The sequence below is a fragment of the Talpa occidentalis genome, unplaced genomic scaffold, assembly GCF_014898055.3.
Source record: "Talpa occidentalis isolate TD23 unplaced genomic scaffold, MPIMG_talOcc4v2.1 talOcc4.2, whole genome shotgun sequence".
Lineage (NCBI taxonomy): Eukaryota > Metazoa > Chordata > Mammalia > Eulipotyphla > Talpidae > Talpa > Talpa occidentalis.
This window is the reverse complement of record NW_023602073.1, coordinates 126,484,715-126,628,893: the sequence shown is the minus strand read 5'-3', so window position 1 is coordinate 126,628,893 and position 144,179 is coordinate 126,484,715. Positions and strand designations below refer to the sequence as shown.

Here is a 144,179-nt window from a genome sequence, read left to right as displayed (position 1 = left end):
AAAAAAGACCTCCTGGGTCAAGATGCCAAGATGTTGCTTCTGCTGAGCTGTTGATCAACTAGCTGTGGCATCTCTGGCCCAGGGAGAGTCTCCTTACCTGGCTCTACATACCTGCCCCGGAAAAGCATATCATTTAAAAATTACCTTTAATGGTGATTTGTGGGAAAAAAACAGTTTAATTGTGGTTTAAAGTATTTCCAGGCATATTTGTACAGTTAACTTTTCAGTGCATTTTCTAGAACCCAAACTCCACAGGTTTTTCATGGGACATAATCTAATATTGCTGCTTGGAACATTAATTTTTCCTTATCTGCTGGAATGTTGTTATCCAAAGAGTGCTGAGGCCATGTTGGAGGGAGATACAGAGAAGGAGCATAGGTTTTACCTTGGTTGTTGGTTTTATAATAGACTTAGAAATAGCAAAAAATAACCCAAAGGATTCAAAAACATGAACCTGCACCTCTATGTTTATTGCAGCAGTGTTTACAGTAGGTAAGCTATGGAAACAACCCAAATGCCCAAAAATAGATGACTGGATCAAGAAGATGTGGTACCTATACACAATGGAATATTATGCAGCAATCAAAAATGATAAACCCATGCCATTTGCAGCAACATCGATAGAACTGGAAGGGATCATGCTCAGTGAAATAAGCCAGAAAGAAAAAGAAAAATACCAGATGGTCTCACTTATAAAAGCAGGAATTTAGAAGACCCAAATAAGGGATCAGGAAAACAACTAATTATAATAAAGTGAAAATCAAAGTCAACAGACAACTATAAACCAGAGACATACTATAGGGGGGGGAAGGGAATAGGATCAAAACAAGGGTGGTGGGAATTTTACAGGGACTATAACCAAGATGAAAATGCACACATTGTACAAAAATGAAAAATGATGTAAAAATATATAAAATTAAAAAAAATTGAAGAAAAAAAGAAATAGCAGAAAATATAGACTTACCAAATTTGATAGCACTATAATAATTGTAATTAAGTTCTCCTAATTAATAGAACTGACTCCCTTACCTTTTTGTTGTCTTCAAATAAAAAACAACAGCAACAACCAAACTTTGGTACAGACAATACACTGTTATTCAGCATTAAAGGAAATGAGCCATCAAGCCACAAAAAGACATTAAAGAATCTTATATGCATATTTGCAAAGTGAAAGAAGCCAATTTGAAGTGGCTGCATAATGTCTGTTTCCAACTATATGACATTTTCCAAAAGGCAAAACTGTGAAGACAATAAAAAGATCAGCGGTTTCCACAGGTTGGGAACAGTGGTAGGAAGGCGTAAGTGGAGCCCAGAGGATTTTTAGGACAATGAAACTATTCTCTATGATACCATAATGGTGGACATATGTCATTATACACTGTCCAAACCTATAAAATGAACACCACCAAGAGTGAGCTCTAATGTAACCTATGACCTTCAATGCATGACTATGAATCAATGTAGGGTTCAGCTAATATAACAAATGTACCATTCTGGTGACTGATGTTGATGGTGGGAGAGGTTATATGTGGGGAGGGGGTATATCAAACTCTGTACTTCCTACTCTGTTTATTTTGTGAATCTAACGCTGCTGCAAAAAATAAAATATATCAAAGAAAAACAAGCTCTTTATACAGTTTCTTCCCTTCCCTTTGCTCAGTAGAAGAGGTGCTATTCCTTTGCCCTATCTCTCACTAGTTCTCAACTCACAACTATAAGGGCTAATGATTTACACAAATCCACAGAGTGCCACTTACACAGACTAAGGTGTGAATGTGCCTCCCCAGGAGCTGGATCCTATAATCCATTTATCCTAAATGTCCAAAGCTTTGTGATCTCCTCCACCTCCAAGACTTGAACAAGGTATTTTCTTCCTCTGAGCCCAAATAACTCCCACTCTTCATTTGGATAAGGTCAAGTGTCACCTTCTTCCTTCATAGCTCCTTTCCCCATCTAACTCTCATCATCTCAGATTCTCCTTCTTGAAGTTCCTGTAACTTGCTGAGATTTTCTCACTAAAGCTCTTACCAATTGGGATGGCAACATCCATCCACTGGGCTGCTTGTCCCATCAGACTGAGCCTTTGAAGGTGAAGTGTGTGTGTTTTACTTCTGTATTTCCAGGCTACTACTTTGCTTATCACAGAAAAGGAGCTTGGGACATGTTTGTTTAATAAATGAAAAAAATAAGTGAGTTAATAGCATTGTTATTGCTAAAGTCTGGAGTAATTCAGCATTCACTGGGGCTGGAGGTGCAGTATTCCATTGGATTCTACGACTTGATACAATGTCCTCAGTGGCTCTACCTTTAAAATACTTCATCCTTTGGTCCATTCAACAATGCTTAATATCTCTTAATTCAGTGCAATTTCATGTTTTTTAGGCTACCTGACTCTAGAGTCAGCTCTATGGGAAGGAGCACAAAACAATTATAAAAATAAAATCTAGGAAATTCAAAGAACTCACACATAGTCATTTGGCATGCTTTCTTTATACTTACAAGTATAACCCTATTTTTCCAAACTACTTTTTTTAAGGAATGAGTTATTCTTTCTGGCTTAAAGCTTCAAACAACACTTTTAAGAATTCTTGCAATTCTATCACATAGAGTAAGAAAATAGCCTTTTATCTACTGTATCTCTAAACTCAGAATAAATATTCCCAGTGCTGAATAAAAGTATACTGTGTAGAGAAGAGAGGCTTCTGGAAGGAAGGTGACATGTAACCAATACTGATATTGCAAATGAAATAGTTTGGTGGTTTTTTTTTTATCATAAATTACACTAAATCCCAAGTTATTGTTAGTGCTTGACCTTGAGCTCTCCTCTGACAATTGATCTATTAAATACTGAAACATCTGCATCTGTGTTTTCTCTTCAATGTATTTTATTTCAATATATTTTGTAATATCTTTAGCATGCTAATATGTGTTTGTTTGCATTTATGATATAGGGAGCTATTTACATTAAACTTACCTAGTTTGACATTATAGAATACAGCATGTTACAAAATCTTCCAGTTTTCTGTTCAAGGTTGTTAGGATTGACAATTCCAAAAAAAAAAAAAAAAAAAAGTGTTTCTGTTTGTTTTGACCACTTGTACACTGGAGTTGAAATATACCTAGGCAGGGCCTCCTGCTGTTAAAAATTAGTGTGCACATGCACTAGGGCACGTATTGTATGAGTGGCCTGGTTTCAGGGGGAATGTGTCCATGGTAATTTTTGTAAGCTAATGTGAGCTTGTGCATCAATACTCGGTCTTTCATTGATTGGAATACTAGAATGTGATTCAGAAAACCCATTTCCATTTTTGTCTTTTTCACTGACTTAATGTATGACCTCAATTTCTTAGCCCCTCTGTCTCAGTGTCCTCACCTATGTAGTGCTTTTCCCATCAAAGGGTAAGTAGTGAAATATTGCTTGACAGGAAAAAGAAGTGTTTTGCCACAGCAGCATATTGATTTTTAAGAATTATTTCTATAGACTTATTCTTTGTAAGCCACAAAATGAGATTCATAATAGAACACGAGGATAGAAAATCTGCATAGTGGTACATTAAAATAATCTTCCTGGTCACTGTGACCATTGTTTCCAATATTATTATGACTCCTAGCTGAATCTATGGCGTTTTACTACAGAAATGTCATGGTTTGAATTTATGTCTAATTAGATATGTTGCAACATAATAGGATGATGATGATACTTTATATGTATGTGTGAATATCCTCTCTTTCCTCCCTTCTTCACTCCTGGAAATAAGGCAAAGAAATCTCTTTACCAGCATGCTCGGAGACAGTAGAACAAGGGCAAGGAAAGAATCTTGAGGAGGAAGAGGATGAGATTTGATTGTCCACTTAGAAGTAACAAGTCAAAACCCTGATAATTCCTTCCCACAACTTAACTGAGCAATAACATATATTATTCACTCAATAATCAACTTCTATTTCCTAGTGGACATGTACAAATCAAGAGGATTTTCCCCTTTATTTCTTTGGCTTACAAATTGTCACTGACCTTCCATTATAAGCTAGGTCCTACTTCAGTCACTGAATAAACAACACATATAAGCTCTTTTTAGACATAGTGCTTTTAAACATTAGTCCACGTTTAAAAATAATACATAGTCTATAGAATTCCAAATTTGGACTTTGGCTATTATGTCTAGTACTGGAAGTGAATTTGTATTTAACCATTCACTGTCTCTTACAAGGTTCTACCTCTAGCCAGAGGCAAGATCCCACCACCCCCCATACATCCTTTGATTAACAGCACATTCTCAACTCTGATCAAAAATATGTTAGGTAATAACTGACATCTAGTTAGCAAATAGAAATTCAAATCCAAAAAGATCTAAGCATCAATTTAATCCATTTAGATTTTTTTTTTTTTGAATGCTGGCAATTTTCAGCTGAGGAACAAGAGGTAAATTAACATCATGACTGATGTTATCTATAAAAGTTGTGTGTCTTGACTCCTAACCTTATTTTTTTTAATTGTAGCCTTCTTTGCTAAGGTCACCTTGGTTTAAAATACTGTATATGATTTAGGGGTATAGGTTCATACTTCTTCAGATGTATGTTACCATACTATGCCCTCCGCCAAAGCACCCCTAGTTCTCCACTGCAGTCTATTGAGTCCCTTCCCTCTTTGCCACCCCTTTCCTGTCTCCTCTGGTAACTTCAATTCTGCAGTCATATTTCTAGGGTTTGTTTGGGTTTAGTTTGTCTGTTCCTTTATTTTGTTTCTCTAGATCCCGCATATGAGTGAATTGGCCTTTCTCCTTCTGATTTATTTGCTTAGCATTATCCTCTACTGTTCCATCCACATTGTCACAAAGGGAAAAATTTCGTTTTTTTAAATAGAGGAATAGTATTTCATTATCTATATATACCATATTTTCTTAACCACTCATCTGTTGTTGGACACTTAGGTTGTTTTCATCACTTAGTTATTGTAAATAGTGCTACAATGAACATAGTATCTAATATATCAATGCACTAAGTGAATTTCTTTCATTTATAAGAAGGAAAAGCTGAAATGCAATGTAAAAAATATAATTTAGGCATTGACTTAAGCACACAAGTCAGGAATCAGGCTGACTGAATTCAGATTTTGATGATGCAAAATTTGGGAAAGTTACTAATTTACATAGTTTCTCCATTTTCCCATCTGTAAATGGATAAAATAATAATAATAAACTCATAGGGGGATTTTTTGGAGGGGGACAAAAAAATGAAAGTTCATAAAATGGAGTTATTATAGTCTGTAGCACAATTTAAGCAGGTAACTCATGGAAGCAAGAAAATAAGTATTTTTTCTCCTGAAGCATTTTTGCACAAGTCCAGTTATATTGTAGTGATATATTTTGTGTTCATCCATGTTCTTAAAACTTGAGCTTTAGATGTCGTTTTAAAAATAAGATCCAAAGAGCTGAAAGAAATAAGTTTGAGAAATGTGTGGAAAGTTCCTTGAATATTTGTTTATTTAAAAATGGGCTGTAGATTTCTGGAGTCAAGCCTAGAGCAAATCTTAAATGAATGTAAAGGAACAAAATAAATCTAAATTTGGAAGAGGTAAAGAGAACTGCAAAGAAGGACAAATTTTCTATGAAAATTCCATTTATTATTTTTCCTTTTTAAAAGCTCTAGGGGCTAAACTCATCTCCCAAGTTTTACACTTGGCCCTGATAATTTGTTTCACTGCCCTTCACAAGACAGAAATATGGTGAGACATATGAATCCAGTCATTGTGCGGATCAAATAAAAACCAATGACAGGTTAGGCATTTCCCCACTTTAATTTTTTGTCTGAGTTTAATGGATGAGGTGCATGTAATTTGAGCCAGCTTTAGACTACAAAATACAATTCCAAATCTGCTCCAGGAAGGGGACTTATCCATTTTGTATCTCACCTTTCTGTGTTTCATTTCCTATGCCAGGCTCAGGTGATTTGGCCTCTCTTGCCCTCATCCTCATTGCCTGTCTGCAGGCTGCCAAGGTGCTCAAGTTCAAGTTTAATTGCAGTGTAAGTAATGGAACCTCAAGCCACAGTTCTTCCCCATTATCATTTTTAGTGCATTTCACCTTGGCCATTACCAACCCTGTATATGACTTTTCAATATAGAATGAGTACAGTTGGCCAAGGAAATTCACAAGCTAATTATTCCAGAGGAGCTTTTTCCCATTGCATGGTTTTTATATATTATAAATAAGCATATAGCCATCTAAATTGCTCCCTTCACATTTTCTTCTATTATAAACATTGAAAGCTATAAAAAGTTAAGCTTTCTTTTAAAAATTCACTGATTCCTCATTTGGAGAACCAAACAGGGACTGATATGAAAGCAACAAGATTTAATTTAATCAATGCTTTGAAAGCAAATAACTTAGTAGTCTCTGTAATGCATTTTTGTCATACATTTCTTTCCAGGAAATTAAATATTAAATAATGAATTTGCCCAGTGTATCAATGTAGAAACTAAATGACGATCATATTTTATGATGGCAGCTTTATGAGTACATTTCTATAAGCATTGTTCTTGAAAACTGGCGCTCATTTGCCCCTTTGGTGAGTGCCCAGACTTCTATGGCATATACTTTGTATGCGCATTCTACCCTCTCTTTTTTTTTAATTATATTATCCTACTTTAATTTTTATCTCAGTTTCTACAAGTAGATTTTATAAAACAAATGCTTTTCAGAATGAAAGCATGAATAAGTGAATAATGAATAAGACTCAAAATGATCTGTATGTTTATCTTTAACTTTAAAGTTTTAAAATTAACCAGAATAAACCAACAACATTGTGCTTAGTAATAACTTTCTGGAGGAAAATCAATGCTAAATTAATGAATGCATTTGTTGATTGCTAATTTTGTACCAGTTTCTGTTCATGCTAACGCTGTGGTTTGCAAATAGACATGGTTCCTGATCTCAGGGAACACAGTCTATATAAATAAGGTTTTCTACTAATTAATTACCAATTGATCTATTAAATAAATACTGAAACATCTGTATTTGTATTTTCTCTTCAACATATTTTACTTCAGTATACTTTGCAATACCTTTAGCATGCTAATATGTGTTTGTTTGATTTATGATATAGGGAGCTATTTACATTAAACTTAGTTTGACAATAGAATACTGCATGTTACACAATCTTCCAGTTTTCTGTTGCAGGTTGTTAGGATTGACAACATAAGACTTATTGATTAGGCTTCTGCTGTCATATAACTAATAGATTTTGGCTTATCTTACTATAGTGGTTTACAGCATAAAATTAATTTTCTTTTGTTCATTATAAAAGGAATTCCCTCTGAAGGTCATGGACAGTCTCTACTACTATATAAGTCAGAACTGAACATTCAGCTATTGAACTAAATCAAAGAGTTATTCAGTTAATCAGTTATTGTGTATACATGTGTATATATGTGTACATGTGTGGATACTTAAACATTCATTAATATGCAGCAAGTAGTTAAATCTTGGTTCTCGTTAGGCACACATTTATTTCATATCTTCTCTTTTCTTTCTCATTAAAACATTTAGTTATCTACTTGCTTATGGACTAAGTGGGTTGAATAGGCGTCACACCTGCCCTCTCATATTGTTAAAAGCTTTTACATAAGCACATAATTGCGCCAGACATTGGGTGGGTTCTGCACCAGAAGAATTTCACAGCCAGTGTTTCTAGATTTCTTTCCCTGTCAGAGATAATTCTTATGCAACTTGATCACCATATTCATGGAGTGAAAATATTATATTTTATTTCATGGAAGATTGATGCAGTTATATCATTTATGTGACCTTCTACTTTAATAACTAGTGCAAGTAGCGATTTTTAGTTTTCTGTTTTTATATTTTCTTTTTTTTAAAGATTTATTTATTTATTTATACTAGCACAGGGTACAGTCAGAAGCATGGTAGGGTGAGAGAATTCACCAGAGCCAGAATGGGGAGCAGAACAGGCAGCGGTGAGACAGGAGAGGTCTGCACGCCATGTGGGACCCTCCCCGGCGGCCGGGGATTGAACTGGTGCTGCAGAGGCTGTGGGCAGCTTCGCAGCCCGGTGCTCAACCACTGTGCCACCGGGGAGGCCCGTTTTTATATTTTCATAATATCATCTCCTCTTCCCTTTCCATGATTCTATCTCTCTCAAATAAGAAATCCCAATTTTATTTTTTCAAGAGTGTTAGGATAACTTTATTAATGTTATTGTTTTATTTTTTAAAGATTTATTTATGCAGATAAGAACTGGGGTACAGGCCAGAGGTGCTGGAGTGGGGGTGAGAGGCATCACAGAGACAGAGTGGGGAGTAGAACAGGTATATTGACAGAAATACACTGCTGAGGGGAGCAGCTAGCAAGTCAGGAGAGGCCTGCTGTGCCAAACAGGTCATCTCCCTGGCCGGGGATCAAACTCCTGCTGCAGTAGCTATGGATTGCTTCATAGTGCTGATGCTTAACCCCTTGTGCCACCAGGGAGGCCCCTATTGTTATTATTTTTAGTTGAGTTACCATTGGTTTATATCTCTGCATATGTCTTAGGGGTACAGGCTCACATCTCTTCAAATGCATATTACCTTACCACATCCACCAGCAGAGAACCAATAACCTTCCACCATGGTTCATTGGCCCCAGTGCTGACTTATCCTTATTGTTTGTAAACCACAAGGGTTAAATACTGTCATAAACAGTAACCTTTCCTTCATAACTGGTTTTACCATTGCATCAGTAAAGGGAAGTCCTATTATGAGAGACTTATGCTAATTCATCTTAGAATTATAGATTTTCAGTTATGGCAGTAACCTGAAAGTTTATTTGGTACCAGCAACTATCTCAAACTTCAGATTATCACCAGTAATCTCACTGCTTGCCAAGACACTGCTTCCTGACACTGTATTCCCTAAAATTTCTAGAAATATAGCCAAATAAATAAACACTCAAAATGAAACATAATAAACAACAGTACACAACAAAAACAATTGAAAGGCTATATGTCTGAATTCCCTTGCTTTCGCAAAATCTTTTGTTCTATCATGAAGATCTCTGTGCAAACATGATGTTGCCACATGAACTTCATTAGGTCCAGGTCTCATGACTGCCGTAGAGATAAAGACTAGGCTCTGTAGTGTCCAATAAAGAGTAACACAGAGTAACACATAAAAAAAAAGAAAAGAGTAGGTGCAAACTGAACAGGAACCTAGGATATATTCTTTTTTATCTGGTAAATCCTCTGTAAATCTAGAGGAATAACATGAATCTGCACTAGCAATTCAGCAAGACTGAATGATAGATTCAACAAAAGATTGACATATTGAACAATTAGGATCAGGATATTCTAATAATCTTCTTTGAGACATTCTTAATTGATTGCACCATTCTTTCAAACACAGGATTTCAATGGATACAGAGATATTCTCCTAATCTTCAAATCAGCTAAAGTTGCTGCTGGAATTATTGTGCCAAGGAATCCATATGTTACATACAACTGCCATGGAGCTGTGATTGTTTCAGGAAAGGATTTAGGAAGAAAGGAAGTGAAGATTAGAACCTGTATCTGCCTGACTCTAAAATCCATACTAAATCCATAGCACTATACTTTCTCTGAGTCAGTGTGAAGGCTATCTTCAAAACAATGTGTTATCAGTTTCCTGAAATAAAATGGAAATATTTCCATCAAATAAATTTCTCTATAAGTAAGCAATATGTGTTGACAACACGTGAACAATTTGAAAATTCAGATGTGACAGATGAGAGCTCAAAGATAATGGGTAATCTTAGCAGTGATTGTTTCTCTATTTAACCAATTATAAATTATTTTCATGTATATTTTTTTGTTTGACCCTTACAACTCAACTGAGACTCAAAAATATTTTTTAATAACTTATTCAAGGTCACAGAAGTAATAATGTAGTTCAGTGAGACTGAGACCTAAATGCAATGATTGATAGATAGCTATTAAATTGATCAACCCCCAACTCCCAGTATTTAAAGATGGAAGCCATTTTGAAATAAAATAACATTTGATGCTGCTCTTCCAATTTATTAACTGATGTGTTTTTGTAATTCCAGACATTAGGTTCATATTTAGGAAAAGTCCCCAGTGGAGAAATACTTCTGACTTAAAGATAGGATGCTCTGGTTCCAAATAGTAGACTGAATACTCACTGAATTCTGACACGCTACAACATAGCTGAATTGAAAGTGTCTATCTATCTATATTTATATCTATCTATCTATCTATCTATCTATCCAAATACATAGTTATACTTACCTTAATAAAAGAAAGAACATTTTCAAAAATTGCAATGAATCCCTAATTTGCTTACAACAAATGAGATCATATTTAAAGAGATAAATAGCAGCCCTAAACAGAAGTGACACCAGTAAATGTGAAGGCAGTGCGAGATGTGATTTAAATTGAGTGGTGGGAATCAAAGGCCAGAGAGTAGGTTAAGGATCAATCAGGAACATTCTTGATAGAGTTACTGCAGTGAAACCTATTTGACTGATTGTAAGTCCTTAGAAACACACACACACACACACACACACACACACACACACACTCTCACACTTTTAGGGTTGAGAAGCTGCAATAGAAATATCTGATTCTAAGAGAAGCAATAGTTGGGAAAGAGCATCAAGCTCTGAGTAATAGATAGAGAGCAGGGGCTCAGATCATGGGTCAAAACGTCCCATTAGGGACTTCTTGCCCTCCCCACCCTCCTATTGAAAGTCTATTAGAGCCCAAGTTCCATAGCAACTTCTACCTTTCCCTCCAGCTATCCTACCTCTAAGAGGCAGCTGGCCATCTGCAGGAATTATAGTAGAGACATAAGAATGAGAGACTGGGAAAACCACCTAGGGATTTTGTTATAATCAGGAAACAATGTATATGCAGTAAAAGAAGGACCTAATGAGAAATTGAAAATTCAGTATCTATATATGATTAAAATATACACCTACCCCATCTTTTCACACCCACAACTAATAGCTAACTAGGTTTGGAAGAAACTTTCCTTAGTCAGATAAAAGTTATTTACTAGAAATACCTAGCAAAGATTATAGTTAATGGTGAAACATTAGAAGTTTTGTAAGCAAAACTAGGAATAAGATAAGGATGCTGATACCTTGGATAATATTCAAATTGTATCAAAAATAAGAAGTGAAAGATATGGTGTCTACAAGAAAAGAAAACCTGATTGTTTATAGATAATTGTTCCCTTGAGAAACACATAAACATATAATAATGAATGGCAAACCATTATAAGTATATAAACTAGTCTGAAAGTCAATCTTACATGATATCAATGGATGAAAGCCAATGGCTTCCATATGCTCAAGCCATTGCCATTTAGAAAATTCCCAATTACAATAGCAATAAAACTGATAAAGCAATTGGAAATAAATTTAACAAAAAGAAATGTATTTATATACAAAATTACAAAGTTTATTGAAGCACACAAAATTAGATCCCAGTAAGTTGTGAGATACTATGGTTGTTGAAAGGAGGCCGTGTTGTTATAAAGACACAGTGTCTTTATGTTGATGCAGGAATATTGGGCCAAAAAACAGAGAACCTAAGAATAGATTCATACACAGGTGGATACTTGGTATATGAGGGTAGGAGAGAAGAAAGAATGGACTACTCAAGATAGTTTCCTGTCAGCTGGCTAAATACAGGGGAAAAAATAATAATTAGATCCCCACAAAAAGTAAATCTAACTATATCATAGACCTAGATGCAAAGCAAATTAGAACTACTCAAAGAATATGACATATCTTTATAATTGGCATATCTTTATAATTATAATTATAATTATAAGATAATTACATAATTATAATTATAATTACATAATTATAATTATAATATAATTACATAATTACATAATTATAAGATAATGACATATCTTTATAATTATAATTATAATATCTATATAATATAGTTTCTTTATATATAAAGAAACTACTTCTTTAAACAGAAAAACAGAAAACAAAAACAAGAAACATTTGTAATGTCTGGCATTTTTTTAAGTTAAAATATGTTAGCAATTTGATTGCTGGGCATATTCAGTTTTAATCAATGCTTAATCCACAAAAATATGAAATATTTATGAAATATATATGAAATATTTCTAGTGATATTTATAATCAACAAAAACTGAAAACAAGTTCTGTGCCTAAATGTAGAATGAGTAAATAAGTTACATGTGTCCATACTTTATAATAATGCACAGCTATTTTAAAAAAGTATAAATAGTGAATATTATAGATGGATTATTGCCTGATATCCAGAAAACAAAAAAGAAAGCACTGAATGATATTTACATAAAGAGCAAGCTCAGACGAAAGTAATCTATGAGGTTATGAAAGTCAAAAGGATGGTTATCTTTGGGGATATTATCTGTGAGAGAGCATAGGGAAGGCAACATTATGGGTGGTGATAATGTTCCATGTTTTGATCAGCATGGTGGTTACCTACTTGTACATATGCAAAAAATATAGTCATTGAGCTGTATATTTTAAATGTATACAAGCTATTTTGTAAAGGTTAGACTTCAGTAAAATGTAAAACAAGAAAGCATTTGTAAATGCATCTACCTCAGTTTGTAAGATCTTCTATATCACAGACTTCATTAAAAAGTTAAAAATGACAGACTAGAAGAATATATCTGCAGCTTACATAACAAAAGATTCATATCTAGCACATACAAGAAAAGGTTAAGAAAAACAACATATTTTACATTAACCAGCATGGTAAAAAATTAAACACTGGAAAATATCAGAAGTTGGAGAGGACTTAAGGAGACAGGAGTATGTATAAACTTATTGGTGGGAATGTAAATGTAAATTGATATGACTACTATATAAAAGAATTTGTCAATGGCTAGTTAAATCTCAAATATTTATACCTAGCAATTCTACTTCTGGCAATGCCTTTCATGAAATTTTACACCTGTGCCAAGTTTGTCCGTAACATTGTTTTTGATAGGGACACATTAGAAGGAATCTAAAAATATAACAATCAGGAATGAGTAAGTAAAATGTGTTAGGTTCACAAATTGGAGTGGGCTGATAAAAAGAATGCACTAGATTTATTTCTTTTAAGATTTATTTATTTATGCATATAAGAACTGTGGTAACAGGCCAGAGGTATGGGGGGAGGGGGTGAGACAGAGTGGGGAACAGAACAGGCAGATTAACCAAAATACACTGCTGAGGGGAGCAGTGGGCAAGTAAAGAGAGGTCTGCTGTGCCATGTGGGTATCTCCCTGGCCAGGGATCGAACTCATGCTGCAGTGGCTGTGAACAGCTCCATAGGTTGCGTCTTAACTCTTTGTTCCACCAGGGAGGCCTTAATGCACTAGATTTAAATATAATAACATAGCCTGATCCCAAAAGGATGATGAGTAAAACCCATAAAAGAATTATTAGTGTCGTACATGTAGTATCATAGCATTTAATGACTGATATAAAAAAAAAATCTAAAACCAAAAAAGCCATATGTACTTTTACATACATTTATGTTTAAATAAAAAAAATTCTGTAATACTGATCAACTCATGGGAGGTAAATAGAAAAACATTTTTAAAAAGGGTTGTAGAGAGATCAAAGTAATTGTTTGTAATTTGTCAAATTTTAAAGGGAGAATGTATTCTTTAACTTGTATAATTGAAATTATTTTTTTCATATCTATAAAAACAATGTCATAACTTCAGACACATACACATACTCATTCACTTTGTGCAATTTTTCTCAAGATTTATTGTTCATTCTTGTAATAAAATTAAGTTACAATTTGTTGGTCACCTACCACATGTTAGAGCTGCACCAGGAGTTTGAAACACAATTCATTAATCCTACTCTGAATCCTGGGAATTAAGTTTTATGACAGCATCATTGGTGGAAATAACTGATCCTCAGGGAGGTTAAATACTTCTCTGTCAGGGACTAAATTTGCAGAACCAGCAATGCAAATTCATTTTTTGGTAAGAAAAAAGCCCTTGCAACTCCTATTGTCAAGGATTACATTGCATCATAGATGGACTAAAGTCAACCACACTTTTGGTTAATATGAAGGTGATACAATTAAGAAGTCTTCCTCACGGCTGTTTTTTCCTGGGTCCTTATAAGGTCAGTGTGAAACTACATGGCCCCATGTGCATTATATCTCCTTTCAGTTTATTCTACTGGACTTTCATCATTCAGAATGAACTCAGCTAGTCTAAGGGTTTTATTAGTAAAATGACCCAGTCTGCAGAGCTAAGAATATTCTCAGATCAGAATGTACCAGCCTGGAGAGAGTAAGAATGATGAATGAGGCTTCTGTTTATGCTTGAGCAAACTGCACATTATGCATTTCATAACACTGAGGTTGAGAAAGAGTACCTGGCTTGGATGTGGTGGTCTCTGGAATATATTTTGTTAGAGCAGAAATATGCTTGGCTGATATTTATAAAGCTAGTTTCAAAGAGGGAACAGTGATATGCATGGAAAGTTACATAAACATTGTCATCTGCAATATCAAAAGTCCTATAGTAAGGTCTTAAGGATGGTTCCAGAGGCTGTATCTGTCCAGGATAATGTAATTCTCTCTGCCCAGGCAACCCAGAGAACATTGCAATTGAATGGAACCTCTAGGCTCAGGCAGTGTGCAACCATGGCAGCCTCTCTGGGGCCCTACTGCTGTGTTTCCTGAATGTGTTGACTTCTTTGTTGGTCTCTAATAAGTAGTCCTCGTTTGAGTGGTCCTAGCAATGCCTACATAGGTGTTTGTAATAATTATGCACATTTATTGACATGGGTAATACAGTAGCTATGTGTATCTTATTCTGGACATTGACCTTTGTTTTTGATGAATGTTCTGATTATTCTCCATGAAGGCACATTTGTCAAACCAATACTTCTCATGTTCCCAAAGTAACCACATGAGTAATCTGTCAAACACATGTGCAATCTTTCAGCATCTTATCACTAAAATCCTTCTGAAGGGATAAATTGGATTTAGAATCAACAATTCACTCACTAATAAAATAAGACATTATTTTATATAGTCTGTACTTTCATTCAATCCAAATGCTTTTGTTCACATTTCTACCATATTCATGTAAAAAAAAAAAGTTCTATAATCCACATGATTAGTTCAAATTGTAAAAGCACCCAAGCATTATGGTGAGGATGGGGCCTAGGGGGAGGTGTCTTCTTTTTTTTCTTTTAAAGATTTATTTATTTATGCATACAAGAGCTGGAGTGTAGACCAGAAGTGTGGGGAGTGAGAGGATTCACCAGAGGCAGAGTAGGGAGCAGAACAGGTGGATCTACTGAAATACACTGCTGAGGGGAGACAGGAGATTGGCGAGACAGTAGAGATCTGCTTTGCCTTGTGGGTTAGCTCCCTGGCCGGGGATCAAACTTATGTTGCAGTGACTGGTGATAGCTTAATAGTGCTATATCTTTAATACCTGTGCCATCAGGGAGGCCCCTGGGAGATGTCTTCTTGATCCCTGCATAACAGCAAACCCTCATTTGTTTGCGTATACTTTCATCTGTAGATGGCATTTTTCTCATGCTGTTGGCAAATTATATCTTAGATCCATTAGGCAAATTGATGCTAAGTTTGTTACAATTCTGTAAATTGCGACATAAGTGATAGGAAACAGGAGCTTTCCATACAAGCATGCAGTCATCATAACAAACCAGTCCAGACACGAAAGTCAGGAAATACTTGACATTCTAAAAATTGTCCTGAGGACAATTTTGGTGATTTGAACTCCATAGATTTTCCTTTTTAGTGTGAGTTATAGGCACCTAGAAGATTGCCTTTTAAAATATTAATAAAATAAAGTAAACTTGGTAGATGTTGAATAGCTCCAGGACAAACAAGGAGATTACTTTAGTTAAAGCACACCGTCATCATTTCATTATGTACAACATAGCTTCTCATGGAAGCAGTGGTCTCACAGAGGAATAGCTGTGTGCTATGCCTGGAAGCCACTGATGAGGTAGCAAAAATGCTAACAATCTCGATTTTCATGCCCCTTGAATATGGTGTGTGTAAGACTCAAACAGCTTGCTGAAACATTTTAATGAATATATCCTCTCATAATTGCACTGTCAAGAGATTACAACAATAAGGTACCACACCTGGAATCCTATGGAGACAATGATTTCAGACAGCTTTTAAAAATTTCACACCCACAGAAATTATAAAACAAAGACATTTTCCGCAGTGCTTCTAGATGAGACAACAGACAGAACACAGAGAGCACATTTCACAAGCTGTTAGAAAGCTGGAGAAATGTCAGAATTTATGAAGACTCTTTCTCAGTTGTAACAGGGAAGGATTCGATTGGCTGCCCTTGAGGTGGGTGCAGAGAAAGAATCTTGTAGCCAGCGCTTTTTGTTATCAAGTTCTTATTAGGTTGTAGTGTGGCTGAACAATCTGAGGACACTGTTCTGACCAAATGCTGAAACTCTTCATGCAAAAGGAACGTTAACATACACCAAAGAAATTAATGGAACATTAATTAATTAACACTGAGTTGGGGTTTATCTGACTCCCGTTAAGCTCCCATAGGTATCACCGCAGCATTGTAACTCCGGGTTGCTCCCGCCCTGACCTCCTGTGAATATGGAGACTGCAGGACCACAGACTCGCACATATGAATATTGAATCACAGAGTTATTTTCATAATACTTTGGAACACACAGCAGATGATAAATAAAATTGCATAGCCCTCTCTTATTTTATTGAATCTTACTCTTCTGTGAGAGAAATAAGTCCCAATTTACAGATAAGAATTTTGAATTTCAAAATAGTGGTACAACTTAACCCCAAATAATATGACCTGTAAGTGACATGTTTATGATCAGACCTTGTGTTTCTGACTGAAAAATCTGTGGTTTTTTTCACCTTCTTGTTGGATTTTACTGCTCAACTTTTGATTTTTTGAAGTACTTTTTAAATCATCTCTGTTAAGCCAATTAGTTAATGTTTTACTACCACAATGATAAATATAAATAAGATTGTTTCCTACTTTGTTTTCTTTAAAAAAAATTGGAAGGAAGGGGGCATGAAAATTTGCATTTTCTAAATTGGGCTAAATCAAATGAGATTTGTTTTAAATTGCCTTTCTATAATTATATCAAATGTAGGGTAGCCTAAACTTTCAAAAGCCTTTTTTGCCTTTGAGATTGCTCCTCCCTAAATATAAAAAGAGTGAGGCAAAGAGATAATATGATATGAAAATCAATAGTTATCCAGCTATCAATCATCTACCATATGCCACAAACCATAGGTGAAGGTTCCATATCCTATTGTAATCCTTCTAAAAATCCTGAAAGATATATTTTATTGCCCTCATTTTATACTTGATGAAGTTGAAATTCTGAGTTAAACGCTGAGAACAGATGTTCAGATTTTTTTCTTTGCACTATAATTACTATGAATTGAGCATTAAAAGAGCAGGATATTCGCCAACAAATGCTAACCATACAGTTGCGATTGTAGCTCTTGCCATATCGTTTTGTTAGACTGAGCAATATGGGGACAGTGGCTGGTAAGACTTTAAAAAACAATGAGGGGCCTCCCTGGTGGCTCAAGGGGTTAAGACAAAACCTATGAAGCTGTCTGCAGCCGCTGCAGCACGAGTTCAATCCCCGGCCAGGGAGCTTCCCACATGGCGCAGCAGACCTCTCCTGACTTGCCCGCTGCTCCCCTCAGCAGTGTATTTCAGTCAGTCTGCCTGTTCTGTTCCCCACTCTGTCTCTGGTGAATCTTCTCACCCCCCCATATCTCTGGCCTGTACCCCTGGCCTGTACCCCTTTGAGATGTGTTCTTGTATGCATAAATAAATAAATCTTAAAAAAAACCAAACAAACAATGAGAACTGAGCCCATTTCTCATGTGCTTCCCTTTGGATGAGAGATTAGTGATTATCAGCTGCTCATTCTGGCTAAGGGAGTAAAGGAAACATGTAATTGGAGAACACAGGCCTGATGCTGGCAAGATGGTACGTATGGTACACATCCTACTTAGCAGATAAACCCTGATGCTATTAACTTCCACTTGAACAAATATATGAAGTTAGGGGCCAACATTGGCCAGCTAGGGACAAGAGCCTCAGTCCTACCCCAAGATAGAAGAAATTCAAAGGACATCCTACATGCACATATATAACATCTTTAAAGAAAACAGTGCAATATAATAAATTTGCAAAGAGCTAATTCAAGATAATATTCTGAAATGAAATATTTAAATATTTAAAAACAGTATACTGTTTCAGGGAAAGTTGGCCAAGATCAGTCCACGCGAAGATATATCTTAATTGGACTTCACAATAACAACAGCAAAAAAAATGCCTTTGGTTAGTCAAGTGAAAAATGACCAAGTCTTTTCTTAAGAGGAAAAAGAAAATCAACTGACCACAGGTTTCTTCACAGCTACATTTATTGCGAGGGGACAAAGGAGCCATTCCTACAAAGTACTCATCAAGGATTTTATCTTTGGACAAGCTGTCCTTCAAATATAAAGGCTAGAGAAATATACCCTTTTAATGCAAGATCCCAGAGATATTGTTACCATGAGCCTTTCTTGAGGACATCTGCTTAGAAGAAATGTCAAGCTAGAGATGACTGGGAAAACTATAGGAAAATGACTGACAGTGAAGACTGAAAATAATTCAATTGTAATACATCTAAAAATCAAATGTGAGAATCAGAATGTCAGAGCAGAATGTAAATATTATTGACAATGTAGAAATAGAATGTGAGAGAAGAGCAAAAGAAGGCAGGTGAATAAAGTTCACGGCTTTATCTATAGCAGAGATGAAAAGATTTTTTTTCTGTTTATTTGGAAGTTATTTCATATTTATAGAAAGGTACAAAAAGAAAATCTGTACAAAGAACACCCATTAACCAGATCTAGTTGTTGTTAATATTTTATCCTGCTTGCCTTATCACATTCATTCATGCATAATTTTTTTTCTGAATGATTTAAAAGTGAGTTACATACAATGTAATCTCTTTCCCCTTAAATAAACAACAAGTTTTCTAAGAATAGGGATATTCTCTTACATAATTACAATTGGCAACTTTATATGTTTACATTGATACAATATTTATTACCAAACCTACCAGCTATATTCAAGCTGAATCTCAGATAGTATGTTTTTCCCTCTAATATGAGACACACTGAAGGGTCAGGTATCAGATTTTTGACCTTCATGTCTTTCTAGTTTGGAACATTTCACAGCCTCTGCTTTTAAATGCACTCCCCCCAACTCCCACCTTTTCATTTTAATACTGCATTCCTTTTTATTTTTGAAGATTTTATTTATTTATACAAGAGCTGGGGTACAGGTCAGAGGTGCAAGAAGGTGAAAGGATTCACCAAAGTCAGCGGGGGGAGCAGAATAGGCAGACAGACCGAAAGCACTGCTGAGGGGAGCAGAGGGCGAGACAGGAGAGGTCTGGTCTGCCGTGTCATGTGGGTATCTCCCTGGCAAGCCAGGAATCAAACCCGTGCTGGAGAGGCTGCGGACAGCTTCACAGCGCGGCATGCAACCTGCTGCCCCTATTTGTGTTTGTCTGCTATTACCCCATTCGGTTGTAGCCGAAATACTGCTCAGGTGATACTGTATCCTCAGGATAGCACTTCTGGAAGCATGTGAAGGTCATTTAGCTCTCACAGGTGATATTAATTTTGATCATCTAGTCTAGATGTCACCTGATTTTGCCTTTATATAATCACTGTTCTGTTTTATTTATTCTCCCTTGCAACTAATAAAAAGTCTGTAGGGGAGACACTTTAACTTTATGCAAATAATTATTTCTTGCCCCCAAAAAATCTTTTAAAGTTGTCTAATCAAATAATAGAAGTGTGAGCATATTTAAGAGTACAAAATTAAACATTCAAAAAGATAATATAATTGACTAAAATAGGATGGTGGGGAAGAAGGATGGAAGAGGAGAAAAAGAGAAAATATTACTCACAGTAGGAAACTTATAGAAACCATATACAACAAAAGAGCCTAAAGATAGTATATAAAAGTTTAATTCTACATGGAACCACTGAAGCTAAATATAAGCCTTTCAATATATTAAAATTGTATTTTTAGAAGAAAATATAAGTTAAAAATAAACTACATAATGAAAGACTTTGATAAAACTGTATAAGCAAACAAATAAATAACAAAACTAAGATGACAGAGCTGTCACATCTATGTGGAAAAAAACAAAACAAAACACAACACCTCATTCACCCATTAAAAGATTTTCAGGTAAGTAACTCTTTGCTCTATGGGAAGGATATGTAAAACAAATCGGAGATACTTCAGGAAGTAATTAAATTAATTCAGGAAGTTTGAAATTTTTAAGTAGATAAGTAAAAAGGAGGTAAATACATACCCACTAAATCCCAAAACAACCCAAAAAAGTATGAGGTATTTAACAATAGAAAACCAAATACTAAGCAAGATAATAGCAGTGACTAAAACAGAGGAGGAGACAGATGAGAGAAGGGACGAAAAAGAAATATTAGGTCACAACCTGAGTACCCGTATTGAGCAGCATGGAATTTAGGCCAACAAGGATCAGTGAGTCAATGCTAAAATGTGCAATTCACAATGAAGATAGAAATAACATAGCAATAGTTATATTCACATGGCAGAATTTATAGAGAAATGAGACATAAACAAATACAGCAATGCTAGGAGACTTTAATTCACTTCTTACTTGACTGATCAAGTAAATAAAGCAAAAATTATAAAGAAGCAGTAATAACATTAGCAACTATTCATTAACAATAATCACATTGCACAATTAATAGATATATTTAATTGATATATTCAAAATTGGTACCTTTTTTCCAAGTGACCATGGCAAGGACTCAGAAATTAAGATATACAATTTTTAAAAATCAATACCAAAGAGCAGAAAGAACAATTTCTAACACAATGCAATAAATAATAATTTTATTAATCAAATTAATGAAAAAAATATTTAAGAGAAAAAATTAAAAGGTATCCAGAAAAATAATAATGAAAGCACCATATGTGTACCTAAAAAAATGATTAGAGGACAATTTATTGACTTATATATTTAGAGTAACATAAATGACATAGGAAGAAATTGAGCACCTGACTAAAAGAGTTTACAAAAGAAAAGCAAAATAAATAAGTAAACCAGAAAGAAAAAATTATTAAAGTGAAAATGTATGAGTTAGAAAATTGAAAAACAGCAGGACCAGTAAACAAATATAAAGCTGTTTGAGGTGAAAAATCAATAAATTATGTAAACCATTACCCAAACCAACCAAGAAAAAAAGGAGTGAATACAAAATAACAAATAAATGTTACCAAGAACCCTCTGGTGAAGTCACCTGAGCCTGGCATACATGTGAGCGCCAGCAATTTCACAACTGCCTCTCTGTCTTTTATAAAAGTCAGCAGGTTTAGGTTTTTTGTTTCTTAAATGGCTCAGTTTGGTAAATAATATATTTCCGGGAAATTATCCATAGTATCAGGGTCTTCAAATTTATTGGCATCAGTTTGAGGAAAATAGTCTTTTGTAATTTTTTTCATTGTTTAAGATTACCCAAAAGAGGAAAAGTATATCACGAGGGTTCATGATTTACTAACAGAATGGTGAGCAGACCTGTTATTAATTATGTTTGAATTGCATATAAAGCAAACCCTAATGTAACAGTAAGTACTGGAGAGTAGCAGGACATAGCCCCTTAAACAGTAGCAAACCCAGCCTGCTACTTCGAGGTGTCCTTTATTTACACAGAAGTCTAGAGATATTTAAAGACTCATAGATTGGAGAGTTGTCTGCCCAGACAGAAGGATGCAGTCTTCTACCATCCACCCCTAAGCCACAAGAAAGCTGACTTTAAAAATGTGAGTTATGTATTGGACATGGGTTTAGAGCCAGTATTTCACCTTGTGCTGAAGGATCTATCCTCTGGTCTTTTTGAATCAGTTGAAAAGAATCAGGAGAGTGGCAGACCAGTAAGAACTGCCTACACCCCAACCCCTACCCACCAATCTGACATGACTGGACTGTTAGGAAAGCAACCAGGCTTGAGCCATCTTCCTGATAGCCCTGGCAAGGTCATAACTGCAAGGTCACAGGCTTCCAAATGAAGAGCTCACCCTGCAGGAGTGAGCTGCTAGTGAGTGGGGAGGAGAGAGGAGCCCTGTCAGCAATCTAGTGGGGACCCGGATTACATTGGGCAAGTAAGAGCCATTTATTGTCTCCTTTCTCTGCCCCAAGCCCTGTTGTGTGAGCATTGAAAGTATGTTTGTGTGGAGGGGAAGAGGCTGCAGACCATAGGCTCTCCTCACCTGGGCCCTCAGTGGAGATGGGGTGGCCCTGGGGGAGAGGAGCTGAGCCTTTAGTTGGCTAGTTTTTGAATCAAGTGAACCAGACTGCATGTTTTCTGTCTGCAAATGATAGGCCAGCAATGGCTTCTGCATGAAGGGTGTCTTTAAGGGACAGAAAATGGGGCTATTCTGTAGCTCTGTGAGGGGCAGGGATTGGAGGGAGATAAAAATAAAGTTATTTCTTATTCAGTTCTCCTGAGTTCAGGCTCCTCCACACACATCTAACTGAAATAAAATGTGGATGCAGGTTATTGTGAACTTGGACACTGCAAACCTCTTGCTTTGAACCCAACTTTATTGTTAGGTTCAATCTGGTGGCTTGGAACTTAGTGTGAGCTATTCTGTGCTTTACCATTTGCAATAAAATTAAATAAGAATGAGAAACAGATTGATCTGAAACATGTTTCTTTAGAACATTCTTGTCTTGAAGTATGTGGAATTCACAACCAGTAAATCCTAATTTGAACTAATTGACATATGTCTTGCCTCACTATTTAGCAATATTTTAACATGAGCTATGTTGCATCTGAATAGCTGACCATATTTCCAATTTTTTTTCTTTAAAATATAGAATGTATATTTGCCTTCAAAAAGAAACTTAAATAAAAAAAAAAGTTCCGGTTTTGTTACTATAGCAATGGCTACACATATAATGTGAATTACCCAGATGCCTTCTACGCTCAGGGCCATTTCATTGGTCATACAGGCGATATCCAGACACGTGACCCATAATCCATAGCAAGAGCACCCAGCCCATCTCCAGGTAGTCTCTGTCATTACCATCAATATAATCACTTTCCTTTGAAACAGAAACTTCTGGTGTCCAGAGAGCTCACAAGGCAGTGAGCAATAACTCTCCCTCACTCCTTACTCTACTCCATAAGAGCAGACAGAAGCTATATTTTATTTTCTCAAGCTAAAAATAACTCATTTGTAAGTTTTGTTGCCATGACTCATCCTTCATGGCAAAAGTAAAATAAAATTCTACTTCCTGATGGTGAAAGTATATAGGTGGGGGCAGGCAGGTTTGGACAAATAACTGTCCTTCAGCTGATATTCAGTTAAATATATTGTGGTGATGAGGGCACAGCCTTTGGTAAAAATCTCACTTTGCCATTAGCTGGGCCACTGTATGAGACTCACAGCCTATTTCCACCAAGGTAAAGAGCAAAGATGGACAAGGAAATATCACACTGAAAACACTTTGCAACCAGGAAACCAGAAACCATTTAAATATTTGTGACAGAAGGAAATTCACAAAAGGGAATGGGTAGAACTGGGGATAGAGATTGTGAAGCCAACCAGGAAATATCAACAGTAAGAGACTGAGAGATGTGCCTCAGGCCAACATTACCTATTACCCTGAGGAGGCTGAAAGAGCATGTGGTGTAATCTAAAGGTCACCAGTTGTTATGGGTTCGACTAGAAGTTTTTCAGTTTTAGCACTAAAACATGCATCCTAGAAAACTTTTGGTCCCAGGCAAATCTAGATGGTGGTCACACTGGTTACCACAGCCCAGAGCTGGTTCCTACAGAAGCTAGAACCACAGTGGCCTGTGTGGTGGGAGCTGGAGTTGCAGGGGATTTAGCTGCTACCTGAGAAGCTGTTTCAGGTAAAGAAAGAGGGGATATGAGACCCTGGCTTCTTCCTTATTCCTGCCCTCCCATTGGTGTCTCCTATTGGCCAAACCTGGTTGGCAGTCAGGTGACAAGGAAACCTGGGATAGGTGGGCTCCCTTTTCCCCCACAGAGTAAGACAGGGAAAGGCTGAGGGAGGAATCTTAGCAGGAACGTACCAGCCTTGCTCCTCTGACAGTGGACAAGTTACTTCACCTCTCTGAGCCTTGGCTTTCTGGTCTATGCAGTGGTGACATGGCCAGTAGCTGGAAACTGCCCTATATCCTGGCATGCTGTAGGTATTTGATAGATGGTAGAGCAAAAGGGAAATACTTTTTTTTTTTTTTTCCACTTTCCTAGCTCAGAGGAGAGATGGGCAGTGAAGCAGTCCATTACCTTTTGAGCTTTCTATCACTTGCCCAGGCAAACTCACACATCACATTAACTAACACAGGTTTTACAAGTGGAAATGTGGGGAGAGGTTAGAAGCTAGGAGAGATGTTAAGATTAATGAGATGGAGAGTTTGTGTCTCAGTACAGTGAACGTTTTGAGGGGCAGGGGGGGTTTGTAGTCATCAGATAACAAAACTTGAATCTGGGGTCAAACTAGCCATAAAATAGAGCTGCATCTCGATGTGACTAATCAGCTCAAAAACGGAAACTGTGTACCCACTGTTGTTAGGAAATGCACCTGTGTAACCAATGAATGGTTGCCAACATGATTTAATTTTTAGAAATCTGCTTGTAACCCTATATAAGATCCCTGTTCCCTTTGTTCAGGGCTCTTGACCTCTGCCATTGCATCGGTGCATGTCGTGAGCCCGGACTCAAGCCCATAATAAACTTCTTTGTGTTCTTGCATCGGCTGTCTGTGTGTCCTTGGGGGCTGCACTGGTCGACGTTGGGCACAACATTAGCTAACAATGTTTATGCATACACAGCAATGGAATATTTTAGCTCTGGCATGTGGCAGAATTTGTTGAGTTAGATCAATTTATTCACACACATTTTTCAAATCTCTTGATATTTCTGGACATTGAAATTTCAATGTCATATTTTTTGTAAAACTAGAATTAGAAACTGGGTCCTTACTTCTCCTTTCTCCATCCTATCATTTGTAGCAGGACAGTCCCATGACACTACTCTCTGCCTCAAGAAAGAAAAGGTAAGATTTCAAGTTCATTTTGTGAATATTGTTCTCATTTCTCTTGTTTTAGCAAAGATAGCAGAGAGTGATATTGCCAATGTCTATCTCCTATATTCTTTTCTCAATCCAATGATGGGTGGCTATTCTGGGAAGGGAAAGAGGTTAAGATTTACTGAGGGCTGATTCTATAATCTAATTTATAATCACTGAAGGACACTGACCTTATCAGGAAGATCCAATAAGAGCAACTTCTTGTAGCGTAGAGAGGATTTCTGTGGATGTTTATTCTCCCATCTCTGTTAGCAACTTCAGAAATGTCCATCTGCCATGTACCATTTAATTTTCAAACATTTCATTTCACCCTTTCCTGGAGTAGGACATAGCAATAATCATTCTTTCCATGGGGTGAGCATAACAGCTCCCTTAGCTTTGGTCTTATTAATTCAAATACCAAATTTGTTTTCTTAATAAAAACTTGTAATTGTTTTTTGAAATAACTTTATAAAATATTTTATAATAGATACATAGTATTCTATTCTAGAATTTGTACTGTATTCTCATGCATCGAAACCCTTAGTGAACCTATTAAGAATGATCATCAAACAAACCTTTTGTTAATAAAAGGATACTGATATTTCACACAAGCTGTCAGAAAATTGATTCCATATAGACACAATTTATTTTATGCCTTTGCATTTAGTTTCAGTAGTAACTACCAAAGCTGCCATCTAATTCTAAATACAGTTTTTGTTTTCTATAATGAAGAAGTCTGTTCAACTAGGAGAATGGTGACAATATTCTTCTTTATAGTAGTTAGTAACATCTGCGGGAAATATTAATCATCATAATGCATATACAAATTTGAATAAAACTTTAACAATTTTTAAGGATAATTTGGTTTTATGAAAGGAATCTGAGAATAATATATGCCATTTTTATCTTGTGACACATAGCAAATTATTAAATGTAATGGTTGAATGCAATCTTTTTCTTAAAATGGAGGAGTTATTTTAAAAAATGAAATTCAGAAGACCAGGGTTAATGTCCACTTGTAACCAGCAAAGCTTTATGAAAGTAGATTAACCTGTTTAGAACTCAGGCACCTCATTTTTTTTTAACAGAGAAAAATAATCATGCATATTTTGATGCAAATTTTTAAGTGGCATAATTTCTATGAAAGTACTCTAACACCTTTCACAGATGTTAAAGATTATAATGACTCTGAAGTTTCATAAACCATTTTGACTTTCAGGAAAATAAGGGGTTTCATATCTTTTTGCCACAATCAGCATTATCCCAGTAAATGGCCTGACTCATTATGCTTTTCACAATCCCAAAGTCAGTAGATAGATATTAGTGATTTTGTCCTCAGCTCATAAGCCTGTCTGATAAGCTGACTTTTATTTTACTGATTTTATAATAAAAGAGACTGTTAAGTAACAGTTTCGTTATCTCAATTAGAGTCCAAGCCATATTTGGAGGTAGGGACTTATGCCTCAAATTTTCTTGTTCTTCTCTAGACATTACCTGTCTGGGGAGCTTCTAGGTCTTTGCTAACATCTTCCATCAAATGAGTATTTCAGTGTAGAGTTAAGTGAAAGAGAATGGGATATGGCTATTCACATTCTGAGGTTTTTTTTTTTTTTTTCTAGGACATGAGGTAGCCAGAGGCAAAAGGACAGGTTGGTGCTTCTCTGCACTGACTGTTCCTGTTGCCTTGTGAGTTTGAGGCATCACTGGAGAGGCCAGACCCAGGACAGCCTCAAGTTGGTACTGCACAGGTTGATTGTGTACATTCTTCCAAATATTGATGAAGGAAAATAAATAACTCTCCCTTTCCCCTTCCAGATTTTTGGCTGAGACATCCCCTATAATAAGTGAAAGATTAAGAGGAAAATACAGAAGTACACCTCTGTGTACATGGAAGAGACCCAGGGAAACTGTGTCTTTACAGAATGGCCCAAGCCACCCTCTTAAGTACCATCTCAGCTAAAGACAAGACAAAGATTTGTTTGTGTATATGTGAATGTATGTACATGAATGTATGTTCATGTGTGAGTGTGTGTGTGTGAGAGGAGACTAATTAAAGGAGGTTATAGGAAAAGCACAGTAAACATGGTAAGGATGCTATGGACATCTAAGCTTTTGTATTTACTGTTAGAGTTTCTATAGATATTTATAATCATCTTTATTTTCCTGACCCAGAGAAGTAGACACTCTTATAAAATAATTTCCTTATCATTTACAAAAAGACAATTTCTATTTATTTTAAAAAGCATTCCCTAAGTTGTATCTAAAAATGATCAGTCTGAAATAATCTTCAGGCCAAAGAGTCTTATTTTTGCTGCTCTGTTTCATGCAGCAAAACAAGGTGTTGCTTCCCTAATCTGATATTTGAGCACAGGGGAAAATTTCCACACCCCATCTAGGTTCTTCTATGGCTAAGCAGTGAACAAATTATCTTCAGACATACTAGTAGTAGAAAAAAAGTTTAAAATATAATGACAAAGGTATGGAAAACTTCATGGTTTTAAATTTTAAAGAATAATGGAGCACACTGGGGATATTTATCTACATCTACCTGGGGCATTAAGGAGGGAAAAGGGAAAATTTACATGATGAAAAAAAAAGGTCACCTCATTCATCCTTAATCTGAGAGTAAAGATGATATTCTCATATGTTCACTGATAAACCTACAATACCATGAGACTGCCTCAATCTATGTTCCTCTAGGTAATAAAAGGGGGAGACATGATCACATCTCCCAGTAGGAAAAGGGCAGGAGTTTAGTACCTGATGATCTCTCCTTAGATTAGGGAAGGTCAAAGGATTTAGGAAAGGGCAGAAGTTTCTCCTCAGTCTCAAGGGATTTCATTGTTCTTTGCTTAAAATACTCCACATGGCAGAGTGCAGTATCTTTAGGACACTAGTTTTGAGAATCTTGAAATGGTCTGATTAGGTGTGTTCACTGAGAAGACTCTCCCTATATCTCAATGTCACCAGAGAAGGCACACACCTATTAGCTACTTTCAGAAGCTGAGAGAACACAAGAAGACCAAAGAACACTCATTAGATTTGATCATGGGTTTGGAACAACAAAGTCGTCACTGCAGTGATGTGTCTCAGATATTAGCAGTGGTGTCCTTTGTTTTTATAAGCAATGAAATGGAAACAAAGCATTTCTCCTATGTAGCTAGGTAACAGAAAAAATCTGGAATTTTTCCCCCAGCGGTGGATTCTTTTTTCCTTTTACTGACATTGATAGATTTAAGCTATCCTCTCATGAACCACAAGGAAGCATTTTATTTACATTCTTAAATGTATTCTACATTGCTAATGTTCTAATTAAATATCAATTAGATATTGGGTGATTGGAGTAATGGGTTCCAGTCCAGCCCTTGGCACTGATATGCACTTGTGGTCTTAAACAACTTACTTAACTTCTCTGGGCCTCTGTGTCCTCATTAATAAATGAGAGGGTTAAATAAGAACTTGTGTATTTAATTGGATTCTTAGATTATTTTGTAAGTTAGGCTATTGATATTAACAATTATATTATCTTCTAGAAATATTTAATTAAAACAATTAAACAAAAGAGGAAATTATTAATAGAAAACTTCATCTGAGAGTAGTAACTTGAAGAAATCAAATGACTGGCATGAGTGTTAGAATACGTGTATAACCTGATAAAAATGCCTCTTGTAGAATATGTTAAAAAAAAGCCTTAAATATACAGTTGAAAATCTATTCCCACTTGAACTGACTCAGATTCTAATTACGTAGATTTTGTAGTTTCAGAATCTTTTCATTCACTCCATTATTGTATAGTAAAATTGAATTAATTAACACTATAAGAATTTGTTGCCATGATTATCCTATATGTTTTAAAAAGAACTGGAATTTAAAAGCATTTTGTTCACATGACCCCGTCACCCCATGGTGGGGCAGAACTCTCCTGTTTTGCCTGCTGCTCCCCTCAGCAGTGCTTTTGGTCTTTCTGCCTGTTCTGCTCCCTGCTCTTACTCTGGTGAATCCTCTCACCCTCCTGCGCCTCTAGCCTGTACCCAGTTCTTGTATAAAAATAAATCTTTTTTAAAAAGTGGGGGGAGAGGAACCCTAATCATGTCTCACTCCAAGGAAAATTCATCCCTTCAGCGTTCCAGTTTATCTAAGAGCATGTTCAAGGTGGGCAGCCAAGTCCCTTCTGAACCATCCAGAAGCTAATTGAGACATAAGCAGTGCTGCGCTCTCTTGTCCTGTTCTTTCTTATTAATTTTTTAGAACCTAGTGAAGGGTCTGATATGTAATTTTACCAAATCCCATGGAATTGATTTAATATGTTCATTCAACATACCTAAAATAGTATAGTCACCTACTCCCCAGATTTCTATCACATCCACATCCTGAAAAAGTTCTTTTCTATTGAGATTGATCAAAATTGAAATGAAACTTTGGAAAATATGTATGGGAAGGAGTTTGCTTTGTAAAATGTAAAGCCCTTATACATTTCATTATATTCTGCTGAAGAGTGGGTTTTCCCCTTGTTCTTTCCTTAGTCTTAAAATTCACAGCAAAGCAATTTAAAACATAGACTCAGTCTGCTTTTAACACAAGGAGACTTTCAGATGTCAAATAGTTGAAATCTCCTGTATTCCCTCTGCATCAGATCTATGGTTGTTTTTTTTTAAGATTTATTTATTTATGCATACAAGAACTGGGGTATAGGCCAGAGGTGCAAGGGATGAGAGGATTCACCAGAGACAGAGTGGGGAACAGAACAGGAAGATTGACTGAAATACACTGCTGAGGGGAGCAGCGGGCGAGTCAGGAGAGGTCTGCTGCGCCATGTGGGCAGCTCTCTGGCTGCCTGGGATCGAACTAATGCTGCAGTGGCTGCAGACAGCTTCATAGGTTGTGTCTTAACCCCTTGCGCCACCAGGGAGGCCCCAGATCTGTGGTTTATGTTGTGGAGGTATACACTTTTCTATTATAGTTATCACTTCTATTTCTCCTCTTTCTTTTTATTCTAAACACTCTTCTTTTATTCTGTATTTCAGTTATAATTTTATATTTTATATATCATATGAACTTGACATGTTTTAACAGTTATTTTCAAATTCTACCAAGTGGATGTTCCATGCTAAACAAGAACATTTCCCTGTTATATGAAACTTGGCTTGCTTCAGACTTCTTTAAATAAACATTGATGGTTTGTATTGTGATTTATAGAGTGTTTATATACCTTACAATTTGTTTCTTTAGTATGGATTTTTAGTTCTTGATAAATTACAGCAATCTTTCAAAGATTAAGATAAAAATGTTTGTAACTCAAAAATCCTGGTTCTGGTAACATAATCTCTAAGATAAATTTTAATGCTATAAATTGGATTAATTATATGTCTATTTAAAAACTGAATGACTGTTGTAAATTTGTAAACAATTCCCTGTTTTCCAAAGGAAATAATATCACCTTTAAAATATATGCAAGTTAAGGAAAGTGGTTATCATTATTTGATATTACAGGTTTAAAATATTCTAACTTAATAGATACAAAACAAAAATAGAACTTTGGTTTAATTCCCAAATATTTGATTACCAGCCAGGTTAGATATCTTTCAAAATTTATTTACTAATTGCATTTCTTAATTTGTGAACTACCTTTTTCTCTCCTCTGGCTGTTTGTCTAATTAAATTTCTGAAAATTACTAAAAAATATAAAATTAATAATAATGATAACTATTCATGCAATTGTTACAATCATTCCTCTATTTCCAACCTCACGTAAATATTTCTACACCTATAAAGTAGATGTGAATTATGTTTTCACATAAAATGCTAATATTTATTTTTTTAAACAAACTGTTTCTTTAGTCTTACAAAATTTTCTTATTAGCATGATATGCTAATATGTTAATTCATATTAATATGATACTGTCATATTAACAGAATGGACACTAGCCAAGAGTCCATATGATTATGCACTTACTCTTAGTTATTTGTTAGTGTTTCTGTTCACTTGGTTTTTCACACATGGTTGATGCTTGCAGACTGTGCTTATAGAATATTCCTACATACTTCAGAAAATTACATCAAAGCAAGAAGCCAAAAGCTGCAGAACCAATCTTAGGATACTAGTGTACAAATTACATTAAGACCCATACCAGGACTTTTGAAAACAAGCCTGAAAAAAAAAGCACACAAGGAAAACATTCAGGTTTGTGTGAGTCATAGCAATCAACCTAATTTTGGAAACTAAGCCCATTTCTATTAAAAAGTGATAAAACAAAAACATTGTGTACTTGAATTATTCAATTCAGGTGTAAAACATCTTTATAGTGGTCAATTTGTCAAGAATCATAGAGTTATATATGACTCACTTGTGCATCAATTTACTAGCAATACTGAGGTTGTAGATGCATCAAGAGATTTGAAATATTGACATTTTCAGTAAGAGTTCCATCTGAAAATTCCTATAGCTTATTCCAAATTGAGCATCAATGAGGCTCTATTGGTACCGATATAAACTTAGTGTTTGGCTCTTCACTGACTGGGGAGCAAAGAATTTGGTATCTTTGTGGAGTGTTGAAATTTCCCCTCTTAATCTCTGGGTATATAGTAGTTTTCATGTTGTTGTCTGAGGATAATTGAGGTGCGTGAAAAAGCACATCAGAATAGCTGGTTAACATGTTAGTAATTCATTACATTCAATTTTTTTTTATGTATAGAACAGGGAAAAATAATGCTATAGTACTAGGTCTGCATAATCAAATTCTAAGGTTATATCCATAGAGGCAGACTAAAAGGTCAGAAGGTGAGAAATCTCAATATCCTGAAGAAACATCAAATTAAATAATGGTTCTTGATAGGGGGCAATTTTGCACCTGTAGAGGACATTTGGGGATATCTAGAGACACTTTTGATTACCCTAACTAACTTAAACGGCTGCACTGCCACTGGCAGTTTGTAGGCAGAGGCAGGGGATGCTGCTAACGCCCCAAATGCACACCACAGCCCCAAACAACAAAGAATTGCAGATATTTGAGAGACTGTGAGTTAAAGCAGCGTTTTTAAACCTAGGAATATGTATAACCCTTTTTACTCTCATGTTTTTATTGATTTGGTCATAGAGAGAAAACTAAAGGGAAAATATTTCTTGTTATCAAATTTGTTTACGTGTTTATTAATACATAAGATGTGGAACTCATATCCTAGAAATAAGTGTTCCATTTCTGACCCTGACAATTCTTTAAAAAGATGGTGCTCACCTTGTGCTGTGACAAACTAATCAGGTTAACAATGAATTTACATAGACTAATAATAAAACTAAAGAATGCCTCAATACCACATAAGATAGAATGGTATTTGACCAAGAGGTAGTTATTGTGATTAATATAGGTACCAAGCTAGGTGCTTCAGGGCCCCAGTGGAACATTTTTTCTGAATTATCTGGGTTGACTACTTTTATTATAGGAAGTAAAAGAAAGCCAATTTTCTCTCCATGTGGTGCAGACAAGACTGAGATGATGCAGTGTATATCAAAGTGTAAGCAGGAGACATAATTATTGTTCTTAGCTAAGAACTTAACTTAAAATAAGGGAAGCAGAAATAAGGAGATAAACATAACAGAAAGCTCCATTTGTCATTATTGTAAAACTGGCAGTTCATCCCCCCCCCAAAAAAAATCTTCTACTGCACAATTTCAGAGCAGTTTCTTTTTAAAATAATGGGACAAAAAATGAAATATGGGTGGAATTTGTGGTTGCATTAACATTTTGCTGTTGTGGTCTCACTATATTTAATACCTCATTTGTGTGGAAAAATATGGGTTTCTTTTCTCTCCTTTCATTGTTTTAAGTGCTTATCAACAAGTTGGTAATTTTATTGGTTGTCTGTGTGTAGGAGAAATGAAATATTTTGTAAGCTTGGAAGACAGCTGTGAATAGTTTTGATAAAACATCAATCATGGATATTTCATACCTTACAACATCTTTTTATGTTAAAAAATAGGTCCTTAGAAAGCCCAGTTATATGGAAAATTTTAATAATTACAATGAAATAAAATATTTGAGATATTTAACAGATTGTGATATGATATGAATATTCCTTTATTTGGTAGTTATTTTTTCAGTAAGATACTCTCACCAATTCATATTAAATAAAAATGCAGGTAGTAAGCAAATTCCTATGCTTGTGCTTCAGGTCAAGTTACTATTGTGGAGTTTGTACAATGAGCTTTGTTCCAATGAGAGATAAAAAAGAAAACCAAAATTGTATGTCCAGGTTCAAAAGCAAGATGAACATCTTTATGAAATGTAAGCTGCACAGAAATGAACACATAAATGGGACTCAAGCCATTGGCATTCTGGGATCTGCTACCAGAAGCCAGCAGTGGTGGCCAGGAATTCCATTCCTGCCAGGTAAAGGGAGCCAGATGCCTCCACAAATGTGGGGCTGAAGCAAGACTTGCTGTGAGAAGCCATGGGCTCAGGTACAACTCTCCAACCCTTGAAATGAGAATAAATAGATGCTGCTAAACTGTCTCTTTTATGGGAAGCTGAGGACCTAGATAAATGATGGCAACAAAGCCACAACTTCATCACCATGAGCTAATTCATCTGCTGGCTCAGTGTCTGCATTTGCAATGTCCTCAATATCGTCACAGTGTAGGAGTCCCAAAATATCATTATGAGTCTTTGTTTGGATGAGGAACCAAAATGCTGGGTGGAAGCAAAACCACTTTTAGGGAAGAATGAGTTCAAATTTATGTGTATTAGGAGGACAGACAGTTGTTGGTGAGGAGAGATGAAGAGAGAAAATAAGGATGGTAAAAAAGGGAAGGGGAGAGGGAGGGGTATGGGAGAGAGAAAAAGAAGGAGGGAGAGGGGAAAATCACAAATCTTGAAATCTTAACATTCACGACAACATGGGTGGAGCCAGAGGGGATTATGCTAAGTGAAATAGAGCAGAAGAAAGACTTGAATACCAGGTGATTTCACTCATGGAATATAAAGGAACAGACAAAACTAAACCAAACAAACCCTAGAAATCTGACTATAGAACTGAGACTAACAGAGGGGAGAGGTGGAGAAAAAAGGGGGAAGGGACTCAATGAACTATGGTGGAGGATGATGGGTGCTCTGGTAATGGGGGTGGTGTGGTAACATGCATCTGAACAGGTGCGAATCTATCCCCCTAAATCATGCACGGTGTTGTAAACCGAACTTGCCTCAATGAAACAATTTTTTTATTTTTTTTTAATTTTTCAAAATTTTTAAAATTTTAAAATCTGAAATTTTTTTAAAGATTTTTTTTATAATAAATTTTATTTTTATACTCCCCATACAATTGCAACCCCCCATTCTGACCCCAATCCCTCCCCTCCCGCCCCCCACCCCCCAAAAAGTGTCTCTGGTTCATAGTTTTTTGTTGATTTTGATTTTCACTTTCTTATAGTTATTCATTTATTTATACATGCACTGGGTACAGTCAGAAGTGCGGGAGGGTGAGAGAATTCACCAGAGCCAGAGCGGGGAGCAGAGCAGGCAGAAGGACCGAAGTACACTGCTGAGGGGAGCAGCGGGCGGCAGGAGAGGTCTGCACGCCATGTGGGACCCTCCTCCGGTGGCTGGGGAGCAGCCGGGGATCGAACCGGCGTTGCAGAGGCTGTGGGTAGCTTCGCAACCCAGCGCTTAACTGCTGTGCCACCGGGGAGGCCACTTTTTTTTTTTTTACATCACTGTTCATTTTTAAACAATATTTGCTTCCCCCTACCCCTCAAGTGTAGTCCCCATAGAGTTTTCTTCACCAATGCACCTGTGCACCATCACCTCAGTCCCTTCACATAAACATGCAAAACAAAGGCCCAACTATGTATAGAAATAAATGATACAGAACACTAACAATAATATTAAAAGGAAAAAATCAGATGTGAATTTTGCTTGAGATTATTGTAGATTCATGTTCAGTTGTAAGAAATAATGTAGAGAGATTTCATGTACCATTTACCCAGTGTCTCCCAATTGTAACATGTCCCAAGACAACAATACAATATCACAACCGATTGCCACTGACACAGTCAGACATGGAAAATTTCCTCATCAAAGACCCCCTGCCTTGTTGCCTTTTTATAGCAATACCCAGTTGCTTCCTGAGATCCTAACTCCCATTCTGAACTCCTTGCAATCACTAATCTGTTCTGCATTTTTACCATTTATAATTTTGTCATTTCAAGAGTGTCATATAATTGGAATCAGACAGTATGCAACTTTTGGGGACTAGCTTTTATAACCCAGTAAAATTCTCTAAATATTCACCTAGACATCTATAGTCTGCTCCTATTTATTGTTAAACAGTATTCCATGACAATGATATACCACAGTTTAGCCATTCACTTGTTGAAGAACACCTGGTAGTTTTCAGTTTATAACTTAGAAATAAAGAAGACATTTTCCAGATAGTCCAGCTATATAATGAATTGTCAAAAAAAAGTTTTACATTTTCTCTGGTTGGTGACAACACAGACATTTTTTTAATTTTTAGTTGTCATGTTTGCTGTATTCTGACTTGAAAAGTAAGTACCACAAATGTCTGCCACTTAGGAGACAGAGGAGAGATGTAACACAATTGAAGAAGGGACCTGAAGAAGGTTTTTTGTATCTATAATGTATTAAATGAAAACACTAGGAAGTCAAATAAAAAAGTAGACTTATAATTTTTAGATGTTGGCATGGCTAACATTTTTACAGACGAGTTGCCCCTTTTGGGCAACTGAACTCTGAAAACATGAGTCATGTCTACAGAAAATATTGCCACAAAAATTAAAGCTTAAAAAACTACTTAGTTTTATTGTCTATTTAGTTCCTGACGTATATACAGACAGAAGACAAAAACAATGCATAAAGCACCAAATAATTTTTAGTTCAACATGCCTGAACTGAAACTAGATCAATATGAATTTACTTTTAGTAATTAGAAAAATTGATCTCAGCTTGAGTGTTTTCAAAATCTTAACTCTTTTGCTGAATTTCTGTTTAACATTATATTGAAGATTTTTCTAAAAGGAAGGTTTTCATTAATAATGTAAAATTCAGGAAAGTGATGGAAATTTACATCGTGATAAGTAATGCCAACCATGATGACGTAACAAAGATAGGACTTAACTTTCCACCATGCAAACTTAAATTGGTAAATATAGATCAACAGCTATTTTCAGGCATAAACTACATAGATGACATCTTAGCACCTGTGAGTCCTGAGGAGGAAACAAATTGTGTCCCTTGGGATGGGGCTGTTTTCTGTCTAGAACCAAATAAAGACTTCAGAAAACAGAGGAGCGCAAACATATTCTGGCATCCTCAATGAGCTAAGGAAAGCGAAATTAGGGTTCAGTAAATAAAATTGTTAACATCCCTGCTTTTCATGGAGGGGATGTTAAAACTTTGCCAGAACCGAGGAAATTAAAGCACTGACTTAACTACAGCTTCTTCTTTTTTTTTTTTTTTGAGATTTATTTATACAAGAAGTGGGGTACAGGCCAGATGCATGGGAGGGTGAGAGGATTCACCAGAGACAGAGCTGGGAACAGAATAGGCAGACTGATGAAATGCACTGCTGAGGGGAGCAGCGGGTGAGACAGGAGAGGTCTGCTCACCATGTGGGTTGCTCCGAGGCCGGAGGGGATCGAACTGGCAATGCAGAGGCTGCAGACAGCTTCACAGTGTGGTGCTCAACAGCCTGCACCACCTGGGAGGCCCTTAACTACAGCTTTATATAAGTATATAGAGTCATTTTTACAAGTTGACTTTCTATAATGCTGTTCTCAACATATCACTGCTTCAAAAATCTGGGGGTAACTTGCTGTCATCCCTGTGTGTCACCTACATAGGTTAATGAATGGTTGAAAAACTGAGAAAATTTCTTGTGAAAAACCAGTAGTTCTCAGGCAGTTTTTATCTTGAAACATTCCCTAGTGTTCCTGTAACTTCTCTTAACTCACAGGTCACAGAATTCTTCAAAGATTTACAAAATCTCCAAAGAACCCTATAAGCAAGATATCACAGTTGCATTTATTATAGTCGTACCATAAATGTCATCCATTTTGAGTGCTTTCTCTTCCTAAGGGACTGCTGGTTTGGTTCTCACGTACCTTTTATGCTTAGACCTTTCTGAGACACTGACTCCACAGTGGTTAATGTCAATGAAAATGCTTCATAAATCCATACCTGGAGATCTGGGGATTTCACATGGCACTTATTTTTCTCATCAATAAGAGGATCCTACAGTCCTGACTATGTCTTATTTACTTTTTATTCTAGATTGTGTTGCAAAAGATACTGGGAGAAAGAAATGGGATGATGATTAAAAATTGAAGCTCTATGATTATATAAGAATTTTGATCAAGATGCTACTTGTAAAAGAATTTGTCCTAATATGAAAGCACCTTTGCTCTCTGCTCCCCCAACTCCTGCCAAAATGAAATTTAAAAAACTAATTTTTAATGTATTAGAAAGTCCTTGTTTCTATTAGTGATTAGATAGATTTGTAGAATAGGTTTAAATCAAATTAGTTTCTGCCTTAAAGCTGTTTTCACTCAAAGCTGAATGGCATATAGTTTATAGACATACTAATCAATGCCTCAGACTTGCTTTGAGAGGGTGGGTCAAATTCTGCCTTTACCATTAGCTTGTGAAATCTCCATTACTTAGCAAGGCAGTAGAGCATAGGGGTTGAGTGCAACAGCTAAAGTCAGATTGCAGGCTTTAACCCCTAGCATGGTATCTACTATGTGAGTAATCATGGGAAAATTACTTAATCTCTTCATACCTCAGTTGCCTACGTTTTATAAAATGTATCTTAGTTCATTTGGGCTGCTATAACAAAAACCATAACCAAGGTGCTTCATACAACAAACATTTACTTCTCTCTTTTCTGGAGGCTAGGAAGTCCAAGATCAAGGTGCTGATAGATTCAGTTTCTGGTGAAGATCCACCTCCTGGTTCATAGATAACATTTCTCTGTGTGTCTTCCCATACATGGTGGAAGGACAGAGCTTTCTTGAGCCTCTTTTCGTTAGGACACTAACCACATTCATGTCCTTATCATTACCCTAGGGCCCCCACTTTCAGATACCATCACTTTGGCAATTAGGTTTCAACATATGAATTTGAGAGGAATATAAAATTACAGTCCATGGCACAGTAAAATCCTCAGAACAGCATCTGACAAAGGAGATATGCTCAATAAATGTAGGCTGCTACACAGTGCTGGCCAACTCAGTAACACAACCTTTGGCTCTCCATTTCTGCTTAATTTCCCTTTACCCTCACTTTTGCTTCCCTGGGATTGGACTTTCCAGTAACACCTTAAAAGATACATCATTGCTTGAGATTTGCTTTCTAGAAATTGATCGGAATGACCTATAAAATTCCTTAATATTCTATTTTAAAAAATCATATGTTGTGGTGCAAAGATAATGAGCTTGTAGTAAGAGACCTTGTTTTATGCCCTTGTTTTAATGACATCCCTGTGAACTTGGGTTAGTCAGTTGACCTCCTCAAATGTTGTTTTAATTTTTAGTAAATGAGGATAAAATGTTCTTGACTCTGTGAACAACTTCACAAAATGATTGTAAGAATTGGCTGGGATACTTACATGAAAACAGTTTATGACAAAGGTATACAAATATGCATCTGTTTGGGGGGCAGCCATTATCCTTCCCATGGCACATTTGCATAACTTGGCACTTCAGCTCCCCTCCTTCAGGGTGAGGATTAGGAGATATCTTGTGGCCTCTTATTTCTCCTCCCCATAAGAGTAGATTGGCCCAAATTTTTAGTGGGTAGTGTACATTGTTCATGTAACAGGTCCTTTTGCTTCAATGCATCTCCGTAGAACCAGATAAGGTAATGTGCATTTAATTTACCCCTCCTAGCTTCCTGCTACCTTGTTACCAAAAACTCCTAATGAAGGTGACAGTTGGAAAGACTATTCTTTACTAGGATGGACTCTCAATATATGGTACTAGGAAAACTGAATGACCACATGTGAAAGAATGAAGTTGAATCACCTAACTACATGCACAAAAGTAAATTCTAAATGGATAAGACCTTTACAATAAAATATATAGAAGAAAACATTGGCAGTGTATTTTATGACAATAATAAAGAAATCTTGGGAAACATGACACCTGTGACAAGGGAAATAAAAGCAAAAGTAAATAATTGGGACTACTAAAGTTTTTAAACAATAAAAGATAATATCAGTAGACTAAAGAGACATTCAACTTAGTGGTAAAAATACTCACATATTACACAACTGACAAGGGATTGATATAAAAAGTATTTAAGAAACTTACACAATTTAACAATTGAAAACAAAAACCAATTAATAAATGTGTGGCAGACCTGAATAAGGGAAGTCACCAAAGAGCATATTTAGAAGGACAATAGATATATAGAGAAATGTTCATCAGCAGCGCAATGGAAGGAGTTTGAGAGAATCGTGGGTAGTAAGCCAGTCAAGACAGCTCTTCTGTTCACCTGTGACATGCAGGTGACTCTCTTTCTACTTTTCCTAATAAAACCCATCCTTTTAAAAATATAAAATAAAAATAAAAACAAAGCAATTCAAAATGACAGAGACAAAACTAGACATTGACATAGGGATGACTTGATAAAACAAAATACTAATACTTATGAACATTAGGGAACACTAGTAAACAAAGTGAGGTTTCTGAGGTTAAGGTTCAAAGGGATGTAAAGGCTAGTGGTAAGGGGAAATTTTTTAAAATAAAGAATAAGATAGGCTATAAATTTAGGTTTTCACAATCTTTACTGAACACTTGTTAAATGTTGAAAATGCTGTTCTGGGTTTGTGGATAATCTAAATAAACTGCAAGTAACTTCAGCAATCCTTGACATAAATGACTGTAAGACTTATACCCCAGTGCTAAAAGGTGTAGGGCAAGGGCAGAAGAATAAACAAAATGATTACAAACCACTTTATAGAATTTTTAAAACTAGCCTGAGTCCAAAAGCTCTTTATCAACTATACAGAACTTAAAACAATTGTTAAATTCTGCTACAGAAATAAACAGATCCTACAGATGTAATCTGATGGAAAAGGACAGTAATTTCAATTGAATTGGTCTTTGGGAAACTAAGGTAATTGTACACACAACTACAAATTCCAAAGCAAACCAAAAATACAATTTTCTGTAAGTAATCAAGAGACAGATCTATCTCAGATGTGTACCTAACTTTCCTAGATCTTTACTAAATACAGTATAATGTCATTGTTTTAGCTATTAGTAGGGAGGCTGTTCAAGAAATGTATTAAAATTAAAATAAATAAATCCCAGTGGTTTTATTTTTTGATGGAACCTTGACTGATACAGAATTTGGTACTGGAAGTTATTTTTCCACAGGTGCATACCTTAAGGGTGGGTTTTCTGATTGATTTTGCATTATCTGGAATTGATTGGTATGATTGGGATTCATTTATGGCTGTTCCCAGTGATAATAATTAGTGAAGAAAAGCTTACTCTATTGACCAGGATGATTGATCCTTATTTTTTTTTTTAATTTAAATTTTATTTTTATATTCCCCATACAATTGCAACCCCCTTATTTTGACCTCAATCCCTTCTTTCCCCACCCCCCATCCCCCATAGAGTGTCTCTGGTTCATAGTTGTTTGTTGATTTTGATTTTTACTTTCTTATGGTTCTTCTTTTTCCTGGTCTCTTATTTAGGTTTTCTAGATTCCTGCTATGAGTGAGACCCTCTGGTATTTTTCTTTTTCTTTCTGGCTTATTTCGCTGAGCATGATCCCTTCCAGCGCCATCCATGTTGCTGCAAATTGCATGTGTTTATCTTTTTTGAATGCTGAGTAATATTCCATGGTGTCTATGTACCACATCTTCTTGATCCAGTCATCTATTTTTGGGCATTTGGGTTGTTTCCAAAGCTTAGCTATTGTAAACAGTGCCGCTATAAACATAGGGGTGCAGGTGCTCTTTGGAATTGATGTTTCTGTGTCTTTTGGGTAAATACCTAGGAGTGGAATTGCTGGAGATTGATCCTTATTATTAAAGAGAAATTGGAGTTGTTCTACACGACTGAAGTAAGAAAGAGTACTGTCTGGTGTGCAAGAGATCCCAAAGGTTACCTTTTAGCAACCCTGTGGCCTGTGACTAAGTCAGTGAAAAACTATGCCAACTTAGTTCAGGAAGGACTGCTGATAGTCCAGAACCCTTCAGGAATAAAGGTTTAGGCCCCACTGCAGGCAAGGATACATGACTTGAAGGCAAAGGGAATTGAGCTGAGAAAGATGGTTGATTTAATCACCAACTCTTACCACATGACCACTTACTCCTAGGCCAGTTGTGTGCTGAGTTTTGTTATAAAAGAATACTTTATCATCAATTTGGAGGCTTGGAAGTGGGTTCCAATTTATTATGAATTCCAGCTTGTACTGCTGGGTTCTATTGATAGTTCATCCTCTCTCACTCCTTCACTTCACATTCTTTGTCCTTTTCCAACTGCCTGACCTAATTACTACAAACTTTAGTACAGATGAAAGAACAACTGTTTTACTTAGACCTTAGCCAGCTATCATAAATGTGTACAGTTCAATATGTATCTATATGCCCACATATTTGCCCAACTTAATACATAATTAAAACCACCAGCATCTAGCATGACACTGAACAATTGGTAGAAACTCAAAACATATATGCTGAGCTCAGTAATGGGGGAGATAGTTTGCATGAACAAACTTAACATTTTAATCAATCAAAGTTTATTATCTCACAGATCTATAGGTCAGAAGTCTGGTGTGCTTGACTGATATTTTCCACCAGGTCCATGAGCCTGAACTGCAGTGGCTGCAGATAGCTTCGTAGTGCTGACACTTAAACCCTTGTGCCACCAAGGAGGTCTCTAGATTAGTTTTTGAGTGAACAACCAGGTGAAGAGAATTTTGGGAGATATAATTATTATTCACCCATCCCAAAGCACAGACACATTGGTCTTTATCCTAGAGTGTAAGGCTCCACAAGATGGACGCTATAGTGGAAAACCTTGACTAGGTCATGGACAAATTCAGATTCAGTGCTATGGAGTAGAGCCTTTAATTTGCAAGTAATTGAATGGGTTGCAGCAGGGAAGTCAGCTTTGTGTTTTAGATTCTTGGCTGCAAAAAAGAAAGCTAGAGATTATCATTGAAGGTCAAAGATAAGATAGAACTGAACTGTGAGACTGATAGTGGAAATTAACAAGTAGTAACGCATTCTAGAAGTATTTAGAAAGTAAAATTGCTAGGAGTTGGATGCTGATAGTGGGAAGGAGAATAATTATTCTGAAATAATTTTGAAGTTTCTGGCTAAAGAAAAACAACTAAGAGCATGTACTGAGATATGAAATACAAGGAAGGAAGCAGGTCTTGGAGGGGAGAAGACAAGGTCTGAGAGCTTCCATCTTGGACAGATTGCCTCCTTTTTATTTTTCTGAAAAATACAATCTCTCTCTCTCTCTCTCTCTCTCTCTCTCTCTCTCTCTGTGTGTGTGTGTGTGTGTGTGTGTGTGTATGTGTGTGTGTGTTGTGAAGTTTTCTTTCTAATTTAATTGTAGGGTAACAGTTTGGAGAGATTCATTGTAGCACTTAAAAATTGTAGCTACTTGGAAATAAACAGACCAAAAAATACCTCCCTAAAATTAAATCTTATACAGATTATTAGCTGATTCTTCATAATGGGTCATACCTAATTAGTGGATTTCAGAGAATTTTGAATGCAATTTTATCTGATTAGAATATCAAACTTGTTCAGGTTTGTTCAGTGCCCTTCTACCCATGGGTACTATTTACCTAGTCACAAGTTAAATATATAGGAATGGAGCTTAAAGAGGAGGAAAATAAATTATTTAGTAACTTTAAAAAAATGGGGTCATTCCCCTCTTTATACTCCATACCTCAGCTTTATGACTCTCATTTTTTTCTTTTCTGTTACTTATAAACAAAATTTTGGCAGTGAGACTTAGAGACTAGTTATACAGCATGAGTCACCAGTAGGAGAATTAGGAAATTAAAAAGAAACTGTAAAATCCTATTGCCGTTACCCATCAGAGGTTTCTTCTGAGGTACAAAAAAATTAATGGCAATGTTCAAATTCAACCTTTTCCAAACCAGAGAGACTATCAAAGTGCATAATTGAGCCTATAAAGCATGAATGTTTAATACTCAGGATTAGAATAGAGAGTGAGTGTAACTTAATTAAAAACATAATTGCAACATGAATTAACCATGGAGCTGGTACTGGACTTTCCTGCTGGTATGGTCAGAAACTTCAAATTTTTTGCTTCATGCATTTGATGACTTAACATCAATTGTGCTATCTCAACAAAGGAGCAATTTTATAAGAACTTATAACTATCTTTTGAGAAAGCTAAATATAGCAAAATTTTTAGCTATGGCACACACTGTCACACATGTGTACTATAGAAAAGGCTTTTGCCCACAGCATCTAGCCCATGCCCTTACTCCTCAGAGGAATGAAGTAAAATTGTCTTAGTATGTTTTCTAATTTGAATTCTTATTTTATATCACTTTTGGAAATATTTCAGTTACTACTGTAAAAAGTAAGCAACGAGGAGAAGCTTTACCCTGGACTAAAAATAGGAAGTGATCTGCTGAATTAAATATAAAATCACAAGGCGTCTTTATAGCTTGTGAGAACATTCCATGTCATTTACCAATTAATTGAAGGGCAGATGTGCATAGATCAGGGTCTTCAGCCATTTGAGGGCTTCTTCCTTCCCAACTCCTCATTATCATCCTAGCTCGGCCCTCGTTATCACTCACCTGGACCATTGTAATGGCCTTCTAACTGGTTCCCTTCAAATCAGTCCCCTACTGAACGTGTACCTTCAAAATATCACTGCAAGTTCACTTTCCTTAAACTCTATTCTGATCATGTCACATCCTGCTCTACAGCTTTTAAAGTATGCCCACTACTGATCAAATTAAATGCAAGCACTCAGTCTGCTGTGGAGAGGCTTCTCACCCCACTGTCAAAAAATGGGCAGAAGAGCTAAAAAGAAACTTCTCTGAAGAGGAAATGCAAATGGCCAACAGGAATATGAAAAAATGTTCAACATCACTTGTAATTCAGGGAAATGCAAATCAAAACTACCATGAGATACCATCTTACACCAGTGAGAACGGCACATATTAAAAAAACTAGCAACAACAAATGTTGGCGAGGATGTGGAGAAAAAGGAACTCTCCTGCACTGTTGGTGGGAGTGCAAACTGGTCCAACCTCTATGGAGAGCTGTGTGGAGATTTCTGGACCTACTAAACATAGAGCTTCCATATGATCCAGCAATTCCACTCCTAGGTATTTACCCAAAGGACACAGAAACATCAATTCCAAAGAACACCTGCACCCCTATGTTTATAGCAGCACTGTTTACAATAGCTAAGCTTTGGAAACAACCCAAATGCCCAAAAATAGATGACTGGATCAAGAAGATGTGGTACATAGACACCATGGAATATTACTCAGCATTCAAAAAAGATAAACACATGCAATTTGCAGCAACATGGATGGCGCTGGAAGGGATCATGCTCAGTGAAATAAGCCGGAAAGAAAAAGAAAAATGCCGGATGGTCTCACTCATAGCAGGAATCTAGAAAACTTAAATAAGGGACCAGGAAAATGAATAACTATAAGAAAGTGAAAATCAAAATCAACAAACAACTATAAACCAGAGACCCTCTATGGGGAGTGGGGGGCGGGGAGGGGAGGGATTGGGGTCAAAATAAGGGGATTGCAATTGTATGGGGAACATAAAAATAAAATTTATTTTAAAAAAAAGATTTATTTATTTATGTATACAAGAGCTGGGATACAGGCCAGAGGTGCGGGGGCAGGGGAGGTGGTGGGAGAAGATAGGATTCACCAGAGACAGAGTGGGGGACAGAATAGGCAGACTGACTGACATACACTGCTGAGGGGAGCAGCTGGTGAGTCAGGAGAGGTGTACGGCACCATTTGGGTAGCTCCTTGGCCAGGGATCAAACTCATGCTGCAGTGACTGCCAATAGCTTCATAGGTTGTGTCTTAATCCCTTGTGCCACCAAGGGATCAATTGCAAATTTCTTAAGATTTATTTTTGACCACCTCTTCCCCTTATTAAACCAAATGAGACCTTCAGTTCATGCATCCTTTGAGGCATTTATCTTATTTTACTTTACATATAGTTATTTGTGTATTTAATTCCACTGGAATAATGTTTCTTATGTTTCTCAATTTCTTTAAACTATGATCTCTTATGGGAAAAAAATCCAATACCTTCATTTTAATGTTTTTTTTGAATCTCAAAATAAATGAATTCTCTTGACTAACAACAACAGAAAAGCAGCTATAGTATTTATCATGCTTCTTAAAACTACAATGGCCCCAATAGAATCTGTCCATAATTGGTAATTAAATATAATGGGTTATGCTGAAAATGTATATGAAAGTTAAGCATAGTCTCTGTCACATGTTAGGTGCTCAATCAGTGTTAGTTTTATGATTATGATTAGCTCTTTGAGAGCAGTACATTAACTATTGGTTACAATATTCACAGCTGGGTGGTCCATTAAATGCTATAATTTTTACTTCATGGCAAATTTAAGATTATATTGTCTCAATAATGATAATCCATTGTAACATTCCACTCCATGCTTTTTATGGGCTTGAAGAATAAATGAAATTGTGGCCAAGAGGGGACAATGTAAATAAAGTTAATGCTATGTGCATAGCAAAGTACTTATCAGTTTACTCTGGGAATTTCTGGGCATCACTCTTGATTCAGAGCTGGTTTGTTTCCATATTGAAAGTGATACACAAGAGTGTTTTGTCAATAATTCAGCAAATCAGACAAATATCTACTTCAGAACTTTATTCAACTATAATCACCAATGTGTCACCTCAAGATTTGGATCAGAAATATGTCATATGATTCAGATGATTTGCTGAACCCACACGAGAGAAAATATCTCAATGTTGCCAACTCAATGTTTTAAAATAAGTGTTATGTAACAAAAGGACAGATAAATGATATCAAACACCCATTTTAACTTAGGAAAAAATCATCTAGGGTAAAAAAATTTCAAGCCTAAAATCATCCAAAATGGGAGTTTTCTGAAGATTTCAACTGTTATTTATTATTAGAAAAGAAGTTTCAAAATATTGAGCATCAAATACAGCATCAAAAGACAAAGCAGGGGACTAAACATGTTCACTTCTGTTTAAAAAAAAAATCTAGGAACATTTCTTTGACGGATGGTTTAGAAAAATATAATCTAGAAAATCATGGTCCCACCAAAGTATATCATTAAATGCTAAAGAATAAACCATCAAACCATCCAGAAAGTATTGCACTGTCCCTTCAAATTAATTTTATTATTTGATGTTTAAAAAACTGCATTCTGGGCCTCCCTGGTGGCACAGGTGTTAAAAGTCTCAGCACTATCTAGATATTGCCAGCCACTGTGGCCTGAGTTTGATCCCTGGCCAGGAAGATACCCATATGCCACAGCAGACCTCTCCTGTCTTGCCTGCTGCTCTCCTCAGCAGTGTATTTCAGTCAGGCTGCCTATCTGCTTCCCACTCTCTCACACCACTCCCCCCACCCCAGAACCTCTGGCCTACACCCCAGTTGTTATATGCATAAATAAATAAAATCTTAAAAAAAACCCTACATTCTACAAAAAATGAGGAAAGCTATTCATATGTATTCTTTAAATTATTACAGATATGGGTATGTTTATAGAGTTAGACAAAGAACTAGGAATTCAAAGCAACACGTCAACTGGTTTTGGATCTTATCGAAAAATTGAGTCCTCTACATGATTTTCACTCTCTTATTTTTAAATTGAAAAAATAGTGTAAGAAATAATTTTCATTAACTTAAGACTTTTAAGCAAATACCCAAACAGGCTCTGAGGAATTTTACAATGTGTTGTCTGTATTTATGTTCTGCCCACACAGCTTCCAGCAGTTGGTGATGCGTTTGTGGCAACAGACTGAATTTGTAATAAAGAGCCTTCATCCTATGTTCTGCTAGTAAATATAGTCTGTGAGTCTCAGGGCAATCTTTAGTTAGAAAGTACTAGCTGGGGTTGCTACCCAGGAGGCAGAAGGTTTACAAAGCAGATGGCATTATCAGGAATACCCTTTAAGCTGTTTAAAGTTGTTTACTTAAGGGTTTCTGGCCCAAACTGGTTAAACTCTAAAGCATGAAGCTCAGAGAAGAGCCTAAAAATACCCTAGGTTCTTTAACATTCATTTGCATGCTAAAATCCCTGCCCATGGGAGCAATTATTTACCATATTTTGAAAATGTGATCCAAGGAAAGCTTGGATCCAAGGAAAGCTTTATGATCTGGTCATAAAGCTACACTGCACCTATGCTACCAAGATTTCAGACATCCCACCGTGCTCCTACCCTATCCAAATACTAATATAATTTTTTTTTTTTTTTTTTAATAGAGGCATGTTTTTTTATTTATTTGTTTGTTTTTTTGTTTATACAAGCACTGGGTACAGCCAGAAGCGCGGGAGGGTGAGAGAATTCACCAGAGCCAGAGCGGGGAGCAGAGCAGGCAGAAGGACCTAAGTACACTGCTGAGGGGAGCAGCGGGCGGCAGGAGAGGTCTGCGCGCCATGTGGGACCCTCCTCCGGTGGCCGGGGAGCAGCCAGGGATTGAACTGGCGCTGCAGAGGCTGCGGGCAGCTTCGCAACCCAGCGCTCAACCGCTGCGCCACCGGGGAGGCCCTAATATAATTTTAACCAATAAAACACCTATAAAGATCCTAACTCTCCTCATGTCTCCTACCAAGTAATAATACTATCTTTACCACAAATCTCCAAGGTGGTCTGGTTGATTGGCGACAAACCCCTTGAGTTTAGTCACAGACTGCAGAATCTAGGAAGACTTCCAAGGTAGAGAAACAGTGAGATGAGAAGGAGGAAACAGTGAGAAAATATTCCCTCTGAGGAGGGAGCAGGAAAATCTGAAAAGAGGCAATAAGGTGACAAAGTCTTCTTCACAAAACTTAGGTCAGGTTCCTCTGAACCTTTGACTAGGCCTTGACCTTGTCCTTGTTTCCTTGCTTCCCCCGCCCCTTCCATGTCTTTGGCCTCTCTTGCTTTGTTTAGAAAGATCTCTGCTAAGGCAGTTTTGAAAGAATCTCCCGCTCTCAATGTCTAATCACCCAAGAATCAAGTCCAATTAATGAGAATCAGCCTCTGACCCTTTTATATTTCTTCTTAATGATTTTCTATCACTCTCCTCACTCTGCTCATTAACAATAAATTTCCACTATCCTTATACTCAAGAGTAGAGGCAGATCCCTCTCCCCTATTTTGATAGTCTTGACCCATGAGAAAGTTAATTCTTATATCAGGACCCACAAAATGGCAGCCTCCTCTTATATCCCTGGCACAAAAGACAAGTTGTATTTCTTGATGATTTTGAGTCTTTCTCAAGGACATGGAACTGCCAAAAAATGGAGGCGCCAAAAAAATGGAGGCTGCCACAGTGGCCAGCCCTAGGTCACAAATCTAAACTTAAGCTTGCACTGACAGAAACACCTGTCAAGGAAACCTTTCAAACACCCATCATAACCCTCCAACTCAGTTTTATTAGCTTGTGTTATCCTAGAAAATAAGACCTGCCTTTTTATTAAATCTCTGACCTCCTAGTCCATCATGCCCTGTCTCCACATAGCCTCTGCTAATATTTTATAAAACTCTCTTGCCCAAATTCCCTCTGGAATCCTCTGCTTATGAGTTTTCCCCCAAGCCCATGGATTGTTTTCCCTTGAATAAAGGATAGAAAACTCATTGCTAAATTGCTTTGTTTTTATGACTTGATATAAAATAGTCCTGAATAAATAAAGTCTTTATTCCCACTTTAACAAGTTTGGTAGTATAATTTTTCAGTATAATTTTTGAAAACGAGGAGTGGGAAAGAGGAGACTATGGGGTAAGGGATGGAGGGAAGAGGAATTGGAGGAGGACAGGCCATATCAGGCAGGGGCTCCTAGGCCCTATTATAGATTTTGGTCTCCATGAAAGAAGAATGGAAAGATATTAAAGACTTTCAAATCACATGGTCACATGATTTTTTCACTTTTCAAAGATCATCTGGTCTTTTTTTTTTTAGATCATCTGGTCTTTAACAAAGAACAATACAAGTTTAAAACTTCTTAACAATATGTAAGGGCACATAAAATAAGCTCATTTTTATATATGCAAATCTGCACCATCAGAGGCTGCATTATCAGCAGGAATTTGAAATCTTTGTCAACCTATCGCTATCAGTGCTCCTCAAACTTGTTTTCTCCTACCTCAGTCCACCTGCAGCTAAAAGATGTCAGCACTGTGAGGCCTTGACCATCCAACAACAAAGCCATCCCAGGGGCTGGAGGCACGTGCTGTGTGGGTACTTGCAGTCAATCGGCAGCCTGACCTTAGGATGATGGGGTGGTCCAGGGACAGTATGAGCTCTCAGAACAGTTGATGCCCCTGGGTTGTATTTTAAAACGTGATGACATTAAGACATTACTTTGACTAATCACCTTTTTAACTACACATCCAGCGAGTTCAGGGGTGAGTCGAACAACACAGCAAACTGTAAGTAGTCATTAACATGTTAGGCAAAATCAGCTCATTGAAGTTAGTAGAATAAGAGCTCTTTTGAGAAAAATAGAATAGAAGCGGTAGATTTGGGGTGAAAAGGGGTCTGAGGTGTCCATACTGTGAAACCATGAACACTAAGAGACAGGACAGCAGTGTGCGGGTAGTGGAAATAAGAGTCAGATGGTCTAGAAATGGGGTCCAGAAAGGCAAAGAGACCAGAGACCCCAAAGAAGCAGAAGAAAAGTGTAGCAGTCAGGCTGTGGCTGTGTCTATGCATGGCAGGCCCCCAGGTGACCGATTCTGTCAATGGCTAAATTCCATTGATAGAGAAATTTTGGATTAGCAAAATTTCAGGATTATCTCAACAAAGGAGTACTCTGTCTCCTTTGTTGGCAGGGTAACTAAGCTCACTTGCATGGTTTCCCTTTTGCTTCTCAGAAGAGCATTGTCAAATACACTTTCTTCTGATGTTTGCCTCAAGAACACAAGTATGCCATCTCATACTAAACTTGCCAACAGCTTTGTTTTTCTCTGATTTAAAAAAAAAAAGTGTGACTCTGCATTTTGCTCTATAGTATTTACCCATGAGCTGTGGTATGTTGTTTTTCCATTGTTGGTCAAATAATTAACAAAGCAGGTAAACTTTCCAGCATGAAAATTAGGGAAGCATTTTGCTTCATGATTTGGCTGCCAATTCCTTTGAGATCTTGGTTTTGGTTGTGGTATGTTATCTTGCTCCCTAAGTGTTTGAAAATAGGATTGAAATTGACAGATGGAGACATGAATTCTGTCTGACAATGCTTTTCCAATGAGCAATGAAGTCATTTTAAGGAATGGAGTTAGATGCTCTTACGTACCCTCTCCGTATGACTAACTGTGATAATGACAACAAACAAAAGGACTAGCTGTCTTATAGGTACGAGCCAATGTTGTATTATAATAGCTAAAAAGCTCAGTCTCTTCTAATCCATTATACAAAAACAGGCTGCAATCAAGGCCCCCTGGTATAGTCATCACACAGATGCAGGTATTTTTAAAAAGCTAGAAAACTAGGCGAGAGTAACTAACATCACATGAATTTTTTTTTCCTCCCACCACTTTTTCTGTGGGTGGCACTCAGCAGTGGATATTCTGTAGCAATTGACCTTTATATAAATGAATGAGCATTAGACTAGAACATCGATTGGTAAGAATTTTGCTTTCATTAAGCAGTAGGAATTGTGGTTTGCCGTTCAGGTCAAAAACACTTGACACGATTAGAGTTTTAATTAGAAATAGCTAGCCTTAATTACCTGTTTGTCAGTCTTGTTTGATATCAGTGAAAAATGGTACTCTTTTTGATACATGCCACCTAGTTCCACCCACAACCTACCCCCAATGGCTAGTTAAATTGGTTGGACTAAAACCTAGAACATTTAGTATTAGAAAAACCCCTTAAAAGTGGAAAGAGATCATCAGAGGTAATCATGCTATAGAAATTAGAAAACCACCTCCTTTTGTGAGAAATAGTCATTCAGGAGCATCTGAGATGTCTTTCTGTGGTCCCACAAAAGGTTGAAGATAAAGCTAATCTACACAAAACAGTCAACTCCATTCCCGCCACTATTTCCCAAATGTAGCAGGTAACTTCCCAGTGGCCTCACTGCCTCCCATGCTATCGTCCTCCTGACCCCCAAAAACCATCCTTGCTAGGGTTCAACACCACCCAGGGCACTACACGATCTGGGTAGTACAATGACCCTGGAGGAAGAAGCCAGAAAGTCCTGTGATAGAGTGAACTCATAGAAGAAAGAAGCCCTTCTAATTCATCTGTATCCCATAAAAACACACACCACATAGACATACACACAGGGACACACACACACACATCTTGCCCCAGGGCTTACTGCATCACTGAGCACACTGAAGATGCCTAATGCACAGTCACATATTGACCAGTTGATATGATGGCTTGGGGAAACTCTGACTCCCATTCTCATACAAACAAATTTGTCACATGAGGGAAATTCTGTAATGAGAGATAAAGCGATTAGTGTTAAGGTGCTATTTTGAAAAACTCCAAATGACTTGAAAGAAATAACAAGTCATCAATACTCATTACTAATGTTTACTGAGTGACACCATGTGCCAATTGCTTTCTCTGCTTCCACTGACTTTTTCTGACTCTGACCCTCTGCCTGTCTCTTATAAGGACTCTGGTGATTATAGAGTGTTAGCTATATGGTGTAAACTATATGGGTGGTAAACCATTTCTCTCCTTCTCAGCCTCTTTATTTTGATCACATCTGCAAAGTTCCTTTGCCCAAGTAAAGTAACATATTCACAGGTTGAAAATTAGGATGTGGACATCTGGGGTACCATTATTCAGCCTACCAGAGTTAAAATCCAAAACCACAAAGACTGGAAATCATCTGGGTAGTTGAGGATGTGAAGAGTTAAGAATAGTTTTGCACAATCAGTGAGTAATGATGGAAAAAGAGGAAATGTGGTGAAAATTTTTAAAACTTTAAATATTCTTCTGATTGTTGTGCTGTTTTGGGTGCAGTCTATGTGGAAGGTAAGGAAGAGGAGGGACTTCCTTTCCCACCTCTCTCAGGAAAAGCCTCAGTGTTTCACCTGCCTACTTCTTTCTATGGTTTTGCAGCTTTGCTCCTTATTCCCTTTACCAAGCAGTTTTGAATAATGGCATTGAACCACGGTGTTTTAAACTTATTTGTCCTCTTTTCCCACATTAAGCCATTCATTGAAGAGCCCCTGTTTTAACACACAGCTCACAGAGTCCATAAAGTTAACTGTGTTTGGTGATAAGGAATAGAAAACTCAAAGCTTAAACCTGTCTGTAGCTTTCCTCCCTGAGGAGGAATTGAGGGCATGTTGAACTGGACAAGCGCTCAGAAATGTCTTCAGGGCTGCTCCCCTTTCCTTAGTGTGTGGCCTTAACCTCATGGTGGCAGGTGCACTATTGCACCTGTTGGCTTTGAGCCCCTGTCTTAGATGGAAGAGAGGTGCCACAGGACAGAGGAGAGTGCCAGCTTCTCTATATGTATTCCAGAGCTCTTCACAGTGACTTCTGCCTGAATTTCACTGACCAGGATTGGCTCAGCCCAGTCTGAGAAAGTCTGGGGAGGTGAGTGTTGTATCTGTCTGGAATCTCCTGGTGGAGGAAAAGAAGGAAAGGGGAGGTAGTTGTAAATGGCCATGGGAAGCATCAGTCTGCTCCAGAGGTGCTTTAGAGGGAACTTTGGGTTTTGAGATAAAAAAAAAAATCTCTGCTCTACAGGTGGAGATAAGTTTAGCTTATACCAAAGGCACTATGATGGTGAATCCTGCTCACATCATAGGTGCCCAGAAAAAATAATTTTGATAATAACGGCCACAATATCTAGACAATTGTCAGAATTATAATTCTGTGAGTTAGGCCAAAGTAGAATACATCTATGCCAATGAAATATCCCTAATACAATTTCATTTATACCATTATTATATACTTTGGAGTTGCAATTTTAAAATGGCATTTTAAGAACAAAAGATACTGCAGAGATTATCCTGATTTACCTTCTTACTTTACAGATGAAACAACCCAGGGTGATGGTGACATGATTTACTCAGGGTTGCACAAAGGGGCTGTTATTGAAGTCACCTTCTCTACATGAGCTGCTTGGTGGTCAGCCCACGAGCTGGCAATAAGGCTACAGGACTTCATGCTTACCAGGGCCCTGCCCAGCAAGCTACAGACACAGAGGTTTTTATAATCTCGGTCTTTCTTTTCTTTCATACCCAGAAAATCATTTCATGCAAGTATTGCAGTTTCAATCAATATTCTATTCATATTTTTATAAATGTAAATTTGATTTTAAGGGGAAAATTTGTGAGCTGAAAGTGAAGAAATTCCAATGATTGTGGGCCTGCCTTAATGACAACCGAAATGTACCCCTCAGTCTACATATCGACTTGTTAAAAATATAAACAGAAACATCGTGAGACTAATGTTTATTTTTAAATGCTGAAGATGCTAATATCGTCAGTGAACCACAAAATTAATACATACTATTTGTCTAAATAATGTTGCCATAGTAACTTTAGATTCAGGATCAGCTTTGAGATTTTCATATGTTCATAATTTTTTTATTCTAATAAACTTTTTATTGATATTTTTGAAGAAAGTGATATTCATTGCCTGTACTATATACTATATAGCTTCCTGTCAGATAGTAAACAACAGTATCATAATAATCTCCTATTTTCTAGAATAATTCTCCAAGGAGTATCAAAGTACTAATTATTGCTTTGACACATTCTTTTTTTTGGTAAGCAAATTGATTTACAACTCAGTAGCTTAAAGTGTGGCTAGAGTCATTGTTAAGATACCATCTGACACCAGACAAGTCAGTAAACTGGAGTGCCACGTTTGCGTGTAGTGATAGTAATGGTAACGCAAAGTCTCTGGCATCCTCAGCTATGCATAAGATTAGTGACTATATTCCCTTTATGGGGATCACCATCAAGATTTCAAATATCTGGGGCCTCCCCGGTGGCGGAGCGGTTGAGTGCTGGGTTGCGAAGCTGCCTGCAGTTTCTGCAGCGCCGGTTTGATCCCTGGCCACCAGAGGAGGGTCCCACATGGCGCGCTGACCTCTCCTGCCACCTGCTGCTCCCCTCAGCAGTGTACTTCGGTCCTTCTGCCTGCTCTGCTCCCCGCTTTGGCTCTGGTGAATTCTCTCACACTCCCGTGCCTCTGACTGTACCCAGTGCTTGTATAAATAAATAAATAAATCTTAAAAAAAAATTTCAATATCTAATTTACATTGTTGATTGGGGGGGGTGGTTCTCAAACACTGTTCACACTGTGTCAATCCAAGAAGCCAAACCACTAAGAAGTATGAGGTAATTTATTTATTACAGGAATTAAACCTTTCACAATTGCGGGAGAGTGTTGGGGGCTGGTCTGATAGGGGAGTTGGAGGATCAGTGCAGTGCTTGATGAGTCCTTTTAGGGACTTAGGCACATGAAACAATAGAAGTGAATAGCAAAGGGGGAGCTGGTAGAGATGTCTATAAAAGTTTGTGAGTGCAGAGTTCAGTGTCTGGAGATAGGTGGGGGCTGCTCTTGGTCAGCAGGGTCAGAAGTCAGGAAGAATCGCTGAAAGAGAAGCAGAGGAGGACCTGGAACCTCTGAGCACATAACTTCAGAGAGGGAGGCTACTGCTTAATTCTGCCTCCCAAATCTTGCACAAGGATCTCTTTGGGACAACCTCTCTATCTCAGAACCTCTCAAGGACGGGCTTTCTAGGTAATAGAATTTCAGCTTCATTAACTTGGTAATAGATGAGTATAATGCCAACACAATCCAGCAAGTTGGTAGGATCTTTGCACCAATTCCTTTGATTATTTATTCAATCCTTGTACATTCTAGGCACCTATGTAAACAGTCTCAAATCTTTCATGGAGAAAGTTAGGTAATAAACACGTTTAAAGAACACTTTTTAAGAGGTGGCCATGAAAACATCTGAGGACTAAAGGACCATGTGGACAATCTTAAAGTGAAGTTTTGGGCTAGAATTAACCTTACTGCCTGCTCACACCAGCCCCTCCCTCCTCACAGATGCCCAGACTGTGGGAGGGAAGAGTAGGAGGTTTTGCAGAAATGGGACACAGAGCCAGAAGGGAAGGGGAGGCAGTGGGAGGAAGTGGCAGGTGGAGACACAGGATAGAGAAAGACAGAGAGGAGTCTGGGAGAAGGGAATAGGTGGTAATAAAGGAATGGGGGAGGAGGATTGGATGAAGGGTGAAGAACAATGCAAATTGGAGGGACAATGCTGAATGTACATCTAGCTGATCCCAAGACTTACGTTGGGAACTTTTGACTTGTAATACAATGAAATATTTTATATATCCCAATGATTGTAGGCAACATGTTTTGAAAGTTCAATGCATTGTAATACATCAAATATCCAGTTTAAGATAAAGAATATTGCCCACATTGCAGTTCCATGGGTGTCCTTCAGACCACCTCTCTTGCCCTGGGAAAGTAACCTCTGTCTGATCTGAGAGTCCAGAAATGTGGCTTTACTTTTCAAAAGAATGAAAGGAGAATGAATTGGTAATGGAGAAAGGAAGAAGATGGGGTTTCTTTGAGTAACTTTTCTTTTTCTAGAAAAGCATCAGAGTTCTATGTACTTTGACCACAGCCAACTTCTTGGTGATATGGGGACCACCTGATAAGGTCTGAATGGCTGGCAGGTGTTATTCCTATTCTGGCTTCAGTCTGCTGCAGTTCAATGTCTTTTTGAATTTTTCCCACCAGGCACACTTGTGTGCTATGGTTATGATAGAAAACTTGCAGAACAACCTCATTTTGAATAAGAGCTTTCTATGAATTAGAGTCATTAACTAAATTGCTTTTCTATATAGAAATTCAGTATTTAATAGCTGTATTAAAGACTGTTACTTCGTAAATGATAAATGAGCAGAACCTTCCTATTGCCTTTTCTTGGACTTCTAGAGTGGTCTCTCTGTGTCTTTTTAGCTTGGTAGGTCCTAAGCAACCAATAAGTAGAAGTAAATTATAAGGAGGTTTTCTAGGCAGGTGAGGTGGTAGCACACAGCAGAGAAGAAATGTGGAGGCAGCTGAGGCTGTGAGTCCTTGAGCTAGGGACCATCTTTTCCAATTTTGAATCTCTCCCCATGTCTTACACTTTGCCTGGCACAGAAAGTGTTTGTTGAATTGCTGAATTGAAATCAGACAGACATAATTGGTCAGCAAAACCTCCACAGTTTTCTAGTTTAACTACACTTTTCTATCAACCACTTCAATTCCAACTCCATTGTTTCAGAACCACAAGCAGAATTGAAATCCATAGAGAAATCTCTCCAGCTTCTCTGTGTCTGCCAAGTGCAGCGGTGACTCAGGAGTAGCCACATCACAGCCAAACGTCATTCAAGTCTCAAGTATAAAGACCTCAAAACGGTCAGAGAGGAGTCCTCACTCTCCATCCCATATCTTCATGCTCAGGTTGTCAAAATGCTCTACGGTAAACTCCTGAGACAGCGGACACGGTTGGGTTAAGTAATGAGCCGACACCATGCACTCTTGACTCATGTGGAAACTGAAACCAAAGCAGAATGTTCTCAGCTTTGGGCCCAGGTCTGACTCAGTCAGGATGGCTGTAAGTCAGGTTTGCTGCACTTCAACACCTTTGTCATTTTCAATCAGTTAATTCTTTGTTATGAGGGTCTTCCTGCAATTGCCATCTATGCAGCAACACCTTGACTTCTATCCACCTGAAATACAACATACAGAGTCCTAAAGACCATCCCATAATCTCTGAGATGGTTGCCTTTTTTTGATGAGATAAGAATTCTAATGTACATGAGCTTTGTAACCCATGCATTTGACTAGTAGTTGAAATAAGGACTTTTTTGATAATTCAATAATATGTGATCGATAGGTAAAATTGTTTCAATGAATTTTCTTTAAAATCAGGATTTTGCTAAAAAAAGAAAAAAACATTTTCAATTCCTGAAGGATAGGGCTTGCATTGTCCCTCAATGTAATATTTTCCAATGGCAAGTGTAGCTACTGGCAGGGCACTGACACTTCTTACTGCCCTGATCAATGTCTCCTCCATTTGCTGGCCAGCACATCCTGCAAATCCTACCATGGACATTCAGGTAACTCTGGACAAGAAACAAACCTGTTATAACAACAAACCTTTCACCTGATAGAGGAAACCCTTTACACCTTAGTACCACTTAATTTTAAGATTAGTCCTAGTATACAGTGAATGGAGGAGTGATATGCAGATTTCTAAATTTAGATGAGAGATAAATTGTTTTCTGAGTTTGGAATATCAAATTATTTTTTTTAAAAAAACTGAACAACATCTTAAGATACTATGGAGGCCACTTCAGTCTTAACAGTCTCTGATTCATGGGGACTATGTGCTATGTACCTGGTTAAATTGCAGAAGTGGCTTCGATGTTGTCAGTGTGTTGTGGAATGGTTGTGCTGGTTCCAGGGGTCCTGGAGGATTGAAGCTTCCCAAGGAGATGCAGGAGAATTAAAACAAGGACAAAGCGCACTGCAAATGAACAGAGCTTGCCTTAAATTTTTGCCCGAGGGTAACTGTCAATAAAAACTGCTAACATTTGTAGTGCACTTTTTTACACATTTAATGGACCTTATCTCATCTAATCTCAAAACCCTTGGAGGAAACCATGCTTATTCTCCACTGTAGATGGAAAACTCAAGTTCAGGGGCATAACCACAATCTGAATACAGATCTCTCTTCTCTTACGACTTATGGGCTACATGGATTCTACAGAATTCAATTTGGAAAATACCTTCCAGGAGGATGTAGGTTTCCAGGTTTCTGTAGATCTAGCAGTTAATGTATTATGTGAGAACAGTTTGATTTCACTCACCATTTGGATAATATAGATAGTTTCAGCATCTTAAGTCTCTGTGGGTTGTGGGGTGAAGGAGCAGCGCTGTCCCAAGGGTGAAACAGCAACCAGGAGGAATTTACACAGAGTCAGCTTGACCATCCCCCAGGGGCTCACCAGGAGACCAAGGGTCCTGGTATCTTAGGGGCTGAGGAACAGGAAGCTGTTTTCCCAGCTGGTGCCAGGGTAGACAAGAGTCCTTTAATTAGCTCATGGATGTCTGATCTCTTTTCCAACACTGCCCTTCTTCAGCCTACTCTCTGTTATGTCTCCTTTCCCTAATTCACTTAAATATAAAAGGCAGGTGAGGTGGATGATACCAACTGATTTTTCCTGCTCTGAATCACTGCAGGGACTCCAGCGCTCAGCTGAGACTGGGAGGAGACTGACAGTCAAGGTGAGGGAGAGAGAAGGTCAAGGCTGAAAGAAAAGTGACTGTCAGAGCTGAGTGTCTAAAGAGAAGAGGCAGCAAATACCTCCTAAAAGGTGGAGAGAGAGAAGAAGAGAGAGAGGAGAGAGTCTGACTGGGCGCTATCATCTCAATGTCCTAGCAAGTGTATGAACATTGGAATTTACTTATATTAGTCCCCTCTGTACTTCCAAGATTCTGTCATCATTGCTGTATTTGACTCTCTTTGCTTCTGCTCTCTCTTTTCACCTAGTCAGAAAAACATGGTGCCTCCAGACCAGGCTTAAGGCCATGACACTGTGGCTTGTACAGTTGCCAACACCCTGTAACATCTGGTACAATGATATCTGGCTTATAGTCTCCCCAAATTCAAGTTCCCTAAGTCACCTAGTAAATATGCATCAGAACATAAAATTGAGCTACAGTTTGTCTTGAAAATATATGGAGTGTGCCTTCCTGGTGGTGCAGGGGGTTAAGATGCAGCACTATGAAGCTATCCGCAGTCACTGTAGCACGATTTTGATCCCCAGCCAGGGAGCTGACCCACATGGCACAGCAGACCTGTCTTGCCTGTTGCTCCCCTCAGCAGTGTATTTCAGTCAGTCTGCCTGTCCTGTTCCCCACTCTGTCTCTGGTGAATCCTCCCACTCTCCCACACATCTGGCCTGTACCCCGGCTTTTGTATAAATAAAATAAATCTTTGAAAAAAAAAGGAAAATGTTAGGAAATTCCTATTTCTATTCATCTATTCACCTAGAGGCAGCCCCAGACCCTGTGGCTCACTTTCAAAAACATAATTTGGTTTTAAAGAGTCATATCAATCTTGTCTATTTGAAAAGCTTCCCCAGAGGAGTGTCCACTCTGAATAGCCACCTCAGAGATAAAGCCTCCCTTTAAGAAAACTGAACTAATTACCTTGTTGTCCAATTCAAATGATTCTTGTTATCACCATGACAGTGAACTTTAAAATCAGTATAGGATTTTATGAGTTTTTTTCCTCAACACTAGCACAAAAGCATGGCCACAAAGCAGACCTAATTACTGTGTTCCAATGCTGGTAATTTTTCTTTTGCCTTTCCCCTTTTTTATTGGAAACATTGAAAGAAATAAATAGGAAAACTTCATAATTGAGTTTCAAATTTTGGAGAAGCTCAAGATAGTATTCATTCTATTTGGATACATTTGCCCATCTGGGGATATCACTGTCTTCCAATTAAGGAGAATTGTAAAAGAAGTTCAGAAGTTTGACTGTGTGCAACCTAAGAGCTCTTTGTTTTCAACTGTGCCCTTTGGCTGAAAATAAGATTTTTCCTTCCATGTTCTTGCAGTCTATCCCCTGAGCACACAAGATAAGGACTCACTCCTGGATCCTTGGCCTCCCTAAACTTTGTTTCTTCTACAACTGCCAGGTACTAGGTCTGAACACTTCTGAACTTAGTCAGACAGCTCAAAGTAGAGAGACAGAATAGGATTCCCAGTGCCAAGAGCTGTGGACTCCACTAAGTGGTCAGCTAGCCTTGTTGATTTTGCCTTCTGTCCTCACACTCCCTCTCTGCCCCTGCCCATACCTTCCCCTAACTCTTGCTCTCAAAATGACAAGAACAGGTGTCTAAGAGGGCAATGTGCTAATTTTTGGTACCATTCCAACCCTTGTCAAGGGAATAAAGATGGGGCCAATTTTGTGCATGAACAGGAGGGAAGTTACTTATACATCTGTATTTTTTTTTAAGCCTAGGAGAGTTAAAGTTTATCAGTACAATGGGATAATTAGTTGCTTTCAAAGACCTGCAGGGTAAAAAGTACTTGAAGAAATGTGACAAGGATACAAACGCTGTTGATTCAAGGGACCTATAATTTTGTCCCAGACAATCTTTCAGAAAAGGCTTTCTTCTAATTTCTGTCCACTGAGACTTTTGACAGAACTATGTTCTTCCATTGTTTCAGAGACTCTTTCTAGGAAAATCTTGATGTCTGGTATAATATTTATTACCTCTGACAAAGACAGGAAAGATTGGAAACTTTTCCTCATTTACAATTCACTATTGAATTTTATTAGATTTAATGAAATTCAGAAACTTTAATTCAGTGTCAGTTGAAATTGATTGATATCACTTTCAAAGAATACAGCAAGTTGTGGTTAATACTGATTTCTTTTTCCTTGAGGGAGTTATAGCTAACCTCCTTAGTCTATTTCCATATAAATACAATAGTGACACATTATGTATATTTAATGTTATTATGGAAACTTGAAAACAAATACCAGGAGCTCCTTTAGTCAGCAAAAGCCCTGTGGACCTTAAAGCCCAAGGACCTGGAACTAAGGACAGAGTTGGCTCAGAACACCTTTGTAGATCCATTGATGGAATACAGATTAGTAATAATGCTTGGAAGTGGTGACCTGGTTTTCTAATATCAGCAATGAGAATTTTATGACTAAGACTTAGCATTTCAGGATTACTCTGCCCTCCTAACCATAGGAGACCAGCCACTGCTGTAGTGCAAAAATAAATATTATAGTTGCCATGGAAACTAAGATCACCTTGGAGATTATTAATACCAGTAGGCTAACAGTGGAGGTTGCAATCATATAATTTCTAGCTAAATTAATCATAATCAAAGAACAGCAAACTCTTTTATAAAGGCATATCAGCTCAAATCCTCTTTTCCAGGCCATTTAAGAATTATTATCAAGTTTCTTTCTCTATGAACAAAGAAATCTCCTAAGAAATAGTTATTTTTTCATTGACTGAACAACTTTTTACTAGGTGTTGAATGACTCAGGATGCAGAGAGGGAAGTTTGATAATGAAAGTTCATCTTGTAAAGGAAAACTCACAAACATTTTTTAAAATTATTTTTTTCTTTTACTGTGATAACATTTTTTGAGAATCTAGTTACTAGATTATTGTAATCTTTGATGTTTTAAATTTTTGTGACTTTTACAAAAATTGCCGTTCTTGAGAGCTCTTTGCCAAATGGTTAAATGCATGGTGATGTTATCAAGAAAGTCTACTATTGGAGAGAAAGAAATTATTATTGTTTAAACAAAGAGTTCTTATTGGAATCTCAAAACAAAAAAAAAAATTTATCTGGCATGGTTGGTTGGGGATTAGGCTGGCCTGTTATTAAAAGATAATAGAATCATTATCGAAAAAGAGACTATTCTAATCATAAATATCCCTCTGATATTTCAATATTTGAGAGAGAAATAATTATAGAAATAGTTGTGATATTCAGGTAAACAGCAAAATATTATTAAAAATTGATAATGTCAAAGATAGTTGTTTTGATGCTTATAATTTACTTTATTAAAATTCCTTTTGGACTGAATTATGCTACTCTAGGCTTATGAATAATGACAAGTAACAAGGTCTTGGTATTAGAATATCTCAGGGTTTTAATTCAATAAAGATTATCAATTCCAACACAATCCATGTTAACAGTTCACTTAACAATCTTGACATCACAAGATCCATGAATTGGATCCCCCTTGCTTCTGGAGTGGATCCAAAGAGAAGGATATAATACCATCTATAAAATGCTCTTGCCAAAAATCTGCACTCATCAGACATCCCATATATAGAACATATGGGACAGAGAAGCTTGTCTAACACCAGAGGGATGCAATCAGCTAAATCCAGAATGTAGAAAACTATATCAGACAAATGGTCTACTTTCTTCAACAAAGAAATTGCAAGGTTAGAAGTCTAAAGGTGGAGATTTAAGAGCTATTAACCAAATAGTCTGTGGACATTATTTGTATCCTGATATGAAGAATCCGAGGAAAATAATTAATAAAATGGGAAAATTTTAATACCAAGTGAGTATTTGATAATATTAAGAAATGATTGCTATTTTTTGTATGAATTTTGGTACTGTGGTTAAATTAAAGAAAACTCCTTTAGGGATAAATGTTGAAACATTTACAGATGAAATGGTATGTCTGGGATTTGCTCCAAAATAATTCGGTGAGTAGTTATAGTTGGGAATGAGATCTTCACCTTTTTGTTTTGTTAATCACTCAACAACAACAGAGACTTTGCTAATTGGTATAATGATATTAGAAATGAATTTCCATAGTTAAAATTAGTAGCCTTTTAAAACCAAAATGGATGTGAGTGATGGGCTTGTTTCCACCTATGGAATCAGTAGTATTTAAGAGAAGAGGATTAGCTTAGAAAGTCCCTTTAATGTCCTTCTTTATCTTTCACCCTTGGGATGGTCCTTGAGGTTTTAGTCCTTAATTGTCATATATATATATATATATATATATATATATATATATATATATATATATATATATATATATATATATATATATATAGATGTTGATTTGGTCGCATCTGTTCTTTTTTTAATAACTGAATGCTAAATTTAGTTCAGTGATTCTGAAAGTGTTTTAGGAACATCCAGAGGCCCTCAAGACTTGAAAGAGGTCTGTGAGGTCTAAATTATTTTCCTAATAATATTATGTTTGCTTTTTTCACTCCTGTTTTTTCGTGAGCATATAATGGTTCTTTCCAGAGGCTACGTTATATGTGAAAACACCATTGCTCTGACAATTAGTGAGATGTGTGATTATACTTATAAAAGTTCTCAGCCTTTTTTCCAATACTCTAAATATCCATAAAACAAAATCTCTCTGGAGACTCAAAAAAATTTTAAGAGCATGAAGGGTTCCTGAATCACCAAAGTTTGAGAATGACTACATAAATAATTATGTCTAGTTTGAGTGAAACTGCTATGCAAGGTGTTGATGGGAGTCAGGACATGCTACCCCAAAATACGACACTTTAGCATATCAAATATCTTAAGCCAATGGAGTCTGAGAAAACAGCTGATACAGGAAGTAACTCTAAGTCCTCTCCCCACTACTGATACTTTTTTCCATGAAAACAGAAGGTAAATCTCCCATATGAAAATACCCTCAATGTAGCAGGAGAAAGGGAGACATCTTTATCACCAGGCATGGAGGATTTAAGACTAAGAAGCCTATATAAATAAACCTTGTTACTGCTTCTCCATTTACTACCCATAGCCCAAATCCCTTTGTCTTGTCAGGTCTTCCCAAATATATCATTTCTTTGTCTAAAAGGTATAAAAATTTACTGCTCTGGTATTTATTCTTTTGTGAAGGCTCTCATCTAAATGTAAAAATCTAATAAAATGTATATGCTTTTCTCCTGTTAACCTGTCAGTTTAATTTATAGACTGAGTCAGGAACTCAAAGAGGGTCAAAGAAAAGATTTTCTTCTCCTGCAATGTAATAGGTACATACATTTTTGAAAAATTATGACTTTTTTTCAAGCTTACAGAGCACACTTTTTTTAAACCTATTTGCTAATAAACATCTATATTGTCAAAGAACTTTCTGGGACACCTGCCTACATTAACCTGGCAGGAAGTTAAGAAATTAGGCATATCCATCTATAACTGTTGGTGAGTATTATAATCAACCAAAAGAGCTTTGTTATCTGGCCTATATTGGCTTAGATCACTTCATACTAGTATGAAAACCTTATAAAACATATTCTTAGAAGACTTGGAATCGAGGATTAGAAAGTTGGAAGAGAGTCAAGGATAAGAGAGGAGAAGATAGAATGGAATCCAAACTCAAGCAGAGAGAGAGAAGGCAGAGTTGGGGGAAGAACGGGTAGAGAGGGAATATAGCTTCTAGGTCCAAGAAAAGGCAGGTTATTGTGATTTAGGCCCTGCCATACCCAACCATTTCAAAAAAGTACTCAGTAGCTGTCTATGCCAGCCTTGGCTTTATCTACTTGAATAAAGAGTTTCCAGAAGGGTAGAGCTTGCAGAAGTATAATTTCCCCCTGCTCTACTCACTTCAAAAACTGGGATTCTTTACTGGTGAACAAAGATATTCAATTCACATGGAGAAATAAAAGGCTTAAGAACAAAGTTCAATCAATTAACAAGCATGAATGATCATTTTAGAGCTTCTCCTTTTAGAAGGGAATAAAGGAAATTGCTTCCAATGAGCCATGTATAGATATAGATAGAAGAGTAGAGCAAAGGCAAATAGACTCATATTAAATATTCCTTAGGATATCTCTGGATTCAGTCAAGTATACTTCCTTACCTGGGTGCTTGTCAGGTATATCTAATATGTGCCATTCTGTTTCTCCGCAAGGGTTGAGAAGAAACTGTTTTAGCCTAAGCAACTCTCTCTCTCTCTCTCATAATGATTTTAGTTCTCAGAATTGTTACACAAAAATAAGAAACTTAAAATATGCTCAAATCCATTCAATTATAGGTGACATGACTTAATAGTTTTTGAGTTTCTGGATCGCCTCAGAAACAGTGTTTTCAAAACTGTTTGCCTTTGGTCTTCCTGGTCTAATCTTATCTCTTTATTCAGAATTCATTTTTTTCCCACCTCCTCATCCCTCATACTGCCAGCAGGGGGTTCTGTGCATTTTCAGAGCTACAGAAAACCAGAAAGGCAGGAAGGTGACCCAGGCCAGAGGGGATGGTTATAGTGTCCAGAGCTAGGACACCAGTGTGAGCTAAAGGTCACAGCACAGTGGCTATGACCATGCAGTAAAGGAGGATTTGGTTATTTGAGCTTTGTAAGTTCTCTGAATGATGGTTAATGTCTTTTTGGCTTGGTTTTCTGAGCAACAAACACAGTGCCTAGTATACAATGGGCTCTCAAAAAATGATTGTTACCGTGGCTATCTGAAGTTGGGATCAAATGGGACAATTTATTTTCTCTTACAGTGTTGTTTTATTGGAGTGTGTGTGTGTAAGTGTATGGGCAGTGCATGTGTTTATAGTGACCAAGCATTATTTCCATGACCAGTACTATCATATAATTTTAAATGTATGAATAATAGTTGAAAAAATATGAAAGCAAAGATGTAGTTAGTGGCATAGAGGTTTATATCAGAAGGAAAACCTAGACATAGTTAAGTATACAGTGAATAGTTAATGATAGAAAAAAAATAAGAAAGGAAGATATAGCTCTTACAAGAATCAGCCTCCTTGTCCAAGTAAGGCAGGACACAGATGTAGGTTCAAGCTCTAACTCACAGAATTAGGGGAAAGAAAGAACATGAGAAAAGAATAAACCATAAACATCATCTCAATATCTGAAATGAAGTAGATCAAAGATGCCCCATGCATGCTACTTGATAGGAGAAGGTGCAGCTATGTGGCGGAATAGTATTGCAGACAAAATAGGCTCACACTGTAGAAAGCTTTAAGGCAGGCAAATGCCTGTTATATTCTATGAAGAGAAGAAAAGCAAATGCCTAGAGTTGAGTAAGGAGGAAATAAGGTCAGGTGGTTGGCAAGGGGCAGAGTGTGTAGGGTCCTGCCAGGAAGCCATCTCATGTCCTGAGAAAACAAGTGATATGACTGCATTGTTGAGATTGGATTACATGGAAGCATGAGTGGGAGTTGGAAGACTATTTGGTATTTCCAAATGCCCAATGAGATATGATGATGGACTGATAGTGGCAGCAGTAAGAAAAGTTAGGACTGTTGATATATATATATATATGATTTATTTATACAAGAACTGGGGTACAGGCCAGAGTCATGGGAGGGTGATAAGATTCACCGGAGACAAAGTGGGGAACAGAACGGATCTACTGAAATACACTGCTGAGGGGGAGCAGCAGGCAAGACTGGAGAGGTCTGCTGTGCCATGTGGGTATCTCCCTGGCCAGCTGGGGATTGAACCCATGCTGCAGAGGCTGCAGACAGCTTCACAGCGCTGAGCTAAACACACTGCGCCACTGGGGAGGACCTGTGGATATATATATATTTTGTGTGTGTGTGTGTGTGTGTGTGTGTGTGTGTGGGACCCTCACCGGTGGCCGGGGATCAAACTGCTGCTCCACCAGGGGAGGCCCTACCTGTGGATATATTTTAAAGACAAAGTCAATTAGCCTTTATTGGACTATTAGCTGTTGGGTATAAAATAAATTGAATGTGGCGTGTGAGAAAAGAAGATATAATGATGACACTAAGACTTTGGGGCTGGCATTTGGAGTGATGGTGTTGGCATCAACTGAGAAGGGGAAAACCACAGATAGACCAGGTTTAAAGGTAATGATTGTGATTTCACTTTTTCATTTATTAAATTTCTTTTCTCTATGAAATATTCAAGAGGAAAAAGACAAAAGTCTAGAAGAAAGGAGAGAGTTTGGGAGTTATGAGGTGGCACTGACATTAGATGGCTTTAAAAGTCATTAAACCGGACCTCCCCAGTGGCACAGCGGTTGAGCACTGGGTTGCGAAGCTGCCTGCAGCCTCTGCGGCGCTGGTTCGATCCCTGGCTGCTCCCCAGCCACCGGAGGAGGGTCCCACATGGCGCTCAGACCTCTCCTGCCGCCCACTGCGCATGTATAAACAAACAAATAAATAAATAAATAAACATGCCTCTATAAAAAAAAAAGTCATTAAACCACCAAGTTAGTAAGGGTAAATATGTATGAAAAGAGAAAAAAGGGCTTTAACCCCAAGAGCACTCCAATATTAAGTGGTAGTTGAAGAAAGAAAAACTGTCATGAAGACTAAAAAGGTACTGGTGAAGCAGGAAAAAGAACAAGGAAGATGTGATATCCTGGAAACCATGGATGAGGGAGAGAAAAACAAGTAAATCTGGAAAATTAAGTATGTTGATAAATTAGTTAAGATGAGCTCTAAGTAGTGAACATTTTCTCATATCCCTTGCTATTACCTTGATCCAGGTCCCAAACACTCCTTTCTTCCAACATTTCTCAAACCACTCAGCAGATTGGCAAGAAAAACTCGTTCAGTGTATTTCTTTTATGCTTAGGAAGTCTCACCACTACCATAAGACACCATTCCTTATCCTGAGTTTTAGTCACTGCTAATCTGAACTTCATGTTCCTTCATAATTTATCTTCTGTTCCTCTACAATGCAAACTTAATACCGTAGGCAGGCCAGGTGTCCTGCTATAAGTTTTATGTCTCCCTGATTCTAGGTCATGCCCATGATTGCTATTTCCCCTCCAAATTATTGTCTTTGAAAATAAAAAGTAATTATAATAAAGTAAAAATCAAAATCAACAGGCAACTATAAACCAGAAACATTCTGCGAGGGGTGAAAAAAAATATATAAAATAATAACCAAAAAAAATGTTAAAAATTTTTAAAAATTTGAGAAAATTAGAGCTCAAAAAATAAATAAAATATTGTGCTTGAAATATTTTCTTAATTTATACAAATCCTTCAAAGTCTCCTTGAAGTTGTTTGATCTCAGAGGACATGACCTTCTTTTTATAATTCCTTCAAGGTGTACAGGGTAATACAGGGTAATACAGTCTCACGGTTGGTTCCAAATGCCAGAAACAGAAGGCACATTAATGTATATAAAGTATTTAAAAGTCTTTTTATGAAAGAATAACATCATGATTTTTCTCAGTTAACTAGAAAAAGAAAATATTTGCATCTTAAAATTTTGTTTTCCTACTCTTGGTACCTGCAGTTGGCTCATATGTATAAAACTTCTCTAAAAGCAGATTTCTCTTTAAGGTTTATGTGGAGATTGAAGGTAATTTTCATGTTGAGGTAATGTTGGAATTTCCAGGATACTAGAGAATGAGGAAGCTATGCAAGACCAATCACAAAACCTAGATAAATGAACTGAAAACTGTACTCTCAACAAACACTGCAGATGATCTTTTTGACCTACAAATTTATGAACTTACAATATTATGTATACTGGTGTAATTGTGTCATTGATGAGATGGAAATATCTGCCTTCCTTATTTCAAATAGATCTTGGCAACTATGTGGACATGAAGGCAATACAAAGTTAATGTTCCCAAAAAGCCAACGGGCCAACTCTGTAAGTACTGAATTTCTTTTCATTTCAGAAAGTGTTTCTACTTTCTACTTTGAAAAGACATACACAATCCCTGAAATTACTTTCTTTGTTCATTCTATGATCAAATGACCAAGAGTATTAATGGATTAATTGCTCTTATAAATTTCTGCAATTTGTTTACAGACCAGTCCATGCCTCATATAACAGTAAGACTTAACATTTTACAACAACCACGTATATTCTCCTTATCATAGTCTTTTGCAAACTGACCCATAGTGTGGGACAATTAAATAGAGCCTATATTTATCATCATGAATTGAAAAGTAAATTAATTCTACCAGGATGCATTGGGAGGTCAATATGTATCAGCATTTTGCAAGATTCTGAAGTATCTTGATGAATGAAGTCTGTATTAGAAAAATGAAAATATTGTGGAGGGAGTGTACAAAGGATATATTGAAATCACTTCCATGATTTTCTGAACAATATTGCAATACAATCAGTTGGAGACATAACTGGATTGACAACAACTTCCATTGTGACCAAGACTAAACTCTTGGTTGAAAATGACAACGGGAGTAGGAGAATGAAAATAATACATGAATTACATGTTTAGAAATAAATACCCCACATCAAACCTTCTCTGATAGTCTCCCCTTTCTCCTTTTATAAGACCAAGGGAGGGCCTCCCCGGTGGCGCAGCGGTTGAGCGCTGGGTTGCGAAGCTGCCCGCGGCCTCTGCGGCGCAGGTTCGATCCCCGGCTGTTCCCCGGCCACTGGAGGAGGGTCCCACATGGCGCGCAGACCTCTCCTGCCACCCGCTGCTCCCCTCAGCAGTGTACCTCGACCCTTCTGCCTGCTCTGCTCCCCGCTCTGGCTCTGGTGAATTCTCTCACCCTCCCGCGCTTCTGACTGTACCCAGTGCATGTATAAACAGAAAGAAAGAAGGAAAGAAGGAAAGAAGGAAAGAAAGAAAGAAAGAAAGAAAGAAAGAAAGAAAGAAGGAAAGAAAGAAAGAAAGAAAGAAAGAAAGAAAGAAAACATGCCTCTATATAAAAAAAAAAAAAAAAAAAACCAAGGGAATGTTACTATTATCTTTTGCAAGGTTAACACTCAGTTTTACCTCTCCTCGAACCTATCAGTCTTACAATAAAACCACTAAATTGGATTAACAGAAGTAAATAATTAAATGTATAAATAAATAAAAGAAGCAGAAAGCATCTGAATGATCCACAGATTAAATGCTAAATATTTAAATATTTGAGAGCTAGACATACTTCTAGGACTAGATCTTTTTGGTATAATTTTATAAACATAGGGGGCCTCCCTGGTGGCACAAGGGGTTAAGTCGCAGCTCTATGAGGCTATCCCCAGCCACTGCAACATGGTACGAGTTTGATTCCTGGCAGGCCAGGGAACTAATGCACATGGCACAGCAGTCCTCTCCTGTCTCACCCGCTGCTCCCCTCAGCAGTGTATTTCAGTCAGTCCGCCTGTTCTGCTCCCCACTCTCTCGCTAGTGAATCTTCTCACCCTCCCCCACCTCTGGCCAATAGCCCAGCTCTTGTATGCATAAATAAATAAATCTTTAAAAAATTTTGTAAATATAATAACTCTGTATCAGAACTTCTTAATGTATATCAGTGCCAGAATTCTAGAATAAGAAAATAAAGGCTTATATTAAATTTGCTTTTTAAGTTGTGAAACATCATGCTAGCCAATATAAAATGCCAAAGAGAATATAATTCACTTAGATTACTTCACAAGAGAGCTTTTTCCTGTCTGTTAAATGATAATGAACATGCTACATAAGAAAGGATTTTTAATTATAATGTACAATAAATATAATCTAAATAGTCTTCATATTTTTATTCATATACATTTTATATGATACTATTAAGGACTTGAAACTGTAATAGACTATAATAACAAACTTATAAAGTTCAAGAGCTTTGAAAGATTCTTTTTAACTCTTCAACTAACTGGCTAGAAAGTTAATATGACTTTTCAGGTAATTAACATTGTAGATGATAACACAAGGTAACATTTTTGAAATTTGGAAATGCTTTAGGGTAAAATACATACCTAATGAACACAGAAAATATCTGAATGCGGAAAAATAATTTCATTTTTTAAAATAATAATCTGAATAACCTTGAGCTATTGATGACTCATTAGTTGATAACTTCAAATTAATAAGTTATTTGCTAACCCTAGGGTGACTGACTCAAATGAGCTGAATAATAAATACTGTTAGTATCTACTAAAATGTATTTTAAAATCAAATAAGAATATTTTTGACTGCCTCAGTGATTAAAAATTATGAGCTTGGTTTTATAAAAAAAATGTTGAACAGAATGCTTTCTGCTATGCATGGATTTTCATAAGCAGGAAAAACATATGGCATTCTCTCCTCTCTATCCCCCAAATCCCACACCTCTTCCTTTCCTCCTCCTTGTTTTCCTACCTCCTTTCCAGTATATGGGATTTATTGAATATGGATGCAAATGACTCATTTTAGTTCTGTAGATCTTGTGAAAATATAATATAATGGTTCACAAGGGCATCATAGCATGATTTTCATTGCAGTTACATAGTTAGTATATTAAAATACAGGAAATAAATGTATAAAATAAATATTAAACTCTGTGCCTTCTCCACTATCAGTTCTATAAATCACTCCCCTCCCACCTCCACGTACTCAAGATGTGATGATAATTTCAACACTATCTTCTGTCTGAAAGTCTAGATAGTTCTTTTTTTTACCATTTCTAATAAACCCCAAATCTATTCATTAGATTTTGAGGTATGTTTTTAAAATCCTTTAAAAAACAATCAAACCTGGCTTGATTCTAATTGATGGGGATCCCGGTTTCCAGTACTGATTCTTCTACTGTGTGTTCTACAAGGTGTCAACTTAAATGTCCTTCCAGTTTTTATTTTTATTTTTTTTAAGATTTATTTATTTATATATACAAGAACTGGGATACAGGCCAGAGTTGTGGGGGGTGAGAAGATTCACCAGAGACAGAGTGGGGAACAGAACAGGCAGACTGACTGAAATACACTCCTGAGGGGAGCAGTGGGCAAGTCAGGAGAGGTCTGCTGTGCCATGTGGGTAGCTCCCTGGCCAGGGACCGAACTCGTGCTGTGGCTATCCTCATAGGTTGCGTCTTAACACTTTGTGCCACCAGGGAGACCCTCCTTCCAGTTTTTTTGTTCCTTTTAGCAAGAATAATACCTTTTGCACTACTTATGGTAATTTTATCTAGATTATAAACAGATGCACTGCAACAAGATCTCTAAATTTAGTTTGTATAATATACACCCTTCTGGAGACACAATCTATAATATTTGGTGATGAGAAAGCAGTGGAGAAGTATTTGGAATATCAAACTGTTAACTTACAAATTAATGGGGGAGGAGACAAAAGTAAAAGGAATTTGATCAACACTTCTGTAATAAAACAAGTACTGAACCAAGCAGTAGTGAAAGGAAGCAATAAGAAATGAATACATGGATTTTAAGATTATAATTAACACCAGTCTGATACAGTGAAAACAACAAGTTCCTCTGTGTAGAAATATCCTGTGTCTTCTTTATTACTTGTTTTCTATTTTCTTGCACTGTTAGAAAAAGAAGAAACAAAAATATAATTAAATTTATCAAATGTGCTTCAAGAATAGGAATTGACCTACCAATATAGAGAGGTTGAGTGACCAAATTCTATCATTCTAAGGAACCCTGTTCCTGGGTAGGCCTATTCTTTAAATTACTGTCTTTAGGTGACATCAACTGTCAAGTAAAAGTCATTTTCAATGAAGTGGGCCATTTTGCTGTGGCCTTCATCCTGGGTGAAACAGTGGATAGAAATCAACTCAATTACTTCCATTTGAATTCATATCACAAAGGACTTAAATCATTAAATATCATTCTATATCAAGGTTATATATTTATTGTGATATAAAGTCTAAAGCAGGGTTACATGTAGGATGGGGAAGGGTAACGGAGCCCTTAATTGATAATGACAGAATAAGTCATATGGGGCTTCTCCTATAGTTCCTATATATAGGACAGGTAAGCAAGATCTTTGGATAATCTGAAAACTGTAGCAGTGGAGTACATCATGGAGCAGGTGACACGTTAATATGTAAATCATAGGCAAAGTTTTGGTACACTGTTGAATTATTTTTTAAATGTAATTTATGTCTTCTAGTTATTCATAGTCTGTTTCTTAAGAACTTAAAGGGTTAAATTTGAACTACTAAAGTAGCTAAAATTTTATCTTTATCTGGTAAATTGTTAAATGTTAACATGATAGTGAATTATGATGCAAAGTTGTGCTAAACTCTTTTTCTTTTACTGATATTATCACTGTTTCTTCTAAAATTATATATATCGGGCCTCCCTGGTGGCGCAGGCTGTTGAGCACAGCGCTGTGAAGCTGTCGGCAGCCTCTGCAGTGCTGGTTCCATCCCCAGCCAGCCAGGGAGCTACCCACATGGCACAGCAGACCTCTCCTGTCTCGCCTGCTGCTCCCCTCAGCAGTGTATTTCAGTCAATCTGCCTGTTCTGTTCCCCACTCCATCTCTGGTGAATCCTCTCACCCTCCCTCACATCTGGCCTATACCCCAGTTCTTGTATAAAAATAAATACATCTTTTTAAAAAATAAAATAAAATTATATATATTAAAACAGAAATTTGAGCCTGAAAGCTTTTAGAATTTACTGCTGCTGTTAAACCAACGATGGGGTTTTATATTTTTTTATCTGTCAAAATCAATATTTCTTGCTTCAAAGGCACTCTGCTTCTTTTTTGTACTTATTTTTATCAGTGCTAAAGTAAATCTAAATTTGTTTTAGCTTTTTCTTAAATTTAAAAAACATACAATTTTTTATTGAAGTGATATTGGTTTCCAACATTTTATATGATTTAGCAGTAAAGGTGCACACATGTTCAGATGTATGTTACCACATGACACCCACCACCAAGACACCCATAATCCTCCACCAAAGTCCACTATCTCTCCCCCATTTGTTTTCATCACCAGCCTTCCTCCTCTGGTAATATCAATTTATTTTTTTTAAGATTTATTTATTTATGTATACAAGAACTGGGGTACAGGCCAGAGGTGTGGAGGGTGAGAGGATTCACCAGAGATAGAGTGGGGAACAGAACAGGCAGATTGACCGAAATACACTGCTGAGGGGAGCAGCAGGGGAGATAGGAGAGGTCTGCTGTGCCATGTAGGTAGCTCCTTGGCCGGCTGGGGATGGAACTCATGCTTCAGTGGCTGTGGATAGCTTCGTAAGTTGCGTCTTAACCCCTTGCACCACCAGGGAGGCCCTGGTAACATCAATTTAATGTAAATTTAAATTCGATCACACAGGTCCTCCCTGGTGGCGCAGCGGTTGAGCGCTGGGTTGCGAAGCTGCCCGCGGCCTCTGCGGCGCCGGTTCAATCCCCGGCTGCTCCCCGGCCACTGGAGGAGGGTCCCACATGGCACGCAGACCTCTCCTGCCGCCCGCTGCTCCCCTCAGCAGTGTACTTCGGTCCTTCTGCCTGCTCTGCTCCCCGCTCTGGCTCTGGTGAATTCTCTCACCCTCCCGCGCTTCTGACTGTACCCAGTGCATGTATAAACAAAAACAAACAAAGAACCAAACAAACAAATAAATAAAACATGCCTCTATAAAAAAAAAAAAAGTTATAAATTCGATCACACATTCTGCTTTGGATCGCCTGCCATCCCCTGGCATGGATGACTTTCATCTTGCTCAGAAGTCCCTTTACTACTGACGCACAATTCTGAACAAGTTCTCTGGTTTGGGAGACTGTATCAGTTTCCTATGACTGCTGTAATATATTGCACAGATTTAGTGGATTAAATAAATTTAATGGATTAAAACAACACAGAATTATTCTCTTAAAGTTCTAGAGGCCAGAAGTTTAAAATTAGTTTCACTGGACTACAGTCAAGTGTTGGGAACACGCTGCCCTAAAGGGAGCTGGAGTTTTTGGAGAATACCTGTTCACCCACTGCCCTGGGCAGGACAGCTCATGAAGTTCTCTGCCACTAATGAAGACTCAGAGTCTAAATAAATGTGCAGCAGGGGAGGCTGGGGAGAGTGTCATTGAGAGCATCTCTGCCTTTCACTCTCCCAGCTCGAGATTTTATTAAAGATATGAACAAAACAACAACAAAAAATAGGATGCAATTGTGTTTTTGCTTATACAGATTAATAAGTTACTGCTGAAAACAAACTTTTCTGGTTAGTAGGGAACATGCGCACAAACCAGTTCGTCTTCAGAAAACAGGAGTCAATTCTGGGAAGAAGTTCTGTTTGCAGAACTTTTAATGTCCTGGAACTCTATGCAGAGTAAACAGGTACTCTCAGAAAACCCCAGCTCCCTTTAGGGCAGCAGGTTCCCAACAGTCAAGGTGTCAGTCAAGCTGATTTCTATAAAAACTCTGAGGGGAAATATGCTTCCTTTCCTTTTTCAGATTCTAGGGTTTCAGACCCTGCACTTCTTGGCTCCTGGCTCTTCCCTCCATGTTCAAAGCCAGGACCTTAGCATCTTCCATTCTCTCTCTGCTGTGGTCATGTCATTTTCTCCCATGTAGTCAAATTTTCTTCTGCCTCTTTTTTATAAGGACCCATGTGATTACATTACGTCAATCTAAATAATTTAGGATAATCTCCCCCAACTCAAGATCCTTAATTGAGAAGTCAATGTTGCCGTATAGGATAATTTAGGGTAACATTCACATTCTAGACACTGGGACATAGACATTTTTAGGATGTCTTTGTTTACCACAAGGGGCATACTGGAGGTTCAGTAGAGACAGGGTAAAGGTTGGAATGCTCTTTGAAAACACTTTCAGATAGTAAAAGAATGCATATTTTGAAAGTGGTATTACACATATGCCTATCCTAGACCTTCTATGAGTATCTACTCATTTAATCTATAGTAGCTGGGGAGTGGTACACACTGTTGGCCTTGCCTTAGCAATTCTCAGTATCTCTGATGGGTCAGAACCCACATCCAAGGCCATATCACCAGAAAATGACAGTGTCAGTAATTGCACCTGGTGCTCTGGCTCTGGCATCCTTGAGTCTCACCAGTCTACTCTATTGCGCTCCTGTCCCTATTCCAAGAAGCAAACTGCTGCAAAGAGATAATGGGAGGAAGTGCCACTTCCTCCCAGGACACCAAGATCCCTGGACCTTTAGAGTTAACAGGACTTTATGTTCTTACTCATCTCACTTTACAGTTGAGGAATCTAAGGCTTGAAATTAAGAAATTGAGATTGAATTAAAATTGAGAGATTAAGTGATTTATTTACATTAACTCAGCTGGGTGGCAATGCCATTGAGGGCATATTGTGCTTTTCTTATCTACTGTAAGCTAAGAACACTCAGTTCTCCTACTTCTCAAAGGCATGCCCCATGGTATGGGTTGAATTGTGTAGCCCCCAAACCACCCTCAAATTCCTAGGTTGAAATCCTAACCTTTACAACTCAGAATGTAAACATTTGGAGATAAGGTTTATAAAAAGCTAATTAAGGTCAACTGAGGCCTATGGGGTTGGGGCCCTAACCCAAAATAATCAATGTCCTTATAAAAAGGGGAGTCACCAGCGATGCACCCTCCCAGAGGACATGTCATGTGAGAACAAGCGAGAAGCCACAGAGACAGACCTCAACGGAAACCAAACACCTTGATCTTGTATGTTTGTCTTCCATATCTGTAAGGGAAAATTTTTCTAAGTTTCAACTACCTAGTTTGTGATATTTATTATGACAGCTTGAGCAAACTAATATACCCCAGATGAGCCACAGGCCTTAGAAACTCTTAGCCTGGAGGTAGCCAGTCCACCATCCAGATTCCTGGGTTTCCAAGACGAAGAAATAGGGTTTACAAATAATTTTCAATATTTATAAAATCCTAGGGCAAATGTCAAAATACAATCTAAAATTTCATGTTTCATTGCATTTGGGTGGAACTATGGCAAGTCAATTAGGTGATATCACTATCTCACATTTCTCTGAAGCTTTAATTAGCAACATGTTTAATTAAAATGAGAAAATTATTCATTATTTAATAAAACTCATTTGTTTGGTAAATAAAGACTTGGACTTTTTGGTGGAGAGAAATTTCAGTGGTATCACCTGTTTGAGCTTCCAATGCCTTTATTTGGATATACCAATACCTATGCTGTTTAATCCTATTCATATTGGTCAAATGCTCTCAGGGTGAATTAAGCAAAATATATGGCTTCAGTCATTTGTCACATCAGGGGTTTTGGGAGTATCAGTGACATTTGCCAGATGCCCCTGTATCTGGTTCCTTTCCTGAAATCAGTGAAATTTGAAATAAATGATGCCAAGTATATTAGTCTTGGTTACCAAGGAAAACTGAACCAATAAATTAGGTGGATGGATGGAGAGAAAGAGAGAGAGAGAGAGAGAGAGAGAGAGAGAGAGAGAGAGAGAGAGAGAGAGAGAAAGAGAGAAAGAGAGAGAAGTGAATAGATAGATAGATAGATAGATAGATAGATAGATAGATAGATAGGGAATTTATTAATTATGAGGGCTTGGCTCACAAGACTATAGAGGCAGAAGTCCCATACACCATGATGTGCCAACTACAAGCTACTGAGACCCAGGGAAGCTGATGGTGCAGTTCCAATCCAAACTAGAGGGCCTAAGGACCAGGCAACTCAATGCTGTAAGTCTTCGTCTGAGTCCAAAGGTCTGAGAATAAAGAGCTACAATGTCAGAGTGCAGAAGAAAATAGATGCCCTAGATTAATTGGGTAGTGAATTCACCCTGCTCTGCCTTTTGTTCTAATCAAGCCCTCAACATATTGGATGATGTCCAGCTGCATCAGTGAGGACAGTCTTTACTCAGACCTCTGATTCAATTGCTAATCTCTTCTGGGAGACATACTCAAAAATACACCCAGAAATCTAAGCATCCCTTAGCTCAGTCAAATTGACACATAAAATTAACCATCATGGCAGATAACAAAATATGAAATTCGCCTAATTCAATAAGTGGGTGGACCTAGCTTTCTAACCTAATAGAAGCAAAATAAAAAGACACAGCACCTAGTACTAGGATATCAAGCATTTTCAGTAGAATGTATCTGAAAGCTTGAGAGACAATATTTTAAGCAGAAGTGTACATTTTATTTAAAAATAATGGCAAATTCATGAAGAACACAAACTTCTATTAAGAACAGTTTATTAAATGCTTTATAGTAAAATGTTGAGCCCACTCTTATAATACACAGCCTTGATATTCTAGTAAATAACATGTACCTTTTTTCAGGGAGGTTGATGATGATGATGATACAAGGTGGAATTATGAAGATCTACAAATGTAAAATATTTTCTTTCTGTTTTCCTCAACTGCTGCAATACTGATGTTCAGGAATGTTTAGGTGTTGGGCAAAACCTGAAAAATTTCCTGAATATTCCATTAATTAATTCTTAAAATTATGTATTACCTTAAAGGAAAACATGAAAATTTTCTAATGGAAAATTTCATTTTAATATTTATTATTTTCAGTAACTGAGCATCACAATCCTAAAAAGTTGTTACACCATACGAAAGTCTTTGGAGTCATCATAAGGCTTTCCAGAACAAAAGTAAATTTCAAGGCAATTTATAAGGACTAAATTTTCTTGAACAAGCAAGTTAATGATATGTAAAGATAAAAAGAAACATCAAAGTCAACTGATTATTTTCCAAATAATATGATCTTAAAAAATATTGGGGGAAAATAAAGATGTTGGAATAAGGGACTATTGGATCAGAACAGAGATGGATAGGAAAAGGTATTGAGACTAGTTAGCATTAGCTAGCATATGATGTTTTCTTTATCCACAAGTCAACATGTTCCTCATGTATACAATTATTTCAAGAGAGCATATCTAAAAACTATTTTGGTTCATTTTTTTAAGTCACTTGCAAAGAAATTTCAATTCTGAATATCTAAAGCTATAGCAAATAGCATTTTGATATTTATCCCTAGGATTATCTGGTCTTCTCAGTCATAACTCTTGAGTACATGGTTTCTTGGTAAAATAAAATATTATAGAAATAGAACTGATGTTGAAAAAATACTACATAGCTAGAGCTAGGCATAGGAGGCACACCAACCTAATCAATTCATATTAAACAGACCATACAGAACTAACAAATTTAACCAGTTCACATTATTTAGCTTACACAAAAGCTAGATCTTTTCCCTTTTAAATAATGTAACCAATCCTATTAAAAGCAATTATTCAGGAGATAATGTCTATGATTTGCACTCACACATATTTATCAATATATGGTGAGCCTTGGACTTGAACTTGATACTTCTAATCCACGTTTTTCAAATTGACCATTTCATTCTGTGAATTGAACATCAATAAAAGAAAAGGAGCTTTAATTCAGATGGAAGTATTTTGTATTCATGTTAATAAAAGAGATCATGCTTTCAAACAAACGGGAAAAGAATTACATGTGGTAATGTAGAGAACTGCAATCATAAGGAACCCAAACATTCAACCATCTCTATTACTTAATTAAGCAGCCAGGTCTAATACACTACAAACCATTTGATTAAAAAGGCTGCCAACCAATGCCTTAACAAAGATACAATGATGAAAAGAGTTTTAAAATGTATAGTCTTGTAAAACATCTTTTTTTAACATTAAAACCTTGTCTCAGAAGTTCCCCGCTTTAGGTTGTTACTCAAAAACTCATCATGTTCAAAACTCAAGTTATTGTGAGATCTTGAAATCATGAGAAGCTTCTCCTTATTGGTAAAGTCTTTTTTGATTGCAGCTTGGGGCACGAGCAATCTCTCCATGGGATCCTCTTTGTTCTCCAGTTTCATATATCCTTTGCTGTTGCTTCTATCCAACCGAGGCCAACTTGGATGCTTCCGCTGTTCTGCTTGAACAGTTAGGGTAGAGGGACCCCGCTCTAAGTCTAAAGATTTTGAGTGTGAGGAGAGCAAATGCAAGGATGTGTTAGACCCAAACTGTCTTCTAGCAGCTCCGGGAGACAAGAGCTGACCAGTCCCAGGCCCAAGGGCCACTGAAGACTTGTACTGACCAGACAGTGACTCCCCAATGGAATTATTACGTGGGAGGATTGTGCTGACTGGCTGGAAGGATTCACTGGTGTTGGGCAAAGGGACCACAAGGGAATCCATTGACAAATTCCTTGACCGACTTTTGAGGTTATCAGCATCCTCAGTGATGTTATCTATACTGGGTTCATCAATGACACAGTTGTTAAGCTTGATCACAGGCAATGTAAAAGCACTGATTGATGATGACACAATGGACTTGGTTTCACATTTCTTAGGACCACTGGTCTTATCATCAGTTGTGATGGAAGGAGGTGGATAGAGGCCAAAGACAGAGACAGAGCTGTCAGAGAGCAAAGGGGGCATAAGATGTCCCAAACTCTTATTTTCACCCAACACAAGCTCATCTTCCTCGACAGAGCTGTCCATCCGAAAACTGCTCCTGAAACCCGACAGAGAGGCAATGGTATTTGCTGCCAGTTTCGAGGCACAGGAGCTCCCATTCTGTTTTACTTCTGCTTCTCCCATCAAACCCGTGTAGATGCCATTCATATGCTTTTGTTCCTTGACTCTTAGTGTGTGGATGTCAATGACTGTGGAATAGATATCCCTCATGTGTATGATCTTGGTTTCTCTGTCACGGTTCTCATGGAGAATGGCATTTGCACAAATGAAAATGAAAATGCCAATCCCCATTGTGAAAGGGCCAAGCATTTTCATTTTATCGGAATGTAAATGTTGCTCAAAGAAGCGAACCACCACACCACCTTGGTTCCGAATGACCTGGGTTTCGTTTGTTGACAATGTCGTCTCAGCATCGATAAAATGTTCTTTTTGGGGCCAATAGCCAAGGACTGCCATTGCAATTCCAACGATGGAGATAAGCACTCCTAAAATGAGGAAAAATCCAGATGGAGAATAAAGCCGGATTTTGCCTCGAACAACCACAACATCGGCCCGAGGTCTTCGCCTGGCAGGTTTCTTCTCCTGAGCAGCAGGCGATGGGCTGAGGTTGACATGATGCTGTGATCTGGCAGAGTCCTGTCTTTTCAAGGCAGCCAGGCCGGTTATCACTCCACCAGTTGCTATCATAGCTCTGCCTTTTTTTCTGAAAAGAAGGGAAAAAACATGATGACCTAAATGATCTTGGGGTCTAGTCATCATCTCAACAATCGTTTATATTATTTATTGTTGTTTCAGGCAGAAGGATATCTTATTAATAGAAATAGTTTGGAATAAGTTTTGTTTATTGACTAATGTAAAATTCTGGAGATTGCCTTTTTCATTTTTTAGTGTTTCTATTATCGATGAAATGTGAACTGAAGATATATTTTATTTAAATAATTTTATCACTTATTATATAAAACAGTCCTCTGGTCATATAACTCTCCCTTTCTCCCTCCTTCCCCCCTCTTTTCTTTCTTTCTCTCTTTCTCTCTCTCTCTCACACACAAACACACACACCATCTTTCATTATCTGGGCTATCTTAAAGAAATAGAAAAATCTAGAACACTTATGCCCAAAAAAAAAAAAAAAAAAAAGAAAAAACCTAGACTCACAAAACAGAGCATATTTCAGCAACTCATATAGTCTTAAGACCACTCTTATAAGAGTCACCAAAGAACTCTTAACTCTCTTAACTACCATATTTAATTTCCCCCTCTCAATTCTCATCTTCTTCTCTGTTTCCATGGATATTACCAACTCCTCCTTCCTTGAAATTCTCTCTTGTCTAGTCTTTTATGATATTAAGTCTTCCTGGCTCTTCCCTGACCTCATTATTTCAATTCTGGCTCATATTCACTCATCTAAAAGCAGACCACTTTCCCCTAGTGTCCTGTCCCTGGCCAACTCCTCTTCTGTAATGACCCCTGGCATTCATATTCACTCCTCCACCTTCTACTACTTCCTTTATGCTAATGAGTCCCAAGTCCATATTTCAAATCATAGTCTGAGTTTCTGTCTCACATTTCTAACTCTCCACCGGGAGCCATACACACATGCACTGCTAGCAAAGCTGAACTCACCCTCCACCACACACCAGCTGTACTACCAGGCATGTTTGACTTTTCTTATGGTGTCAATTCTCAGATTTGACTTTTCAGAATTAGTTTTAACTCCTCCCTTTCTTCCTCTTCTCATCTGCTGGTCAGGTTCTAAATCTCAGGAGTTTTCACTACACAAAGTCGAGCCCTCCATTCCAATCCTACTCCTCCTAGCCTGGTGCAACTCTTATTAAATCTTACTAGCACTTTAATAATCTCCCAACTGGTTTCCCAGATTCCAGCTTTTCTTCCTTTACAATCAAGTTTACATCCTGGAGGCAGATTAACTGTCTTAAAACACAGCTTTGAAATTCTTCAAAGAGTGGAATAATGAATAAAACTGGCCCCTCTACCTACCAAAGTTTAATCTGGGATTTCAGACCCATGGAGGTTAGCTTTATCACTGTTCCTTTTCATTAATTTACGAAAATTAAAACCTAATAATATTCCTTGTATGCAACACTGTATTATTTCTGAGAATTTTTTAAATAGTGTTGCAGGTGTATAATCTCACATATTAACATCCGGCACTGAAGCTCATATCCTACTTCTACAGGCAGTATAAGACCTTCTCTGACTGGGCCTCCCCTGGTGGCACAGCGGTTGAGCGCTGGGCTGAGAGGTTGCCCGCTGCGCAGCGCTGGTTCGTCCCTGGCCGCAGGTGAGGGTCCCACAAAAAAAAAAAAAAAAAAAAAAAGACCTTCTCTGATTGACTCAGCAAATCCAATCCACGCTCTCATTCCGCATTTTCTGTGACACTTGCTCTATTACAATGTCAACCCTTTCACTTCTTGTGGCCAGGCATGAAATTTCATTCATACATTTACTGTCAGAAACATTCAACATAGTACCTTGTCCATAGCCAGTGTTCAAGACGTTTTTGTTAAATGCTGCATAAAGAGGAAATTTTCCTGGGATTTACTGGCTGATCATCATATTACTTTACCAACTTTCCTAGTTAAAAATACGAATAAACAAAATTAATATCAAAACAAAAAAAGCAACATTTTGGGAGTTAGTAAAGTGTCTGTCATTATCTGTAGGGAAAAGTTCTCAAATTGCCAAACGTGGCTGGTAAGAAACAGAGGCTACGTAAAACCCACAAGATCTCATGCACATTTCTTAGAGGATTTCTTCCTAGCCTCAAATATTATCTTGCAAAATGAAGCTCTCTTTGAATTTCTATTTATGATTTCTGAATTGTGTTTAAATAACAGGGTTGTGGATAGTACCTACAGTTTTAGTTAGCTGAGCAAGCTGATGAGTAAATTCAGCCTTCAGGGAAATTACAACAGGATTAAAATAGTTTATACTGTTGGAAGAACAAGCTATATTGTAACCCATAGCACTAGTGTTTGAAATTTATCAAAGCACACATAGTATGGCTTAGAACTCCCAAATCTTGGCTAAAACAAAGCTCAATGTCAACCTATGCTTTCATGAAACAAAAATAGTTTCAAAAGTTTTAATATAATGCTTAGATAAGATAGCAGTCATCTAACTATTTCCAGATGGCAGGATAAGGATTTATCTTGAAGTCCTTCTGAATAGAATGAAAATAAGAGCGAAAGTCTTTCATCTGGTTTAATAACAGCCCCTGTGAATTATCATTTCATCCAGGTTCGTAGTTCTCTCCCACTTGCTAAAACATTTTCTACTGTCATTTCCATTTTCTATTTCTGATGCTGGTGGAGGAAAAGGTTCTGGAAGAAGAAAAAAAATGAAGAATGATAGATGAGTAAAGGAAAAGAGAGATGAATGACTAGGCTCCTTCTGAGCTAACAAAGCAGTTTAGACTAGACAAGAAGGATAAAAAGCAAGAGCAAATTTAGAGTGTGAAAATTTATATATAACGAAAGTAGAGAAGATTCTTGGTGGAACTTAGAAATAAAGACTGGAGTGGGGCAAATGAAAGGCTCACAGGTCTTCTTCAGCCCCTCACAAGACTCCAAGATTGAGGTCCCTCGGGTTCAGTGCCCTGCTGCCCTGTATTTCCATTCAAGGCTATTCAACACTAAGAGGACCCTATTGTGACTCAGGACCCCAAACTGTGCAAAGGTGAGCAAACTCAGTCGCAGCTTCACAGAGCTTGAAAACTAATGAGGAGCTACCATATGTACATGAAACAGGATGAGATAACCTTTAGAAGGCAAGTTTCAATTTGGGCGGAACTTTACTACAGGCTTCATGCAGGCAACAGCATTTAAACATTTATCATAATAAAAGAGTGAATGGCAGTTCCAGTGAGATAAAGATAAGGGTCCAGCTGGGTTTGTGAGAGGGAACCCAGTAAGCCAGAGAGGAAGGGAGAACCAGGACTTGGACCTCGCAAGTGTCATTCCTCAATGCTTGAATTTTCACTCATAGCCAGTGGAGTTGGAGTAAGACACAACATTGTTGTTGTTATATTAGGAAAATTAATCTCAACTTGTACTTGAGAGCAGTAATGAGGGACTGATATGGGGAATAACACAAAGATTCTAAAGGCATTTTGCAATACATAGCCTAAAAAAAACTGTAAAACCGAGAGTTTTGCCAGCCTCTGCATCTTCTAACTACAATGTCAGAATGTCAGCTTGCTTCAAAGTGTTCAGTATATGATAAAAGAGCCTAAATGTACTTTGGTATTTATCTGCAAAGCTGCATCTTCTCCATTATATGCCTTTATCATTTTTGTTTCTTTGTTTGCTTTGTTTTATTTATCTTTGTGTGAGGCTAGGGTGGTGGGCATCCTTACAATAAGCGTCCTTATTGGAATGATGGAGTTTTGTGGAGTTGCAGGTCTTTGGGTTCACTCTGGGAAAGGTTTCACCAGAGCTCCCGTTTCAGCAGCACGCGGCAAGTTCCCCAGGTGAGTTTTTCCATGAGACAGAGACATTAGTTATATTTAAAGAGCAGGTTTGTTAGGGAAAGGAAAAAGGGACAGGTTTTGCTAAGAGAAGCCTGCATGGTTGTAGGCGGGCGGCCTTGACAGGTCATGGGCAGGCAGGAAGCTGCTGCCCTGCAGAGGAAGAGAGTTGGTGAAAAGAGGCACCTGCATAGTCACAGGTGGGCAGTGGGAGTGTTGCCCCAGCCTGTGCAGAGACTGCATTGATATAGTCCTTTTTTCTTTGGGAGGGGTCACTCCTCCGTGGAGTGGCCTGCTTATTGCCGATGTTGGGTAACAGGCAAAACTGGAAAGGGACCAGAGATTCCAGGGTGGGCCCAATCTCCATATCTTTACCTCAGGCCTGTGCTCCATTCCCTATAGCAGTCGGATCCTGCTTGGGGCTCATACCTTGTGACAAGGCCCTGGTGCCTAAGGGTCACAACCTCTACTGCTGGGCTAATGGTCATGTTATTCCCCTCAATCCCCACCTCCTTGTGTGAGTCAGGTTTTAGTATTGTGAGGGCTCCTTTCCAGTTTTTCTATTCTTGTCCTCCATCAGTAACATCACAATGTTCTTTTAAATTTGAATGACAGGGGCCTCCCTGGTGGCTCATGGGGCTAAGTCTCAGCACCATGAAGTTATCCCACAGCCACTGCAGCACAAGTTTGATCCCCAGCCAGGAAGCTGACCCGCAAGGCGCAGCAGACCTCTCCTGTCTCACCCGCTGCTCCCCCTCAGCAGTGTATTTCAGTACATTTATTTGCCTGTTCTGCTCCCCACTCTGATGAATTCTCTCACACCCTCCCAACCACCTCTGGCAGACACCCCAGATCTTGTATGCATAAATAAATAAAATAAATCTTTAAAAAAAACAGAAAATTTTTGAATGACAGCAGTAACAGTAATAATAGCTCATACAGACTAGTCAGGCACTGCTCTAAATGTTCAGGTATGAGAATACATTATCCTCATGGCATTTCTGGGAGTGGGTATAATAGTTTATGATCTGTATTTTAAAGATGAGAAAACAAAGTTCATAGAGTTTAGGTAACTTGCCTGTGGTCACACAGCTTGAGGGATAGCTCCAGATTGTACACCCTTACAGAATTTGAGATAAGGATGGATCTCCAAATTTGCTTCACTGGAGGTTTTGTTTTCCTTTCAGTTTTTATTTTGGCACCTGTTTTTGTCAGAATATCAGTCCCTAAGAATATTGCCTTGCCCTTAAAACTGTGACAGTGTAGGGCCTCCCCTGGTGGTGCAACAGTTGAGTGCTGGACTGCAAGGCTGCCCGCAGACTCTGCAGTGCCAGTTCGTTCCCCGGCCGCCCGCGAGGGTCCCACAAAAAAAAAAAAACAACTGTGACAGTGTACCCACCAACCTCCATTTCTCAAACACACTGGGAAAAGCCATGGTGAGCAAAAAAGGTTGAAAATCTGTCCCTGGGTGAGCATCAGGTGTTTTACACCTGACCAGGTCCCTCCTTCAGAGAAGATTTATGCTTTGTGTGCCATGTGTTAACATGACGTCACCCTATCTAAACTTCAGATTTATCCTTTCCTATTTTTGTTCTATAATAATAAAAAAAAACTTATTGTTGTTACCTTCTGCTCCTTTTGCAAGTTTAAGCACATTCTAGAATTTGTTTTTTCTGGCAGCAATCCATACTGGTTTTTAGTATTCACACAATCATGGAAGTTTATTCCTGTGCATTTAGGTTCTCTTCTAACCATACTGACAACTATTCTAACCACACTGCAAGTTGAATATACATAAGACATGGTTCTAGATGTAGTCACATATGTGCATCTCAAATAATATAATGATAAATAAATGGACTTTCAGAGTTGAGAGGCTTTAGAAAGAAGTCTTTGACTCCAGACAGTCCTGTTGGCCAACAAAGAACCAGGAATGTTGTCTAAGATCCAACAATGAATTAGGAAGAATAAGGCTGAAATATTAGAATTCCAAGTTTTCAGACTCCCAGACCAATATTTATTCTTGGTTTAATATACTCTTTCTATTGTTTTTCATGTTATTCCAATGATGAGTGAGTGCCTAGAATATATTTGGAAGTATCTGAGGACTGCAAAGTGAGCTGATGAACACTTGAATATGACTGAAATGTGCTAGGTATTAAGGACACAGAGTTAATAAAACATGGTCTCTGATTTTGAGGAGAATGGAGTCAGTGGAAAATTGGTCAAAGCACATATTTAAAACTGAAACACGCTAACTGGAGTGATAAGAACACTGGGGAATCTCTTCCACAGTATCTGGAGGAATCAGGGGAGACTTCCAAGAAGGAACAGCAGCTCATGGAGGCTTGGTGCCCCAGTTGGCATTTGCTGGAAAATAGATCGAATTCATCTTTGCCCCTGGTTGTTTCATAAGATCCTTTTCTTAATCTTCTCAGTTGAAATGTGCCTATTGTTGGGCCGCCCTGGTGACATAGGCAGTTGAGCGCAGCCCTGTGAAGCTGTCCCGCAGCCTCTGCAGTGTCGGTTCCATCCCCGCAGGCCTTGGAGCAACCCACATGGTGAGCAGACCTCTCCTGTCTCGCCCGCTGCTCCCCTCAGCAGTGTGTTTCGTCAGTCTGCCTGTTCTGTTCCCTGCTCTGTCTCTGGTGAATCCTCTCACCCTCCCGTGCATCTGGCCTGTACCCCAGTTCTTGTATTTAAAAAAAAAAGAAATGTGCCTATTGTCTTAAATATATTTGCTATTGTCTTACTTATATGCTTTAATTTTGATCCTTATACCGAGGTTTAAAAATTCACCAGAATGTGAGGCTATCTGCCAAAAGGAAGTAAAAATTAATTTATGCCTTCAGAACCAAACAAAAATATTATATAAAAGCCCCATGTGGTATCCACAAATGTGACAGATGGAAATATTTTCTGTTCAAGCGAGAACAGTTTTAGAACTTTCTTCCCAGTAAAGACATTTTAAACTTTTAGAGTAGGATTTTAAATCAATATCTTTATCAGAATTGAAAAAGAAATGCCTATAGGTGACTAATAGTTCAATCACATTAAAGTTTAAAGAATAAGAATAGAACAGAAATCATTTTTTAATGTATAACATAATGGGTTTGCATATGGGACACTGGACTCAGAGAAAAATGAGTCTGTATCTTAGCTTCATTACTTCCTAGCTATGTAACCTCAGACAGTTGCTTTAAACTCTTACCTCAGTTCCTCCATCTGCAAGATGACAAAAACCTTCCTTAATACACATATACATATATATACATACACTTATAATATACTTCCTTAATACACATAATACTTAATATAGAATGCAATATACTATAACCTGGTGGTGGGGGCTTATATGCCTACAGACTGCTTCATAGCCACACTTGAACAACTGATTCAAATTACTGGAGCCTCGGGCCTCCCCTGGTGGTGCTGCGGTTGAGCGCTGGGCTGGGAAGCTGCCCGCAGCCTCTGCAGCGCTGGTTCAATCCCCAGCTGCCAGCGAGGGTCCCACATGGCGCGCAGACCTCTCTTGCCTTGCCCATTGCTCCCCTCAGCAGTGTACTTCGTCAGTCTGCCTGCTCTGTTCCCCACTCTGTCTCTGGTGAATTCTCTCACCCTCCTGCGGTTCTGACTGTACCCAATGCTTGTTTATTTATTTATTTATAAATAAATAAATCTAAAATATATCTAAAAAAACTCTTCAAAAAAAATTACTAGAGCCTCAATTTCTTCATCTGCAAAATAGGATAGTAGCTGTACCTAGCCAATTGTCAGGAGCAGAGGACGTGTAGAACATAAAGCTTAGCTTGGTGTCTGGAAATTAAATATCAGCTGTGTCTGATTATAAGGTCTTTTTTTTTTTAAGATTTATTTATTTATGCATACAAGAACTGATGTGTTAGCCAGAGGTGCAGGGTGTGAGAGGATTCACCAGAGAAAGTGGGCAGTAGAACAGGCAGATCTATTGGAATACACTGCTGAGGGGAGCAGTGGGCGGGCGAGGCAGGAGAGGTCTGCTGCACCATGCACCACAGCTCCCTGGCTGTGGTTTGAACTCATGCTGCAGTGGCTGGCAATAGCTTGATAGATAGGGCTGTCTCTAACCTCTGCACCATCAGGAAGGCCTGATTATAAGGTATTTTTTAAGGATAAAATGAAATAATATACTAAAAATTAGTACTATAGTGTTGATTTTAACAAATTCTCAATAAGCAATAGCTATTATTATTAACACTTTCATTGCTCAGCTAGACAAATTAAATATATATTTTAATATTAAATAATTAATGGTGGCTCACTGTATATAGAAAGAAAATTATGACTGCAAGTTTGTATTGGGATTTAGAGGCAAAGCTACCTGAATGGAGTCTGTACTTTAATGGAAGAAGCTTTAATATTATGATAGTTACAAGAAGAGTTGAGTTTATATGAACAGACAGTTGGGAAATATATTAGCAAAAGACTAAAGCATGCCTTTCTATTTGATTCATTTCATTTCTTCAGATTTTGGAAACTTGTGACAAACAAAGCAGTAATAAAAACAAGGTAGGAGAACACAAGCTAGTTCAATGTGTGTTTTTCCTTATCTTCATGAGCAGTTAAATCAAATAAATGTGTAATCTGATCAATTCTGCAAAAATCATTTTGTTTCCATTGGGATGCTTAGACATAAAATGGACTGAAAACAGAGGAATGTGGGACTGTGGGACATGGGACATAAAGAAGATACCATAGATAGAAAGTGAATATGACAATGTCAATTTTGAGACAAGAAGATAGCTATGAATTTAGTACATTTTGAAGATGTTTGTTGGTTGCCTTGGAAGGAATGGTTTCTTAATATTCATAACATCATAATAGAATTCTGTACACTAGTATGCAATATATAAATATACATAGTATTTGTCTATATTTATAAGAATGCTGGAACTAAAATGAAACCTTTTTGGATGATTAGCAGAATGGTACTCAAATCATTATATATAAAATATCACTTTATGGTCAAGTACATTCCAAGCAAGCAGAAAATACTAGGGATAGAAAATGCACTGGAAAATCTATACAGTTCCTTTGTTACTGCTGCTTTCAAAATCTGCCAGTCTGACAAAGGGAAAATATGAGGCTAAACCAATTCTGAGCTATGTAACAAAGACAAGGAACAACTGCTCTCCAAGGATTAAAAGCATACGGCCCATGGAACACAAAAGTCTTGAGGAGGCCAAATAATGGATCCCTAATGGGCTGTTAGAAAACCCCTGCTGAGCACAAGAAATATTTTCTGCAGGAACAGAAGAAATCAGAAGCCTATTTTCCCCAAGGTAGAATTAAGTTTCCCACCCTGTATCCCAATTCTTCAAATTTTCACAAGGTCTTACAAGGATGCTATACATTCCCTGTTGACTACATTCCTGCCAGGAAGTCAGCTTGAACCTGTCTCTGCAGGAGAACATACATGGTAACTTCACTTAGTCATGTGGTGACCGTATCTTTGGAAATAACTATGGGCAGAGCTCTGAAAGTGAATCTGACATACCTTGGGCTCCTATCAGGCTGAGAGTAAGAAGCAAGAAGACAAGCAAGGACTACGAAGCCTCTAGACACAATGACAGAAGTATTCAAGGGGTACAGAGAAGGCCAAAAGGAGAGCTGACCTTAGGGGACAGACTGAAGAGGAGGTAGTAAGCAGTAAAGGTTACATAAAGTGATCCTCAAACTATCTTCAAATAAGGGAGCTGGAGAGGCAGAGAGGAATTCCCATCAGAGAAAAAAAGAGGGAAGATGAGCCAGAAATATAGCACAAATTGACTTCCACGGAATCACATTGATTGAGGGTTTAGTCCTGAGAAGCTTAACTTTTTATCAGCAATCCCCAAGTTAGCACCAGAGTCTCCCCCTTCACCAGTGCTGCTGGCTTGCTCAGTGACCTCCAGAGAGTAATTCCTTTTTAGAAAACAGTTGATGAGCAAGTGCTGCTTAAAAGGTCATTTTAGGATTTACTCAGATTTAAAAGGTATAAAGTTGACTAAAGTCTACAGTCTTACTCAGATCAAAGTAAATATTAGCTAAATGGTGACTTTTTAATAATGATGAACTCCAGAAAGAAAGAAAAAAGTTTTATCCTGAGTCTTTCCCAAGATAACTGCCAAGAAGTTCAAATTAGTCAACTGGTTGAGTTCTGATTATATTTCAGGAACATGATATATATTATTGTATTTAATTTTCAGAAAAAGCTGTGATGGAGGAAAAACTACCATTTCTTTGAAGTTCAGAGAAGGTAAGAAGTTTGCTCAATGCCACACAGTTTAGAGGTAGAAGAACAAGGTTTCAAATCCAGACTGTTTAACTTAAAGAGCATGTGATTTATTCTCCAATCACACCACACATGAACAGAAATAGGACGAGGGGAAGGAGACATAATTGGAAATGTTGAAAGAAAACAAGGATATGAGGGGGTGAAAGACGAGTTTATAATCATGAATTTAGAATGCAGTGAGGAAAAAATATGTTATTTAAAGAAAGAAAAAAGTATGTTAAAGAAAGAAATCATATGCATTTTTGAATTGCATAGCACACTATGCCTTTATAACTTGCAATTTTTGCTGATGACAGGGTGAGTTCAACTACATTTTATAGGAACCTACTTCTATAAAAATTATCAAAACTGTGTATGAACATAACCAAGCTCTTCAAGGCAAACAAAAACCCCACATAACCCAATGCACAGACAACCTCAAATTTTAAAAAGGAAATAAGGTGACATCACTCAATCTACTTAGTTCCTTATGAATCTTGTTACTTTGAGGCATAATTTTTGGTATTTTATCTTTTTATCGTTATATATTTGATCATCTGTCTCCAAAAATAAGAGAACACCATGAAAATATGACTCCTCACCCTAAACTGATTGATAATATTTCTAAATTCCATTCAAAGATTTTGTCTTTTCCCCTAAAGTATCATATGAGAAGTATAAGCTAAGGAAATGTCAGCAAAAGATTTTTTGATTATTAGTAATGTTTATATAAAATTTTTTTCTCTCTTGCCAGTGGGTAATTTGGCAGCATGTACGTTTTCTTTTAATTATATTAACACAGTGATTTGACCAACCAATTGTGCATTCAAACCAAGAAATATTTACTAAACAGTTATTTTAATGTAGAGTATTATTTAACGACAGGGAGAAATTTTCAATAAATATGTTAACTGAATACAAAAGCAAAATAGTAAACAATCTCGTTTATTTGAAAACTATATTTAAAACATACACTCAGAGGAAGGACAGGCACCAAAATCTGTCCATAGTCAACTGCTGATTGAGCTGCAGTACGTGCCTCTATGGTATGTAGAGGTACACTAAGAAAAGACAAACAGAGAAAATACCTAGAAAAGTCATTTGAAAAAGAGCTTATCACCAAAATGAATATTATCATAACTATTCATCTATTAATAAACATCCCAAATAGAAGATCGATTTTAAATGATCTTACAAGTTAGCACTAACCTTTCTTTATCTCAAAATGCAAATTACTTTGTTGGTATATCAAGATTAATTGGAGAACTGCAAACTATGAATTTATAGCTTGAATCAGTTAACTAAACAATAAAATTCCTTTTGTAAAATGCAGACAAATTAATTTTATCTCCCACTAATGCAGCCAGAGGTGTGGGGGGGGTGAGAGGATTCACCAGAGACAGAGCAGGGAACAGAACAGGCAGTTTGACTGAAATACACTGCTGATGGGAGCAGCGGGTGATTCAGGAGAGGTCTGCTGTACCATGTGGGTAGCTCCTGGGCCGGGGATTGAACTCATGCTTCAGTGACTGCGGACAGCTTCATAGGCTGTGTCTTAATCCCTTGTACCACCAGGGAGTTCCCTGTAGTAACTCTTTTTTTAACAACTTCACAAAGCCAACTGACTAACCAGCTAGATACCAGCAGTATAATGAAGACACTCATATGAATTTCTTAAACAGTTGGTGTAGGGTAAGGTAAAAGTATCAGGCTTTTCTGCCCTCCTGCCATTAGGATAAATAATGGAACCCTGTGGTCCCGAATGCATGCCTGATGGCGGGCACCTGGCGTAGGGTGTGGGCATATGTAGATGGGATTCACCTGGGCTAAGATTGGGCTTTTAAGGGCAGCGTCACAGGGACGCCAGCAGAAGAAACAGTAGAAGCAGAACCACAACCACGAGAGAGCAGAGCAGAGCTCACCAGAGAGCCCAGGCAGAGCGAAGACTTGCTGGGGGCTGGGAGGCCTCTCAGCCCCCCAGCACCCCTGCCTGCTGTATACCTGGTAAATCCCAATAAAAGCCTGAAAAGCCACTGAAGACTCCAGGATTCTCCTCCTTTACCCCCATCTGCTGGATTAGAAAACCTGCTCCGTGCCCATCCTGCCCCTAGAGTTGGTTAAATGTTCAAATGTCTGCTACAAAGGAAACCATCTGTAGGGGTTGGAATAGACACAGTGCAGGTTTTCTGATCCCATGCAGACCGGGTAAAGGAGGAGTCAGAGTCCTTAGTGGGTTTTTGCAGGTCTTTTATTGGCAGACCGGGTAAAGGAGGAGTCAGAGTCCTTAGTGGGTTTTTGCAGGTATTTTATTGGGGTTCACGAGGCATATGGCAGGCAGGGGGGCTGGGAGGCTGGTAGTCCTCCCAGCCCCCAGCAAATCCTCACTCTATCTGGGCTCTCTGGCCTTCTCTGCTTCTGCTTCTTTGCTTCTCTTCGGCTTCTTTCTCAGCTTCTGCTGGCGTCCCGGTGACGCCGCCCTTAAAAAGCACAATCTTAGCTCAGCTGTATCCCATCTAGCTATGCCCATACCCTATTCCAGGTGCCCGCCATCAGGCATGCATTCAGGATAAGGATCCGTCATCTCTCCTGATGGCGGGAGGGCAGAAAAGCCTGACATTTTCTTTACCCTACACCATCCCATTATTATTCTAACCACACAGTCTTCCTGAGTGCTGGGCAGGCAACTCCCTGGGCTTTCTCTCCCTACATAGTCTTCTGGATGAGACAGTTCCCAGATGTAGGAATTCATAATCCATACAATCAAAAGTGTTTGGGCAGACATATAAAAGAGAACACTAGTGTTATACTGTCAGAAGGAGAAATAATTAGGATCATTCCAACAGTTCAAAAGGAACATGAAAAACTAAGCAAAACCAGTGTCTGAAAAAGAAACTAGCACTAAGAAGTTTTGGGACATGGGGAGAAAGGAGAACCAGAAGGATTCAGTGCTTAGTCTAGTAACCTGGGTATAATTGCTGAGCTTGTTTGAAATGCAAATTCATGGGCCCACTTCTACCCATTAACCAGAAAGCCAGGGATGGCCCAGCAATCTGTTTTAACAAGTCCTCCAGGTGATTCTTATTCCTACTGAAGTTTGAGAGTCACAGCCAAGGAGGAATTTCCTCAATGCACCCAGCCTCTACTCAGATGAAAGAGGGGAGGAGATTGCTGACTTTATTTCTTCTAAAATGAGACTATTTGCAGGTATAGAGGTAGGCTTGGAAGGAAATACTATTATTAGAGAAATATGGTTTAAGCCAACAGTGTTCAGCAGTGTTGCGGATTCGGGAGACTCCTCCTTGCAGAGCTCATGGTCTGGTTATGAACGATAGAAGTTATACGTAGGAGGAAAATAAGTACAGGATTTCAAGGGGCCCCTCACTGAGATAATGTCTCTTTGCTGCTCTCTTTAAAAGGGGATAGTATCTTTTGTTGCACATTATGCTCTCTTCTTCATAATGAAGACTAAAAGTTTCCACTCACATTGGGTACCCACAACCAAGGATGATGGGGCCTACACTCTAGAAGAGGTTGCACACTAGAATAATACATTTTAAGTGAGAGTGTTGACTGAAGTAGCACACTTAAAGTTGTTTGCAGGAAAATGGAATCGATGGGGCCTCCCTGGTGGTGCAAAGGTTGAGCACAGCACTGTGAAGCTATCTGCAGCCTCTGCAACACGAGTTCAATCCCCAGCCAGCCAGGGAGCAGCCCACATGGCACAGCAGACCTCTCCTGTCTCGTCTGCTGCTACCCTCAGCAGTGTGTTTCAGTCAGTCTGCCGGTTCTGCTCCCCACTCTGTCTCCAGTGAATCTTCTCACCACCCCGCACCTCTGGCCTGTACCCCAGTTCTTGTATGCATAAATAAATATATCCTTAAAAACAGAAATAAAATGGAATTGATGAACCAACCATCAATCACAATGACAAATTCTTTCCCATTTAGAAGGAAAAAGAAAAGATCTACTCCCAAGGAAAAATGGGGGTACAGAATGGACTCTGAAAACTAAGATGTCTGCCTATTTCTGCCTGAAACGCTTTTACTATGATTTGACCTGCTTATTAGCATCATTCTAGGAGAATCTGTGAACCATAAGTAGGGCCCTGTGTTCTACAGCTTGGCATGGTTCAAAGAAACATGCAGCAGAAACAGAATTAGACGCTCAAAAATCATGAACTTGGCTCAATAAATTGAAATGTATAATTCCAATCCTCTTTTGTTCTTTAGCAGTTTATAAATCACATATTTCCCATCTGGATAGAAAAGAGTAACTCAGATGATTTACATCTCAGTCATCCAAGTCCCCTAAGTGTTCATTACTATCTCTGTGCAGTACACTGAAGCATTTCTGTCATGCAAAGTTATGAAGTTATGCAGCCCCCCCCTTCTTTTTTTACACACAGGCTATCAGAAGTTTCAGTTTCTGAAGGCTCACTACATGCAACAAGCTGGCATAAATTGCAAGTCATCAATATCAGTACAGGTTAAAACCAAAATAATTCATGACCATCCCAAACATTTACTTTGTTCTTGCAGGGTAGTAGCCTTGTGCTTAATGGTTTACATTCACCAACCTAATCCTCTGACAACCCTTACAGGGCCAGGTGGTGGTCATGAGGGTTGCTAACTGACATTCTCATTCTCTTACCAGGCCTACAAGCCCATAGTGTGATTGCATTTTCCCAATCCTATAAATTAAAGCAGAAAATGAGAGAGGCAATTTGCCTTGACAAGTGAAATGTGAGTAAAGAGGCACAAACTTCCTGGCAAAATCTTTTTCAGAGCCAGTTTGTTATTTGCCATGATCCCTTCTCCTGGTCATGGTGACCAAAAACAGTTCAGATGGTAAAAATTCAATCACTCCAGGTTCTCAAGTAAGGATGATATGGAACAGCCATTGGTCAACCCCCAACAGATGGGGTTAGTAAAAAATACATCTTGGTAATTCTAAATCATTGAGAGATTTAAGGTAGGTTGTTACTGCACATGACCTATTCTAGCTGGCAGACAGGTACTACTGTTATTACAGTGTTATAAATAAAGAGACTTGAGAGTCACAGAGGTTAGAAAATAACTACCAGAATGCAGAAGTCTTTTTGTTTAGTGTTTGATCCTTCCGCTTCAGGAGTCAAAGGGAATATATTAACTGGTCCCTCAAAATTTTCCTCTAGTTGCTCCAGTTTATATTTCACCAAACTGATACGTGGTAACATTATATGACTAGTAATTGCTCAGAGGTTACCCTCATTTAGAGAGATTAAGCATGTTGCACACTGTGACTCAGTTGGGATATGACAAAAAGGATTCAAACCTAAATTTTGTGATTTTTTTTTCACAAGCTACATTGCTTTTATGGCTAAATAGATCATGAAAAGACTAAAAGTACTGGCCTTTAAAAGCTGTAAACTTGAAGGAATAAAAACGTGAATCCATAGCTTAAATTACTACTTCAAGGTTAGTGCTGTTAAGGGTCAGAGCTTTTAGTCTTTTTTCAAAAATGGATTAAAGACTAGAAGACTTAAAACCTTAGTGATGCGTTTTTGGGTCTAATGCCAAAAGCAAAGGCAACAAAAGCAAAAATAGACAAGTAGAAGTACATCAAACTAAAAAGCTTCTGAGCACAGCAAAGGCAATTATTAACAAAATGAAAAGGCAAACTACTGAAAGGGGAAAAATATTTGCAAATCATATATCTGTAAGGGGCTAATATCCAAAATATATGAGGAATTTTGAAAGCCCGTGAAAAGCCAAGATCTCTCAAGAAGTTTATGATCGGGCCTCCCTGGTGGCCCTAGGGGTTAAGATGCCGCCTCTGAAACTATCCACAGCCACTGCAGCACCGAGTTCAATCCCCGGCCAGGGAGTTACCCACATGGCACAGCAGACCTCTCCTGACTCACCTGCTGCTCCGCTCAGCAGTGTATTTCAGTCAATCTGCTGTTCTGCTCCCTACTCTGTCTCTGGTGAATCCTCTCACCCCCCACACCTCTGGCCTGTACCCAGTTCTTGTATGCATAAATAAATCTTTAAAAAAAAAGAAATAAAAAAAAGTTTATGATCAACAATAGGAAATGTCTGTAAAACACAGTCATGCCACCAGATGAACATGGTTAGTGCTGTTACATAAGCAAAGCTCCAGTGAGTCTGGAGAGGGTGAGATGACTCCTCGGTGAGATGACAAGCAGACACTGCCATTGGGGCTGGTGGGTTACTGCAACTGTCTCTCCCCATCCCATTCTTGTTCGGGCTTTGACTTTAGAAACGAGATACCCTAGTAAACAGGTTTGTTGATACTACGTGCAAATTAAAAGCAAGCAAAATTAGAGTTAAGACTGTGGGGTTACATATTCTTTGGTCCTGTGACATTTATTTAACTTTTTTTTTTGACTTTTTGGATGTATGTCTGCTTCCTGGTTTTGCTGGATTCTTAATAAGTTTGCAAATATCCAGTGAGTGTAGTTATTATATTGGATCAGCCCTTGTATATTAGAGAGTTGTTTAGATATGTTGTAGCAGGAGCTAAAGAAAATCTTTTCTAGATTTATTCTATATGCATTCTTATAAAGAACCCTTTCCACTTGTTTAGAGGTTACCAATATATTTAAATGTCTTCACCTGAGATTCTTGCCACACGAACTCACACAACGCCAAGTCAATTTGAACCTAAGTAGGTAAGTTTATGATATTTTTCAACATTCTTTTAAAAAGTTACCCATTTGGGTCAAATTTTTATTACCTTTTTAAAACAATAAGTTATCAGACTATTTCAACACCAAAAGTAAGTGTTTGAGTGATATTCATGTCTTTTATTCATTCATTTTCTGATTTCATTTGTTTTAATTAATTAAATATTTACTAAGCATTCACTGTAGAATAAGCACTCTGCCAGGGATGAGAGGTAAAACAATGAACTATTTGTACTTGTACCTCACTTTCTCAAATCTTGCTGTTGGGTGGGTGTAGGGTCAGGAAGGACCACTGAGCAGGTTTTCTATGATCCCACAGATCGGGTAAAGGAGGAGTCAGAGTCCTCAGTGGCTTTTGCAGGCTTTTATTGGGATTACCAGGTACACGGCAGGCAGGGGCGCTGGGGGGCTGGTAGGCTGGCAGGCCTCCCAGTCCCCAGCAAGTCTTCACTCTGGGCTCTATGGCCTTCTCTCGGCTTCTGCTGCTTCTTTCTCGGCTTCTCTTTTGGCTTCTGCTGGCGTCCCTGTGATGCCGCCCTTAAAAGCCCAGTCTCAGCCCATGTGAATCACATCTACCTATGCCCACACCCTACTCCAGGTGCCCGCCATCAGGCATGCATTCAGGACCGCAAGGATCTATCATCTATCCTGATGGCAGGAGGGCAGAAAAGCCTGACATTTTTCCTTACCCTACAGTGGGGAAGACAGACATTGAACAAATAATTACATGTATGATATGTATTATTAGGGAAAAAATAGACTAGCATGGCAGTGAAAATCAAAGTGATCTGTCTTAGTCTGACCAGTTTGAGGAATTAACTTTAAACTGAGATAGTGCAGAAAAAGGGGAGGCAATAATACGTGACAAAACTCTAAAATAATGGAGTACCCAATCTGAAAGAAATAAAAAGCAATGTGGCTGGGGCAAAGGTGTGAATGAAAAGGCGGCAGAGACAAAATTATATGAGATTTGATGGCTCATGTTAAGAGCTCTTAACTTTACATTGTAAGATATAATGAGTGGAACTTAAGCAGAGAGAGACAAGAGAATCAGATTTGCATTATTATAAGACTACTTTAGCCATATAGAAAAGGGCAGGAAGACCAGATGAGAAGCCCGATAGCCATCAGGAGAGAGAAGATGGTAGATGAAGTCAGGGTGGTGGCCATGGGGATGCAAACAGGGACAGACTGGGAAGGCAATTTGGAAAGCAGAATAAAAAGTCATTCATGTTACAGTAAATATGAAGGTACAGACAGGAAGTTATCAAGATGATGCCCAGTCGCTGCCTTCAGTATTTGGATAGATGATGGTAACTTTCACAGAAATAAAGAAAAAAATGGGAAGAAGCTATTTGAGGGAAGAGTTTAGTTTTAGTTTTGAATGCATTAATGGCTCTCATATTCCTAAAGACATATTGTTAATTCTCTCTTTTTTACACACACACACACACACACACACACACAGAGAGAGAGAGAGAGAGAGAGAGAGAGAGAGAACAATCATACCAAAAAAAGCTAGGTTAGTCCATTGATAAAACAAGCACAAGTCTTGTAATGCTTATCTCAGTGAAATAAACTCTTTAAATCTTCAAATTAAAATCATGCTAATTAATTAATGTGATTTCAGAATTAATTCCTTTTCTCTTACAGTAGTATTTGTTCTATAACTTGAAGGAGAATCTCAGAGGCAACTACTATGGAATAATTGCTAAATTTAATTTAATCTGAACAAGAAACAAAAGTCTGCTTCCAAAATAAAAACCAGGGGCCTCCTGGTGGCTTAGGGATTAAGTCTCAGCACTATCACTCCTATGGCCTGAGTTTAATCCTGTAGGGTAAGTGAATGATATCAGGCTTTTCTGCCCTCCCGCCATTAGGATTGATGATGGATCCTTGTGGTCCTGAATGCATGCCTGATGGCGGGCACCTGGAGTAGGGTGTGGGCATAGGTAGAGGGGATTCACCTGGGCTAAGACTGCGCTTATAAGGGCGGCGTCACAGGGATGCCAGAAGAGCCACGAAAGCAGCAGAGACCACCAGAGAAGGCAGGAGAGCCCAGATAGAGTGAAGACTTGCTGGGGGCTGGGAGGCCTGCCAACACCCCTGCCTGCCGTGTGCCTGGTAAATCCCAACAAAAGCCTGAAAAGCCACCGAGGGCTCCAGGACTCACTTTTCCTTTACCCAATCTGCTCGGGTCATAGAGATTCTGCTCTGTGTCCTCCTGCCATTACAATCCCGAGCCAGGAAGCTAATTAACCCACATGACACAGACCTCTCCTGACTCACCTCCTGCTCCGCTCAGCATCTGCTGTTCTGCTCCCCACTCTGTCTCTGGTGAATCCTCTCACCCCTTGCACCTCTGGCCTATACCCCATATTTTAAAAAAATCAATTAAAAAAATCAATATAAATATCACATTTAAAATGTAAAAAAAGGAAAGAAAGCAACAATATCTATAAGATGTTCAGTGGAAACTACTTGGAAACCCTGAAAGAAAAGGGAATTCAAAGTGTTACTAGGACCAGATTATTTCTATTTTAATTTCAAATAACTTGTTATTTACTAAAAAAGATGATAATTATAAACACTATATGAATTTTTTATGGATGAACAGCACTGTAACTCATCTATCAATCAGATTTGAAACTTTTTTTATACAAGAGCTGGGGTATAGGCCAGAGTCATGGTAGGGTGAGAGAATTTACCAGAGACAGAGCGGGGAGCAGAACAGGCAGATGCACCTAAAGCACTGCTGAGGGGAGCAACAGGCAAGGCAAGAGAGGTCTGCCTCACCATGTGGGAGTCTCCCTGGCCAGCCAGGAATCAAACTGGCGCCACGGAGGTTGCAGACAGCTTCACAGCGAGGTGCTCAACGCACTGCGTCACCGTGGAGGCCCTGCAATATTTTTTTTTTAGGTAGAAGGGTTCAACCTCAAAAAGAATTTTGGGCAGGAAGGAAGGTTAAATCTCACAATACTTAAATAGAGGTCATGAGCAAGGAAGGGATAGGCATATTTATCATAATTTACTAAACTTTGAAAATGGATCTAAAGGAAACCCAATGCCTTTAAATTGAAAGATATACTGTGTTGGGCCTCCCTGGTGGCGCAGCGGTTGAGCGCTGGGTTGCGAAGCTGCCCGCAGCCTCTGCAGCGCCAGTTTGATCCCTGGCTGCTCCCCGGCCACTGGAGGAGGGTCCCATATGGCGCGCAGACCTCTCCTGCCGCCCGCTGCTCCCCTCAGCAGTGTACTTCGTCAGTCTGCCTGCTCTGTTCCCAGCTCTGGCTCTGGTGAATTCTCTCACCCTCCCGTGCTTCTGACTGTACCCAGTGCTTGTATATATAAAATAAATAAATAAATAAATAAACAAACAAATAAATAAACAAATAAATAAATAAATAAATTTTAAAAAAAAGATATACTGTGTTAAGGAATTTCTAGTTTTCTTATTTGTTTTCATTTTATTTTAGTTCTCTTATTTCTAACTATTGACACGTATTTCTCTTTATGCAGAACTGATTTCTTCACCAAAGAATCATGCAATTCATTAATAATGAGGCCTGTTGTTGGCAATCAAGCACAGAGAATTAAGAATATATTAAAGGACTAACCTTTCAAGTTCCGATTTTATCTTTTAGTCTCTACATCATGTAGAGTGTGTGTACTAATGGTGGGAGAGTTTCATTTACTCTTTTCTGCTCATCCTCCAGACTTGAAATCTGGGACAAAACCTTACTTCATTCCATTCTTCATGGTCCCTGACTCCCTGGCTCTTCTCTATAGTAATACCTTTCTTTGTTTTCTTAGTCTACATTTACAAGTCCTCTTATTCCACTGAATTTGATTCTGGATGGGGTGAGTGGGATGGGTTTTCAATTTTCATGGACAGATTATTACAAACCAATAAAATCTTTTATGCTACTCCCTAATAATTTACCTTCCATGAGTTAATGCATCAAAAAGTCTCTGACTCTTCCTTTCTAGAGTTTGGAAATTCAGTATATCACTCCAGAAAAATAGCACGAATAAGCAAGGAAAAATATCCAATATGTATATGTATTGGTGACTTTATTATATTGGAGTTTATTATATACCACTCCATTAAGTTATAAGCTCTAACTCTAAGGGAACATTGTTGTTCACAAATTCCAAGGATAATGCCAAAAGTATTATATATTCTCCCACAATGTTTATTGAATGAAGGTGGTTTCAACAAAGAAAATAATCCAGTCAAAAAATGGGCAGAAGAGCTAAAAAGAAACTTCTCTGAAGAGGAAATGCAAATGGCCAACAGGCATATGAAAAAATGTTCAACATCACTTGTAATCAGGGAAATGCAAATCAAAAACTACCATGAGATACCATCTTACACCAGGGAGAATGGCACATATTAAAAAAACTAGCAACAACAAATGTTGGCGAGGGTGTGGAGAAAAAGGAACTCTTCTGCACTGTTGGTGGGAGTGCAAACTGGTCCAACCACTATGGAGAGCTGTGTGGAGATTTCTGGACCTACTAAACATAGAGCTTCCATATGATCCAGCAATTCCACTCCTAGGTATTTACCCAAAGGACACAGAAACATCAATTCCAAAGAGCACCTGCACCCCTATGTTTATAGCAGCACTGTTTACAATAGCTAAGCTTTGGAAACAACCCAAATGCCCCAAAATAGATGACTGGATCAAGAAGATGTGGTACATATATACCATGGAATATTACTCAGCATTCAAAAAAGATAAACACATGCAATTTGCAGCAACATGGATGGCGCTGGAAGGGATCATGCTCAGCGAAATAAGCCAGAAAGAAAAAGAAAAATGCCGGATGGTCTCACTCATAGCAGGAATCTAGAAAACTTAAATAAGGGACCAGGAAAATGAATAACTATAAGAAAGTGAAAATCAAAATCAACAAAAAACTATGAACCAGAGACACTCTATGGGGGGTAGGGGGCGGGAGGGGAGGGATTGGGGTCAAAATAAGGGGGTTGCAATTGTATGGGGAATATAAAAATAAAATTTATTATAAAAAAATAAAAAAATAAAAATTAAAAATGATGTAAAAAATTTAAAAAAGAAAAAAAAAAGAAAAAAAAAAAAGAATGAATGAAGGTGGTTTCTAGGGAATTACTTCCACTAAGTGATATTACCTGTCAGTTCTCTGTGCTCATAAGGTTGCAAATGCAAGAGATGCAATGCATGCACTATACATTCTACTATACTAGACTGTGCTTTGTACATGTAAATAATGCCTATTTACAAACACCATTAATAAAAATTCATCATTTTTATTGAAATTAGTCATTTGAAAATTAATGAAAATCTGGTAATAATACTTTGAATTCTCTTTTCTTCCAAAGGTTTCAGTGTTTCATGTGCTGAACAGTCTATAGATACTATGGCTTTTTTCTTTTTACATTTCAAATATCATAATTAGTGTCATTTTTATTAAGGCTTTTCTTTTGGAAGCAGTTGGAAGGAGGCTATTTTTGTTGTTGCTCTCTTAATAGTAAATTAAGTTTAACAATTATTCCACCCTAATTGCAACTGGGATTCTTCAAGTGCAAAATATATAACAATGTAAAAGAAAAGAAATTAGTCCCCAAATCACACTCATTACTTAGTATTTATCTCAAAGATTCTACTTAGAATAGGGAAAATAATGATATTCTAGGCAAATGGTGTTTGTTCAGGGACAGAAAGCCAAAGTGACTGGGACACAGACAGTGGAGGGGTAAATATCATAAGACTGGAGAGATGGGGGCCTCCCTGGTGGTGCAGGGGTTTAAGACAGCATTGTCAGGCTATTGGGCTATCGCCAGGGAGTTTGCTGTCTAGCCAGCCAAGGCGCAAACCACATGGCGCAGCAGACCTTTCCTGCTAACTCGCTGCTCCCCTAACAGTGTATTTCAGTGGATCCGTCTGTTCTGCTCCCCACTCTTTCTCTGGTGAATCCTCTCACCCCCGCACCTCTGGCTTACACCCCAGTCCCTATATGCATAAATAAATAAATCCTCAAAAAAAAAAAAAAAAAGACTGGAGGGATGGACAGAGGCTGTCATGCGGCTATACATAATTGTGGAGTTTGTTAAGTGTGTTTAAGCAGACTAATTACACTATCTGATATGCATACATCACTTTGCCTGCTGTGAGGATAATAAATCACAAGATATCAAGAATAGAAGTAGATCAAGTGAGAGAAGTTTGTGAGCTGAGCTAGGGTTGAGACAAGAGATGCCAGGGAGAACAGAACAGACCACAGAATGCACTAATCTGTTCTAGGTAAGAGATGAACAACCTTTCCAGATCTCTGATTGGGGGGATGCCACTTACTGGGATTGAGAAAAGGAAGATTTGTGCTGGGGAAGGTGGTCATGGGAAGCAAGGGTTCAAGTGTGGGCCTGCCAAGTTTCAGATGCCTGCGAGCTATCAAAAGGGAGATGTCACATATGTACTGGCTATAAGGGTGTGAAGTCACAGATAACAAAATATCCATTTTGATATCTCATAGGCACCTCCATGACAAAGTTTTAGCACAACTAGACAAACAGTCCAAAGCAGAGGGCTTATAATGCAGTTTCAGCACCAGTATCTGGTCTGGAAATATAAATTGGGGTTTTTCAGTATTCAATATGGGAAGTACCTTAGATTATTTATCTTATTTTAAAGACCACAGAGAAAAACTGCTAGTACTTGATTCTGAAGTTCCCATCATGGATTACTTTGGACACAAAATCCTCTGAGGGAACTTACTTCAAAGAAATTAATAACATGCATGTTTTGAAGAAGATAGCCTATAAATATGTGTTCAGTGCTCAGTGAATCAATTAAACATCAATGAATTGACAAAAGGAGACTTAAGAAATCACTTCTCTTCAATGATTTGTTCCAGAACCTTGGTTAAAAAAATATGACCACAGATTTTCATCTGTTCTCCCAGGAGCCCATGTATCTTTCCAAAAGTTGTTTTTCCACAAGTGCCCTTTCTTCCTCCTTCTCTTCTGAAAAAGTCAGAAGTGCCCCTTCAGCCTTCCCTGTGCCCCCAAATCGAAACCACTTCTTTGAGTAACACTTCTCTGTGAACTTCTGTACAAAAGTAATTAAATGTGGGTTTTTTTTTTTTCTCTTGATAATCTGTCTTTTGTCAGTTTAACTTGCAGGCCTCCAAGAACTGAACAGAAGAGAGTAGTTGTTACAAATGACATTATTGGGACAACTGGTAAAACTTGAATCTGAGGAGCCTGAGGATTAGATGCAGTAATATACCAATGTTAATATTTTGAACTTGGTGGTTATATTGCTGATGTAGCAAATGGCACTGTGTATAAGAAATACACACTGAAGTACTTGCAGGTGACAGCATCATGCTAACAAGTTTTTTTCAAGTGGTCTAGGAAAAAAACTTTCTTTGTACTCACAAAATTTCTGTAAATAAAATTTTAAGAAATAACATGCTTTTTTAAATGATATCTTTTTGCTTTAATGCCCCATCCACTCTTTCCTACAGTCAATTAATGGTTTAAAATAAATCTCAGGTGTCAATATAAGACACCAAATTGATTTTCCAAACTTCCACTTGACACAGGCAGCCTCCTTATGGTAACCAAGTCTACAATTACCATGATTTCATGAGAGCTACAACAGCACGGATAACTTATTGTTAATTAGATAAGGTCATGCCCCCAAATTCAATCTTATCAGGATTAAGACGTAAGTTCATTAACATTTCACATGGGCTTTTGAAGTAATCACTCTTGTCATGTTCACTGATTATCACTTAGCTTTGTTTAAAGAGGGATCTACCACACTGAACCAGAGCAGCTTCTCATTTTGCACAGGTTCTACATACTGCAAAGTGATAATATAGCAAATCCTTTTCCCAAACAGACATCCTCCCTCTAGTAGACAATTTTACAGAATCAGGTTTTTCTTTACATAGTTCTTTTCATATTTAAGCAACTACTAAATAGTCTCTTTAAATAAAAACTTTCTAAAAAATCTCCACCATCACTGGCTCACTAGGACGTGTTTAAAAAAAAAAATAGAAAATTTCAAGTTAAAGGCATTTAACGTTTTATCACACCACATATTTTTTAAATCCATTTGAATTTTTCTTGGCCTTTTAGTTGTATCTTACTGAAGAGATTGTAATGTGTAAGATGAGAGCAAAGCAGAGCATCCCAAACCAAAGGTTGGTTCTCAGCACCTCCCTGAGCTCTGGATCTCACAGGGAATTTCATCCACAGAGAACTGATGAAGGATGGCTGATCATGGAACACCCAGGAGATTAAATGAGGCTCAGTTCCACAACTTAACTCAAATACATTTATTTGAGTTTCAAAAGACATGTATTCAACCCAGCATTTTATTTTAAACAAATGTAGCATCCAGGTTTGCGTTACAGCCATATTGTATAAACCGCAATAAATATGACAGATTTTCTACAAACTGAAAATTAACTTCCATACATTTGTGATGTTTCAAGATAGTGATATGCACTAAGAATATGATTCACTCTTTTACTTAAACTGTGAAATGTTATCAAAAAGAGAGAGAAAGGAAGTGTCTTTCATACATAAAGCAGCCGAATACTACAGAATAGCCTCAAAAAAATCACAAGGTGGTTTGCTATAATTAATCGTGTCTTCTGAAATGCTAGATCATAGGCTGTTAAGATACTGAATTATCTTCATCTTTTATCTAACCACCTGCTAATCATGAAATATCAAAATACTTTGTAAGAGTAATAGTGAGGGGAAAAAATCTTATCTGTCTGAAACATTTCCTGTCCATCAACTCTTTGAACCTGAGCCAATTCTTCCAGGAGTGGATGTGGCAAAGACATACACTATGTAGAACTAAGCAGGCTGGCCACTCTGCACTGCTCCTGCAGAAGCCTGTAGGTCCCAGGTAGTTGTGATGATAAACTTGTGCAGAGAAGCGTGGCATGCCCAGGGAGCCATTAGATCCTGGGATAATTTATTTAAAATTACCTCTGACTTCCTAAAAATGTCTATTCCTTCTAAAGGAAAGCATGCTGGTTCCGAGGGTAAAACATAAATAACCACTTAAAGACAGATGCTAAAAATAGACTCCGAGGCATCATGTGTTGGTACATGCCCTATGGGAGGCAGATGTCAAGACAGAATTAGCAACATAAGAGATTATTGAGGGAAACACCTGTGACAAATAAAGGGGGAAAATAACAAGAATAGGCAGAAAAAGCCTCAGACCGCCAGAAGCCTTGGCATCCATGAAAGGAGAGGGGGAAGAAGGGGAAGGTTCTGCCCACCCCACTTCAAGCAAGGACTGCCTACTAGAAGAGTCCTGCATGGGCAGAACTGGCCTGGCTCTAGTACCCAGCCAGACTCAGTCATTGCCTGGGAACAGCTGGGAAGAGTGTGGCCCTATGTGAATGCAGAGGCAGGTCAGCTGAGGTGGCACCTGTGGGTTCTCTCTTGAAGGATACCTGAGTGGCACATCTCATCAATGGCGTCAATGCAGAAACAAAACTAGTTCAACAGTGTGCATACACTAGTCACGTCTGTTCAGGTCCCCCATTACCTACACAGTGACTTCCAGAACACAGGCATTCTCCTGTGGTCTGGATCCTGCTTTTCTATTCAGCCTCATTTCCTCCCTCTTCTCCATTAGCACCCCACCTAGCCTCAAGTCATGCATGCTTACTCAGGCCCCCCAAATCTCATGCTGCTTTTGCTTCCCTGACTTTCCACAAGTTCTTTTTTATCCTGTGTATAATTCCCCAACTCAGTCTAAAGCTCAATAACTACCAAGTGCATTCTGGACACTAGATCTATCCAGAATGTAGAGACAGAGGTCATGGAAATTAGGTAAGTAGCAGAAGTTCTCAATCAGACAATGGTGCAGAGAGATAGGAACATGCCAGAAATAACCACAGAGTCTGGGAAAAGCTTTGTTATAAACCTTTTCTAGCTTTAGGTATTGTTGGAGAAAAAGTCATGAAAGGTGTTCATGTGGGCAAAAAAGTCTGAAATGCTCTCTGTTAGTGCTGACCTGGTAAATTCCTACTCATCCTTCAAGAGCCCCACTGGGACCTGAAGATTGTGTGGTCTGCTCTACCTAAGCAGCCAGGTTCACCTTCCCTGTGAGCTGCTTGAGTACTATGTACTGCACTGTGTACGTGGGGCACATTCTGTACTGTGCTGGCAGGTGGTTTCCATCACTGCCTCCTTACTGCTCTGAACCCCTTGACCACCTCTTACCAGCAAAGGTGAGCCTACACTTTTAAGCAGAGCATAGCAAGGAGTAAACACATCTTTTTTGAATCAACCGCAGTTATCACAAATGTTTGATAGTATGCAAATAATATGTTAAAAGTCGTTACATGAAAATAAAAAGGAGAGGAGAGAAAATAGATATCAGGTCTCAGAGCAATCTATTAAACCTGCTTTAAAAGAGAATCAATTTCAATGTCTGTGAGAGTCAAACTTCCCTATCACATGAACATGTATACATCTCTTCTGTTTCTCAAACACCCTTTGTAATCTGATTTGCAATATAAATAATTTTTTTCCTCCTCTGGATTGGAACAAATTTGAAGGCTAGATCCCACTTTCATATCTGGGTTTCTTACAACATCAGTGTTAAAACATATAGGCATTTACGATATTGACCAAATCAAGTATTTTCATGTATATAGGAGTAAAGGCATAAGAATAATTGATGCTAAACTACTGAGATAAATATTTGAATAGAGATAAGTAAGCAACAAATGTGTTAGTTTAAAATTCCCTGGATCATTACTTGAATTCTCTATGAAACATCGCAAATGCAGACAAAATATATCTTCTTAATATCAACAATCCCACTATAGTAAGATCCTTGCCTGAATGAGAAGCTATTAATCTTGTCACCAAACACATGTTATATTTCATAATCTTGATGCCTGAACCACATTCCAAAGTGAATTGCATCCCTGAATAAAAGCAAAACATTAGGTTAGACTTTTTCAAATTAATGTAGCTTCTATTATTATTAATCAGAAGGATCTTAAAATATGTTTAAGCATATTTGCAAGGTCAAGATCAAGCATAAGATGCCAGGTAAAGTTTACCCACCATGCCCCACTCTCTCATTCATACTGTCTTAATGGTACACCCTGAAATTTGCAAAACACAATTATATTAATAATTCTAGGAGCTTTTCACATTATACAAGGGTGTCTTCATTCTATCCACATAAAAATGAAAGGAAAAGTGCATTAAAGGTAGGTACTAATGTGCTCAAAACCAAGAAAACAAAATTATAAAATTTTTGAGGCTTACATTTAACATTTATCAGAGACCAAAAAAAAAAAAAAAAAAAAGAAAGAAAGAAAAACAAAGTGTGTCATGAATTTTGTTAGGAAAACCAAAAGAGGAAATTTTAAAAACATGGAGAGGTCAGCCATCAAGAGAGCGTATAAAATCTGGATGAGAGTCATTATGAGCGCCTGTAAATTATGAGCGCCTGTAAGTAATTTCAGCTTTTACTGAAGGAGAAAGGCCAATATTAATTGGAATGGATACATGACATTTAGGACAGGGGATTTCGTTTTCTGTTTCCAGCAACAAGACTGACAAAGTGAAACGAAATAAGCTATCTTCACGAAGTAAAAATTGCGAAGTGAAAAAGAAAACAAAAAACCCCTGAGAAGTAAAGAAAGCTATTTTGTTTGGAAATCAGGACATTATGCATCAAGCTACAACAGAGCACCAGAAAAATGGGTACCAGATGAGAGGAAACTACTGTCACACATGTTAACATAGACTAGGTCAGAAACACAAGGGCAAGTGAAAAGGCTGGTTTCATTTTTCCATTTATATTAAAAGCATGTTAGAATAGCCAAAAGATTTTTTAGAGTTCCATACACATGTACGTGGGGCACATACACATGTGATTTAACTGTAAAGAAAAAGCAAGCAAGAAAATAATATAAAATTCAGGATATTATTTGTGAGCGGAAGGATGGAGGCATCAGAGCACAAAATACCTTCAGATGTATTGGAAAAGACATAAGTTGTGTAGCATTTTCATACTATTAGCCAGATCCTCAAATTAAAACAATTTATGGGGGGCCTCCCTGGTGGTGCAGGTGGTTGAGTGCAGCACTGTGAGGCTGTCCACAGCCTCTACAGTGAGGGTTTGATCCCAGCCGGCCCTGGAGATACCCCCACAGCACGGCAGACCTCTCCTGTCTCCCCCACTGCTCCCCTCAGCAGTGTACTTCGGTCAGTCTGCCTGTTCTGCTCCCCGCTCTGTCTCTGGTGAATTCTCTCACCCTCCTTTACATCTGGTGTGTACCCTGGTTCTTGTAAAAAAAAAAATTTAAAAACGAAAAAACATGAGTAACGTCACCATCCACACCACTGCGCCATTTTCTTCAGCTGCACTGAGCAATACAGTTGTCAGAGGAATGTGAATGACTCTTCACATGGATGTGACTGCACACAACTTCTCACTCGCAGTTGGAATGACTTTCCTATCATGACACGAAGTCAACTAATGGAAAGTGAAATTTAAGAAGAAACAAAACACACTGCAACAACAGTGTACTGAAGTGATAAAAGCAAGTCTGGCATCTCTGAAATAAGAGTTACTCAAAAACCAGAGGATTTGCAGGCCTTATCACTAAACAATACAAGTTATCAAACTTTATGAGATTTTATTCAAAATTCTTATAATTCTAAATATATGATTTGCTTCTTCCAGTAATGGTCTGAGTATGCAAATGATCAGTATAAAACATCAGGAAATATATTTTTTAAATTAAAAGGAACTACTTCCGGATACCATTTATCAAAATAATAATGATGATAATGAGAAAGAAGGATTCACCATTACAGTACCTAGAACTTACTTTGTATAAAAGTGATATTAGATCTGTATGTCAATCCTGTCACTTAATGGACAGTTGTTTATTTTGTTGTTTTGTTTTTTGCTTCTGTTAAGTTCACATGGGGACTGGTGGTATGCAAGAAAGACCACCCAAGGAAGAAGACTGAACTTGGAGCCTTTGCACAGAGTGAGCTCTAGAAGATCAGTTTTACTAAAAAGCAACCAGAAAGTGACTTCATTCCCTGACTCAGTGAAATGAGAAGGACGCTGATCTTTCCTAGAACTCCAAGTCTGTGACTAAGCAGAATCCCAACAGTTAAAATAATCAACTACACTTGCAGGGATCAATCTGGTAAAGTTCACAAACAATATTTAATAGCAAAATATGCCAAGAGGAGGTGGGTTAGGAAAACATTTCTGTAAATTTTTAAACACATAAGCCAAAGTTCTAAACAATCATACATACAACAACAAACAGAAAAGTATAAAAACAGGGAGATGAAGGCTGCATAGGGTAGTAGTTACCTTTGAGGTGGGAGGACAAAACAAGGGATAGGTTGGGGGTGGTCTCCAATGGTACCTGAAGCATTTTATTTTTTAAAAAGTAATTTTTTTCAAAAGTATTTGTGGCAAAAATTTTAAAATAAATTAAGCATGGGTGATAGGTACATAGGTGCTTCCTATTCTCTGTATATTTTTGCATATTGGAAGTACTTCACTATCAAACATAAAATACTAGCAAGATTCAAAAGCAGATAAATGTTGATTCCATTTTTGTTAAATACTTTGTTTATAATGTAACATGTGTGGTCACATACATATATGCTTTTTTTGTGTGTATATGCTTATATATACATACAGGACAACTATATATGTTATATGTATATAATGTGTATATTTTTAATAAAGAAGGTTATGACCAAATTATACAGTTAGTATTACTGGAGAGCTTACTGCTGACATTATTTTCCTCTTTATACTTCTATAAATTGTCTGATTTTTTTTAAAGTAAGCATTATTTTCACAAATACCATTACCAGTAACAGTCACAAAAAGAGCAACTCCTTCGTTTCTTCTTCAGAAATTTGATTTTTTACAACTTTAATCAATTTGGAGTATTTCATAATTCCAGTTTTGATAAACTGATCAAAAACCAAAATACTTCTGAGGAATTGCTCCAAGTTCCAATAAATATATAAGCAAACCAAAATATATAAATAGGAAATTGGTAGAAAAGATTTTCCTTAAATGTTTTAACCTCTGATATCATCACCCACAGAGTATACTGTAGATTCTATATCCACAAATATCAGAACTAATTAAAGAAATTTTATAGCGGGCCTCCCCGGTGGCACAGAGGTTGAGCGCTGGGCTGTGAAGCTGCCCGCAGCCTCTGCAGCACCAGTTCAATCCCTGGCCGCTGGCGAGGGTCCCACATGGCGCGCAGACCTCTCCTGCCGCCCGCTGTTCCCCTCAGCAGTGTACTTGGTCAATCTGCCTACTCTGCTCTCCGCTCTTACTCTGGTGAATTCTCTCACCCTCCCGCGCTTCTGACTGTACCCAGTGCTTGTATAAATAAATAAATAAATCTAAAAAAAAAAAAGAAATTGTATGCCTTTAGTTGAAACTTTTAAGTCAGAAAAGGTAAGTCATATTGATTTTGCACACAAGTGCATTCCCTAAGTAAGCCTGATACTTTTCTTTGAAAATGATTCTGACGCCCAAATGTCCCTTTTCACTATTATTTTCTTCAGGCAGGAAGATAGAGAAGTTTAAGTGTAGATTTAGCCCCTAAGGGCACTATCCCCAAGCTCCAAATCTCTGTCCTTTTTAAAACTGCCATCACAAAATGATTAGTTGTCTAAATGACCACACTACTACTATCTCTGTATTTTAACCCCCACTATGTGCAGCATTTGCTTTCAATTCGACTGGATTTGAATACAGCTTGAGTTACCTTTTTAGAAATATAACACAACTCAATCAAGGGAGCATGTGATAAACTTGTCTATTGGATCATTACCAATAAAAGCTCTTAACAACAGATCTGAAACAGCTGTTGAGCAGAGATCTGGTTCATTAATCCTTTGTTTTAATAAAGATCATTTCCAAATATCAACTTTTTAAAACTTAATGAACTGAGCACTTAGATTCTCAACCAGAACCTGAATAAATTTTCAGAGATACTTTCACACAAATGAGTTGTTTATATAATCATCCTCTTTGAAGAAATAATTTGTGAGATCCATTCTTCCTGCATATGCCTTCACAAATCTGCTATTAATGCTTCAGATAGTATGATAGAACAGACTGTTCAGGCAGACAATTGGAACTGCTTTTCCACAGCCTCCAAAACCACAGATTTATTTTGACATGTTTCAGCTGGCTGGCATTTCAACTAAGGTTTGCAACCACCTAATAGAGGGGAAACTACTGGAGTGACCCCTTTGCCAGGCAACTCAACCTAGCTGTAGAAGGACGGCCAGTCCATCCAGTATGGGGATGTAGCTAGTCATAACTTTTTTGGAGGGGAAAAGGAGAGAGGATTTCACCCCCATCCTACATGCAAAAAGGGAAATATGAAGATAAATTCCATGTAGTATAATTTACTGAGTGCCTATTACTTTCAAAACACTTAGAGAGAATGCAACATAGGACCAAGAGAAAAGGTCAGCATTCTGGCATAGGAGCTAGCCCTGGCTAGCTGAGTTGCCTTGGGCAAGTCACTTAACTGTTTCTTGCCTCCAGTTTTTTTCGTCTAGGAAATTAAGGCAACAAATCACATGAACTTTCAAATCTTTACCCCATCACAAATGTACATTCCATGATTCACAGTTCACTAAATGCTCTTGAGACTTTTTGCAAGAAGGCAAGTAAACCATGCCCACAACCCTCCATTTACCCTATACTGTAACCTCTATTCCACAGGGAAAACTTCTAACATCTCACACTTACTGGAAGCTCCAGAATGTAAAATCAGCCCTCACTCCAATGCTTTGTACATACCTTTTGACATCTTAACAAATGCATAAAAGAAATGCCCAAAAAATAATTTAGCATGGGCACTGTCAGCCAGACATGAAGGAAAGATAATTCATGCCAAAAAATGTCCTCCCACATGTAAAGAAACTGGTAATTGGAAATAAGAGGAATCCCCCACCTCCCAGAGCAGACTGTGCAGAGGCGGGTCGCCCCTGCCAATACCCAAACTTCAGCCAGAAGCAGAAGCAGTGTGGGGAGAGAAGAAAGCTCTCCCACCCCTTACTCTGTGTATTTACAGGGATTCATTCCAGATCCTGGCAGGAACCTGCTGGCAGAAGTAAGTATTCCCTTCTGTAGAATCGGAAGGGAATTTCAACATGACAGTTGTGAAACAGCAAAATCACATCAAGCCTTGATAAAGGTTCTCTCTTATCTATCAATTCAGCTTTTCCCTTTAAGCAGACTCAGGTTTACAAACTCCAGGCTGGGTTTAAGAGAAGAGTTTTGGCTCCTTCGACAAAACAGTGAAAAACCAGATCATCCAGGATTGGTATAAGGTTTTGAGAAATGGACAAATATTGACATCAAATTCTAACAACTAAGTCACATGTACAGTTTATTGAATCACTAAATACAACCAAGGAGGTGACTCATTGCTATTTTACCACAACAACAAAATAATATATGAATAATGGGAATGTAAATTCATTCTTCATTCTAATTGAAGAGTAATATGTGATTCTGGAGCTGTAAGATCAAGGAGGAAGAAAGTTCTTTCTTAGAAGGTGAGGTGAGATTCCAAACAATCAAACATGCTTGGGAAAAAAATAAAGTAAAAAAATGAAACATGGTTAGAGATTTTTCCGTTCCCTACTGCTTGAGCAATGTGGAAACACGTTCCTTGGACCAACAAGATCCACATGGTTCCTTTGAAGAAATCATGGGTTAATGATCTCACTAAATGATGTCTTGGTCCTCTCCTCAGTGCTGAGAAAACTGTATGCCATAGTTCCCTGCTGTATGTGACAGGCCTGAGAAATAATCTTCCTGGGAAAAAGACTCTTGGGACTCTTGGGCTTAGGTAGGAAATGACAAAGCACTGGCACTTACTGAGGCTGAGGCCATGTGTTCCCAGACCATCTGGCCTGCTGAATGTGATCTTTGATCAGGCTCTTTACATGAAACTGTTATTGACACTGGAGGCTTGAGGGTGATGTAAAACATCTGTCCATCGCACCCTCTGCTTCTGATATTTGATCTGGTCATTTCTGGCCTCCAGGCAATGACATGACTTCATTTGCTGGAAAATTACTTCATCTCAATTTCCATAACACCGGGTATATTACCTTGCTAAATAGCACTCTAATGTAAGAATTGACTTTTCTTTCTGGTGTTTCTTCCTCGAGAAATCAATTTCCTTTAAGTAAGGAATAATAAAAGACAGTGTGTCTTAACACCCATCCCTTTAGGTATTTCTCTCCCTCCACCTATCAGAATATCTTACTCAGCTAGGAACTCTAACTTGATCTCAGCTGTAAGATTCTGTTTCAGATTCTATATCTAATGATGTCCTGATTCTATCCAGTGATAGAGCAACCTGCATAATTTTTTCATTCCTAATTTTGCTGGGAAGGTAAGAGATGGGATTGGGAGTGGGGGGTGATGAGAGGTGGAGATGGTGGAGGAATGGGGGTAGAGGCTGGGTGGGTGAGAAGAGAACAACCCCATGATGATCACACCACAAAGCAGGTAAAACATTGTGACTGCCCTAGATACTGGTTCTCAACTGCGGGCAATTTTGTCTCCAGAGACAAAGAGGCAATGTATGGAGACATTTTTTTTATTGGTACAAGTTGGGTTGGGCGGGGGGTGTTACTAGCATTTAGTAAACAGGGACTACAGATGTGGCTTAATGTCCTACAATGCATAGATGGTGCCCCACAACAAAGAATTTATTCAGCCTTAACTGTCCATTGTGTGGAGACTGAGAATTCCTGTCATACTGAAGGAGTTGACAAAGACCACATTAGAGCAAATGACATAGTCAAGGCTACTCTGGAGGGTCAGGGAGACCTCACAACATTAGTGCTGACTCCAGAAAAGGGAATTTGCCAGACTATGTGCCTATATCTTGTCCTAGAGGACATCTGCTCCTTGTTGGGTTTTTTTATTCACTGTTCCAAGCCATTTCAGCATTTATTAAGCACCTACTGTATACAATATTTTTCTTCCATGACATACAGGGTTCACACCTTTCAGTGTACTCTAACTCTTGTCTTTTTCATATACTCTATCCTTAACACCTCAGAGCATTCCTTTGTAGCAGCACTCATCACACTTCCTAAATTCAGAAATGGCTCACTGAGATTATACTTCAGACTACCCAGAAAGGGGAAAAGTTGCTGTGAACATAAGTTACTATCATGCTGCTCCCATCCTTTGCATTAGTGACCCCACATCATGCCTGCTGCAGTTGTACTACATGGAAAAGGCCTTGATCATTTTATCAAAATGTGACACATTTGTATTTGCTTTACAGCTACAGTTAACTTCAGAACACTTCTTGGCTAAACTAGGTGACCAAGAGGCATATAATAAGATATCATTTCTCTGGGATCCAAACAATGGAGATTAAAAAAACAGAATTGTATGATTTACAATTATGTCTGTCAGACCCTGAGATATTGTAATCAAAGAAAGATTAAATTGTAGTCAAAAATAGTTTGGAGGCTATTGTGCATTTTATATTTTTGCACTTTTTGGAAAACTGATAAAGCATATAGTGATTCTTAGTTAGCCAGAACATCCAAGAAACTAAAACACTTATATCTGGCCATTCTTGAAACATGCTTGAGGCACTCGGACGCAGAATAACTCTTATTAGTAATGTAAGTGTCATTAAGAGCAATTGTTACACGAGAGGATCTTCTTGAGTAAAGTGCATTAAACATTTAGGTGGAGTCTCTACAACAAGAACCCACATTATTAAATGAGCCCTTATAACCTTGAATATAAGTCCTTTACTTAGCACAACTGATAGGGAAATTTTACTAAGAAATTCTGAAATTTCTAAGAAAATCTGAAATTTAGTTAATCATTGGAATCAAATGATGATTTAAAATCTGGTTTGTGATCGCCTGTATCTAAAATGAATACTTTCTCAAAATTCTACGGAGCTCTACCATTGCTTTCCTCCTATCATATTCAAAAATTTTGGTGGAAGCCTCAGGGATCCCTACAAACTTTATATATAATTTTCAAGTTTATAACATTTCATCTCAATTTTTTTCTTATACGATGATGGGGTTGTGGGTTAAGGGAGGCAAGAGAGTATTCAAAAAAGCAAGATCTCTGGTGACAGACTCCTATTGGTAAGCATTAAATACAAATTTCTTCACTTTTCTAGAATAGTCTTCAGTGGAGAATTGTACAAGATAAAGAGAGGATGAAATGAGGAGGCAGGAACAAAGTATTTATCAAAGCACACAAAGTACTTCTTTCATGAGAGATGGAATCCAAGTCCTAAGCATTTCCCTCACATGCCCTTTATATGTGAAATGGTTGCCTTACACAGTGGATGCACTTGTATAGTGGGGTTGGCATGGGAACTCCAGTTCTTGGTTCGAGCCCTCCTTAACACTTCTCTGCAGCCTATGCCTTGCTCTTCCCCTAACGATACAAACACTGAAATATCTGCTCTCCTCAACATTATTTACAGCATGTGTCTGTACTGCTGCAACCTACATTTGGCATTCTGAACAGTGCACTGTAGTGAAATGTGTCTTGGATTGAGACTTAAGAGACCCATTAATCCTTCAATCCATGAATGTCTTCCTATAAGACAGGGTCCCAAATCTACCAATTCTAAATCTTTACTTATTTTAAATCAGTGTTTATTAATTCAACAACTCATAGTTCTAATCTAAAATATCGAGAGGCTCTAATTTGTTGAGATGAAGTGAAAATACTGACTTAGCTAATTACCTAAAGATAATGGACTAGAATACAGCATTTTCATATTATGTTTATTTTATATTTACATATTATATATGGATATATTATAGTTTATATTCAATAAATATCAGATTTTTTAAATAAGTTTTCTAACTTCTTAAATATAATAATTAGTGTTAAAAAAGTATTGCTATTTACCGATGTGTCAAATGCCATCAGTTAAATGGTTTCATAAACACATATACCTACAGTGCTTGATGTAATTCACATAAACTGCAATAATTATGTTTTCTGTAAGGATATTCAGATGGTTTCCTATTTTAGTCTTGCTAATTTTAGTATTATAATGGACGAATGCATGTATTTTTCAAGTCCTGGAATTATTTTAAAAATCAAACTATACATACAAATATAAAAATTAAGTCATTGTTCTAGCTGACAGGATTGAAAAAACATGATTATTTAATTATGTCACTAACAGATGTAATCACCTAATCAAAAATATGAAGCATAGGGATATATGAATTTTGATTACGAAATGCTGTAAATGAGCAACAATATACATAGGCAAGAACGCACATATAGTATCAATAGAAACAGAAATTATCTAAGCAAGATAGGTCTGGTTTTTTCATTCTGGGGCTTATCAACTTAGTCAGGAAATATCTATATAAAGTTAATTCTGAATGTAATTTAAGCACATTTCCTTTCTAGATTGGTTTATCCTTAAAGATGGAGATACAGTACTACTAGTGGATCAGCAGTTTCATTTTGCTTGGCTTCAGTTATGCATGGTCAACCACAGTCCAAAAATTTGATGTGAAATAAGATGTGTTGAAAGAGAAAGAAAGAGAGAGGCAGACCACATTCCCATAAATATCATTGCAATATATTATTTTATTATTATATATTGTTATCAACCTCTTTACTGTGCCTGATTTATAAATTAAACTTTACCATAGATATGAACATATGGGAAAAACATACAATATACAGAACTAAGTAGTACCTGTGGTTTCAGACATCCATAGTGGGGCTTGGACCATACTTCCCAAGGATAAAGGGGGGCTACTGTAACTGATTCTTTTTTTTTAAGATTTATTTATTTGTTTATTTATACAAGCACTGGGTACAGTCAGAAGCACGGGAGGGTGAGAGAATTCACCAAGCCAGAGTGGGAAGCAGAGCAGGCAAAAGGACCGAAGTACACTGCTGAGGGGAGCAGCGGGCGGCAGGAGAGGTCTGCGCGCCATGTGGGACCCTCCTCCGGTGGCCGGGGAGCAGCCGGGAATCGAACCAGCATTGCAGAGGCTATCGAACCAGCACTGCAGAGGCTGGGGCAGCTTTGCAACCCAACACTCAAACGCTGCGCCACCGGGGAGGCCCTGTAACTGATTCTTATATAAGGAAGCCACCAGCCCAAACCTTCTCTTCCCCAGAATAAGCTTAATTCCTTTCACAGTTTCCAACTTCTTAATCAAGCCTTATTGTTCACCCTGTGTTTTCCTCTTCATATGTAGATTGGTGATGTCCACATGATAAACCCCAAAGCAACCCTACTAGTATAATACAATGAAGTTATTGAAATTTAGCATTTTACTCTTCTCCTTCCTGAGTGGAATTTGCTATTCTCCCATTTCATACCACTTGTTATGAAAACATCCACCTGTGAGATGAGAACTATTTTGAGAAGCAGAAACTATAAATTTTCAATTCTCTGAGACACAGGAATACCTTCTTTTGTATCTTCACGAAGACACAGGGTTTTTTTTAAACTTCCAAAGAGGAAAGTTCCCCCCAAACTGAGCAAGGCTCTAAACCACCCTAGTCAGAAAGCCAGAAAATAAATACTCCAAGTCCAGTTACCAAGATCTCAAGTATGATTGTCCCAGGGAAATATACCGATGTGTATGGAAACTGTGTCAAGATTTTGGTCTGGTATTTCCTCTACAGACTTAAATCCTGTTGGCTCAACCAACTGCAAACAAACTTTCAAGATTTACGAGGTCAAGTCCACATAACCACTCTCAAAGATTCAAGGTTGCCTACCCTACTAAAACTCTCTATCAAACAAAAACATCCCTTCTGCTATAAATAAATTAAGGGAGTTTTTGCAAAGGCTTTTAATGTTGTTATTATAAATGCAAGAGGTCCAGGTGACATTAACAGAAATGTAACACCTTGTTCTTTCATTTCAAAATTTCAGCTACCTTTTACCACCACCTTCATGTAAGAAAGACACACTATCACACAATGTTAGAGCTAGAAATGCTCTTAAAGGTCAGATCCTCTTACAACTGATAATTAAAGAAGGGTCCTCTTCTATACACTTGCTTCAATGGCATTAAAGGATTATTAATGTAGGAGCTAAGTGACTTCCTCTGCCACACAGAAATGTGTCAGGTTTAGAAACAGGTTCTGGTGCAGAAGTGCTGCAGGATAATATAAAAGGACCCGATTTTCAAATGCTGCTGTTGAAGAAAAACAAATAGTGCCTTTTGAACACTGTTTAAAGTAACAGTATTGAATAGTGAACTAAATGTGGTATATACAGATGTTGATATACAGTGATCCATATCTGATAAAACTCATAGAGCAATGTTATTCAATAAAAAATATTTGAAAAATAAAATCACGGTATTGTAATACAAAGAAAATGCTTTATTAGAGTATGTCCCGATGCCATATTTCTTGGTTTTATATTTTTACTAGTTTGTTTTTTCATCTCCTCCTCTTCCTCCTCTCCCTCTCCCTTGGCCTTCATCTTCTTCTTTGTTAGAAAAAAATTAAAATTTTAGTCCTAATTGCCCTGAGTAGCTTGAAAGACTTAGGGTTTCTTTTCTGCACAAGAAAGCGGATGTTTGGAAGGGGCAGAGACAGGGGCAATATTGCATGGAGATGTTGAGGGGGTAGCGTGGAAACTGACATCAAAGGTGAAGCGCACACACATCTCTAATCACTTGCCCAGATTCTCTCTACTGTTCTGAAAAGATCATCAATTCCCATGTGCCAGTATCTTTGGCTGACAATAACCTGGTTTCTGACATTTGGTAACTCTAAAAGTATCCGTAAAAGGTTAGAGCAATCACAGCTTGGTTGACAGAAAGAATCGCAGAATCTCAGAGAATCACAGAATCTCAGAGAATCACAATCAGAATCTCGCAGAATCACAGCAGACTTCAGCTCCGCCCCAAGCAAACTTAGCCTCCATCTTCTTCAGATTTTCTTCATACTATAATATTTGTTTTACTCTTTTTTTTAAAGATTTATTTATTTATGCACACAAGAGCTGCAGTACAGGCCAGAGATGGGGGGGGGGTAAAAGGATCCACCAGAGACAGAGTGGGGAACAGAACAGGCAGACTGACTGAAATACACTGCTGAGGAGAGCAGCGGGCGAGACAGGAGAGGTCCGCTGTGCCATGTGGGTAGCTCCCTGGCCGGGGATCGAACTCGTGTTGCAAAGAATGAGGATAGCTTCACAGTGCTGTGCTTAACCCCTTGCGCCACCAGGGAGGCCCTATTTGTTTTACTCTTAAATAATGATGCTTTGTTTTAAAAATTTGAACCAAACCTGAAGAAAAAAATTTTAATCACCCATAATCTCTTTACAAAGAAAATTACAGTTTTGAAAAATACATCAGCTTGTTTTTGTTGGATAATTTATGTTGTTTGTAACCAACATTTTTCAGATAACAACTTTTCCACTAAAATAACACCTCTAAGTCATAACTCACTGCTCATATGTACCTTATTTTTTTCTAAAAATTTTTATTGGTTTAAAACATTATACAAGTCTTATTGGAAAGACTTTCAGCTTTTCAACATCGAGAGCAATGTTGAATGTGGGTTTGTTATATATGGATTTTATTATGTTGAGATGTGTTCCCTTTAACCCCATTTTTTGAAGGTTTTCATCATAAATGTATGTCAAATCTTATCAAGTGCTTTCTTGGCATCTTTTGATATGATCATATGGATTTTATCTTCTTTTTATTGATGTTGTGAATTACATTGATTGATTTTCAGATGTTGAACTGTCCTTGTGTTCCTGGCATGAATCCTACTGCTGTTGTAAAATCCTTTTAATACATGGTTGGATTCAGTTTGCTAAGATTTTATTGGGGAGTTTTACATCTGTATTCATTAGGGAAATTGATCTGTAGTTTTCTATTTTAGTGTTGTCTTTGTTTAGTTTTGGTATTGAGTAATGTTGGCCTCATAAATGTGTTTGGAGTATTCCTTCTTTTTCAATTTTTTGGAAGAGTTTGAGCAGTACAGGTATTAGTTCATCTTTGAAGGTTTGGTAGAACTTTTTGTGAATCCATCTGGTTCTGGACTTTCGTTTTATGGGAGAGTTTTGATTACCATTTAAATTTCTTTGCTTGTGATTGGTTTCTTCAGGATTTCTATTTCTTCCTTGCTCAGGCTTTTAGCCTCTGAATTTATGCAGTGTGCTACAACTAGTGCTCTTTCACTTTTGATCCTTCTTATTTGTGTTTTCTCCCTTCTTTTCTTAGTGAGCCTATTTAGAGGTTTTTCTGTTTTATTTTTTCAAAGAACCAGTTTTTAGATTCCTTAATATTTTGGACTATTTCATTAGTCTTTTTTTACTTATATTTTACCTCTTCTATTTTTATTATTTCCTTTCTTCTGCCTTTTGGTTTTGTTTGTTCTATTTTCAGTTGCTGAAGAAAGGTTATTTATTTGAGCTTTTTCTTGTTTCTTGATATGAGTCTGTATTGCATAAACTTCCCTCTTAGCACTGTTTTTGCAGTTGCCCTCATTGTCATTTATTTTGAAGTATTGATCTCTTCTTTGATTTCCTCATTCACCCAGCAGTGTTTCAATAGTGTGACGCTATCTTCCCATTTTAAAGGATTTCAATTTCCCTTTCTTTTTAAAAAAATATTTATTTTTACTTATTTATTCATACAAGAACTGGGGTATAGGCCAGAGGTGCGGGAAGTGAGAGGACTCACCAGAGACAGAGTGGGGAGCAGAACAGGTACATCAAATGAAATACACTGCTGTGGGGAGCAGCCAGAGAGACAGGAGAAGTCTGCTGCACCATGTGGGTTAGCTCCCTGGCTGGTGATCAAACTCATGCCACAGTGGCTGGCAACAGCTTGATAGTGCTGAGACTTAACCTTTTGCACTACCAGGGAGGCACCCCTGCTTTTTTTTTTTTTTTCTGTAATTGATTTCTAGCTTGTTACCTTTACAGTCAAAGATAGTAGGTATGATTCTGGACTTGTGAATTTGTTTGACTTCACAATTTGTCTTGTGATCCAATAAGCAGTCAATTCTGGAGTATGTCCCATGTGTACTTGAGAAAAATGTGTATTCTACATTTTGAGGGTAGTTTAAGAGCCCTGCCCTCACAAATATAAAAACAATTTACCTTAGATTATCAAGATGACTTCAGAAAAAGGAGGCTTCTTCCTCAACTAAAGAGTTAATTTTCTCATTTATGCATTTTGCACATGAAGTCATGGCCAAGGATGAGATGTAGTCCCCAAAACTCATCCATTCTTAAATTAACTTAATTTATAAAAGATCACTGGCTACAAGATTATAAACTTCCTCTTTATTTCAAAAACATAATGTAATTTTAAGGTTAGGGGAGTACAAGGAAATTAATTTTTTCTTTAGAGACTAAGCTTCCAATTAATGGCATTTTCTTTTGGGGATTTGGTAGAGATGAAAGAACTGGAGCAAGGTGAACAATTCTGTTAAGTGATCTATAAACATTTTTACAGTGACTGTTTTACTAGGATTATGATATATCTTTATTGTATATTAAAAGTATTTACTGGAGGACCTTTGATTTGGCAAAATAAGACAACTGCCTTATGAAGTAAACAAAAGAAATGACAGAAAAATCCCTTACAATAAACTGTGTTTATAATTTACTGAACTCTGTTAGATCACTGGAAGAATAAACAAATTATAAAAATAATCATTAAAAGCTAATCTGTGCCAAGGGCCATGATGTCTTCAATTTCCTCCAAGGCACAGGGTGCAATAGGGACCCCTGGATTCCCTAAGTCCTGGTAATGGCTCAATGAAATCCTGCTAATGGCTCCATGCACTAAGATATTTTTAATTGTATTATTTGATCTCCAACACTCATATGCATGAAGCATAATGTTAACAAAGCAAATTCCTTTTCTAGATAAACACTGATTTTTTTCTTGACTACTTCCTTCCATATGTATATCCAATAGGTTATTTAAAAATGACTAGGTGGTGCAGCAGGTTGAGCGCAGTGCTGTGAAGCTGTCCACAGCCTCTGCAGCGCCGGTTCCATTCCCGGCCAGCCAGGGAGATTCCCACATGGTGCTGCAGACCTCTCCTGTCCTGCCCGCTACTCCCCTTAGCAGTGCTTTTGGTCATTCTGCCTGTTCTGCTCCCCGCTCTGTCTCTGGTGAATCTCTCACTCTCCCGCACCTCTGACTGTTCCCCAGTGCTTGTATAAATAAATAAATCTTAAAAAAATAATTAAATTAAATTTTAAAAATTAAAAAAAAAAATGACTAGCTTATTTTCCTGTGTTGGTACTGCTTGGTGAGATGCTGTGATAAAGATAAATCCTTCTGCAAAAAGATAATAAATAAATGTACTCCAAATGTAAACTTTTATAATATTATTAGAAAGCAAAAACAGGGGCCTCCCTGGTGGCGCAACGGATTAAGACACAGCACTATGAAGCTACCCACAGCCACTGCAGCACAAGTTCAATACCCGGCCTGGGAGGTGACCCACATGGTGCAGCAGACCTCTCCTGACTTGCCCGCTGCTCCCCTCAGCAGTGTATTTCAATCAGTCTGCTTGTTCTGTTCCCCACTCTCACTCTGGTGAATCCTCTCACCCCCCCCCACAAATCTCTGGCCTGTACCCCAATTTTTTATGCATAAATAAGTAAATCTTAAAAAAAAAAAAGGAAGCAAAAACAATCTCAAACTGCCTGACCCTCTGAAACTTCAGAGAAGGAAAAAAAAATCCATCAAAAAACTTTAGAGGAGAGTTATCTGCCCACTGACAAATTAACTTCACTGTCTTTTGATCATCTTTTGAAATGTTAAACTTGATAGGAAATACCAATATATTCAATGATACATCTGGCAAACATAATTTTCTTTCCTGTATCAAAGGAATTGAAAGTAAAGTTCTAAATGTCACACAAAAAAATTTTTATTAAAACCTATAATTTAAAAACATAGGTAACAAAGTATCATGCAGCCTTTACAAAAATATGTTTACCAAAATTTCAATATCATGAAAAATGTTAATAATAAAATAAAATACATTTATAAAGAGAAAAGTTACTTTATGTAAAATGCTGGTAAGAACAACTTAGAATTTCAGAAACTGCTTAAGAAATTATTTCTTTTTTTTAATCTCTTTTTTTTATTTTATTTGTACAAGAGCCGGGGTACAGTCCAGACACGCGGGAGGGTGAGAGGATTCACCAGAGACAGAGCAGGGAACAGAACAGGCAGACTGATGAAATACACTGCTGAGGGGAGCAGCAGGCATGGCAGGAGAGGTCTGCTTGCCATGTGGGTTGCTCCCTGGTTGGCCGGGGATCGAACTTGTGCTGCAGAGGCTGCAGCTTGCTTCATAGGGCGGTGCTTTACCCCTTGTGCCACAGGGAGGCCCATGGAAGAAGAAAATTTCTAATGCAGGAACTGATCTTAGCTCGATAAGACTTCCATCCCATTAGGACACTTCTAAGAAGCTCATGTCTCAGCTACAGAGGAGCAAACGGGGGCTCAGCAAGCTTTACTACTTTGACCAAGGTCCCATTGTTCTTAGGTGGTATTAGAGCAAATCTCCAGTGATTTTCACATTATTCCTGGCAATGAGACGCTTTTCCACACAGAATCTCACTGAAATCATAAATCACCCAGAAAATCAAAAGTTGACTCTATATTCTTAAAAAATATCTTTGAAGGGGCCATTTCAGCTAGATAGCCAGACAGCAGTGGGTTCTGCAGTGAATGGAAGAGAGCACAAAGAGCTGGGACCCCAAGCAGAGATGTCCCAGGCAGGAAGGCTAACTCCCACCTTTCAAAGGTTAACTTCCAGTGAGCAAATCCCCAAATCCCATTAGCTAAACTCTAGAAAACTAAAGGATAGAAACCAAACTAACCCTTCTGGTCCCTATATTTAAATTTTAAATGACCCTCTGACTCTTCTTACAAACTTCTATTAACATAAGAAAAAGAAAAGGGGTCTCCCTGGTGGTGCAAGGGGTTAAGAACCAACCTATGAAACTATTCGCAGTCACTGAAGCACGAGTTCTATCCCCAGCCAGGGAGCTACCCACATGGTGCGGCAGACCTCTCCTGACTCACGCACTGCTCCCCTCAGCAGTGTATATCAGTCAGTCTGCCTGTTCTGTTCCCCACTCTGTCTCTGGTAAATCCTCTCAACCCCTGCATCTCTGGCCTGTACCCAAGTTCTTGTGTGCATAAATAAATAAATCTTTTTAAAAAAGAAAAGGCCGCTCCCCCTCCCCCTCATTATAGCATTCCCACACTATGATGTCTGTCTGGTATAGCCGGGGCAGCTTTGGGACTGTCACATGCAGTTGCCACAGTTGCTGATATTCTAAGAGCGCTGGACTTGGAGGGAACTTAGAGCAATCGCCAGCACAGGAACTGGGCTATGGGTTGTTCTTCACTATAACTTCTGCACTAGATATGCATGCCTATCCAGGAGGGAGTCAACTTCCATAAATATAAACATTCTTTCTGAGAGAGTCTCTCAAAACTGCCTCACTCAAGAGCTATCTTCAGAAAGGGTTCACCCAAAAGCACAGATTTAAAACCCTCCTGTCAATTTTTTTTTTTTTTTTTGCTCGAGTACAAGCAAGGAAATGGATTATCAAATGGAGTAAGTAGCATACAGCTCTTTTTCTTAGAATACATTACTGATGAAGGTTTTCCATGAGTGATGGGCACTTATTATGACAGGACAGATTAAACCAATGGCAAGTCCCCCCACTAAGCATACAAGTAAGAAGAGAAAGGTCCCCATGGAGTGACTACTGGCTTCTCCCTGACAGGACAGCCTGTGCAGCACAGTGCTAACCTCAGTGGATTCAACATAACTTAAGAAAGTACGTGGACACAAAAGCATTATGAAATGCTTCAATAATTTCATTTAATAAATAAGGTTATTTCTGAACCTTAAATAATTTTTAGTATGATAAAAAATTTAAAAGGAATTAAAAGACTATTATTAGAAGATTAAAAATGTAAAGTAAAAGCAATTAATCACCTCTAATTTGACATCATTCACAGAAGGATTCTTTTTTATATTTGCACAGTAATTCATATATTACCGGCTACTTTCTGCTATGTCTTTCCCTGCAGGAAAATAAGAACGGGGTGGGATGCTCCTGCAGAGTCCACCATCACGTACAGAATCGGCTAAGCTCAGGTCCCAAATGAAGAGGCTAGAGGCAATCTCCAATACCAGGTGTCTTGTCTCTTCAATTTTAATGAGCAAAGTTGTATTTGTAATAAGTGCCAGAGTAATCCTCAAAGTCTTCCTGCAAGCTGTTCAAGCACTTCTCTTTTAAATTATGTACTTCCCTGATAGTTCACTGGAACATAAATCTTCTACTTAGAATAACTTAAACTTCTATTTGTGGTTTTGACAATCTATCACCATGATAACCCATGACCTAGCAACGCGTTAAAAATTATATGCAAATATTTTAAAGAGTATAATGGCCTATTAAATGGGAATGCAGCAATGGTGCTGATAGTAAAATAGATGAGTAATAGATTAGTAATCAGTGTAATCATGAAACTGACCTTTAGATGTGCTGTTCTGTCATGTATTATTGTGAAGGTAAGACTTGTGCCTCTATTCTGTTCTAATTCATAATTAACAACTACAGCATAAAATTCAGAAAATTATTTTCAGTAATTTCTAACCCCATCTCACCCATAAAATTGACGACCTTATACATCGGGATTGCATCTAGAGATTTAGGTGGAGAAAGAAACTGAACTCAAGTCTTTAGGAAGGTTCAGTAGGGGTATGTGCAAGCAGTTTTATGGCTGCTATCATGTCCACACCATAATGATATCGCACTCCTGGCTTCTCTACTACCTCCTTTTCTTTATTTTTTTTTTAAGATTTATTTATTTATACAAGAACTGGGGTACAGGTCAGATGTGTGAGAGGCTGAGAGAATCCACCAGAGAAACAGCAGGAGACAGAACAGGCAGACTGACTGAAATACACTGCTGAGGGGAGCAGCGCGTGAGACAGGAGAGGTCTGCTGCACCATGTGGGTATCTCAGTGGCCGGCGGGGATCGAACTGGCACTGCAGAGGCTGCAGACAGCTTCACAGCCCGGCGCTCAACCTCCTGCGCCACCAGGGAGGCCCTAGTACCTCCTTTTCTAACTACCCTTAAATGTGGAAATTTCCAAAGTATGTTCCTAAGCCACCCTCTGCTGAATTTCTATCCTCTCCAAGGCTTTATTACCCACTGTGTGCCAATGACTCTCGCATTTGTGTCCACTCCAAATTTCTCATCTGAGCTCCAGACCCATCTGCCCAAATATCTAACCTACTCTTTCCATGGGATGTCTCACAGGCATCTCAAATGTAACATGTCCAAAGGTAAACTCAAGAACAGAACATAGGAAAAGTCTTCCTCATCTTTGAAAATGCTACCACCATCCATGTACTTGACCACGCTAAAATCTGGACTATCCTGGACCACAGTTTCCCATCTGCTACCAATTACCAATGTCTGATGAGGCTGCCTTCAAAACCTGTTTCCACTTTGTCTATTTCTCTCCAACATCATGGCTGCCACCCAATCGAATTCCTTGTTTTCTCTTCTTCCAGGCATTCTTGCGCTCTCCAATCCTTTTACTGAAAACTGCCAGAGTGTTTTCTAAAACATAAATCAGTTCATATTATTTCTCCTTATTTCAAAGACAGCTCTTCCGATCAAGTATCCAATCCTTACCATTTCTCTTAATGTACTGGTCCCTGCCCAGCTTAAAACCTTTCCTTCAGCCCTCTCTCCACCATTCACTATGATCCAATAGCAGGATTTTCTTTCTGTTCCTCAAAACCACAAACTCCTGCCTCAGCATTCTTGCATTGATTTTTCCTTTCTGGTGTATACCTTCTCCCGACAAGCTCCCCTAAACTCTGATCCAATTTTACAAAATATTTTGGGGTGATTCATTCTCTTCTCTTCTGACACGAGACCCTTGTTCTTCCCTAGCAACAGATATGTCTTCATAGCAATAATGAGGCTTATAATAACATCATTGATTATGATGTGATTTTTTTTGTCCCCACTACCAGATTATATACTCCCCTTCCACTCCATTCAAAACCTTCTCCAGCATCACACCCAGTCACTGCTTAGAACATGCTAGATGTTCTATAAATATCTATTGACCCAACGAATGCTGATTGTGAGGTTTTCTGGGCAAGCACCAAGTCTTTGACCCTGAATGCTCTGGTTCTCACTGGGTGGCTAATTTCAGGGTTTTTTCCCCTTTAACATGTGTATCACCCACATTACGCAATGAACAAGATTCAGAGGAGAAAGGCCTGGAATTTAATTCTGTATCTGCACCATGTAATTAATGGACTTAAAAAAAAAAGTGAACTGCCAGGCCTCACTGGTGGTGCAAGGGGTTAAGCACAGCACTATGAAGCTATCTGCCAGGCTGGCCAGGGAGCAACCCACACGGCACATCAGACCTCTCCTGCCTCACCCACTGCTCCCCTCAGCAGTGTATTTCAGCCAGTCTGCCTGTTCTATTCCCCATTCTGTCTCTGGTGAATCCTCTCACCCTCCACACCTCTAGCCTATACCCCAGTTCTTGTATGCATAAATAAATAAATCTTAAAAAAAAAAAAAGTAAACTGTCTCCAAACCCCAGATTTTTCATGGGTACATAAAATACCTCCTCATAGCTCTCATCCTCTGAAACTGGGAATGCATAGTTTTCAACCCATAAAACCTTGTTCATATCCAAAGTAAAATATTTCCCATTGCCTTTGGAATTCTCTGGGCTGTTTTCTTGCTTCAACTACTTTATCAAAACCCTTTGAGCATATGATTTCTGAGAACCTTGAATTGGAGTTCAGCTGCATCAGAAAAAAAGACGAATGCAGGCAATGAAAGGATAGCAAACACCTGAACCTCTATTCACTATGTATTTCCTACTGAGCTCAGTAGTGACTATGAGGACAGAGCCCAGGGAAGCCCCATCATAACTTAGGATCCTGGCAAATGCTCTCTCTGTTACTCTGAGTAAAGTTCAAAGTGCCCTCATGACTCCAAGGCCCTCTATTGGTCTCTGCTTTGTTTTAATCACAATGGCTCTTTGCAATTCAAACACCCCAAGCCAACTTCCACCCCACAGCTACTGGGGACAGCCATCACTCTTCCTATTTCCCTTCCTGGCACTGTCATCCCCCGGACATCCTAATGATTCCTCCCCTTGTTCATTCAAGTCTCCACTCAAAATCAGACTCCATCAGGAGGCTTCTGGTGACTGAGCCACACTACCCCCATCCAATTGCTCTCTGTCCCTGGACCCTGCTTATTTCTTCTCTGGTTGTTTGTCACAACAAATTATACATGTGTGGGCTATCTCCTCCAGCTAGAATGTCAGAGTCATAAGAAGAGGAAGTTTGTTTTGTTTCTTGTTACAGACCTTATGACTAAAATAGCACATGGTAGATACTCAGAAAATATTTATTGAATGGATGAATACAGCCATGTGCTGCATAATGTGTCTGTCTCAACAGATGGCATATTTGATTGAGGTCCCTATATGTAGCCTAAGGATGTAGTAGGCTAGACAATCTAGGTCTGCCCTGTGTACTCTAAGATGTGCACACTATGACAAAATCGCCTAACAATGCGTTTCATGGGATGTACCCTCATGATTAAGCAACACATGCCTGTAAAGGACTGACTGGGTGATGCTCCACTGGAAATCGACAATGTGCCAATCTAAAGCTGCAGGAGCATGTGAAGGTCAGGGAGGACTGGTGCAGATGAGGACTTGGAGGAGAGGCTTCTATCACTGGACCCTTAGCAGAACAGCCAGGAAGCAGCCCCCAAACCTCCCTTACCCTGTGCAGGAGGCTGAAGAATGGAGGATGCATTCATGGGGCAGAAGGTAAGGATGAATCCTGGGGACCTGCCAGTCAGTCAGTCTCCTGTCAAATGAGCATTAAGCCTCTGGCCATTGGGGCAGAACAGGCAATCCACAGAGTAGTTTCTGTAGAAATGAGGACTAGAACGCAGGTGGCCTTATAATGTGATAGCTTAGATAAAAGAAACAGAGCCGAGGGCCTCCCTGGTGACGCAGTGGTTGAGCGCTGGGTTGCGAAGCTGCCCACGGCCTCTGCAGCGCCGGTTCGATCCCTGGCTGCTCCCCGGCCACCGGAGGAGGGTCCCACATGGCGCGCAGACCTCTCCTACCGCCCGCTGCTCCCCTCAGCAGTGTACTTCGTCAGTCTGCCTGCTCTGCTCTCCCCTCTGGCTCTGGTGAATTCTCTCACCCGCCCGCGCTTCTGACTCTACCCAGTGCTTGTATAAATAAGTAAATAAATCTTTAAAAAAAAAAAAAAGAAAGAAACAGAGCCAGTAGGATGAGTTGCCCCAGTCCTGTTTGAACTGGACTAAAATGGGCTAGGACCCCTATCAAAGCAATAAGGTCCACCACACTGACCATGAGGCTTCATGATAAGCAAAAAGTGTTAGATTCTGACCAATGATTTTCTCACAATCACTTAACGCATCTGCACATGCCCCAGCATAGCCCTACAAGCTATAATGCTGCCCTCCTCCCGGGCTTGTGGACTTACCCTGTAAATATCTCCTCCTAACTCCAGAGAGCCACATTATGTTCTCCTTTCCATCACTGGCTCCCTCATACATGAGTCTCTAATAAAGCCTTGCTTGGTTCAACTTCAAGTAATGCTCTCTTGTGAATTCTTTCCCTAGAGGGCAAAGGATCGACCTCTGGGGTTGAGCCCCTATAGCAGTTCCTGGAAATGATAGCATGTGCTGCCTTTTTCATCATTCTCTCCTTTTGTAATGTCTTTTTAAAAATCACTTAACCAATTAATCCAGTTTCGCTGACTGCCATCTTCTGTCCCCAAACTAAGACTCAGAGAAACCCATTTATCATTATTCAAAACTCTCGTGCTCATTCTAAGTACTTAGAGCCTCACCCACTGCCCTCTAGTCTGTGAGTCCTTGAGGGGAAAGGCTGCGAGGCTCTCAACACTGACCGCAGAGACTGGCAAGTTCACAATAACATGTCCAATGACTCAATAATTTTATTTTGTACTAGAACACCTGGAAGACACTGAGTTAGATATTCATTAACCTACACCACTAATTGTATACTATTATTGCCTTACATTCAACCATGCAGATGTTGGCAGAGGTGGAAACTCACAAAATAAATAAGGGATTTCTACATGTGTCAAAATAAATTAATGTGTCAAATAGGTGTTGTAAGACCAACTGATGCTATGGAAAGCTCTATCTAGTGTGGACTTTTCAAAGATTTCACCTATACTGGAAGGGACACCTGGAGGGAGTAAGTAAAGAAGATCATTATAGCTATGCATTTTATTTTTACTTCATTATTTCAATTTTAGCATGAATATCAATATTCAGAGTACAGTTAACATTAAATCTACATTTTTCCCAGTGAAATGATTTTTTAATTAAAATACTGTGTTTTAAATGTGATTTTATATCCTAGGGTGATGTTTTTTGACATTATACAGTATTCAATATAATTAATTCTGCAAACATTTGCTCAGTGCATACAATACACAAGTCATTATATCAGATATGGTAAAAAAAAAAAAAACACATAAAAACCTTTATCACATAAAAACCTTTGCAGTGGCTTTGCTAAGCTATTTACATTCTACTGAGATGACTGTTTTTATATTAATAAACATTTTTATTTATATTTTAAAGCCCCTCAAAGCTGGGTATACTGTCTGTGGAATGTCTTCTGTGACATTATGTTATACAGCACATCTCTGCTCCCAACCCAATACCCTCATTACAGTGAAGAACTACATTCCATTCTCAGCCTTAATCCTTATTTTTAATAAACAACCTCAAACATCATGTTCCAAAAGAAAAATGGCTTCATAAATCCTGCCCACCCTGGCCCCAAATAGGCAAGGCTGTATTGCAGGTCTCAGTCCCAATATTTCAAACACAGAAAGGCCTTCCCTTCCCATCCACTCTACAAAAGCCCAGAGACTCTACCTGCATTAGATTCTTCCACTTCCCCAAAGCACTTGCCACCATCTGACAGAGCCCATTTGTCTCCCCCATTTTTTTTTTTTTTTTAATACAAGCACTGGGTACAGTCAGAAGTGCGGGAGGGTGAGAGAATTCACCAGAGACAGAGCTGGGAACAAAACAGGCAGACTGATGGAATACACTGCTGAGGGGAGCAGTGGGCGGCAGGAGAGGTCTGCGCGCCATGTGGGACCCTCACCGGTGGCCAGGGATTGAACCGGTACTGCAGAGGCTGCGGGCAGCTTCGCAGCCCAGCGCTCAACCGCTGCGCCACCAGGGGAGGCCCACCCCTATCTTGAATGTACACTTCACCACCACCTTTGTTTTGATCCCTACCTTACTCCCAGCTGCGAGCATATATTTATTGTGTCAATTATTAACTAGTAAACTTCCAACAGATTAAGTTGACTTCTGCATACATGTTATAAGAAATTTTACATGTCTTATGAGTCAGCAAATATTAAATGTATTTTATTTGCTTTCCTATGATTCACATTTGACAAAATGAGTCATAAGTATAATTTAACAGCAACTCTTGAATGAATCTCACTAAATGATAATTCAGCAAACGAATGAAAATAACTTTGTTCAAATTATTAACTGAGATCCATAAAAGAAAATGGAGTTATAATGATATCACATTCTCCTTCAACTCTTGGGAGACAATGTAAGTTATTTTTATTTTAGTTATGGATTATATTTATAGGAAAACAGAAGTTGTGGAAAAATTGAAATTGGCACTCAAAAGCCACCTCAAATTGACTGCCACAGTAAGGTTACTAGTGCCTTATGGCCTCAAGCAATGTTTTTGGATAACAAAAGATTCAGTGAGATCCAAGTTCCTCTTTCTTGTGGACCAATGTAAAACTCATCATTGTGAAAATAACATACCGCAATGAGGTTGGCTTCTCTTTGGAAACAGAGTAAAATCAGTAGGTTTAAAACTTTGGATCTTTGGTTTGTTTTGGAGCAATCATAACTAACAGAGCAGAGGCAAATCTCAAGTGTTTTCACTTCTCATCTCCCATCCTACCATGACCAGGGCCTGTGTCAGTTCTGGGAAAACAGGAACAAAACAGACATAGGCCTGCTCCCACCTGGCTTACAGCTGCTAGGAATAGCATAGGGATCTGAGCACAACAGTGACAGCACTCCAGGATCGTGAAGACCTGACCACCAAGCCAGAGCTGGATCTGGCAGAAGGTTCTCTCTGCAAAAGGGAGCTCTTGTCCTGCATCACCCTCACTCATTTGTTCTCAATACTGTAGTCTGAAGGGCATCCTCATAGGAATACTACTCAGCTATAAAAAAGACAAAATCTTGCCATTTATCACAACATGCATTGACCTTGTGGGTATTGTGTTAAGTAACATAAATCAGACAAAAGAAGGATAAATATGATTTCACTCATTGGTGGAAGATAAAGAAACAAAGCAAATGAGCAAACAAAAACAAACTCATATACAGAGAGCAGATAGGTGGTGACCAGAGTGAGGAGTGGATTGAGGGGGCGGGCAAAATGCGTAGACTTGTTGTAATGATCACAATGTAGAATATATTGTTGTCCAAGTATAATGCTGCACAACTGAAATTTACACAACTATATAAATCGATGTTGTCTCAATAATTTTTTAAAAATCATTCATAAGCTAACTTTCTCTGTCATGGCTCTTATCTGCATATTAGAAACACCTGCAAATGAATTTTAAAAATCGAGTGGTTCTTCATATTATTTTATCAGTCTTTCCTCTTAAAGAATTTTTGGTAACAAAAGAAGAAAACCAGCTGTGAGCATAAACTATTGCTCATTTTGGATGGGAGCTTTTCTTATTAAAATAAGTGAAAAACCATAGGGCAGCCATGGTAAGGGTATATTTCCCTGCACTGTGAACCACCAATCACCCTACTCTGAGAAACAGTTTGGCATTGTCTTAAAATATCCACACCCTTTGACCCAGAACTTACCTGCCATGGGTCTTGCTTAAACAAGTAATCTGAAATTTGAATAAAGATTTTATTCAAAATGCTATTTATAATACCAGATAATTGGAAACAGTTCAAAAGTACAATTTTAAAGAATGGTTCATAGAATATCTATACAATTAAGTATTATATTAATAAATTTTGCCCAGAAGTTGGAAAATATTAAGGACATAAGATTAAGCAAATAGAGCAGTTTATAAAATGTTATGAACAATGGGAAAAGTTCATTAAAAATAAGGAGAGAGAAAAAGCCAGAATGTTATATTTTGGGGGGTCATGAGGTTATGGGCAAATATTCTCTCTGCTTTTTAATAATTAATGTATTTTCAAAAGATTTTATTGGGAGTGTATATTGCTTTTATGATTAGAAATAATAACATCTCTTCAGAAATCGAAAGCAACTCTATTGTATTATAAATACTTTGACATGTATGTTCACAAGCTAATCTCTTGCATGGTTTAAAGCTTATCTGATATGCAATAAACCAAGTGAGCCAAAATTTGTACCTCTCCTATGCTAAACTTAGCTTAGAGAGAGGATTAAGATTCTTTGGAGTACTCCACATTTTAGCCACCATGTACTGATTCTCAAGCAAAATATAACTAAGTAGTCACCAATTTCAGCACCTCTGTGAGAACTGACTAGTTACAAAGGAGCCTGTTCCTTCTTAGCATTACTTTTATCACAGGGGCATCTACATCTCTGCCTATTCTAATATCGCTACCAGTCTTTTGTAATGTGTTACGATCATTGATTAATACCTGGCTCTCCCATTAGAATATGAGATCCTTGCGATCTTTGTAATTTTAATATCTCCAGACTCTACACAGTACCTGAAAAACAGTGGGCACTTAATACATGTTGTTAAATTATTAAGTGTAAGAAGAAAAATCACCTCAGGGCCTCCCCAGAGGCACAGTGGGTTGAGCGCCACACTGTAAAGCTGTCCGCAGCCTCTGCAGCGCGGCCCACCAGGGAAAAACCCACATGGTGCAACAGACCTCTCCTGTCTCGCCCGCTGCTACCCTCAACAGTGTCTTTGGTCTGTCTACCTGTTCAGCTCCCCGCTCTGTCTCTGGTGAATTCTCTCAACCTCCCGCGACTCTGACTGTACCCCAGTTCTTGTATAAATAAATAAATCTTTTTTAAAAATAAATAAATAAAATTCCACTTTAAAAAAAAAGAAAAAAAAGAAAAATCACCTCCATAACTGGAGGAAATACACTCACCAACAGAATCCTGTTACAATGGAAATCTTGGTTGGTACATGGAATCAGATACACTCTGAAATATAATTTCCAATGTGTGGAAGAGCAAAGCAGCCCCTGAGACCCAGGAGCTGGCCTGGCACTCACAGCTATGCCCTGGTGTTCTCCTGTTGATGTAAAAGCTTTCACAGAACATCAATACACCGGGCAACATCACTCTGGATGTTGATGGCTCACGACAGAAACACCACCACAATGTAAGCATACCTGAACACAAACAAAAACACAACACTGCCCAATTCGCAAAGGCCAATATCACCTTAGTCTGGCTAATGAGTGCCTGGTGTTTCTTTGCCAATTATAGGATGGTCTCTCTACTCTTGTCTCCTTTTAGATAAGATTCATTAAGAAATAAAATCATAGGATTATCCTTGCTTCAATCCGGAACAAAGCACTGCTTCTCTAAACCCCCTTGCAAATCACTTAATACAAGCCCAAATTGAATAATAACTAATTTCTAACGCTCTTACTGAGACCTTTTACATTTCTCTATGCTACACATTCTCCTCTGTAATGAGTAGCAAACCCAACCTGTCAACCACAGGTGATTTTCTGGTGGCCTCTGGCTTATCTGTTCAACCACAGGTAATTTCCTAGTGGTCTCTGGCCAGAGGGCATTGGTAAGTTCTTTGTCTTAACTAGAATTCTTTCCTCTTTTCTTTCTGTCAATACATATTTTTTCTTTCTGTCAATACAAATTTGTCAATACTCATCTCTCTCCTCCTGGAAGCCTTCCCTGATTTAGTCTCCAGATTTCAGATGATTCCATCTTTTAGTCTCCAAAACATTTATGTTCAACTAGTATTATTAAGTTGGTATTTCATTAAACTAGCTAGCACTATGATCTTAATTACTTTCCAAAGGATCTTTCCAATTCTAAAATCATATTACTATACTCCATTGCTTTAGAAGTTTTATGCATGGTTGTTTTACTTCCCATGACAGGCCATAAGTTCTCACAAATATAGCTTTCATATATGTTCTCAATGCCCTGACACTATGTACACAGTCCACTGTATACAGCAAACATCTGCATCCAGTCACATATCTAAGTAGATATAAATTTGATCTTGCATTTTCCGGAAAATATGTCACTCATATTCTACTAGTAAACAGCTTTCATTTAGACCATCTTCAAGCATAGACCTTTATAGCTGGACTTACCACATTTAGTATGTGCTAAGGCTAGCCCTCTCTATCTCTCTGTCTCTGAAGTTATTTATTTCTTATTTTTCTTGTATCAGGTAAACTACCTGTATTTATAAAGGTAAATTCAGGCCATGGCAGCTGGCAGAGGTTCCCTTCTCTTCAAATGAAATCAGTAACTAAAATTAAGCCTTCCAAACATCTGACTGCTGACGTACCTATCCTGCATAATGACCGAGATCTTACACTAAGGGAGAAAAACCTACTGGGTTATTAAGTTTTCTGCCAAAACTAGAAGTAATCCTGCTGGACAACTCTCTTTAGAGAACCTGCTCTTCCCATAGAGTCAGATGTCTAAAAGTTAACTTCAGTCTGTCTTTATAGCCATATATGTCCCTACCAACTTTCCATTTCTATCATCCAGACATGAAATTGACCTTATCCTTTCAGGATAAGATGACTCCCAGAAGATGCAGGATGAGGTCTAGATTCTGACAGATCTGGGTTTCCAGGATCGTGCCTTTCATTTTACAGTCTGGTTTCAGGAGCTTATGCAAGTAATTTAACTCTCTAAGCCTCCATTTCCTGACTCAAAAAAAAAAAAAACCAAGCAAACAAACAAGCCATAATATTTACTTTCCCAGGACTATAACGAAGATTTGGTGAGATTATGTATCTAAGGCACATAGCAGATGGTCTACAAATGTTAGTTTTTTTCCCCCCTAAGAGTGTCTGACAACTAATAGAATCTCCCTCTCAGGAGCTGCCCATTCCATAGTCTTACTGACTTAAACCAAGAATATGTTTAAAGCCAGGGCAGCTGGTATAGTTCCTGTTCTTAGATCAACAGTCAAGCCCTGGTTGGTCTATTATCTGTCCACCTGTTCAACTTCCTGACACCTTTCCCATTCACTTTCCTTCTTACACCCAAAACCCCAGACCAAGAATATATTAATGTGACATTCTTGGTTAAGGTCCAACCTGAGTGTTCCTGCCAGGTTTGCCTGTGAGCATGGAAGCCCTGCACCTTCACCTGATAACCTCTATTCTATCCCCTCTGTCTGACCTGGATTTCTAGCATTCTCATTGGCTCTTAGAAGGCTAGAAAGTCCAACATTGCAACTGTCCTTGAGTTCAGCCTGATGAACTATATTCTGACCTTGATCTGGAGTTACAGAGTTTATTAAGTGCAGACTTTTTGCTTGAATCCTAGTTCTACCTTTAATGAGCAAATGATTTTGAACAAATAACTTACCTCCTTAATATTCAGTTTTCTCACCCTGAAGGGTTTGTATGACATTTAAATAATATGATGAATGTATAGCACATAACATGGGACTTACCATACCAGGTAAGTTTTCAAAATGCCAATATTTCACACATAAAGTTTTACCCCTAGGACTCCTGATAGTCACAGTCCTCCTTTCTACACAATTCAGTTGCCACGAACCTATCAACACAATACAGAGTCATTTTACCTCCTGTCCCTTTTCTCCTATTTCTTGATCTGGTCCATCCTGATCTATTTCATCCCAGAAATATGTCTGGCAAGACAAATATGACTTTATCTTGACATATAACGTTGCCAGACTTTCACAATGTGTTTACATGTGCCAGTATTCTAATCTGGGACCTATAACTTTACGTTGCCCAAATTAATTAATCTGTGCCTGCTGCCTTCCCTCTGCCCATTTTCCACAAATCCAATCAATTTACATAAACAGTAGTTCTATGTTTGTCTTCCATCCAAGTACTCACCAGACCTGATGCTGCTTAGCTTCCGAGATAGACTAGTTCAGGTGCATTCAGGGTGGTATGGCCATAGACTATATAAACAGTAGTTATGTGTTTGTCACTTCATTTTCCTGTTCAAACTTTCACTGGATCTATAATAACCAAAGTAGGAGTCTGTAATCTCATGATCCCTAGATGACCAGGGTTTCTGGAAATAAAATCCCTTCACTGAAAATAATGCACAGGGGTATTTGCTAGCAGTACATGGATATGGATAATTGTGGGCTCCCCATTCAACAATATTCTGGAAAATAGATGAATCTGTTAAATTGCCACTGTGATAGAATAAGATATTCTGGGAACCACAGTTCTTTCGGCTCAGTATATACGTGGAGAACACTATTTCATCACTGGGCATTGATTTGGCTGGAAGGAGGGTCCCACTTCTGGAATTTGCATGGCCTAGGACACCTCAATGGCTTTCGTGTACTAAAATCACATGAAGTACAGGGAGCTGTCACAAAAGAGGAGGGGGAAATTCTCAATAACAGAAATGTTGTTTTTAATTGATCACAATGTTAGCTTGGGAGAACTACACTTCCATATGGTTTTGATACAACTGCCTGTCATAGTGCCCCTACCAACTTCCTCTCACCCTCCCTTGCATCAACCTCACATACACACAGGGCTGGGCACATGAGCAAGGCCAAGACTACCACAGTAATAATCTCTGACGAACACCGAGATTGAGTTAATGACCACTAAAGCAGGGTTGATCCCTCCCCAAGTATGTCTATAAATAGGACCTAGAAGAGACAAGACCGCTTTCTTATGGATCAAAAGTGCAAGAATTCAGGTTCAGAACCACCAACAATCACGTTTTTCAGCAAATGTAAACAGGCCACCAAATGAAGCTGATTCAGAGAAAAGAGGAGCTGAGAAATGGGAGAAAAAACCCTGACCCAGTTAGTGTGAGTCTCTGGGTGGCAGTCATGATGGAAGCAAGTCCACCTTTGGACGTGCCAGTCACATGAGTCAGTAAGACCTTTTTTTCTTAAGCTAGTCAAAGGAAGTTCCTCACACATATAACCACGTGAATCCTAACCAACTCCCTTCCCCAGGAACATAGAGGATGAGGGGGAGGGGTGGTCACCCCAGTGCTCATCCTCCCTGCACTGAAAGCTTGGGGCAGTCACAACAGCAATGGAGGAGGAATGTCAAAATTCACATCTTCAGACCTTGCTCACATTCCCTTAACTTCTTTCCTAACTTCAATTCTGGTAACAAAGAATCTAAAGCTAAATTGTTATTGGAACACATCAGTTGGTGGCACAATGGACCACAAATCTTTACACTCAAAGTTTGAGAGAAGTCTTGTCAATGACTCTATAGTAGTTAAGTCCCCAGAATTATAGCTGGGAAAGACAAGGTGGGGAGGAAGCACATGACAGGAGTAATCAGACTAAACAGCAAAAAGTTAGAAATATTTCAGGAGGTCTGGAGCTAATAATTGGTGACTCTCCCAAAATATGATCAAAATTTTGACAAAAAAAATTTGAACCTTCACTAAAATCTGACACCAACCTTACTTCTTTCTCTCCAATATACACAATCTCTAGCTTCACCTACCTCTACAGATGCTGCAAAAAGGCAATGGGGTGTGCTTTGCAGGATTAGTCCTGGTTTCATCACCTTTATTTTCCAAATACCTCTTGGGAATGGTTATGAAAACCAATTGCCATTATTTGCAAAAATTCATTGAAAATCACCAAGTACTAAGCAAAGTTGGTATTTGTTCTTTTGTCATGTATTGTGAACTCAGATGAGTGATAAGACTTCACAATGCCCCAGGTCAGATCTCCTTGACCTCCTATTAGCATAGTGTTACCTTTTACCGATGTCTGCCCAGCATGGCTTCAGTCTATCTGCCCCAACACAAACCCTAGTAATCATACCACCAACTGCCACTACATTCTGATTTCTCCCTCTCCTTATCCATCAACTCACATGCAGCATTTCAAAAAGTCCAAAACCTTGATCCAAAACACTTGATCTGTCAAGGAGGGCACAGGAGCCCAGAGAGGCCAAGAAAGGAATCCAGAGTCACCTTATCAGTGGCTCAGTCAGGAAATCAACTGGGTTTTTCCAATTCCACATGGTGCCCTTGGTAACCTACCACCTTATGCTCAGCGTGCACCAGTTCTCTGATTCTCAAGAACAACCCCAGGGTCTCAGTGATCTGTGGCACATTTCCCTTCTTTACCAGCTTGTCAGCTCCCTAAGGGAGGTTATCTCTCCCTGCATCAGCCAGCATGGCACCTCAGCAAGTGTTCACCCTAGTTCTCTGTGTGCCTGGGGACTATCAGATGTTAACAGACAAAACAGCTTTAGTCCTTAGGAGGATACATTCGATGAACTGCAAATCATAAATTCCTTAATAAAATGGTCCATCTCACTGCAGGTTTGTTTTCCTGTCTCTACACAAGTTCTATTTCCAAATGTGTATGCTTAATGGAGACTTCCCATGCTGTTTCCTAATTAGGGGGAGCAACATGAAATGAGATTTATTTTAAAACTGTCTCTTCTTACACTCACATTCTGTTTGTAAGTATGGTACATTACCAGAAGGACTTAATGTTTTTATCTTCTACTAACTTTGCGTAAGAAATGTAAAAGGTGACATTTGCTTTTATCTTTGTTCTTATCCATTTTACTAAGCAAATATGAATTTCTTTTTCTTTATACTGAGAATCATTGTAGAAATGAGAGAATTTAAATAAGCAGTTCATATTCACTCTTCATATGTCAGCATTTCTTTCTCTGCCCAATGAACTGTTGTTAAAATTCGAAACTACAAGTACAACTATAGAAATTAGATTCAAAAGCTTCAGTAAAAATTCCTTCGAGTTAATATAATAAGTGCAGTCATCCTACAAAGCTCTTTCTTGAAAAATTCCTTCTGATTATGGATGCCTTATGGGATGCCACATGCACTCACCTGGACCTTACTCAGAAGCAACAGGTAAAACCTTTCTGTGCCAACTGCCTGGAAACTGTACACAGAGACTTCCCACATAACTCTCTTTCATAGAAGGTTTCTTTCAGCCTAGGATACTAAGCTAAATATAACCAGGGTTACAAATTATAGCTAAATTATCTAATAATTATAAGCTTTCTAGTAGAACTTCATTAAATAAAATCATTCCTAAAACCTCAATATATATTTTTAAGAGTAAAAAAAAAAAAGAATGACATTAAATTGTTAAAGCATGTGACTATAAGTTCTACTTAATGGAAACATATTTTCTGTTTCTAGTCTTCATTTAAGCTGTACGAAAAATGTGACTACAGTCAGATGCTTCTGTATGGGTAAACAGTAGTGGGATGACAAAGGTTTAAGAAGTATTAAAATTCAGCCTACATTTCACAAAATGGTAATATATTCTAGTATCAGTAGCCAAATAACAAACTGAAGGTCATATTATAATAAGTTTTTCCATAATGCATGACATGACAAACCATTAAAGGAAATAGTTGTCACAGAAGCTGTTAGGCATAAAGCACTATAGAAAGTATACCTAAGAACTTGGTTTGACTGCAAGATTAAAAAAGAGTTCACTCTTTTTACTGACAAAAATAAGAATAGTTGTCAGTTATTGAAATGTTTTCTATGCAACTGTCCGCAGCTACTTCTGAAGGTCTTCAGAAGAAAAAACAACAGACACTTTAGTTCAAGTTTAGATCTGGAATACACCAGACTAAGGTGCGCTGGGACTAACTCCAATCATTAATTAACTAAATGTGAAACATCTGACTTTCCAGCAGTAACAATACCTGATACTGAACAATGAATTGTTTTTATTACAAATATCCACACCCATACACACAAACACACATCACTTCTCAATCTTTATCTACGGGCAGTGAATACAGACAGAGCTTGAGTTACACCATATGAAAATGTTGGCTTGGACAATTAATTATAGCAAAAGAATGACTAATGAAGCAAATTTTGCAAACCCTCAGTCTTTTCTTCCATGAGCAAACTATCTAGGAAGAAGAGAGGGGCTGAATTTGGGAAATAATTGCTTCGCCTCTCCATCTTGCCATGTATATAGTACCACACACACACACTGCTTTAGGAAACCCTGGCCATACACTGCTCCTGCCAAGGACTACTATAAATTAACGCTGTGGACATCTTTACCGAGAATGCTGACTCTCTGGAATGGAAACAAAGGAGGGTGTAGCTTGAAGAAAGCAGCTAGGCGCTCCAAGGCTCTCAGAGGCTGCACCTCCTGGCTTTCTCTCGCGCTCCGAAGACCTGGGAGTACCGAACTGATGGCGGACTTGGTTTATTTCCCAAACTTCTGGAGACAGTGCTTACCTAACTCTGAACACTGGGGTGGGGGTGGGGGGGTCGGGGGTGAAGAAGCTTCCCGCTTTGGTTGCCCACCCAACTCCCCACTTCAGGCAAGACCCTTCCCTTCCCGCTCACCTGTCCTGAATGCGGAGCCTCCGGGGTCCAGTCGCCTCTCCGGGCTGTCGCTTCCAGGAGCTGCTGGGACGTCGGGAGCCTCCCCGAACGAGCAAAGGAAGCGGCAAGCGGCGGGGTCGGGGGCGTCAGCAGGAATCTCCGCAACCTCTCGCAGCCGCTGTCTCCAAACCCATCCCGGTGGGGCCGGGGTAGCGGCCGCAGCACGGCCGCAGCGGGCGGATGAGTCAGGCGAGGGGGCGCGCAGCAAGGGGGCGCGGCCGTGGGAGGGCTGGGGGCGTCCCTACCCACGCGTTGGGTGGGCGGTGGCAGCTTCGGGGCTGAGAGCGCGCGGGTGCCCGCCCCGGCCGCGGGTCGTGAGGCCGCCGGCCACCTCCATCGGGCGCACAGAGCACGGGCTCGCCGGCCGCGGAGGTCCCCCGGAGCGGCGCGCCGGGCAGGGGACGAGGACTCGCAGCTCAGAGGTCGTCGTCGCCGCCTCCAGGAAAGACAAAAGGAACCCAGGGTTTAAAAGGGGAAAAGTTTTCTGCTCTGCTCGTGGCAGAGCCCAACCCAATCTCGCTCCCACCCGCGGGCTAAGGTGAGAGGGTGAGGGCGGGGTGCGGCGCAGGCTTCCAGGAGGGTCTCCTTGGGGTCCAGAGCCGGCTGAGAGCCAGTCTCGCTGCTGCCACGACCCGGGGGGACTCCCGGGCCCTGCTAGCCCCGCTCTCAAGGACCGCCTACTCCTGGAGCACGCAGACAAGATCTGCTGCTCCTTTTCCAAGATCCCCAACCTGCCGGCACGCACCCAGATCGTAAAGTTACACTTTCTAGAGCCGGGGTCGCCCATAGACAAATTCTATCTTTGAGAACAAAATACCCGCTTTCAGGAGCTCTTCTGGGGCTTGGAGGGTGGAAACGGACACACCCACCCG

At 38.4% G+C, this 144,179-nt stretch overlaps 1 protein-coding gene across 2 annotated transcripts; it reads right to left on the bottom strand.

Moving 5' to 3' along the window:
• Window positions 1–77,695: 77,695 nt before the first annotated feature.
• TMEM200A (transmembrane protein 200A) lies at window positions 77,696–143,496 on the bottom strand. 2 transcript variants are annotated; one of them, XM_037520379.2, is made up of 3 exons: window positions 83,576–83,637; window positions 82,506–82,608; window positions 77,696–80,716 (listed from the first exon to the last, which is right to left on the bottom strand). In XM_037520379.2, the coding sequence occupies exon 3, from the start codon at window positions 80,698–80,700 to the stop codon at window positions 79,225–79,227; it is 1,476 nt and encodes a 491-aa protein (XP_037376276.1). In that variant the 5' UTR covers window positions 80,701–80,716; window positions 82,506–82,608; window positions 83,576–83,637; the 3' UTR covers window positions 77,696–79,224. The 2 variants fall into 2 exon arrangements, with proteins under 2 accessions (XP_037376276.1, XP_037376275.1); XM_037520378.2 differs by lacking the exons at window positions 82,506–82,608; window positions 83,576–83,637 and adding an exon at window positions 143,269–143,496.
• Window positions 143,497–144,179: the final 683 nt, after the last annotated feature.

Bases quoted from the DNA above. Each gene is read 5' to 3' on its own strand.
- TMEM200A (XM_037520378.2), bottom strand. From the start codon at position 80,700: ATGATAGCAACTGGTGGAGTGATAACCGGCCTGGCTGCCTTGAAAAGA.